This window comes from Hippichthys cyanospilos, chromosome 2, assembly GCF_059441005.1.
Source record: "Hippichthys cyanospilos isolate Australia breed blue-spotted pipefish chromosome 2, RoL_Hcya_1.0, whole genome shotgun sequence".
NCBI lineage: Eukaryota > Metazoa > Chordata > Actinopteri > Syngnathiformes > Syngnathidae > Hippichthys > Hippichthys cyanospilos.
Window position 1 is genome coordinate 16,292,489 of NC_142370.1, and position 144,179 is coordinate 16,436,667.

Genomic DNA, 144,179 nt, shown 5'->3' on the forward strand with positions numbered 1-144,179 from the left:
TAAACCATGCCTTAATTTCGGCCTTTTGAATTTGAAATCCTTTGGCTCGCTACTTGAAAGGAATGTGTTTGGACTCATGTTACATACGAAGCCACAGGGGCATATGAAGCCACAGGGATCAGTGGAGTCTTGATAGTTTTTTTTTTTTCCTGTCTGTACATCCTGCAGCTGTGTTTCCTCATATGTCATGACAGTGTTTGAGTGAAATAATCATAGGTATCATTTGTCAAGAAGTGGATCATTCCTATCCTTTCAAGCTTTTCCTAGATGTGAAAACACAAAGCTGACTGTCACTAACCATGTCAACCTTTCAACCTGTTTTCAATAATTACATACAGTTCCATCAACTGGAATGCCAAAATAAAGAAATAAAGTCAGAAGAGAGTGAATGTAAAATAAACCCCTCCCAACCCATACACACTGTCATAGTGGGAACATCCCATTGACATCATGCATTTCCCAGCCCCTAACCTTAACCATCTCAACAGATTGCCTAACCCTAACCCCAATTTAGGGCTGCACAATTAATCCAATTTTAATCGTGATCACGATATTGCCTGCCACAGTTAAGTTGATCCTCAGCATATTAACATTTAAAAAGCTGGCTACCATATATGTCAAATCAAGCACTTTCAGTCAACCTACAAAAAGGGGGCAAACGCAAGGTTAAGATTTCATTAAGCTTAAGAAATGGTAAGTGAACAAATTATGCAGCAGCGGCAAGAAGGGCTGCAGCTTTAGCAGCAGTCTCAACTGAAAGCCCTAACCCAAATAACTGTAGTGACACGATATTTCGTGTTTGGGTCTGAACGCAGCAAGAGAGTGGGATGCAGTGACAACGACGGTTGGCATTGTTTCCCACATGTTTGATTGACTAAAGCCTCTGCTTTTCTCACCCCCTAAAATACCATGCTCTAGCTGTCAATTGAGACCCATTTTGAAAAACCTATTGGCAAAAAATTTGAATAAATTTCAGCCTGAAATGACCAAAAATAACATTTTGACTGCTAGCTCACACTCACTTCCAGTGATTCTGATACCTTTAGCAGTCTCCCATCAGCACCAGAGTGAAATTGTGTTGAGTTTTTCCACCTGATTCCTAATATTACCTTACAAGCTGTCAAATGAGACCCACTTTGGAAAATCCGAGCAGTTGTAGGTGCAGTTACAGGCATGTTATTCTTGTGTGTGCTTGGTTCTTAGTAGGCTTCAGTTTTTTTCATTGCTTTGCATTCAGCAAGTAAGTTAGCTGTGTTGCCCTGTGTGCCAAATGTTTGGCATGTCTTGGGTGAATTGGTTTTAATGATTATTTCCTTTATTTATTTTAGTTTATTATTTTTAATTATCAAGCTTTATTTATATACCGCTTCTTTGAAAAAAGTGCAATAAATTGACATGTTTGACCAAACACAATGAATAATTGTGATCAATAAACGTGATTTCAATATTTACCAAAACGATTGTGATTGTTATTTTGGACATAATCGTGCAGCCCTACGCCAACCCTAACCTAACCCAAACCTTTACTCTAACCGTAACCAAAATCTCATTCAAGCCTATACTTCAAAAGCAAGTCAACTCTTGAAAAAAGGTCTGAACTTGCAGAGTCCACAAAAATGGTCCCCACAAGGGCAAGAGGTCTCCACAAAGATCATGAAATGTGAGGTTTGATCTCCGCCATACAGCATAAATCAGGGGCCCACACACACACACCACACATACACACACACACACACACACACACACACGCACACACACACACACACACACACACAAATTTTGTGTTGATTGATGGAGCTGGTGCGTGACTGCCACCATGTGGACACATTTTTGTAAAACATGACCCCATTTGTGTGTGTGTTCTGGCAAACATACAAATATATTAAAGATGAATCATAGAGCTGTAGTCACATACATGCTTAAAGAATTAGTCAGTCCACACAGGAGTGAGGAATATTAACAGATCCAGTAGCAGTCAGTTACATTCCGAAAAGTTTACTAATATGGTTCTTAAATCATTTTGTAACCGTCACCCACATCCACTGAGGTATTAACAGGAAGTGATTTCGTCTCATACATTGCCAGATGGCATTCTGTTTGAGAAGGCCTTTAGATGATTCACCCAAAAAGAAGAAGAAGAAAGTTATGAAGGTGAGATTACAGACACACAAAATTAAATTTTAAGGTTAACTACACAAATTCGCTCCCAAAATGAAATCGAACATAAACTGACCTTGAAAAAAGATAAAGGTAACTGCCAGAAAAGGGCCAGTCAATGGCAATGACAACTTTTTAGCACAACAGAGTGAGTCTAGCAGGTACATTAAAGAAACATTACAGGAGGTGTCGATGGTTGGTTAGTCTGCTTCAAAATCTTCAAGTGGCAATGCTTAGCCGCATTAGGGAGATCTCCTGATTCTGAGTCTTGACTTGTCATTACAATGTCTGGTTGCAGCTGTTTCAATTGCATGCACTAAAATGGAGATAATTACAACAAAGCGAGTATGATGACACCCCTGGGTTCAGTGTTCGTATTGGCAAGGTAAGAAGGTATGGAGGAATATGCTGGAACATGTTATGAATACTTTTTTTTTCCAATATTTAGTTTGTGTAACAGTTCCAACATGTATTGCTAACAAGTGTGTGACATATAATGCAAGCATCAACAATAAGAGTCTCTCTGAAATCGGCCTGTTCTCGGGTGGCGATCCTGTCTCATGGAAATGAATCACTGCTCACTCACTCTACTACTAATAGTGCTGACACCTCAAAGTCTAAAGCACGAGTGGTCAACATGTCAATTTAGTTAATTCAGACCTCTATAGACACCCTGACAACCCCAAACCCCCCCCCCCCCCTCCCCAAAGAGGCATAAAAAAGCGAATAACAGAAAACAAGAAATTCTCTGGGTGACTCTTTAGACGTACTGTAGTCAAAGCAGAGCTAAATTCACCCATGAAAGCATTGTACTTTTGCGGTCTAAATTGGCTTTTGTTTTTTGTTTTTGTTTTTGATGATGATGATGATTGTGTTTGTGGCAGTAGACACAGTGGCATGCATTAAATTTTCTATAATTGTGACGTCCGCGCCCGAGTAGAGTGTCAATTAATGTGACAAGCATGAGTAAACATTTCCGTAGCTAAATAAGCTAAATAAATTATATTATTAGTAGTATTTGACACCGCAACTCAGCAAAGGTATTCATTTCATTTAAATGCCAGCATCAGCGTATATGTGCAAACACAATGTATAGCTGCCGCTTTGGGTTTCATTTTGCATTAATCAGCTCTGGGAAAATCTAAATTGTGTGCCCAGTTGACAGTAAAGCATAGTGCATCCTGGGCCTCTGTTTTTTATGCATATAATACATTTGCAATGCTTTGGTGCTTGGTTGAATGAGTTAAATTTGCAGTTTTAAACAGTACTTCTTAAAGTCGAAAACCATACATACTGTATTTACCCTCCCAAAGTATTTTTACTTTATTGTTTGGCCTAAATACAGTTCCAGTTTTTAGATGCGAAATGTAAAAATAGTCAGTCTTAAAAAAGAAATACAGAAAAAACTAAAATAACGTGAAGACGACGTGATGCTGCGTGGCAAATGCTGACTGGCGCTCACGCGCAACGTTAGGAGTTCCCCTCTCCTCCTCCTCCCCATCATCGCTTCGGCGAAACCTTCCTAGCCGGTTTGTGGTTGCTTGCTGTCCCCGCCTGCCGGGCTTCATTCCACGGGCAGTAGAAGGCGTTGTAACGGACGTCGGTCTACATACTGGCCGCCACCTCCATGGTCCGCATCCGGCACTGACGCCGAACCGGCAGGTACGACTTGCGAGTTGACTACATTTGTTGTGCGATAGCCGAACAGGTGCACGCCGCGTTGGCCGTCAGCAAATGACATTTTGCGCCAGCTGCATCTCAGCCTTGCAAAGGCACCGCTTTGTCTTCTTTGAAAAAGGACAGGGCGTTGACACATTTTATGCGCCCGCCATGCTGTACGTCAAGGCGCTGCGTAGAGAATAACGGAGCATCTATTTTTAATGGATATTAGGCCCAATTTGCATCTGTCAGCAGGTGCACCTTTCTTATCGTTGCATCTCCTCTCCCCTCCATCTCCATCATCGTTCTAAAACCATTCAATCGTTTCTCAATCTCGCCGCTTCAGCCTTTGAAGCCGAAAACGATCATGTAATGAGCTCACTGAAGACAGTGTGTGTGTTGTCGCGGGCGTGGCACAGGGGCAGGCACGACGGCCTGCCTGACGGACAACAGGAGGTCTGTGCACGCTGTGCATTGTGAGTGAGTGGGATACGAGGCGGAGAAGTGGTGCTTCAGTGAAGCAACACGTTCATTGCAGATGAAAAGAGGGAACGAAACGAATGGCTGCTTCCCTTTACACCGGTTCATTGGTCTTGAGTGTCTTCGTTATAGTGTTGCATTGTTTCTCAACGTACGTTTATGGAGCGGCTTCAAATGTTACATTAGAAAAATCTCACGGCACGCCACAATGCTCAAGTATGGTGGCCGACGTATTGCTGTAATGGTCCAGATTCAGTTTCCTCACAAATATGTTCAGAATTATGGTCCTAACATTCCCTAATCAGTATCTTACATAGGCTATACACTTTTTTTTTTCACTGCGCTATATCATTCAAACCAGTCAAATGATAAATACAAAGTTTTGGAACACTGTGAGGGGAACTGTTTTTTATGTCTTTGCTGTCACAGAGAGCCAGTGTGTTTTTCAAGTGGGGGCTAATTGAAAACATTTCGGGGTAGCATATATGAGATTTTAATCAAATTTCCACAGGTGGAGATCTGCCAAATTCTCCGGATTCACGTTTGCGTGTAGCAATTATAAATCTGAGATTTATGTTGTTGCTTTATTTGACGCCACAGATGTCGACGTTGTGTCATTGAGAGACTAAAGATATTTCTTATTGAACATACTTTTAGCATGCTTGTAAATTAATAACCCCCCCCAGCAATTTTTTTCTTTTATTTCTTTTTTTTTTTAATGAATAAAGATATGTGGGAGGATTTTTTTTTTTTTACACATGAAAGGGGGGAGAATATGCAGGTTTAAATAGCCCTGTGTACATGTTAACAATACTTAAGACTTAGTTAATTGGAACGTAAAGCAACTTATTGCTAAATTGTGTTATGGCGTGCCCATTGTTTGCTTTTTATTCAGGTTTAACGGGTGTGTATTGTCATTAGTATCACACTTCTCTAGCAGATGCATGTTACACGATCTATCCTCGAGTTGTTGAATACAACTTATACCACTGAAAATGAAGTTCCAAAGTTGATAAAATCATACTATTAGACAGGGTTATTAGACACATTAGCTAAAGAGGATGGGCCAGAAGTGCAATGAAATGCACTGCCTGCCAATCTTCTCTATTATAGGAAAGTTGTCAAAATTTGTGTCAAGGCCAGTCTTGGCTTGAAAATAAATTGTACCATAACTAGTATTGCATTAGTAAAGCATTGGTATGCTTTTATTTTGAACTTTCACCCGAAAACATAGTTGTGACAACAGTCAAACTGATCATTATTTCCTCCTTAAGCAGCTTCTGATTAAACAACATAGTGTTTTATTTATTTTTGTCTTGATTGTTGTTTTGTGTTTTTATATTGACCCCCCCCCAATGTCGTGCGATGCCATATGGTCAACTAACACTACCTAGGGTGGGACAGACAATAGATACTGATCCAACACTAACCAAAAGCAAACTAGGAACTAAATACCCTCAACGTTAACAAGGTGACACGAAACAGCTGGACCGGAACAGCAGACAGGGGAAGCTGATTGGTAGACACACGGGGGCAGGTATACACAAGCAGGTGGTCAAACTCACGCTAACGACAGGGACAGACCTGAGGGGAAATGAAACAGGAACACAGAACGTGAACAAGACCCCACAAACAGAAACCCACAACCAAAAACCCCAAACACCAACAGAACATGACACACTGTGAATTCTGGGCCTGTTTAGTCGAACACAAATCTGTGGTACTTATGGCAGGCTGTGATATTTGAAAAAGGTTTTGTGCCCCCTGGCTAAATTGTACCTTGTGCTATCTTATATATGATCACTTCATTGCTATGCCTGTCACTGAAGTGATGCGTCTGGGCCTCTAAAACCCTGTCTCTGGCCGTGCGGCTGTCGCATCCCCTCACAAGCCGTCGTCCACGTGTACTGCTGACTGCTATGCTAATGTGTTTAGTCTGCATGGGCTGTAGGAGGGCCGTAGTCAATTAGTGGTGTACAAAGTGCAGCCCCTGTTGTTTTCTGGTGTTGAGACCTGCAATGAGCAGATTAGTGTGGTCTATATGGAAATAATGATTATTCATCATGTTTAATCAAACATGTCTATTTATTGCCCCTTTTTTTTTAAACAAGCAGTATATAAACAAGGCTTCAAGGCTTCATACTTACAAATATTAACAATAAATTAAATAAAGTAAATCATAACTATTGCATAAACACACAGGACAACACAGCTAACTTACTTGCCAAGTGCAAAACAAAGAAAAAAAATGAAGCCTACTTCTAACCAAGAACATTATTTACTTTTAAGCACATTTTAATCCATTAGAAGTCAAAATGTCATTTTTGGTCATTACTAACTGAATTTATTCAAAATTTTTGCCAATCGGATTTTTCAAATCGGGTCTCAATTGACAGCTAGCGCTGTATGTTTTAGGAATGAGAAGTGTGACCCGTGGGGGGATTTGCTGAATTTGCAAAATCTTACGATAATTTAAAGATTTGCCAACCAGTTATCTGCTTTGATGGCCTTAATTTCTGTGGATTGCGATCCAGCTCCAACAAGTCTCACATACAGACATTCATAAATCCATAGTAGAACATTAAATAACTTAATAGGTGTATGAATGACCAATAACGCTTATTATCTTTGCATGGATCGGCATGGGTGCTTGAGCCGGCTCAAATTTGAGCAACTCGTAGGGTCAGGGCTACTCGAGGACCGAGTTTGGACACCCCCGAGTATTGTGCAAAGGAAGCATTACTTACTTTGTTTTATAGAGAAAAAGTGAGTCAATCAAACGGGGATTCATAAATTGGTGAGAGCTCACCATGTATTATTATTAAAATGCATCAAAAATGCAAAATCTACAAATTTAGGGGCCTTTCAACCTTGTAGGTAAACCCACTGTCAGTTGAAGTATGCTTCCCCTTTTGTTCTTTACAGTTCTCCGCACTTGCACTGGGGGTGAGAACAAATAACATGGCAAGTAGGTTTTGGAGAAAGCGAGCTTACTAAAAATAAAGTGCAAAAACATCAGTCTAAGTTAAGCCATCAAAGTGTCTGTTTCCTATAGCACGTTGTTAGAGAATTGTGCCATCCAACAAGTTTTGTACTTTATCATCAAGATTTCTGGATTTGTCAAACTAGAAAAGTCAAGCGTGCGTGTCTGTTTTTGCTCATTGTGTGAACCCTGTCTATGTTCTTGTGGGCTGCATCATGCCAAAAGCTTCAAGCACTACTGTACATCTCAGACTCTAATTTCATGGAGAGCCAAGTCCGGAAGGGGGCAAATTAGATCGACAGTCCACCCATCTGTCCACTCATGCATCACTGAGTCTCATTCTCTAATCATCGCTTCCCATCTCAGTCTATCTAGTGTGCATTTTAGTAATGAGACACTTGTAAGATGCCCCCCCCCCCTCCCCCCTTTGTTTTTTAAAGGAAAAGTACTCACCTGCTTACTATTTAACAGACTGTTGCGATGATGGTTGCCTGGGGGGCTTACCTACAATAATGGAATCGCATTCTACTGTGTATGTGGATGATGTTATGGCAGAAAAAAATGTGCATTACCTCAGACTCCTCAGTTAGGGTTATCCAGCAGCTGTAGTTGTAGACACTCCGTCAATATAACCTTGGGTCATTTTGTTCTCTGAGAACCACGCCAAGGGTAATGCTTAGGTCATATGCTGCTGCGTACATCATTCATCTTGTCCACTCGAGAACAATTTTCCCCTTGAGTCGTCTAGAAGATTTATCCTTTGATTGATTCATAACAGAATATTGATGCGGCGCCCAGCAGCGTGGCTACAGCCAACCACAAAATGAACATGTGGAAAACAAGTGACAGCACTTTTTAAAAGGTGGATTCAAGATGGAAGCATGTCGTAAACAGTCACCCACATAAATAAACAGCCAAACTACACATGGCTTTCAATTTTCCGGCATGCTTCTTGACTGAAAAACCTTTTAAGTTATGACTATACGGCAATCAATCTGTTTTCACGGGTGAGAATTGAATCATAATATCCAATTTCATTGTAGTTTTTTTTTTTTTATAGCCCTGGCGTCAACACAAGTGTTTACAATGTAAACACTATCATACCCACTTCAACGGCCACAAAAGAAAATAAAAAACCCTCTTCTTTTCAAAGATTTTGATCTTAAGTGACTTCACATGTTGTGCGCATTGCATTATATGCTCTTAGTATATGATTGCAGCTGTTTAAGAACTATATGTTGACGATCCTACCTGACCAAGGTTAGGGGCTCGTCATTGGTTGTCCGTCAGGGCTAGAAAGGCCTCGGAAACTACTCGATGGATCTTAACAAAACTAAATTCATTTTATATTGAAGGCCATATGTATTATTGGTTAAATTTACAAAGAAAAGTGCAAATATGTGTTGGTTCTATGACCGATTTTCATAAACGTTCTGTATGAGCACCTCCTGTGACGCTGTACTTGTTGATGGCCGTCCTGGCGATTTAGGTATGCATAAGAAGCCCTTTTCTTGAAATTTATGGTGCCAAGTCCTAATTTGTTCTGTAGTTGGTGCCTTCTTTGCAAAATTTGTGAAAAAGGCACGCTGCATTGTCTTCGGTGACTGAGTCCGAGCATAGTCTAACACGCAAAATGTATTTTCTTTTGAAGTGAACGGCATTTCTTAACCTGAAAAGATAGAACTGCCAAGCGTTTACACACAAAAGCATGAAATGTTTCTACACAGGCTGTGAAAATTTGAGGTCATTATATATATAGAAAATTATTCTCCATTTTCTGTTTTTTTTCAGGTCATATTATATGCATTAAGTTCCGCTTCTTCCAGTGTTTTAGTTTTAGGTTAGAGTTTTCAGCCAATTAGAAGCTGGCTAAATTGAGTCACCAGGCTCTACATCAATAGAAAATGATAAATTTTTGGAAATGAAAACGCACAGACAAACTCTACAAGGAAGTCATGGAAGTCCTTTCGAGAAAAGAAAGACGAATAGCGTAAGTAATGCGTACGTGTGCTTCTGAGGATTATTTATCTGAGTCGGACATCACTGAAGGACTGACAGTGTGAAACGCATAGACCGCCACTGGGGCTCGGTATTGAATACGCTATCTAATTATCTAACTTATGCTTCTACTCTCATATGCTTCAAATAGTTAAATGATTAATTGATCATGAATCATTCTAAATCCATCAGTTTTCTTCTGCTTATCCAGTTGATGTGGGATCAAAAAAATATTAACACAACATTAACACAGTTTCCAAAAGATATACATCCGCTAAATTGAAAGACTTTGAAAAATAATATGTAATACAAACACAAAATTATGATTTTCAGTTTTGACCAACATTGCCAACAACATCAAAGAAGTATTAATTTAATGAGACAATGGAAATTAAAATCCTAAATGTGTTTTTATATGCAGCGCATTATAGGTTTGAAGTAGATTGACAAAAAATGTGTAAAGACTGAGAACTATTTCATACTGTAAACTCTTTTTCTTCTCCATTTCGGTGTTATAGATTTTTGGAGGGTGTGGCTTTGCCCTTGATTCAGTGTTCTGAGAATGAAATCGTGAGGCTTTAAGTATAGCTATTAACACCCTTAACATCTTTGATGTCGAGCATCCATTTTTCAGTGGGGTTTAGTTTCACATAGCGGACCATGACAATGGCTTGATTTTAAGGCTCATTTTATTGATTTATTCTTGTAAGTTTGTGGTGTTTATTACTATATTATGAGTACGCCAAAAGTTGCTCAAACTATCAATTGTAAGAGTAAAGGAATCAATACTGAACACTGAAGCAAGTCTCTTGGAGGGATGCTGCTGCCCTTCTGTAATTTGGATGCTCTATTCAAATGATGCTATTTAAAGGTCAAGTAACTTGCATATTTTGTGTGTGTGTGTGCGTGTGTGTGTGTGTCAGCATGTTGACAGATGTCACGTGTAAAACTGTCGCTTCCCCTCATCCAGCCATTTCCTCTGCTCCCATCACTTCAGTATTCTCGTTTCAACAGGAGCTGTCAGTACTTTCAAGATAGCACCAGGCGATGCTTCACCTCCCAAGTGTGTCAACAGGCAAAATAGTGCCTGGAGGTTCTTCTCTTGTGTTTTCTTCGTTCCTTTATCTTATTTTGATATGCTTGGCAGAAGATGTTAGCCTGGCGTTTCCACAGCAACAGCATATTAAAAAGTCCCGCCTGACGATTCCGTTGTGTGCATTATCATAAAAGTCAACTTTTCCCATTAGCCAAGCAAGAAATGGAACATGGGGCATGGCATCTCCCACGCCACTGATTAAAGAGGAGCACCTTCTCTGTTGGACTGAGCAAGAAAGAAGATGGCGCGATCTTAAATTGGGTATGGCCATCAGCGACGCAGCAAATCGTTATTTAGGTTATCATGTGTTCATGGAAGAGTCGGATCTCTTGCCTCGATTTGATCGGAGAATTCTGACTGGCGCTTGCTCGGCAGTTTGATTTGGGAGCAGAACGTCAAGAGGTCTTAGGTTTTCAGCTGATGCAATTGTTGGCATCTGTCAACAAATTTGAGGCGACGGCTTCCATCAAGTCAAGTTTTGAAATGTGACATGTTTTGAAATGAAAAGCTTGAAATGTGACAAATGTCATACTGCCATTTGAAGAGTTTGATTAGAATGGGAACAGCACGGATATCGTGTTTTGTCATTCACTAACAAAATGTGAACTAATTTATGCAAGTCACGTGACTGTGTGGCTTGCTTGCATGCTTGATTTGTTTCATGGAATAGCTGGACAACATCTGAATAGACACTACAGCAAACACCACTTGGTTAAGTTTATTGTGATGTCGGTTGGTTATGTCTTTCAATGATACGTGATGACTTCAAATAGATTTGCTTGGACTTAAAAAGGTCCTTAAAAGCCATTGACCGACGCAATTGCTGCGCGAACATGTGCTGGCGGTGATTGAAGTGAGTGCCTGACATTGTGGCCTGCGAGACTGAGATTAAAAAAAAAAGGTTGATTTTTGTGGCAACCTTGAAGACATCTTGCCACATCCAATCGGAAAAATTATAACGGAGAATTCTGAGTGACAACCAATATTTTGGTAGGGGTGTGACGAAATGTGAAAAATGTGACGTTAGGATTTTATTTAACATTTAAAACTGGTAAATGAAGTATCGCATAGCCACACATACTTCACTTGTATAATTTCTTCTCCTCCTGGTTAACCTAACCCTATTTTACGATCAAAGTCCAGAGTGATCCCCACCTACTGCCCAAATTCAACCGGGATAGGCACCAGCAAGCCAGAGACCCTACTGAGGATAAGCTTCTGCAGATAATGGTTGAACGGAGGACAAAAATACCAGTAGGCACTGATATCCTAATGGAAAAATAAATACTAAAATTCAACAAGATGAGACAGCCGGAAAGCACGCAATTGGCTGATTGGCTGGCAAAAAAGGTGAATGGGCAGGAATAGGAGGGAAAAACAATGTCAGAGAATCAGGAAGTATAGCACACAAAAAAGAGAAAACTATTCAAAATATTCACTGCCTGTCCAGGTTTTTCCCAAAAGATGTCCATAAACTAACTCCATGTGTTAACCCTCACTGAGTGAAGGCTTCCAGTACGACGACTTGATCCACAGAGAACAGCTTTCTGCTAGTTGCGTCCTCCCAGGGAGGATGATGTTGGAGCCTCACTGCTTCAGTAGATGAATCATTTATCTCTGTTGCTTTGGGATGTGGATTGCAGCAGACTGAAGTTGTGCTGTGCAATCTGTCTCCAACAATGCACAGTGCCAAGGGTCTGAATGCGTGTGTGTGTGTGTGTGTGTGTGTGTGTGTGTGTGGGTGTGTGTGTGTGTGTTCCTCCCTTGGACAAGGACATCTTGCCACTCCCTTTCTCCCAACCCCCACTCGTGGTCTTGTACTGGTTTCCCAGAGCCAGCCTCTTTCCAGTTAAGGTTTGATGGGTTGGCTGTGGGTGCCATTAGGAGGCAAGTGCTGATTGCAAATCTTAGAGGCTTGAGGATGAGAATTATGATATGGCTGGCAAGGTTCCTTGTAGCCTGTGAAGTGATAGTGTATAATACAGATTGTGTAGAGGTCAGTGATGATAAAACTATTTATCTCATACACAGCATGATTTCTTTTTTGATACAGGACATATAAATGCACCGTCGCACAAACGATCATATTCATTCACACACACACTCACACTCCCCATGTACAACGGACTATGAACATCCCTACAGTACAGTTTTCTGTATGCTGGCCATGCACCCTCTATATTAATGGAATTGAATGAATGTACAGTATGTGCCCACTACACGGATGGTAAGAAATGTAATCTCGGTTTTCTGTATGCTCATGATATACTGAGAACTGACGAATAAAGAACTTCAACTTCAAAATTGTCCAGTTTGAAGACTTAATGATTATATACTCAATGCACAGCATTCAGGGATGAACTTGAATGAGGCGTTTTATATGTACAAATGCTATAGAAAGGTATGGCCGGATTGATAAATATGTGGTTTCCACTTGGGAGTTAGATTTGTCAATGCCTCTTACTGGACGTTTGCTGTAGGGTTGCAAGATCACATTGTATGTTTTAACCAATACAGGTATCTCTGATACGGGTGCTACTTGGGTATGCTGCACAGACTGGGCGGTAGGCTAAAGTGGTGCATGAAAAAAAATGCTATGAGTAGCTTTGGCTAGTAACTCAAAAAATATGTACATGGTTTTTGTTTGTGGGTTTTTGTTTTTTTTTTGCTTACGGTCTTTCGAAGGCACATTAATAATGGAGATGATCTGCCCTCAGCTGTACTTCAGCATGTAGCGTACCGCACCAAATGTGGTCGTAGTCAAAGTAAATTACAGGTACTTATAGTGGCAAAACATGATTGATAAGCTGATGACCAGTATACTATGTGCCAAATAAGCTCAGGTGCGAGACAGATGAATGCACTCCATGTTCTTTATTGACTGCTTGTGAAGCCACTTCATGCTGCTTTTCCTTCCTTTATACCTTAATGGGAAAATTGCTTGACACAACAGAATGGATCGATGATAGCGAACGTAGTGATTTTTTTTTTCCTGCTCACTTTTGATAAATCCCCCTTTCAGTGAGTTTTGTGTAGAGTAAATACACAAGAAAAGATTGTATGCCACAACAGCTTCTATTCATTGACTTTCTTTTCATCAATCATCACTTGCTCTTTCCTCTAGGTGACATTTGCAGTGAGAGGAGCGCTATGAACACAATAGCAATGCTAACTTTTCCAGTGTGGTAATTGTGATTGTATTTTCTTGCCGTAGCACAATAAATTGACCGTCATCTGAGAGACGTAGAATATCGGCAGAATCAGAAAGCCACATGCTATTTTAAAGTTTTCCTCGGTAGGTGTGGAGGGACAATGTTTGGAGATGGGCCTTAAAAATGTCAGTTGTTTCCCCTGAGTCCAAAATGAAAAGTTCTGGCTTTTTTGATGACAGTGGAATTCAAGTTAACCACTTGTTCATATGATCAACCCTTTGTTTTTCCGACCTTACTTAAAAGATAAGCACACTTGATGCCACTAGTACACGTTTCAGCAGCCTGTGCCCAAGTCGTGAGTGAAATTTTCAACTTGTGTGTTCTATGCGCACAGCTGTTATCTTGTATTTTTAGCATTTCTTCTGGACATATATGTCAAATGAGATCTGCAAGAAGATATGCCATGGAGGCACACATGAGGTGCGCAAACTGGGTTATTCGTCTCTCCAGGAGTTTTGTTAATGTAAGTGTCCTGCATATTGGTATTGGTATAAGAACAGGCAGGAGATAACATTGGGGTTTTTTTGTTTTTTTTTTTAGTTTTTTGTTATTTTTTGGGAGGGGAGGGTTGGGGGGGTCACACTGCGCTTCCTTTGTTGGATAAGAGTTTGACATATGTTTCCACTTTAGTGTGTGTGGTTCCAGAGTCTCGCATTTGGACTCACCCCAGCTCGTGGCGTTTAGTTTAATGATCCTTGGGGGGATATGATTGAAGCGGAGAGCAAAGCCAAGGTCAGTTGGAAGTCCTGACAGAATCCTATATCCGAGCTACTGACAGTAGAACGGGACACTGGCTTCCTCTAATAATGAATGGCATTGCGACATCTTGTAGTGATTATCTCTAGACCACTAGAATCTCTTATGGTTCGAAATCAGGGGTGTCAAAGTCAAATGGACAGAGGGGCCGAATGAAAAAATTAACTACAAGCCGAGGGCCGGACTGATCAAATGTTTATTCAAATACATGAAAAAGACTGCGCGTAGTCGAGTGAACCTTCCTGACAGAATCACCTTTGACCTTCGCCTACCATACGCGATCCGGTGCTTTGGTTCCTCCTGTAGACCTGGGCTTGGGGTCCCGATAAAATGCATGTCCTGTAGTAGTGCCATGCATAGGACGTACCGCTAAAAACTCCGCTGTCACACTCTGGCTGGTGTCCATTACGCGGATGAAAATTGACAACTGGGCAATGTCGCAAGTTTTGTACCGTCATCCACAGAACGGGGAATAAGCAATAAAATCTTTTCCCTTTATCACAGCGCTGCTCTTTTAGATTGATGGGCACGCCCAGCAATGGTATTTTTGCTCAGGCTCACTTTTAAAAAGAATTGCCTTTTATCTGGGCAAACTGCGTCACAATCTTTGAACATAAAGTTTTGGATAAAATCGCCCTCTGTAAATGGGCCGGGGTTTTCCAGCAACCTCCGCGAACATGTAATCCGACTCCCCCCTTTTTTTGAAACTCCCCGGTTGTCAGTGTCTACCTTTGAGTTTGCCATTTTTGATGGGCGTCTGAAAGTTGACTTTTGCTGCTATGCTAGCTAATGACTTCAGATAAATAATGAAACGAAGCCATCTCACGCACAGGCGCGCCACCGTTGCATTGTTTGAATTGTAGCGTTGGTGTGTGTAAAACACTTGCCGTTCGCAAGCAGCAGTAGGCCCGCACGCTGATTCGAATAATAAACCAATATCATCCCGGCGGGATGGTAGTGATGGATGAGTATAAAAATGATATCCATTGCTTATTGAGAATTTTAAGGATGGTTATGTGTCTTGGTGCCACTGAATAACAGTTCCGAACAGAAGAGTGAAGATTTTTAAAATCTTGGTTTCTAAAACAAACTCTTCCCCAAGTTTTTGTTCGTTTGTGCTGGAGACCAATACCGGAACCCTTTTTTGACCTTAGACATTAGGCATTTCAGAATATTCATCACGCAGTGTATTCATTGCAAATCTAAACTCTCATCAACATTGTACCAATTTCAACCACATAATATGCAATCTCTGAGATGTTTATTCATCCGTCTGTGAATATGGGAAAGCACTTTCAGTGTGGTTAATCTGGAGAAGTGCCACGTGAATCCCGCCCATTTACTATTCACCACATACCTGGCACATTACACGCATTGTGTTTAAATAAACTGTTTTGAGCATTCTGGGCAGTACTTTTGCTATGGAAAGGGAATGGACCGAAACATTTCCCATTTATCTGTTAATAACAGCATTAGTTCTACCAACAACGTCTCTGAGATGCTGACCAAAGATCTTGTCAAAATGGTATATTGTTTGTTTAGATTGTTAGCGGTTGGACTGACTGCAATGCCAAAAACACTACTGAGCAAATTGAGAAAATGGAAGAGTAGCAAAGCAATGAGATGAGTGCTCTAATTGCTTGTCTGTTGACATGATTGTCAACTACAGTATGTTTCTCTTGCATTCTTGTGTGGAAGTCAATTCAAAACATGTCTTTACAATAATGTTTTGCATGCTCCAACTCGTCTTAACATGGCACTCTGTCTAATAAAACGTTTGTGGACTATTAATTGAGCAACAAAATACACCTACAGTATTTTTATCCATGTCAGGGCACGGCCATCTTGCCACTTGCTGTTGACTGAAAATGATGCCACAGTCATTCAGGGTTCAGGTAATGACCAATCATGGCTCAGCTCACAAATGTTCTATGGTCATTGTTCCGGTTTACCCCTTGAATAAACAAAACTACAAACAAAGACAGGTGCTGCAATTACCATATTTTTGTCAAGAAAAATATTTACTTCGCCTTTAACGATACCCAGCCCACTTTTCAACAACATTCTTTTTGTTTCCTTACACTGTATAAGTGCTAAAACTGCCAATATTGCAGTACACAAAGATAACATTTCTTTCTTTAACCACAGTGCTCAAAATAGTGAAAAGTAAAAATAGAATAAAATGAAGAAAGATCAATTACAATCTCTCAGAAAATAGCCGTCTTTTTGGCCATTACCTTCATCTTTCGCCTTGCACAGATGATTAGAGAAGCCATACATGACGAGCAGAGGTGCATGGTGGCCATTCATTTGGCCACGCCCCACACCGAGGAGAACATTTTGATATCTGTGATTACCATTTTTTTCTATGCATGCAGTGATATTAGAACCCTTCATACGTGTCAGTTATTTTCATAGAGTTGATTTGAATTCATGTAAGAAAATAACATTATTTTAGTTCATCAAACCCTGACGGTGCATGCCATTTCTGGCCACCCCTCACTGATGTGACTCTCTGGCCACCTGATTGAACATTTTTGTGAAAAGGAATACTGACTAATACAGTAATTTTTTGTTTTGTCAACGGAGTGTGAAAAGTTGCACAAATATTTGCTTGGAATCGCAGGGCTTCTGTTCATTAGCAATGCAATATTACTACTTGGTCAAGCTATTAACACTCTGCGGCTCAAAATAAGCTATCCTGTGTTATCTTGAGCAAGTTCATATGACATGAAGAAAATGGTGAAACTCTAATCCTGTGCGCTATTTTTATTTGAGCCTCACTGCCTAATCTGAATTTCAGTTCTTGGAATAGCACCCATAGAATTTGAGCACGGTGCAGTAGTCACCTTCAACTGACAAGTACCATCCGTCACCAGTATATTGCATTACTGCTTTTATGTCCATCTCCCCACCTCTCTGTCATTCTCTCATAACACCTTTTACTTGTGTTCTATCATTTCTCTTCATAACCTCCCTCCACGTCTTTAGATGACTACTCCCTTCCTGCCTCCCTTCATCTATCTGGACTGTCTGCTGCGAGGCTCGCCTGCTGATAGAATTTATGCTCCGTATCTGCTTGAGAAGACAGGATGCGGGAGCCTGCACTCGGCACTCCTCTCTTTCTCTGTTTTAACGTCCTTTCTGCGCTTGAAAAGCCGACTGGAAGTGAATCGAAGCCGAGGCTAATACAGTATGCTGGCATGTCTCAGTTAATCTGAGGGAGGCTACAGATGCTCTCCCTCTCTAGCTAGTTTTGTTAAATCAATCAGGACTTTATAGCCATATTGGACATTTAGGGCTAGTAATCATTCGGGCCACACTGTTCTGTTGAGCAAACAAAAAAAAAAGAACTGACTCTTGTTTATGTGTGCTTGCAGGTCTGCAAATCCAATTCTATGACAACAGAGAAAGAAATGAAAAGTGCAATGGAGGGTGACTCCAGGAGAACCAATCAGGTGGGTGTACCAGAGATCCCGCAGCGGCTCTTTTTAATCATTCCACCTACCTCGACGAAGGATTTTTAGATCTTACTGCAGTGCTGCAACCAATCGGACAACTAATCACACAGTGAGACAAAAAACGCATCTGAATGAGAATAGTAAATAGATGTTTTTCACTTTCTCTGACCAGGTTCCAGAAGAACACCAGGATGCGGATGAAAGCTCTGACAAAACTCCCAGTAAGGCTTCCAAATCCCCCCAGAAGAGCAACAAAAGGCCCAAAACGGTCCCTGTCAAAGTCCACTTGCTTGACGGCTCAGACTATGATACCGCCATTGAGGTAAATTGTTTAATATTGTGGCCGAGGATCCATTCGCATACAAGACTGAAATGACATGTTCAAGTGATGCGTGAGTTGTTTGCTGTCATCTTGGCTTTCGATGGAATTGATCAGTTGAGTATTGTAATTACGTCTATATACTGGACGAGACCAGCGGTGACCAACTCGATGAGCATAAAGAGCCAAGGGAACTTCTTGTTCTAAGCTAAAAACATGTTTTTCAGAGTTTCATAAGAACTCCGTCATTGTGGTGGCTAATTCATTTCAGTGCCTTGATTTGGCAAACACATCTGCCTGAAAATGTTATCACGTTGAAATTGAGAAAAAAAATTAACAGAGCTGCTTTGGGTCAGGCAACACAACACCAGCCCGCATTGACTAGCATTCAGGCAGCATTCATAAAGCCCCCCCAAGAAGTTGCTGCAATTAAGAGGACATTTTAATGAATTGCAGACACTTAAAAAAAAAAAAAAGTGTTTATTGTACAATGAGTACAATATAAACCATAGCGTGTGGTTTCACAGTTCCATGGAGGCTTGTAATACCATGGGATAGAAACTAAGAACTGAACAACACAAAAAATACACAAATTCATTCTCTGAGGACTTTTGTTAAGCTGCTGTTTTACTGTCCTGTAAATTTGCAGACATATAATTAGATTAGACTTTTATTTTTAAACTTGCAGCCTATTACAGGCTGAAGAATGTTCACATGCTTCTTATTGTTGTCAAACTGGGCAAGAACATGAGCATTCTGCTACATTTGAATAAGTCCTTGACAGAGCAGAGCACACTACATTGTACCTCAGGAAGACAATTCGTGTGCCTTGGAAATAAATAGTGACATACAGGAATTTCAGCTATTCAGCTGCTCGGTTTTTGCAAATCATGCAGCTTGGTAAAATCACATGACTCAACATGAGAAAGAAACGACTTTCCAGGAATATCCCTGGCTCTCAACAAGACATTCCACATTCTCCTTTGCACGTAGATTATTCAGCACGAAGCTCTATAACGCCCTCGGCCCATCTAGATGATGTAGGGTCTGTGACGCCAACGCCGCCTGACCTTATTCGTGTCACCCATTTTCCTTGTAGGCCTTGCCTCCATTAAATGAGTTAGCCAGTAGAGACACATGGCAATACTGTACCACTGCAATTTGATTGATTGCTTTCTTTGAACATGAAAACACAGTTAAAGCAATAAATTGCATTTTTCAGTGCTGTTAACATGCTCAAAAAAGGTAGGAGGTAGTAAGAAGATGTTTGTAGCCCTATGCCTCAAAATATTTAACTTGCATCATGTAAATGCATTATGTAAATAATCTGTATGCTTTCACTAATGGGCCCATAGTCTACATAAATATGTACTGTCCAATCATTACGTTATAAAGCCTACTACAGTGGAACCTTAACTTAATGGACCTCAATTCAATGGATTTGAGATTGAACAGACAGAAAATGTGTTCAGTCCATATGTACAAGAGTTGTCAAATTCTTTTAGTGTAAGAATTTATTGCTGTGGTTTTCTGCCAATGTGGTGAAAGCAAGAGACGGAGAACGGTACACACATTTTTGCGTTTTGTAACACTACTGACGAGAGCCACCTAAGACATGACTGCGTGGCGGCCTTTTTGGCGGAGGTGACAGTCACAATAAAGGCAATAGAAAACATGAACTTGGATCCCCTCCAAGCAATAGGGAAGATTTTGTACAAACTTTAGAAAACAGTTTTTAAACATTTTTATACTTTTTTGAATAAAGATGCCAGATTTTTAACAAATGTTTTTTATTAAAAAAAAAAAAACAGCAAACATATACTGTACTGGCCGTTTTTAAAGTACACTATTTGGTATTGTGTTGGGTATTTTTAGCCCTTGGGGAAAATGCATATTCAATTTAATAGACAATCAGCTTCCTATTAGTTTGCTAAATTGAGGTTCCACTATACTGTACATCTTTGTATAAATACCCGCATAATCTACGCTACTGTACATCGTGGTGCAAACTTGGCTGTCCTGTGCTCCGAACATGAATGTTGCACATGCGTCATGCAAGGTCACGCTAGTAAGGGGTGTCGTTTTGGTCAGAGACTCGAGTGAGGGAAGCAGGAATGAAATGAGGCAACATTCAAATCTTGCTATTTGAAAACTGCCAACTCTCTTTTTAATAAGGCCCCAGTTCATTTTTGTACTTCTCAGAAAAACATTTCTTTTTCTTTTCTTGTTGTTTTAACTCATCCCATTGCATGATTCCACCGCATCCATCACATTTGTCCCCTCACATCTCCTGGCCACGACTCAAGAGGTACTTGCACCGTGACAGGAAATCTATACATTGTATTTGACAGATGAAGACGCCGGCGTTTGACCGGGGAAAAAATACAATGCAAGGGCAAGAGAGGTGGAGGGAACGATAAAAGATAGGCGAGGGGGAGGAAGGGTCATAGACTTATGGTAGTGGAAGTAAGTAATGTCCGGGCATAGGGATGAATACTGTAAAATTAAAACTCTAATTCCAGCCATTAAGTGCACCGCACAACTAGCTTTGACGCTAACAACAGACAATCATCAAGGTCTGGCTGGTAAATGAGACATTGATTGAGTTAAAGCAGAGATTCCATTGTCTTTGTGCGGTGTCATGCTACCACAGGAACTATTTGTTTTTGTTGTGTGAGATTTCACAAAACTGTTTTTTGAGTATCATCATTTTGAACCAGTTAAACGTTGAGAACTTTGGCTGAACCTAATTGTTTGCTGAACTTATGAAATGCTACATGCTCGTTTCCTTACCTCTTCTGGTTAACCGCACATCAGTCTGAGTCCTTCGTGCTGTTTTGGATGTGTCTTCTATGTCTGGCGTATGATTTGACACCATACAAGCAAAATAAAACAAAACAAAACAAAAATGTAGTCTTGTTTGCGTCGGATGATTTATAAAACATTTCTCATTTTGTTTGTTTTGGACACTCGGGTGAAGAGAGGGGCGGAGCTGTCAACTGATCATCACCTGGTGGTGTGTTGGCTCCGATGGTGGGGGAGGATGCAGATCAGACTTGGCAGGCCCAAACGTGTTGTGAGGGTCCGCTGGTAACATCTGGCAGAGTCACCTGTCAGAAGGAGTTTCAATGTGGTGCCGCTGACCTCGACCGGGGATGCGGTGAGCCGGTGGGCAGAATACTTCGAACGCCTCTTCAATTCCACCGTCACGTCTTCTTCCGAGAAAGCAGAGTCTGGAGGCTCCGAAGAGGGCTCTTCTATCTCTAGGACTGAAGTCACCGATGTCGTAAAAAACTCCTTGGTGGCAAAGCCCCGGGGGTGAATGAGATCCACCCGGAGTTTCTGAAGGTTCTGGATGTTGTAATATTTATTCCAAGAACTAAAAAGATTAACTTCTGTTCTTGATCTTCTCCTTGTTTTTGCTGTGCAGCATTTATTGGGGTGGGTTAAAAAGAGCCATGTTACTGGGACACTGCTGATGCACACTTATTGTCAAGGTGACCCATAACCTCCTGCTTAGTGTTCTATAATTTGGTAGACCTGCCAGGACACACCTTATGTGTTAATGTTCCTGTGTAAAGGATCACACAATGATTGCTTCAACACATTTCCAAAGGGGATGTAAAGGTTTTTCTATGTTCTATTTTTTTTGGTTACTGATTTTATGTGTTTATTTTTTCAGTTGTAAGTGTGAAAGCAATTTGTGGAACTGCTGTTCATGAGATTTTTCGTGTTAACTCACATCTGCTACAAAGCGATTATTAATATATATTGCAAAAATGTGCAACGTTTTGTGCTAGACAATATTGCTGTAACATCGTGTAGCTCACCAGCATCTCGAAGAGCGTTATAATTTGTCAAATTGACAATAATCACTTTGCAACTGCTGGAGGGGGTGCAAGAGCAACAAAGTCCAATTTGTCACTCCTGCTTTGATGGAAATAGTTGCATATTTTTAGCTTCCTTTTCGACGGGTTGATGACTGTTGTCTCTTCATACCAAAAAGAAAAGGATGAAGTGGGAGAGGGCACAAGGGACGTAATACTTCTGTTTCTATGGTAACTGCTGCTTGGTTGCTTTGTCGCCATAGGAGCTGGATTGCCCAAGGATGTGCGTTTGCGTGTGTATGTTTGTGTGTGCAATCAACAGTGCAGTTGTTTTCACCCCCAAAGAACTGCATTAATGATAGTTATTGTTTGTTGTGTAGCTACTGCTTTGTGTGTGTTTCCTCACCTAGTGGATGCACACTGCATTGGCATTCCCACTCAACAGGGGGCAGTCATTGTCTGGTTCAGGCAACATAGAACATTTAATAAACAACAAACCGGAAGGAAGACAACTCTCGCGACGAGAGGGGACAGGAACCTGGAGCTTTTCAAGTCTCTCTCCGGTCTGGTTTCACACCCTTTCCATTCCTCATTTATTAATTTGGGTTGGTCCTCCGTACAAAAGCCATTGCTGCTCTAAAGGGTTGGGGGGGAGGGATCGGGCAACAATGGGATAGTGGGGAATGCAGTTTATGAGGCCATGCTGCTATCTTCTTTCCCTGGAACATCACGGGCCCTGTGGACAGGTCGCGCCTGTTTCTTTGTTTTTTTTTTACAGCTGCTGGAGACCTTTTCTCAAACCTTTTTCATAAACAACAGTAACTGAACCATCCATCCATACTAATCTAACAATATACTTATTAAAAAAAATATGGGATGGGAACAGTCATTGCTTGGATTCTTGAATTTTCCACAGTGTTATACATTATACATGAGTCATTGAATCTGCATCGCATCACCTACTCATTCAATGTGTGCTATACATATTATTTAAAGCTATTGTGTGTGTGTGCGTGTGTGTTTGCTAGAAATTTGCCAAAGGCCAGACACTGCTGGATATGGTGTGTGGCCATCTGAACCTGCTGGAGAGGGACTACTTTGGCTTGACGTTCCATGACCCCGACAACGCCAAGGTCTGGCCAACACATTATGGAAACAATTGTGATGACTTTTGTGCTTGTTGAGTTTCCCTCCCAGCTGAAAGGGTCTACTTCTGAATCTCATCTCTTCCACATTCCAAAAACATGCAAGTGAGGTTGTTTCTGTCCTTCTCAAATAGTGAGACGACCTCCTCTCCAATATGATGTCAGGAGAATTTGTATATCCAAGGACTAGGCTTTTGTTGTTTTTAATTGGAATGGTTTTTTTTTTGCTTTACTTGAATAAAGTATGATTGCACATCCATTACAGTAGGTGGCAGTGGCACACATTAGAGCTCAGATGTTTTTTTTTGTTTTGTTTTTATTTTGCACCAAGCGTGCTCATACAAAGCAAAGCGCAGGAGATATAAGTGCAATGCACAAACCATGAACCACATTCACTGTCAGACATTTGAGAAAATGTTGCCACTTTCAACAACCTCATAATATTATGTTCAATATTTTGGTGGTCAATTCAGACACAAAACACTTTAAGTTGCATGTTATGTATGAAATTGGATCTACACAAAGTTTGTTTGGTTTGATTGAGTAGTTTGCTATTAAGAAAACAAAGCACTTTGTTTGCCTATTACTATTAGTAATTACTGTTGTCAAACACATGTTCCCACACCAGTGCAAACACATTTATTGTTTTGGAATATGGGAGCAAGTCTGATTTGGGAAATCAAGTACTTAGAACTACAATAGACGTAAATGTCTGCTATAACGGTGGAGTGTATACAGTGACCATCTAATAGTCTGTAGTGCTTGATTTTGTAAATTTTATTGTGAGAACAAACATTGAGACATGCATAAACCTTCTAAAATAATTGACTATGCACGTCATTATCAATAAAATAATCAAGATCTAAGCTTAATGACAACAAAATCAATAGCCATCTTATTTTGTCAGTGTAAACCATCAAGTTGTTTGTCTTTAAAATAATTAAGATCAAATGTAAAACTTTGGCTTCAGAGACTGATAAAAGCCGCCGGTGACATCTTTCAGAACAAGCTGCGTTGGATTGGCCTTCGTTGCCCCAATATTGATGCTACCTGTCATTTCTAAAGGCCAGTTTTTGCTCTTTAACAATGGAAGGCAATACGCATTCAGCAAGGAGCGGCACTGAAAGCGGCTCTTGATAATAAATGGCTGTAAAGGATTTTGTTGAGGTCAAATCTCTCAAAAAGTCATTGTCTCTTTTTTTTTCATCTTTATTAGCATTGGTTGGATCCATCCAAGGAGATTAAAAAGCAAATTCGGGGTAAGTTCACAAGACTGCGATTTATGCACACGTCTGTGTGAGTGTGGGTGTGTGCCTGTGCATGTACTGTATATATTTGATTAATGGACCAGATATCATGCTTGCAGCAGGGCAAGTAAAGGATTTTCAGATATATCTGATTAGACTTTTAGTTAAAGCACTACTTTTTACTTTTAGCCCTATAAGGCGCCCCATATCATTAGGCGCATCTTCAATGAATGGCCTATTTAAGGAAAAAAAAAAATCGTATATAAGGCGCACCAGATCATAAGGCGCATGGAATCAAAGCTACAGTGGTGGCTGGGGCAGCATTTGCATTTTTGATATGTATCCACTAGATAGAGAGTGGGGAATGAGAGCTCAAGGGAATGTCACCTCGATGATCAGAGAAGTCAGCGGTCTATGCAGTCAACACATGATATGACCAATAAAGAAGGCACTCCGGATTATAAAGCGCACCGTCAGCTTTCAAAATAATGTAAGGCTTTTAGGTGTGCCTTATTGCGCAGAAAATACGGTACCCAAAGCCATAACGACTACACAGTATTTCAACAAAGCCCAACCAGAAGGGATAATTTGTCTAAATTTGACGGGGCAATCATGAAAAGAATAATTCAAGATTCTTTTTTGGAAATATGCCTAACTGTTTATGTTGATAATCTGCCCACAGTTGGCTCCTGGATTTTGGGATTCTCTGTTAAATTCTACCCCCCAGACCCATCAGTGCTCATTGAAGACATCACCAGGTTGGTATATATTCTATAGAAAATCCTTTCCGTTAAAAAAAAAAAAAAAAGAAAAAAAAAGTGTAAGACTGTTGAACAACATAGCTTAGATTGGACACATGGACTGAATGACTCATCTCCAAAATACAGAACGACATCTCCCGAAGAATATTGTTGTAATTCAAAAACGAGACAAACGTAGCCTCAGTTTTAGGTTTGTCACTGTTGATCAAGAATCCAATTGTGTCCAGATGAGGACAACCACATGAGTGATCACACAAATCTTGATTGAGACATCAGCTGTTTGGGCCTTGAAATTTTGACTAAGACCATCATATGCAATGGCATTCCATTAAGCCAAAGATTCCAGTTGCTTCCAAATGAGGAGTTACTTTTTCAATCCAAAACTTCAGAAATATCACAATACGATAAACCACTCAAATTGAGGAAATATTTACATTCCCCTGTTTATGCACAGTAGCATGCGTGGCGGAATTTCACATTCTCCATAACTCTGCAAAACCATATGTGTGGTTGACGGTAGAACCTACCCCCTTTGAATAAATCACCTGCAACGACAAATACTGTATGGGATATTGTTATGAAACTACTTAAAATGAAGCATAGAAATCCAGTACAACAAAAACATTTAGTAATGACGTAGTGCTGTCTTTTAGAGTATAACCCAGAAAGACAAATTTTAACTGAATTTAAGTTTCATAGAAAATATGCAAAAAAGCGGTTTAATCGCTGTCTTAACATGAGATCTGTGCATTTCTTACAGGACTTTAGCTCATTGAGTATACAGTATAAAGAAACTCCAACTGTGTGTGTGCGCTCTGACCGGACAATCCCGGGTTTTACTGTTTTTATGGGGACCTCTTGCGCCTTGGGGTCCAGTTTGGTGTCCCCTACAAGTTCAGACTTCTTTTTAAGGGTCAACACTTCCTTTTAGATGATAGCTGGGATATGGCTTTTGTCTGAGATTATCGTAAGGGTTCGCGTTCAGCAATCTGTTGTTATGGTTAAGTTTAGGGTTAGGGACGACGCTGGAAAACCCTACTTGTGGGTGAGTGTGTGTGTGTATATTGCATTGATCATCTGGGAAAATAGAACTTGGAGAGCAGGAAACACATCTGTCGCGCCTGTTCAGTACTAAGTCATCAATAATAATAATAAATGCAGAATACAATTCATACTGATAAAAACAGAACCCCATGTGCACAAAGAAGTCAGCTGGACTCAGTGTTTATGTGAAGCGCCTCAGGGAGCAAGCATAAGCAATCATTTGTCAATGTGTCAGCAGAATTCACATTTCTACTTTTTACATTTTATTTGAAAGTTGTTTGTCATTGTTTTGAAGGTTTAGAATGTCACATTTCCTTTCCCAGTAATACATGTAGTTTTATTAAGATTTAGTTTGTGAGATCATGAATACTTGTGGATTATTGTCACGTTGCTAGGGAAAAAGTGTTAAATTAAAAAAAAAAAGCGTAAAACATCTAAACTGGCTGACGTGAAATTTATTATTGCTGTTTGATCATCCAACTGTGAGCAATTGGCATTACAACACATACAGTGTGTATAGGAATGACCCCCACCTAATCATTAGGGTCTTTCACGCTCCGATACTTGCGGTGGCCAATCATCGTCTGCAAACAATTATCCTCCCCCCTGCTCAATTCCTGGCTATAGAGTGAGATTATAATAAAAAATATATATGTGTTAAAACCAAAAGAATTTATCCTGGCGGCTCAGTGGTGCAGTGGTCTGCACATCCCTCACAGTTCAGAGAGCCGATTTCAAATCCACCTGGCTCCAGCTTTCCTGTGTGGAGTTGTGCATGTTCTCCCCGAGCAGTGGTTGAATGCTTGTTATCCTCACAAGGGTCGCAGCTTTGCTGGTGTCTATTCCAGCCGAAATCAGGCGGTAGGTGGGGGACGAACATCGAGACCAATAACCGTTCATCCGCACAATCGCACCGAAGGACAGTTTTTAGTGAGTCCAATACACGTGCCATGCATGTTTTTTTGGAATGTGGGAGGAAGCCAGAGTGGGGAAGCCACATGGGCTCGGGGAGAACATGCAAACTCTACACACAAATGGAATTGGAAATGGAACTCGTCCTTGGTGGGCATGGCTCGTTCACCGAGCCACCCTGGATTTGTTATTAAATCCATTTTACTTGTTTAAAGATAATTGCTAAAAATATTTAAAAAAAACACAGCCTGCTTGTTGGTTTGTTTAACAACATTTAGATGTCAATGCCTGCAGCAGGAGCAACTCAGGTTCGGAATTATGGGGGTTGGAACCTCGTGTGTGTGAGTGCTCACATGGGTGTGCATTCCATGAATCATACTGTATATGCAGTCCAGATGTACTGTAGAGTTCTCCAACAATTGAAACAACATCAAATGTTGGACGTGTAATCCAGAGGCAAGAAGGGTAACAATCAGATCAGTTTTAGTGCAGGATCAAGACTTTGATTAAATTCCACAATGAATTGACATCAACTAAATAGGGATATTTGTTTTTCAGGTTTTTGTTTTGTGGATTGAACAAAACATCAAACGAGAAAATATGGGTATACAAATAATTAGCAAACATAAATTAAGTTTTTAAATGACTGGTTATTTAAAAAAAAGTGTGATATTTCTGAAAACCTCTGACACCATGCTGCTTGAATTACTGTGTTTATAGAAGATTTTTTTTTTTCCATGTGACCCAGTGAGCACACTGGTTATATGAATACACAGGAAACCTCACAGGAGTTGGTTTCAACCGCAATGCAATGGTGGCTTGTAACTTTTGGCATAACTAGCAGTTAGATTTATCACCTTTTTCTACTGAGCTGCAAGTAATGTGGTTCCCAAGACAATCAGTATTGAAAACTGTGAAATTTTTTTTGGACACACCTTTTATTAAAAACTTCAAGGAGAAATCAACCTCTAGCTAGCTGTAAGTGATGTAAAAACTTTCTCTTATGAGATCTAAATAGGAATATTGAAACCGTTAGTCAGCGTTGTCTTTTTTTTGTTTGTTTTCTGCGCAGGGTAGCATTGATTATTTTTGACGCAAATTTTATGGGGCTAACCACAAATGTTCTCAGTCCATTTGTGACAAGGTTTTTTTATTTACTTGATCATATTAGTCATGGCAGACAGTAGAAGCTCTAATTTTCCCACAATCCACTTTGCTGCACTTAGCTGCTGATCGACCAATGTCCAGAAAAATACATTCCATGCTCCAACTACTGATGTTATAAAGCTTTTATTAGCTGAAAAGCCAAAGGTAGTCTTAAGTTGAAAGACACCCTGCGTGGTCCTTTCCTCTATCACTATTATATTGTCTGCATAGTTATACGTAAATAGTTTATATACTTTAATAGTTTATTATATCAAACGAGAACTTCCTGCGTTTGCGCTAATGAGGTCCTCTGAATAGCTTCCGGTTTACATACATTGTTTCCCCGTTTTTTTGCAGTTAATGGGAACCAAAAAAATCCCCCGCAAAAAGTGAAATACGTGAAGTCGGACCCCCTCCACCCCTCAGGAGTTGTCATGCATGTGTATGTGGGTACCAAGGTTTTTTAAATGTGAAAATGACGTTAAATCTTTCATCATTAAGCCTTATACAGTGACTGTACTGCTATCCCTGCCCAGTCGGGGAACACAGAGGGCCGTAGTTGCCCCTGGACGTCGACCAAGAATGGAGTCCGTAGCTGACCAAACATAATAACAGGGAATCAAAGTTTACACTCAAAATTACACTCAAGGCTCTAGCATCGAGTCTCAGCCTCACACGCGCGGTCAGAGCAATACGGCATGAACAGAAAAAAAAACACTATAGTAATAAATTGGAATTGTACTGTAAGTATAAGCTCTCTTTCGTCGTTATCGTGTTTAGTCCGCAATGGGCTATAAGTTGACCTCCGAGGAGGTTCCGTGACATGTACGATTACTGTCAACTCGTCAGTTTGACGTGCAGGAAACCTTCACAGCATGTCTCTCTGCAAGACATTAAAAAAAAAACAAAAAAAAAACGCGAAGCACCAAGGGTGCGAAAGATGAAGTGCAAATTTTATTTTCTCTCGCTGTCTCTCTCTATCTATCTAACTCAGTTTAACTCTGGTTGGCTAAGTTTAACAAGCTATTATCTCACATGCTGTGCTCAAAGTTTTCAATAGGTTCAACAACAAAGGAACAACAAAAAGAAAAGCATGTCTTTATGTTTTTTTTTCCTCAGGTACTATCTGTGCCTGCAGTTGAGGGACGACATCCTGTCGGGCCGTTTGCCCTGCTCTTTTGTGACTCATGCCCTCTTGGGCTCCTACACCGTTCAGGCTGAACTGGGTGACTATGAGCCTGAGGAACACGGGCCGGACTATGTCACGGACTTTCGCTTTGCCCCTAATCAGACACGGGAGCTGGAGGAGAGAGTGATGGAGCTGCATCGAAACTATAGGTCGGCACGCAAATTCACGACTTGCCAGTGATACTTTTTAAACTGTGGCTGAATCGATGTTCATCAATCATGTGGGTGTATCTTACCACAGAGGAATGAGTCCAGCGGAGGCGGAGGTGAATTTTCTCGAAAATGCAAAGAAACTCTCAATGTATGGGGTGGACCTACATCACGCTAAGGTACAGGAACAAACCATTATGGGTTGTTACATGTACGCACAATTCTTACATACTCCCAATAAGAGAATTTCCACGCACTGTTCCCCATTCTGATTAGGATTCCGAGGGGATTGATATCATGCTTGGCGTGAGCGCCAACGGTCTGCTCATTTATCGAGACCGTCTAAGGATCAATCGCTTCGCCTGGCCAAAGATCCTCAAGATCTCCTACAAGAGGAGCAATTTCTACATCAAGATCCGTCCTGGGGAGGTATATAACTATGTAGACTGACTGCAGATGTCTTTATCTGGCAATTATTGGCTCACAATGGTAAATAGCAATAGAATAAAATGGAACAAATCTACAGCAAGTGGAACAAAGGTCGCATATTTCAACTCTCTTATTTCATTTAATGGGCTCACTTCTGGCAGTACGGTGCAATTGTGGTTAAACAGTTTTTCTTTCTTCCCATGCTTGCTTGGGAGCAGATTTCCTTCTATCTTCATTGTGAACATCAAAGCAATTTGTGATTTTTTTTTTCTTCCTCTATATCCATTCAGTGAGGTTTAACATAAACGGTCAAGGGTCCGTTTTAGAAAATGGCAACTATCAACGTGTTACTTTAAACCCTGTGATATTGCTAACACCCAAATAAATGGACTGATGCAAATTCTATTCACATCACTGAACTGTGATGCAGTGAGTGCTTATATGTTGGCTGGAGTTGACATCAAGAAAAATATGTGAGTGAAAAGAAAATATTGATTCGTTCTTTTCTCTGGCAAAACAGCTTGCCCTCACGCTGTCCCTTCATCTTTCCCTGCACTTGCTCCTCCTCACCCTTCCTTTCTTTTCTCACCCTTCACCATCAACCACTCCTCCTCCCTCACGGCTCAGTACGAACAGTTTGAGAGCACCATTGGCTTCAAGTTGCCCAACCATCGGGCCTCGAAGCGCCTGTGGAAGGTTTGCATTGAGCATCACACCTTCTTCAGGTAGGACTTGGTTGCTCACCTATTCTGCACTCTTGCATGGCACTTTACAACCGCTAGGGTTGAAGCAATTGAGACAAAAAAAAGTGTGTACTACAAGAGTGCACTTTGACTGCAGCAAAATGAGGTATTGTTGATTGTCTCAAGCTATATATTAGCTGCTTCTGTTCTTAAAGTGACAATCGGTAGTATTTAGTGACATCTAGTGATTTTGAAGCACACGCACACTAAGGCATCTCAGAGAGACTGAACTATGCTAGCCTACAACCAATTTCTTCAGCTAGAGAAGGAGCGATGTATAATGCGTCACTGTTTGCATTAGAGAATAGGGCGGAATCAACAAAACTTGGGCAAATTGATGTCAACAAGGTCTCGACAATCGTAGGGTGACTCCCTGCCGTCAACTTATTACGGCTGCGATGCAATGGCGCTATTTTCAACAAATACAAAAAGGGAAAGAATCGCTACACAGTTTGGACCACTCTATAGCAAAAATCCAACACTTCCCAGACCACCTTGTTTTGTTCTCCCTAGCACCAATTTCAATTTTCAATGTCTTAACTTCTCAATGTCTTAACATTTTCTTCTGCGTGGTAAGTGATTACAAATGCAACAGGGTTATCCAAACCCAAAGCCAATCATCATGCCCATTTTTGTAATACTTTCCAATGCTTTTTGCATGGACCAGAATTGTCCTCCTTCTTCTTCCTTTTCTCTTCCTTCCTTCTTTTTTTTTTAACAATTGGCAGACACACCTCCTTTTGCTTATTCTTGCTGCTGTATTTAAGATTGGCACACACACTGAAAACTGGGCTGCACAACCAAAAGGTGTTTTAGAATACGTAGGCGAAATTTTCCTCCAGCTTTTCATCGCTAAAAGATTGGAGTGAAACATGCTGGCCTCCTGTCTGAGAAGCACGCTTCATGTAATATAACTGGCAAGGCCTACAATTTTATATATATATATATATATATATATATATATATATATATATATATATATATATATATATATATATATATATATATATATATATATATATATATATAATTTTTTTTAAATTATGATAGACCACAATTATTTGTATATTATTGATATTCATATTGTGTTTTCAAAATGAATAACTGCTTTGTTTATCACAAAATACTATTGATTGTCGCTTTAAACGGCTGCTGATTTCTTTATTTAGATTAAGGAGCTCATTTTGTACTCTGAAATCCAGGCCGAAATGACGCACTTTTACTCTCCCTTTTTTTTTAACATAATGTGTGATTTTTTTGTTTTGTTTGTTTCTTCTTTTTAACAGGTTGGTATCTCCGGAGCCACCTCCGAAGGGCTTTCTGGTGATTGGCTCCAAGTTCCGCTACAGTGGGCGAACCCAAGCCCAAACCAGACAGGCCAGTGCTTTGATTGACAGGCCTGCTCCTCTCTTTGACCGCTCTGTTAGCAAAAGATATCTGCTGTCTCGAAGTATTGATGGAGGTAAGAGCTCATATTAATCACAAATCCCTCCAGGTGTAACCCATGTTTCCTGAGGTTTTTGCAAAGGATATATACAGTATATACACAGTGTTATGAGATTAATCTGTTCTGCGGTTGGGCTCGTAAGGCGAATTTGCTGTATGACGGGCAATCCAAACCTATGTTAAATAGCTAATGCGTTTTAAAAACATTAAAATTGTACATACACATAAAAAAATATAGGTATCAAAATAGGGTTAGGGTTATAGTAAGTCCTATGCATATATAATATACATGTATACAATCAGAAAACATCATAAAAAATGTAGAAAGGATTTATACACTTTTGATGGTGCATGTTATGCCCATTTTCCCTAGTAAGGGTAGCCTAGGCGAGGCTAACTTTGTATTTCTTAATTATCTCCAGGTGCGTGTCCATATAAATCATCTTCTTACTTCTCCCTTTAACATCATTAGCAGTCATGGGACCCATGGATAACCCATTCAAGTTTGAATTAAGCAGTAAAATGCACTATAAATACACTAATTCAACAGGCTCAACATTCTTGCATGTTTAGTCCCATCATATCTAAAGTTAGTGGATGGACGGATGGATATTTTCTATTAACACAGAATAAAACATAAAACATAACATAAAACCAAATACTGAATTAAAAACACATTGCACATAATTACAATCATGAATATATAAATACAATCACATATACTGTGTACTATATATAAAATTTACACATAACAAACTTTTATACTCGATTGTTATTCAATTTAAACATATTTTCTTATAGTTTTAGCAATATATTTTTTAACTTTTTTTGACCAAAGCCATCATCTCATAGTTGTTTCATAAATTGACAACTTGAACAGATACACACATTTGCTTGATCAGTGGATTTTATCCAGCAAAAAACTAGCAAAAACAACAAATCATAAGGAAAAAGTCACGGCTTATAGTTTTGTAAAGAGAAAAAAAACGCAGTGTGTGTGTTTATGTGTATATATTAGGCATGGGACGAGATACAAATTCCACAAGAGAAGATATCTTACGAGATTGAGTCCACGAGAACAAGAAATGAGATTTTTGCAAAATTTTCAACAAAAAAAAAAACAATTGCTATTATAAACTTTCCAATTCTAAAATGATATATTTTTATTGAATAGGCTGCAATAAACCAAAGTTGCAGCTGAGCTCTTTCACAGTTCGACATGAAAAAAATAAACAATATGTTTGAAGTGCCAAACATTACAAAATAAATAAATAAATAAAAACACACGAATGCAAACACTAACTACAATTGTGAGTGAATACAATAGTGATTTTACTTCAGGGAACCACATCAAGCCATCCAGGCTGATATGTGTGCGGGTGTGGTTTCTCTAAAACTAAGAAATAAGGCACGTTTACTAATTAAACAGAGACATTGAACCCAACCAAACTTATGGGTTAGGGCTAGGTTAGGGTTAGGGTTAGGGTTACACATAGATACACATAGGTACCCTATGCGTATTACTGAGCTCGCTAGTTTAGTGAAGCGAGAGCTAATGCTAACATTCGTTCATGAGCACGTTTACATTTGCAAGCAAATTAAAGTAACTCTCACAGCCGCCACTTCGACTTCACACAAACTTGTCGATGAGTCGTAAATCTTAATTACATGTAAATGCATAAGCTCGTGTCACCCCTGAGTGAGAAGTCTCGCGGCGTACGTTCTCGCGAGATCACACTGGCTACCACATAGCATGATCAGCAAACAGCACCAGACACTTTGAAATTTGTACCACCAAGAAACAAAAACTACCTCCACTCTTAAGTGCGTTCTTTCACTTAATATCTAATGAGAGTCCATTGTATGCCAAAGCGATTTTTGTAAAGTGTACAGTTTGTAAACTGTACAGTTTGTTTTTCAAACTTAACACAGACTTTTCCAAACCAGCTTCAGCTTTAGGTAACAGTATGGACCAGTTGTCTCAGCAAAGCTTGAGTGAACGAACACAGTTCATGTCCAGAGAAGACCTGGACCAAGAAGGCAGCCTGGACCTCGATCACGATCAAGACCAGGATCATGACACGGACCAGGATTTAGAGCTGCACCAAGGTCCAGAACACATTCATGGAGCGAGCGTCTCAACATGTAGCAAAACTTTGGAGCTCAAGGTACGGGCTGATCAAAATATCTATACTTAGTCTTGTACTTGGCTTCAGCAAAAATCCAAAGTGATCAAAAAATATATATATATTGAAACCTTGTTTCCGCTTCAGCTTTTGCATTGGACCCTGGAATTCACTTCATTTGCTTCTAAATCTGCTTCTATATTTTTTTTTAAGTACCCCTAACATGGTTGTCTTTTCCCTGCTCTAATACCATCATCCCCGTCTTGCTAACAGCCCCCTTTTTCTTCTCTGACCTTCTTTGCCTTCCGGCTTGTCTTGTCCTGCAGGCCGAGGAAGCGGCCTCGCCCGTAGACTCAAAACCAGAGGTATTTTGGCCACTTGTGTGTGTGGTTGTGGTTGTTGATGGTCGAGTATCGCACCTCCTGTCTGCGCCCTGTGACCTTTTGTGATTGTTTTTCTCTCAAAGGAATGTTATTTCTAATCAGCAGGCGGTTTTTGCAGAATTCCACTGCTGACAATCTGTTGTGAGACTGTGAGTTGTTATTAAATTAATAGATGAGAAAAACCTGCCGGCAAGTAGCTTATGGTCAGTTCCACTTATGTCTGTGATTTTTATGCATTGCAAGAAAAATCACCTGAAGTAGTGCTATATTATGATTGTTTATTTTTTTTTAAATTACAAACACAAATCTAAAAAGGTGCGTAGTGCTCAAACGTTTTAACTTCACGACCAATATTAAAATAGAAAAATATTTATACGTATTCATATGTTCTAAATGATAAAATATTCATAAAAAATGAAGGTTTTCTATTTCAAAGAGGTTTTGAAAAGGTTAAAAAACATTTCAAAAGTTAAGAAAGATTAACCACTATCGGTTGTCAATTTTTTCAATAATAAATCAATATTTAGAATGTATATAATTTGAATTCTATTTATCCTCATACAACAGTAAATATTCTCAGGTTTCTGTAGTCTTCCAAGAAAGCAGACCGAAATGCTCATACTTTTGAAAACGATCAATTTTTTGGCTGAGTCTCTGATGGATGATAGATTTTCAGACCAAACCGGTAACCCAATCAATCAATGAATTCACTAATTTGTTTTGTGTGTTTTCAAATTGAAAAAGTGTGCTCTTTTCAATTAAGACTGTTTTGTTTTTCCATCAAAAAGCTTTTTTAAACAGATCAAGCATTGATGATTAACCATCCCCCCCATTTCCCATCTCTTAATGCACTCTACAACAAACTAGTGTTAATTTTTTTTTTTTTTCACATCAACAGGCATTTTAATCAGTCTCCACTACACAAGATACACTTACTTAAAAGGTCTTATGCACTCAGCAACATGCAGATGGAATCATTTATTAGGCAGCCTTTAGGGAAAGTAAACCTCGCTCCTCACGTTTAATCTGGGAATTAGTACATTTAATATTGGCTTGGCCAATGTTGAATCGGATTGTTTGATGACAGCTTGAATGTTTGCTTGCTTGCCTTTCATTTTTGGCTAGGTTTTTCATCCTTGCATGCAAATTAACCAAACTAATGAAATGAAATCACACCACACTCTGCTTTGCTTAAAACGCCTCATCTCACTTGGCTCGCTCACCGCTCGGACAAGGATCTGGCCGCGGCTCGGCCCAAGCAGGAGGTATTTGCCTATCTTGTCTACTTTTGGCGTCCATCATTTGTTGTCCTATAAGAACACGACCATGCCCAATCCATGCCCTTGCGCCTTGTGCCAGAACTTATTTTACTGTCACTCCCGTAGTTTGCTTTGAGCCTCTGTTACCCAAAGACGCGAAAAATCACCAGTTTTGGGCAAGTTATTTCAAAACTTTATTTATTACAAATGACTGTCATTTCAAAATAATTACTTACATTACACTGTTACTGTATTTGAAATGTAATGCATTGCGCTACTATTGCATTACTTTTATATTACCGTAATTTCCGCACTATAAGGCGCACCCAAAGCCTGATTTTTTTTTTTTTTTAGAAGTTGACAGTGCGCCCTATAATCCGGTGCACCTTATGTATGGATCAAATCATGTGCTGACTGCATAAACTATAGTTTATGCCTAAAAATTCCAGTTCAAACCGACCTTGCCCGACGGTATTAAAGCTTACACGGCCCTGCGCGCTTAATTAACTTGATTTGCAGGCCCAACGCGATTTTTTTTGGAGGACTTAAGAGCGTGTGGCCCCACACTCATGTTTTGCATTTAAATTTCCCTGACTTTCGTTGATTCCTAACTTCTTTGTGCTCCATATCGTAACAGCGGGTCAAAAATATATAATGCACGCAGAGGAAAAAATGAAAAAGACAGCGGCACCAGCCTTCACCTGGGCTTGGCTCCAAACTCTTACCGTTACATATTTGGCTTTTAAATTTCCCTGACTTTCGTTTATTCGTAACTTCTTTGTGCTCCATATCGTAATAGCGGGTCAAAAATATATAATTCATGCGGGGGCGGAAATCAAAAGAATTGCGGCGCAGAGTTCACAAGTGCACGGCTTGATCTGGATCTATTCTGCGCTCTGCGGCTCCTGTTTAGAAGTTATCTAGTGGATGCATAATGCAACCCCAGCCAGTACTATGGTTTCAACTCTATGTGCGCCTTATAATCCGGTGCACCTTATATGTGCCGTTTTTTAGAAACTCGGCCGTTCATTGTTGGTGCACCTTATGCATGGTTGGCTTAAGCCTAAAACCAGTACAAATTCGTTTATCTGTATTGTATTGTAAACCACCATCTTTTTCACATTTTAATCCCTTCAATAGCTTCACAGCATAGTGATGCATTGTTTATGTTTTAGGCAAAAAAAAGTTAGTGCGTTCCACAATTTCAAGGTTAGCGTTCAAATTCAAGATCAATCGGCTAGGTTAGGGACGGACGTTTCAAAAAATAGTTTTGGTGGAGGCTAACCTCTTGAGGTGGAAGCTTTGTTTTATTTCCACTCTCAATCCTCCGCGTGTTTCCTTTTCGCTAACTTCACGTTACTATGGCTCAGCTCTAAATGGTTTGTGTAAGTACTGCTGCTCTTTGATCGTGTCTCGCACAAATCACACAAATCACCTATCTTTTATATTGTCCTTGTCTTTATCTGATGAATTGAATGTAATGGGCGTATGCCCATCTTGTGTACGTATTGTCCATATTCACCCAAAAGGTAAACTTTTTGTGTTGGACTTTTCCCCTTCAAAGTCACTGTGTTTTTGGCAAATTTGGGGAAAAACAAAAAACAAAACAAAAAAACACCACTTTCAGGTAAAACATGCATTGTAACGCATTGTGTTACTCTCGTTTGTAGCCAGTAACTTTATTTTGTCTGTAATGCATTACACTACTGTGTTACAGCAAAAAAATGATGCATTACAGTAATCACATTACTTTTGTAATGCATTATTGTTCACACTTCTAACACTGAAAATCACATAGCCTACGTTACCTGATTGTTGTACGAGGCTAAAGAGAGATAGTGATGATCAACCGCACAGAGTGGCGTCTCCCTCTTTAAGAGTACAACATTGGAGTGGTCTACCAACAGGCTTGACCTCAACGCAAGTGAGCTCCTGTGAGATTGGCTTAGGTGTGCTAGTTTGTGCTAGAATGATCAAAACAACCCCGATGACTGACTAGTTATTACCTCTGGCTGAGGAGTAAAATGTTTTTCCAGAGGACTGTGAAACCAGGATTTTGATCAGTTTAAGAAGCCGGTACATTCCTAGGCTTTGGCTGTGTATGATTCTTCTTCTCTATGATCCTGAATGCTAATTGAAAGAATACATTGTCAAACTGACAGCCTTGTATATCATATTTTACTGATGAGAATGCAATCATGCACTCTGTTGGTCAGCAGCAGTCAACAGCGACAAGAAAATAAGGTATTTGACCTAGACGGTGTTGATTTGTGCCATTTTACTGTACATGGGAACAATTCACATACTCAGCTGTGCATCTATCTCATCCCACAATGCATGTTCCTTGGAAATGGGGCATGGTTTAAAAGAGACTTCCTACTGGTGTAACATTGGCAAGAAGCATTTTCACAACCGTCCAACAGAGGAACTAACGTTTTATATGTTTAAGTATTGTTTTCGTTTTTTTAAATGGCATTTGGAAAATATCACTATCTCTGTGTTTGTAACTCAGCTTTGACTTCCACTGTGTATGCAGCAGTTCTTGGACAAGCCAGAAGATGTTCTACTGAAACACCAGGCCAGCATCAATGAGCTGAAGAGAGCCTTGAGGCAGCCCAATAGCAAAATGACCCAGAGGGAGAGACGTCCTTGCTCTGCCACTCCTCCTGGAGGAACCCCGGAGCCAAAACCAGTAAGAATACGATTTGATTACCCGAGTAAAGACGTGGATATTTTCCCTATGTCTGATCGATTTGGCTTGGCCAGGTGTCTTGTGCAGCCATTCCAAATTTGACTTAACGGGGCTGACCAAACAAGTGAGAGAGAGAATTCGGTATATGACAGTCGAAAGACGTGATTTGCATTTCCCTTTAATTTGTCTTGCGTAGGGTAAGATTGCGCTGCGCTAGGCTAACCATTTACTCTATGTTTACTCAACATAGGCGACTGGTGAAGTCAATTTGATTGACAAGCAGGATGCTAATGGACAAGAGCTGGATTGTGACTCTAATATGGCTAAAGACACGCTGATGTTCACACCTTGGGTTGAGGAAAATGGGGGAACATGGGACCCTCCAACCGGGATATCTCCTAAAACTGACTTAAGGACTGTGAGACTAACAGTTAAAAATCCTTTGACCACTAAAAACGGCCTTGATTCTGTATTAACGAGAAATTACGTTCAGGAAAATGGATTCAGTTCCCCAAAGGCAGTCCGAATCAATGTAACACAGAGCAGAGATGTTAAGCTTTGCCAATATGAGCAGAACGTACATAACAAAGAACTAACAAAAAACTGTGCTATCTCCTCGGAGACTCTCAATTCAGTCTCAAAGGAAAAAGGGGCCGAGGCATCAAGAGACACAAAGGAAATGGAAAGCCTGAGCTCTGAAGATTTGCTAAAAAATGTCAGCAAAACCTTGAACTCTGAACACACAGAGGTCGCTAAAGTGGTTCCCCTCAAGCCACAAAGATCGAAAAAATCCTTGAACAAAGACCCCGCACTTTTTGTGAACCCGCATACCCAGTCTGCGCGGGATATCGTGGGGGATGCGTCAAAGATACCAGCAGAAGCCGAATCCGGTGAGAAAACGAGGACAGCGGAGCGTAATTACGGACCGCACGCTGCCACAGACGGACTCGGCGATAACTCGGCAGCTCGCAGATATCACAGTGGTGCTGGGCCGCTGCGTCAACAGCAACACGACTTGAGAGAATTCAGGGATGTGGCAAGTCCCAAGCCAAGGAGCAATGAGACGCTCGAAGACGCTCGGAATAATGCAGACTCCAACGCGGAGGGGCCCCTGCCCAGGTTACCGACGGTTCCCCCGCGAACACTTCCTCTGAAAAAGCAGTGGTCCCGAGAGCGCCACGGCAACACTGACTGCAGCCACATCCACTACAGAGCCAACCAAGACGCCACCAAGAGGAAGCAAGCGGTAAACCGCCTACGCGTCCCGCCAAAACCTGTCTGTCCATCATGAGGAAGTAAAACATTGCATGAGCTTGACGCAATGACATGCAAATCTTGTGTTTGCCATCTCAAAAGTAAACCAAAATCACACGCTCATCCTTTCCAACTCATGTGACGAGAAAGCAAAAGCCATTGATCGACTTGATTCTTGTCCCCGGTCCGGCCAGCGTTTTGCTTTCCTTTTTTCCCCTCTGCAAAGCTTGACATCTGCTTGGTCATTTCCGAACGTCGCGGACCTTTAAAGCTAAGGTTCCCTTTATCCTTCCAACATCCTCACATGACAAAGGTGGCTGCTGTTGCAAGGAGGGCAAGGCCTTTTCCAAGCATTCCTTCGTCCAAATCTCAGGCTGTGAAGCTACTGTAAATGTCTTGCCTTGGCATCTCTGTAGCAACACTAGACAATCTCAAATCATCAATTAGACACGGTCAGAGGCTGCAGAGCTGCCAAATCTTTCTGGGTCTAGGCATTCACACATTCCATTTCCAGCGAATACCTTTTCTCTGAAAATGATTTTGACCCCTTTTCAAGCAAAAGTGGAACGGTCAAGTGCATGGCATTACAGTTCAGTTTGAAGTGAAATCCGGCATGCTTGTGACCGTAGCTTCAGTGAGGATTTTTGTTTGTTTGTTTTCCAGCCATAGTAAGAGAGCCCGACGGACGACTTATCATGCATTACACAATCACTGGGCAGAGAACCTTGCCGACCTTTGTAAAGGTCACAACTAATGTTTGTGTTCATTTTTCTAATGAAATCTCATTATTTAGGTACTGTTAGATATGTCGTGATGAATTTTGGAATTTGACGCACGATAGGCTGTATAATCATTTCCGCTTGCGATTTGTTCATTCTTCTGTAGGAAACCCCTCCGACGCCCGCCATTCACGAGGAGCCTCTCAGCGATTCTTCGGTGAGTAGTCGCTAAGCATGCGGGCAAGGGTGGCAATTCTTTAACAGTTACCTTGAAGTCCAACGTCTTTCAGGAGTAAATGCCAGTTACATTTGTTGGAATATTCTTGCAGGGTTCAAACCTGTCATTGTCTTAAAATCTTTTTTTTGTCATCCAAGAAACAGAGGTTTAAGAGCCTTGTTTAAAACAATTAAGCACTTGACCAATTACCATCAACAAGGTTTGTTAACCGTGCGGTACTGATTGCGGTCTCACATCTCATTCTTCGACAGTCACGCAAGCAGGAAATCGGACATCTAAAACAGAAAGCGCAACTGACAAAAATGAAAGCTAACTAGTCAGCAGTTAGCAGCTAGTGGAGCAGCCGACGTCGCAGTTTCCATTTTCATTTTTAGTGCTTCTCTGAACAAGCCCAAATACGCAACTGAAGTCTGAATGAGGAAAAGAACAAACAAACAAAAATCGGCAAAAATATGACGGCTGACTAGGAAACATTTCAAGCCAATCATAATAAAATAAAAATGGAAAGCTATCAGAATAAAAGTGGCAACAATGCAAAACATGTCGACAATCATGACACTGAAGCGTTTGCTCATGTTGGACAAAAGTATTTGGACACGATATGAGACTTTTCTACCTAGAATGTTGGTCTACCCAAGGTAGATTTTTGCCCGTTATTTGTATTCTCGTTACATACTTAATTAACCATTCAGAAATAGTTTCACACCAGTGATATTCTTTTACAGGAGCTAAATAGAAAAAGATAGAATGGAATATCATTGAAGAGAATGTACAGCAGCTACACGAAAAAAAATGCCAGCGCTGCGCCAATTGATGCATATTAAATGAATATGCACAATAAATGGAAAAATAATTCTAAAATGACCAACTTGTAATTCAAAAAATGTTTCATCATTTTTTTTTATTTTATGGTGGCATGATGGAAGAGTGTTAATTACGTCCGCCTCGCGTCCAACTGCAGGCCCCGGGTGTGAACTTTTCACGTTCTCCCCATGCCTACGTGGGTTTTCTCTGAGTGCTCCGGTTTCCTTTCACATTCCAAAGACCGCATGGGGACTATAGAGGACATTCTAATTCGTCCCTAAGTGTAAATGTTAGTCTTTCTGTGCTCTGCGCTTGGCAACCATTTCAGGATATAATTTCCCCACTGCCCTTTTGAAACACTGCTCAAATATTACAAGTTGAGATTACAAATGATTTTTGATACTTGAACTAAAGCCTAACATGGTCTTTGCCTCTGTTATACTTTATACTCAGAAGTTAGGCTTGTAGTCCGTCCGGGTAGTTTGTTTGACCTGCATCACAGGCCAATTGCGCGAGATAACGTCAACTCTCTCTGTAGCGGGAGCCTTGGGAGAGACGCCTGGGATCAGTGTCCGAGGACGATCAGGACCACGAGATCTGTTACCTCAAGGAAACTCACCTGGGCATCGAGCGCAAATGCTCCAGCATCACAGTCAGCTCCACTTCCAGCCTGGAGGCCGAGGTGGACTTCACCGTCCTCACGGACCTGCACACAGGCATGGAGGAATTCTCCCGGGGCATGTCCGAACTGGGCGAGCGGGACCTGTCGCCCGACGGGGGTCTACGCTTCGGGATCGATTTCCTCCAGCAGCAAGGCCCCTCAGAATCGTCGCCTCCTATGGTGTCGGCGCCTCCTGTGTCCAAAGGTGCAAGCGGCAGTCCTCCAGCTAAGCACATCCAAGCAGAAGAAGTTCGGATGGAACCCAAGCGCCCCGATGTGCAGGTATATCACATCCTTCTTTCTTTTGGATTTGATCAGGTGGTTTTTGGACTGGGTTCTTATTGAAACCTGTGATTCTCGATGGATGTATTGGGTTAGGGTTAGGGTTCATTGTTTCCCACATTACAAGAAATTGCGTTACGTTCACTAAAGAAGGAAGAAAAAGAAAAATGAATCGTGTGTGCATGTGAACTGCAGTCCAAGTCCAAGGAGGTACCCGCCCCTTCCTGACCCACTTCGGTTTATATAGACTCCAGTTTACCTGCAACAGTAGTGAGGACAAACCATTAAAAAAAAGAAAGAAAAAAAAATCTAGTATCGGTAATTGTGCTTTTGTTTTCTCTTGCCTGTTTTTATGCTCAGTAACAACATTTTGCTGTTCTTTGTTGTCCATCCCAAGCCTGTAGTGCCTAAAAAGCCCAAGAGGTCGGTACCGGTGTCATCGTCAGTGGACAGGGAGCAGTCACACAAGGAAGTTAGTCGGATCACCAGTGCCGCTCTTCTGAGTCGGGAAGCCAGTGACGTCATTGGTGCGGCGAGGTTGACGGATGTCAGGACGGAGACCCAGCCCAATGGGTCAGAAGTCACAACAACCATCGTGGAGTTCACAGATCAGGTCAGTTGGGAATTGCCAATCAAGGACAATGATCTCATTTACTGAAGGCTTCTGTGTCATGGTGGTTAGCGAGCCTGAACGAATGCGCTCTCCAAAATTTGATCCGTCACCCTTTTTTGACCGCTCTTCAGCCTCATTGCTGCGCGTGGGCTGGAGCCGAACCTGTCCGAGCTGCTTTTGGGCAGGTGAGAGGCGGCGGGTACACCTTGGACTGGTCACTAGCCAAGCCTATTAGACAATCACTTAAACCCTTTAGGCGCCTGAGGTTTTTTTTTTTTTTTTGCTGTTTAAAAGGTTGTGCCTTGAAACTTGTTAGCGATAAAAGCATCCTGCAAACGTTGTTTCGTGCTAGCTTGCTCCTTTGGCGTATGAAGGGTTAAATTCGCATCTAGTTGTAATTCAGATTTCAGTAAACTAAACTTGCATGGGAGGAAGCTTTTGTACCTGGATCAACTCGCATCAGAACGAGGAGAACATGCAATCTCCTTACAGGATTGCAGGCGCTGAGAATTGAAGCAGAACCTCCAAACTGTAATTTAGATATGCTAGCCACTAGCTCGTTTTGCCCGCATCTTTACTTCATTTGATGCTAAATACATAAGCAGCCTTATCATAAAACTCAACACATGAGAACATTATTACCATAGTTACCCCCGCAACAGAAAATAACAGGAGCAATGCTTCAATATTAATGCTGTTTGTTATTTTGGAGTTCCGAGAGGGAATCACTTCTCTAATTTTGGTCTTGAACTGAAACTTGTTGTTGCAGGACCGAGGTGGGAGTGGCCTAAGCGAGGTCTCTTACTCCACAAGACAGAGCGTGTCCCCAGTAAGTATGAACAACAGGACATCTCAACTTTATCTCGGCCTCCTGTCCTTGCTACTGACACACACTACTGACCGATACCAACTATCGGCATAGGGCCAATATTGTCAGGCCAGCTCATGCTTCTCGGGCTAAGTGTGGAGGGTCAGCAAAGTATCAACTAAAGCGCTACTCGAAGGAAAAAATGCAGTAGGTAGCAATCAGGAAACCCTGAGAACCACTCAAGGGCTTGACGTGGAATCATCCGGCGTCGTTTTCCCGCCACATGTAAGAAGCCCAGGTGTTGACCGACGAGCGTCAGGTGAGCGGCCAGCAAGTCCGTCCCCTCATCAAGGGCACTCCCAGTCCCTAGACACAAACACACACGCACACACACACACACACGAACATAAACGTGGCAAATATCCTACATACGGTCGGATAGTTGTTTGTTTTGTTGATAGCTTCTTGTTTTTAGGTATCTGATTACCGCTTTATTGGAACAGTCTCATATGATCATAGACAATAAATTACAAATTAGAAGACAAGACAATTGACATTTGAAGGAAAATCCTGCAAGTGAAAGACTTAGGTGTTTCTTTAAAATGAGGTGTCATTGAGGAGGGCTTTGTGTGTCAAAAATACCACTGTAGTAGTATCTGTACTTGCTATCACTCTCAGTAAAAGTTGAGCCTCACACTCAGTGATGTCGATCATACCAAGCAATTTCGATTGTTAGGAGGGGTATCCTTGATATTCACCGTAAGGTAGTAGAAGACCAAAAGTGTCACTAGTAGAGGAAAAAGGTCAGGGAAAAGTACATGCAGTGGCACTTCAGATGGATATTAAGGATATAAAGTGAACATCTTTCCCGGGTGAGTGAACATGTTCAGCATGTACTACTGTTTTTCCACCACAGGTCCATATGAGCAGTCTTGGAAGAGAGTCAACGGGGTCTCCCATCCTCGTCACCGAAAACGTTACATCGGCAACCACACAGGTTACCAAGGTAGAGAATTAAAATATTCTAATCGCATCATATAATATCGAATATTCTGCATATTGCGCTGTTGAACTCCCTGCAGACGGTGAAAGGGGGCTTCTCAGAGACCAGGATTGAAAAAAGAATCATCATCACAGGAGATGATGATGTGGACCAGGAACAGGTGAATTGCTAACCAGGTCACTACCCTTGAGGGCTACATTGCCGTAACATTGAACATTGATCAAATCTGATCTGATCCAACAGGCTCTGGCCATCGCAATCCAGGAGGCCAAGCAGCAGCATCCAGACATGCAGGTGACCAAGGCGGTGGTTGTCAGGGAAACAGAATCGTCCTCTGAAGAACGTCATGGAGCAGAGGTACGCACAAGAAGCAACGTCTCCAACTTCACGAAATGTACATGCCAAGAGACAGTTCCAATATAAACTAAATTCCGCTACAGGATATTTCTCTTAATTTCTCCTTATTTAGACATCATGGGTGTACAGAAATTGACAGAACTGACAGAAATTATTTGTTGCCTATTTGCAGAAACATGAGGGTCCAAACCATTTTTTTTTTTTTTTTTTACAAAAATATGTTCTATGCAGTCCATATTCTGATTATTTTTTTTATTGAATTTGTGCAATTTGAACATGAATCAAGCAGTAAAATACTGTACACCAGTTTTAATCTATCTCCAGGCGGCCATTTTGCCACTTGCTTTCAACTGAAAATTACATCACAGTCGCTAAGGACTTGTATGTTTAGACAAATCTTTGTTTCAAAAAGTTTAAAAAAATAATACTTGAGACTGGAGTATCTGCTTACTCGTCAATTTTGAAATTACAAAACAAATATTTCGCAAGGCGTGATGCCATGGAAACACCCGGGTGGATTTGACCACCATTTTGCGATGGTCATTGTGAAGCTGGCTGGTATCTAGAGTTTTGTCTCACAAAACAAAGTAGAAAATAACCACACGTTACTCTGTATAGTTTGGTTATTTTAGTCACGTGATCACTTAGCAATGGTTTGAAACTACAACTGTCTTCTGTTTCCCATACAGTCTTGATTTCCTGAGAAGCTGTGACTTATCGTCCCAGCTGACAGCTCCCTCATCCTCCCTCCCAAGTGGAAACAGAACTGTTTTTTAATCTAATTTGTGCTGTTTGGATTTCTTTTGACTCATATTTTCATTCTTGTGACACGGAATGCTTTGGGATGGCTTTGCAAAGAAAACAAAACGAAATATTGGTGGGTAACTTGTCCTGGGGCTGGGAGAGTCCAACCCTTTTATGCTTACAAGGGATGTTTGTTTATATGTGAGCCAGTGGCCCCCGTGTCCACTCTAGCGTCTTACAAAGATGATTAGGTAGTCCCACAATGCCTTGTTCTCAGACTGCTTGCTATGTATGCTTCTTAATTAATTAGTAATGCATTTAATTAACTTCCAGGACTTCTAAACTGGGTAAACTGTTTTATCCATACTGCACTGATTGAGGAGACTTGAATAGAAAAGAACAACACTCCCCTCTAGTGGTACATTTCAGGCCTAGCGTCCGAATTACACACAAACACACACACATGGGGTGCAAATAGGTTTGTGGTTTACTCACGTGAGTACCAGGACTTAGTGTACGCACTACGTTTTTTTTTTTTTTTTTTTGTTTTGTTATCATAACGCATTTTCTATGTCCTATGTCTGACCATTGCATTATTTCAGGCTGCGTCCTTAAAAGGTTTTATAAGTCCCTCAGTTAGGGTTTGGCGGTTCTTTCGGAACTAAGTTTAATTAGTCCAAGGAAGTCATAGTAAAATTCTCTGTTACTGTAAAGTGACAACATAAACGATCTCCTTCACACCTTCACTAGATTGAAGCGCAGCCTTGACAGCCAATCCAAGCCGCCTCAGTCAAAAAGTAGGAAGACATGGGATGCAAATGCTTAGGCGAATAAAGAGAGACAAGAACACCATTACACAGATTATATATATATATATATATATATATATATATATATATATACCATCCATTTTCTAGAGCTACACGACTGACCCTGCCTGCCCTCTGTTTTTAAAGTCTACCAAAAATCGACATTTTTCCCCCCATCCAGAATATACAACAAACAATAGACACTGTTGCAGCTCCTCGTTTTATTTATGATTCATTAATTTCATGGAAGCTGTTTTTTATTTCACCTGCATTTTCCAGCAATTGATTAAGATGTACGTGCAATGTGCCAGTTAAATGGGAAGAGCTTTGGGATTTTTTTAATGTACTGTATCAACTTGAAATGTAATCGTTGAAGTGCCAGAGTGTTGAAAATGCCTCGGGTGTGTTCTTATATGCAGAACTTGTGTGAAGGGTTGATTTCATGTGACTGACAAGAGTTGTTATAGAACTTTTTTTTTGTTTCAATGGGTACGGGCGGTTTTAAACATTTACATGTGCGATGTAGTTTTGTGTCATGTGAACAAAGTTGGGTCAAAAACAAAGCAGGTACTAAATATGTACCTCGTAGCTACTGTGTCGGTCGAGGTGTGTGCGGATGTGAAGTAGTTGCCGTGCTCTTGATGGACACAGACCGCCCAAAGCAAGAGAGCCTTGCATCAACACTGCACGTGAGCTTGTCACCTTACCGCCAAGCATATTCATTGGATTTTCCTGTTCACGCGACAGAAACGTCCTTGTCTGACCTGGAAGTAACTGCAGATGCTGTGGACCTTTGGACTTTGGAACCCTCTGCACTCCTGCAGTTTCATCTCTTCTGCAGTGCTTCAGCGTCAAGTCGTGCCGTGTCTTTGCTCAACATTGTACTTGCATTCCTCTCACAAATAAACAAGACAAGAACTTGAGTCCCCCTTGCCTTATTGTCGCACACGTAGGCCTGTGGCCTCATTTTATAAAAATCTGACAATTTTTTTTCTAGTCTTTAGCTCAACTTTAGCCATGAAAGACGCATGTTATGAACTGATGAACTAAGTTGGGGTGATTTTCAGGAACACTACCTACACTACATACATACCCCATGCCCCATTACCACACTAACTGGCTAGTATGGTTGAAGCTAGATGTTAAAACATCACAGTGTTCACCCATTCATTATTTGTGCCCTACTCACGATACATGGTCACTTTGCCTGTCCTGTTCCATTAGTCCTGCTGTGTGTCTTGACGCGCTAGCAAGTGGGCTACACATCTTGTGATGTCATTTGCTATGGTCATGTGGTTGTCACCTATTTCATTTTTATATAATCACCTTTGTCAGTAGTTAACCTCTTTGGTTTTTGGTGACATAAGAGGTGAACGACCTCTTTCGTCAAGTTTAAGCCTTAGTCAAGGTCACAAACTGTCTTCCTAGTTTCCTTCCGACTTGGTTTTTCGGGCCAAATTTCGAGCCAGAGGGCTCTCTGTGGACGTCGTTGAGAGCAATTGTTTGATTGACAATTGCTCCATGTTCATCCTCTTACCTGTAATTATTCTCCTATGCGTTCTGTGGCGAAACCAGGACAGCCATTGTATGGTTTCATCAAACCACCACGTTACCTGCTTTTGCTTAAGAAAATAATGACTGAACCAGTAACTGAATCAGTTTCACAATTGCTCGGGGGTATATATCAACTTCTCTTGTTGCTTAATTGTTTTATTTTTTTTTTAATTCCGAAGCAATACCAAAGTAATAACTATATTAACCATCAGTTTAATAAAGATTAATTATTGGATTAATTAATGGAATAACCCATTGATGAAACAATTCTCAACATATTGAATAGTGGCAAGGCTAAGTTAGAATATGTGTATGTGTGTGTGAGTGGGGGAAGTGATAGAAATGTTAATATTAAACAATCAAATATTTAAACGACATAAATGTGTAATACACAAGAAACTGACTGAAGAAAATAAATGTTACCTTGAGGAAAGAAAAGATAAGTAACACTTATGTAGTCATAAATACCAAAATAAAATCAATTACAGAACAGGCACAGTATACTACTGTACTTACATGAAAGGGATTTTCTGGTCTTGTAAATACTCTGGCTTCTTAGATAATGCGCAGTATCACAAGAAAAAAAAAAAAACAACATTAAATATTGTGCATACCTGTATTCACTCTCTCTCTCTACACACACACATATATATATATATATATATATATATATATATATATATATATATATATAATTTATTCATTTCTAAAATGAGTGAAATTCAATGGCATACAATGTCCACAATGTGACAGTACTGCCCAATGTGTTTTCTTGTATTTCTAAATTTGTGAAGTTTCGGTGAAGGGAAAAATCGGAAGGTTTTGAACGAAGCTTGAAGAGTGTTTTGGCTTTATAAAGACCAGGAAAACATCCTTTACATTTGAAGACTATTTTCATTCGTTCAGAGGAAGGCACGCATAAAGAAAATGGCATCATGTTTATTAAAAGCTTCTTGAACCATCTTAACGTCCAGTAAAATTTTCAATCACATTCTGATAACAACAAAATGACAAATAATCCATCATAAGTAACTCAGAAATGCCAGTCTCTCATAATGAACGGCATTGCCCTAAAGTAGATAAAACACAGACTACAACGTTGAGAAACCAATCGGGAGCATAAATAAACGGAACAGCTGAATAACAACATTGACAATAACAACAACATAGACTCTAATTAGAAGATTTAAGGCTCAGTTGGGACCTGAGGATTCCATACATGAAGTGCCATCATGATGCACTTGGTGAGAAAGGAATATGGAGAAGGAACGGCATCGATTCATCAGCGCTCGTACCATCGGCATGTTCGGCCTTGCCATGTCTATGTCACAACTTTGGTTGCAATATGTTTTGTGGCTGATGGGATTCAGCCTAAAAAAAAACCCCAAAACAAACATCAGTAAGATCCAGGTCAAATCACAGGTCCCACATTGGAGTTTGGCAAAGAGCAATGGGCAACCTCGTTTTGCCCCTAATTAGCCACTATTCTTTTTTTTTTCTCTATTGTGTTCCAAAACATTTTTTTACATGGAGCAAAATGAATTTGATCATTAACCACTATTAAATTCACTTGCTTCAGTTTTAATTTCAAAAGTCTCTCTTGTCCCCATACAAACAAGAGAAGTTCTAGGCAAAGTTCACGAATACACAACCTCCAGAACTTGACACTATTCATTTTTTAGAAGTGAGAAAAAAAAACATCCAGAAAGGTGCAGGTCAATTCCTGTCACAAAAGCACCTTCCTTCAAATGACTCCTTCACAAAGGACAAAGCGCGTTCTTCACAAGGCGAAATTTTGCAGCGACAAGAGGACAAAAGACACAGTCGGGTGGGAAGCAGGTGAAGTTTGAAGACAAGGCTCCCGGGCCATTCGTCTTGAACCTGCTCATTGTCTTCACGTTGGGCTGTGGTGCCGAATTGCTGCAAACTTTGGTCATAGCACAATCCTGGCTGTGAGGATGAGAGTGGCAAGGTTGGCTACAGGAACTGATGTTGACACTGAGGCCCCACCCATGGTGACGGAGTCTTAAAAACACACACACACACACACACACACACATTTGTGATGAAATCTTTGCTCTTTTTGCCAATTTTGAACAATATGCAGGATAAACATAACCTTAGATATACAACATTTCGTGTGAGTTGATTTTCATGAAAAAAAAATATATGCACAAAAGGAGTAGCACACGAATGTTTTCATCCAAATTGTTCCCCCCAGTAGCACTAATTCAAGTTGTGTCGTCTAACCCTAATCCAGGCTGTTTTTATTCAAATGCAAATACTGCGGTCCACTGCCTATGGCAGGAGTCTGAAATCTAAAATTTTCTTTATCATCATTCTTTATCATGTGTCTTTGAATGAGAGTGAAATTCTGGATTGTTCTTTTTTTATTGTTTGTCAACAAAGGAAATGGTGGTTCAGTAATTATGTAAAACATGAAGAACATCGACTTTACCTCCAAAATAGTCTGTTGAAATCTGTCCTTTTCAATTGTATTGCTTTGCATGGAAATCTGCTTGCTACAGAACAAAATCTTTGAATTTAGGCTTGAATGCTATACTTCTCCAAAGTTACTCAGTTTAACTGCTGAACTCTATGATTTTTCACCTGCTAAGCTTGCTACACCTCCCCAACGAATATAACTGAGCTTGATAGCCTTGTGAAGAACCGAAAAAAAAAAAAAAAACGTATTGTAAATCTCGATGAAAGATGAAACCCTCCTTAAACCGAGACAGAAACATGTTTTTCCAGCCACTGGGTGGCACTACTGTAGCATAAGCAATTTTACAGCAGGCTGACATTCAGTCACGATGACAAAAAAGCACTTTACAACTAAAGAGCATTATTTCCACATCGCTTTCAGTGTATCTTTGCGAATATTATTTGAGCCAGTACCCGTGTAAATGTAAATATGTCAACTTGTTTGCACTGCTTACAGTAGCCTCAATAACCTATAGAAAGGGTTTTGTGAATAAGATCATGAAACAATTTAACGTCTGAGATCATCTGCAAATACCACTGTAAGTTTACATTTCAAACTGATCAACTTTAAAAGAGTCCTCGCATGCTTTGTGTAAGAAATAAATGGTAATCAATTAGTCTGACACCCATTTTTGGTCAACAGCAACACTAATTGAAGCAAGCATTTACAGTAATATGTGTACATGCATTACAAACTGGCTTTTCATGTTTTCAGTTAAATGATTCCATGTAAAGCACCAACAGTGCTAGGAAATATTCAGTTTGCATTTTTCATGTATCGGGGGACTGGCCGACCTGCTATCTTGGGGATCGTAATTTGACGACTGCTGATGCCTTCCCCGCCTTCACTGAAAGGTTTAATCTGGATGATGTAGTCCTCGTGGACGGGCAGCGACAGCTCTAAGGACGTGCTGTTGGTCTCCACCACACTGGGGCGGCTGTGTTTATCCTGGCTGTACATCACCTATGGGACAAACATAATATCATCTTGCTACCTGCACAGTCAACAGTAGGGACAGAAAACGAGCCTGTGATGGGGAAGGACAATGGGCACCCCGTTAGGAACACTTGCGCAATCTAAGGCAGTGTTTTCCAATCCCTATTGAGTCAAGACACGCAACTGGCAAAAAACACCACAACCATAGAAAACTAGCAAGTATATACAAACTGTATAAACTGAAAAAATGGTAATCTAGTCTGAATTTACTCAAAAATAACAACATGCACTTGCATAAAACATACGTCGTCACGAGCAAGCCAATCAAGCCCCATTGTTTTTACTTCCCGTCTGTAATTGGGTTCACCTGCAGCTATCCAATTCGGCCTTTTCTCACTGTCATTCAATCAGCTCGCTCTTTTCCTACCTTTGTGTAGGAAACTGGGAGCTGTTTAGAATGCATCAATTGTTTTTGTTTTGTTTTGTTTTTTTTTACCTCCCAGCACATCTGCTTCCATTGAATTGTCCTTGGAAACTGTTGAGTTTATTCTCTTTTTGTTCAAATGCAAGGTGTCACGCTCGTTACCTTGTAACCCGTAACTTCAGACTCATTTTCCAGAGCGTGCACTTGGTCCCAGTGCAGGATAACTTTGGAGTTGGATGTTTTCCACCTGATTTTGACGGGGGCCTGACTGGGCGCTAGAGTAAGAGGGAAAAAGTTGGTGAGGGGAGGAGAAGAGGCGTTGTGAGGGGATAAAAACAACAAGGGAGTCGATCAATAAACATTAAAGTCAAGAACCAACTCAGCATGAAGGATATTTCTCATTATCAGTCTAACAGTGACTCCAGTCGCATCAAAGTAGTAGGTTTTTGTTACCTGGTATCCGTGAGAAGACAAGAGTCCTTGTCAAGAGCTAAGTCAAAACCGTTATTCTCTTTTGCTCTATTTAGATATCCCAGTTAAACGTATAGTATAAGATCAACAGATTTTTAACACAACAGGCTTACGTTTTATTTAATAACCGCACTTTGAAGGTTAAGTGTTGGGGCTCGTGGGTATAAAATACAGTATTTGATTCTGGAAAGCAAATGGAATGTAGTGTTGTCTGTCATTAAACATAACATAAATAAGTCAAATAAGAACACATTTTAAACTGTCTCTTTTCTCCACATAAAACATAAGAAATCTTGCCTGAAGAAAAAATGTACAACATTTTGCCAGTTATGTCATTAAAGGAGATCTTACGAGGTTTCTTGGTGGTGACGTTGACAATGCTGCTCTGTGGACCCACTCCAGCGCTGTTATAAGCCCGCAGAGATAGGAAATAGGTACTGCTGCCCTCCAGATCCCTGATGTGCACTGAAGTCTTATTCCCCACCGTCCTAATCACACTGGCTGCCTCCGGCTTCTCCTTTAGCCCCCAATACTGCAACTAAAAAACACACAGCACAACAAAAAGGCCATGTTATTTTTCCACGTCTGGAACTCACATGGCCAGTGTTATTATACAGTATATAGCAGGGGTCACCAACGTGGTGCCCGCGGGCACTGCTAGCCCAAAAAGTGTACCAAAAAGCAAGATTTCTTTTTTTTTTGTGTATAGTTGCTACTGTGGACATGTGCTGTTACGACCTCATAGCCTAGGATGCGTCTGCGGTTGTTGCTCCAAGTCAGAGGTTTCCAGGTAACTTCCACAGTAGAGGCTGAGATGCTCTTTGCCCTCAATCTCCCTGGTGCTCTGCTGGGCTCTGAAATGTACACAAGAATTTCAAGGTGGGGAAGAAAACATATCTTTGCTCCACACGTATACTGGCAGATTGTTACAAAAAAGATGTCAAAAAAAAAATCTGAGATTTGTCCACCCTATTACTAAGGGGTTCTTATGGGGAAATAATATTATGTACGACTGGTTCTCAAACATCCAGAAGTCAATTTGATTTGGTTCAAATGGGTTTCGTTTTCCGGGAGCGGGTAACAATTGTTGCTTGCTTGCATGTGCCTACGATCTGATTGGCACACGAAAAGATCGCAACCGTGCTTGGTTAGCATTGCAATAGCTAATGTTAGCATCGATGCACATCCCTTCACAGGGGTTATTTGTGGTGCATTGTTTGCTTGGTAATGGCTAATGCTTATTTAGTTTTTACTTTCAGTATGACACTGCATGTTCATGAAGACCACGCCACTAAATTGAAATAAAGTAGCGAGACGCTCAGCTTCATGGCTTATGAGACATCGTATCGGGCTTGCCGGGGTATCATTTGATATGATCAATATATTAGGCACACCGGATTGTAAGGCATACTGTCAGCTCTTGAGAAAATTTAAAGCTTTTAGGTGCGCCTTACAGTGCGGAAAATACGATAATTGTGATAGAAAGCGAGACGGCGTAAACAGTTACCACGTAAACACTGGTTACGTCCCATCTGATGTTGTCAATAGAATTCAAGCAAAGGTCAGCGCGTGTAGGAATGAGGTTGAAATTGATGGTTACTATTTGAATATGTAATTGAAAGGGCCCGTATCACCCGACATTATACTTTCCACAGTATAATGGAAACAGACCCTTATAACCCTCGGGGGTTGCTACAGGGTCTGGCACCAACATGTAAGAAAAAGTGGGAACACTAGTGTGTCTGTCAGCTAATATTTAGTCAAATATTAATCATTTACTAAATATGAGTTTTTGATGGCTAACATTCTAACCCGTTTGGTGACTGACTCGCTAAAACGTCACCATTCGCGGTGTGAGTGTTCATATGGGCAGTCGTTTTGGAAACATAAAGTGAGGCGTGGTTCTGAGAAAGCAGCAATGAGCAGAAATGCTCAGAGATGTGTGCAGAAAATACCACTCGAAGTCTGGTATTTTTGCTGAGGAATTAGCATTTAACATGCCTTAGATCTATAAAGAGCTGATTTTGTAGAATAGAGGACCTTTAATGTGCAGCGGTTCTGTTGCCTGTTCATTGTGAAATTGAGTGCGAATGGTTAGGTTTTATGCATGTCTTAAGACTGACTGGCAAACAGTCCAGGGTCTCGTCTACCTTTTGCCCAGCCAACTGGGATGGACCTGAGCTCCTTGAACAGATATGCAGTTATTTAAAACAGATGTCTTTTAGCATCGTATCAATGAAAAGAGAGCGAAGAGGTGTACAGAAGGAAGTAGAATATCAAAAAACACTTAGCGTATGAAATATGTGTGTGAATCAGGTGGGCCCCAGCTGTTTTATGTTTTCTGAAAGGGAGCTCACTGTTACTCATAACCCGCTACTAATCAGATGCCACATGCTGCGTCGCCATGGGTGTTTGTTGTTCGTTTCAGCACACTTGTACTGAGCGCACCTTCCTCCGCTGAGTAGATGGTAGCCACCGGGCTAAAAGGCCCTTCTCCGTGGTTGTTGTAGACCCCGACTTTAATTTGGTAAGACGAATAAGGTGGGATGCTGTCATTCTTGAAGACGTATCTGGAGGCGTCGGGGGATGTGACAGCCGCCTGCATCCAGCCTTGTGTGCCCAGAGGGCGGAAAGCCACCACATAGCCAAAACCGGGGCCGCTCTGTAGCTCCTCTGGAACAGGCTAGACAAGGATAAAATGACTCACGGGGATGACACAAGGAAGAGACTTTTAAAATTTTTAATACCCTACGAATTGCACCACTGGAATATAGAGGAAAAAGGCTGAGGGTGATGCTGAAATTGCAAGTACTTATCACTGTGCATAAGTAGCTTTATGCTCAGGAGGGGAAAAAAATACCATTCAAACAGGCCTTGAGCGTTAATCTTTATGTTGCATTTCACAGAAAAAAAAGTATAATACACCATGTGCAGGAATTTCTTTCAGGAAACCACAAGATTGTCCACTCAAGAACTTTAGTTTACCTCCCAAGTGATGACCAGTTCTGAACGCCCCCCTCCACCACCATTCACTCTAGCCGGAGTGACCCTGGGAACTGAAAACACCAAGTATAAACAGAGAGGATTAGATGCCTGGTGTGGACTCTTTACATTGTCATGTTTTCATCAGTCTGGTCAGAGGAAGTATTTTCTAATTGCAAAGAGCAACGTAGTTACTGTTGGGGATATTAGGAAATATCGATTATGTGTAGCTTATGCTACGTACGCGTGTCCTTGGTGCGGGCCTTTCTTGAGGCATTGCTGGGCTCTCCTGTACCGATGCTGTTGGTTGCCAGTACTCTGAACTCGTACTCCACCCAAGGATTCAAATCAATGACAGTGGCTGACAGCTGCTTTCCCTCGAGCAGCTCAGGAACTAAGGCACATTATACCAAATTAACTTCCATCAAAACCTGAAGGATCCAGCCCTGAGTTGTCGGTGGGGTATTTACTCTTTCATTTTGTTTTTGTTTTTAATTAGTTGGATGAAAGCAACCTACCAGTGGTAACCGCCTGCCACCCGAGAGAGAAGGGTGACCTGGCCTGAATGCTATAGCTTAGAATGGGACTGCGATTGTCTATCCCAGCTCCCCAGGTCAAAAGTGCTGTGGTCTCAGTCATCTCCGTCACTTGACAATCCATGGGGGGGCCTGGAGGACCTGCCCGCAAGGCCATAAAAAACGTTTTTACTAACGTTTTTTCTAAGACAGGGCTCTTGTTAAACATAGGGTAAAAGTGGCGTGGACAAAAGGAGAAAATGATTCCAATCCAAACGACAACCCATATATGACCATGTCAACACTCCAGCACAGAGTGGGCCGGTTTTCTTTTAATTAAATATTTCCTCTCTCTCTTGGACATAACTTTGTGTGCTCCTAAATTAAACAATCAGAGAATATCGACATGGAGCATTATCTTCCCTTACCTCTGACCACTACATCAGTGGCAATAGACACGCTGTCCACCTTGGTTTGAACTGCACATGTGTATTTCCCAGCGTGCCTTAGCTGAATATTGCGGATCATTATGTCCCCGGCAGAGCGCTGTGAAAACATTTCAGGATAATTACTTTTTAAAAAAAGAAATCAGAAAAAAAAAAAGTTTTCCATTTAATTAGTGAAATCAATGTCTTAACCGCAGAGACACACCATGTGGTTAGTTGGCAGTCATTTAAATATTTGTTTGGATTTTGAATACTTTTTTCCCATCATTCATCGATTCTACAGTCTTTTTTTTTTTTCAATGTCAACTGCATTCTAACTTGAATACCACCAGAGCTAAAGTATTACTTCAAGAGAGGGTAGTTTTTTCGACATTAAAATGAAAATGTTTGTAAAATCATGCTCTATTCTATGACGTCTCGTCACCACGCAGCCGGTTGTGGAAGAACAAAATCAATAGATGGAGAAAATTCATATGAAATATATAGCTAGTTTCAAAGAAGTAGCAGTTGTCCAAATGTTGTTTTTAGGCATGGTCCTTACGAACTTATTTTGTTATTCTATCTTGCAAAGCAGACTGAAGCAGTATGATTGTTTGCATATCTATAGATTGAAGCCAAAATCATTTTAATTGAATCATGTAGTTTTGAATCAATACCAACATCGTGTTGAATCAAAAATCAATTCTTAATCAAACCATAGACACAAAAATCTGAATTATATTGTGAAACGGTCATAGAATTAAGTGTTATTATAAATTGTACATGTGACAAGGCCAGCTTCAATATGACTGGCTGCTACATGCAGACCATCATGAATGCAGCAACCAATCATAATGCAGCAGGGTGTGTACAGGTGAATTCGGGTGAATTTGGGTCTAATCAGCACTAGCTTTACGCGAGCAAAATGAAAGTCTCCTCCACTTTCCCTCCCCTAGCCATCTACATGTTGTTTGAGGGTTGTTTTTTTTCAGGCTTGTGCTATGCCCTTGTTTGGGGACATTGATGGAGACTCATTTTTTTTCCCTCTCCCTCTCCTCCATTACCCTCATGTAGCTTTTTTCTCTGCTTTGTTTCAGAGGGGCTGGCGTCGCAAACCCCAATGGGCATTTCTCTCTGTCTGACCCCTGTCAGTCTTTTGTATGGTATGTTTCTGAACAGCTTGACCTGTTAAGTCAAATCTTTGTTGTCTTGTACTTGTGCAGGTGTAATAATAATAAAAGCCGTCTTTCTAAGTGTTTAAATGAAGTGCAGGAAACACACATTATCAGGCGGTTATCGCTCATGGGCATACTGAATGCAAAAAAAAAAAAAATAAGAATAAATAAAGAGGAAATGAGAAAGATACATCATGATTGCTTATCTTTTTCAGGAGACAAACATTGTTATTAGATGATCAAGTGTTGTGCTTGGCTGCACACTGTATAATGAATTGACAGGTTGTTTTCCCTTGTTGATGGAGGGGATTTTATACTAGCTGAACAGGCAACCACAGAGCCCGAAAGAGTAATGTATATTTAGAAAGAGCAAAAAAAGGAATATGTTGCTTCCTGATCTATGGGGTAAATTACGATAGGAAATTGTGTGTTTTGCCCGATTATGGAATGTGGTCTGCTCAGGGAAGTGAACAGAATAAGAATTTGATTGAGTTGTATTACTATGCATCTGACAATAAAACTCTTGAATCTAAATTCAATAGATCCAACTTTCCAATCTCACTTACCATTTACGTGCGGAATTGATTTCTTTCGTAAGTGACTATGTTACATTCAGACAAAAAAAGGTCGCACGCTTACCCCCCCGACTCTTTCAAAATAAGCCCCAGCGCTGCCAAAGTGGATGAGCTGCTCATTGAAGAACCATGTGAACTTGAGATCCAGTGAGGGGTCGTGATACACCTGGCATGGTAGCACAACGCTCTCCCCCACCGTCACGTCCAAATGACCAGCCGGGCTTGTGATTACAGTTGACTCTGGAAACATGAAGCACTGCTTCAGAAAAATGTGAAACAAGATGTTTTTCCCTCGTTCATGATTAAGCCTTTTTTGCCATGGCTTTTCAGTATGGATGCAAATGATCCTACATCAAATGCTTACTACATAAATATTTAATCATGACTCAAAACAAAACAAAACAATAAGTCCTGTCCTAGATATTCATACAACTCGGAATTAGCCATATTTGGTCCGTCAGTTTACCTGTTATAAATTAAGTTGCATTTCTATGTCACTATACTGCTGCATTGGCAAAGAAGAAACATAAACTTGGCCTCCATTGCAAATTAAGTCTATGTCAACACTTTCTTTATTTTTATTTTTTTACTTTTTGCATTGGCATTTCACTTTTGGTATTTTCTCCATCGACATGAAATTCTTGTTTAAGTACGATTAAAGAGCAAAGGGTGAGAGTATTTTGAGCAGTGAATCATACATACATGTCATAAGTATCTAATAGACAGAGAAGCCAATGCAGCATGTCAGGGGGAGTAAAGGTCTATATTCAGCTGTGTCAAAACAAGGCAAGTTGTTTATCTGGTCCAGGCTAAGGAGAACTGGCTGTTGGTGGCGGTGCATTCCAGGTGAGGGCAAAATTTCAATGCTCGATGCAAAATGAGAGAAATTTTCTGCCTCTTATAGGAGAGCTGTAATGCACGTTTCTTGTTATGACTGCGGGGAAAATCATAATTGGCTTCCTCAATCACAACATACAGTATTTCTCTGCACACGGTAATCCTCATTCAGTAAGTTTTTTTTTTTTTTTTTTAATTGTTCTGAAGCGACTTCTTTTACAACCTAAATTTTAATATTTGTATCCGAATTAGCATAGTAATTGCTGCAAATGCTGTGGTCATGCCTCAGTATGCTCATTCCGATCGAGCAGAGACTCAATGCAACGTCTGCAGTTTCATTCCTCATTTGGGAGAAACACAAAGCATAACATGAACTTCAGACTGAAGAATAATTTACACTCTGGTAAGAAAGGCCCAAAAAAAATTAGATCTTTTGAAGTAAAATTAAAGTAAAACAGTGGAAGAGTGGTTAGCACGTCCGCCTCACAGTTCAGAGTCTTGCGTGCAGTTTGCATGTTCGCCCCATGTCCCCCTAGGTGCTTCCGCCTACCTCCCACATACTGAAAACATGCACGATAGGTGTATTGCACACTCTAAATTGTCCTGATGAGTGACCGGGTCCGTGAATGGTTGTTCGTCCCTGTGTGCCCAGCAACTGTCTGGCAAGCAGTTCAGGGTGTCCCTCCCCTACTGCCCGTAGACAGCTGGGATAGGCACCAGCAAGCCGGTGACCCTGGTGAGGATGTGTCTATAGGAAATGGATGGTTGGAGGGTTGGAAAGCAGGATTGATCTTATAAAAACTCATGAAATTTAACTTGAACAGTTCTGGGTTATTTGTGCCAATGATACCTTTTGTGATTTAAATGATTGCATCTCACAAACCCAACAGTCCGAAACCGGCAGTCAGTATCTGTCTTTACAGCAGACGTGCCACCGAGTATATTGAACAAGTAATACTGTACAGCGTTGTAATTAATGAGAAGGTGTTGTGGCAGATCATTGAAAAAGCCCAACAATTTCCTGTCGGTGTGATCCTTTTTCCAGAAGAAACACAAAGACCACATCAAAGTGATCTTGATGATGTTGTTCATTGTGAAGCTTAAGTGTCACAAAAAACTCACAAAATTGGTCTTTAGTCTCAGTTTTAATGCAGGCAGAGGCACAGAACTGCAAATTTAGACTATTTTGGAAATACACGCTAAGAGTGATGTCTAATTGTTTATCCAATTTCTTCAAGAGAAAATGAGGGTGTAAGAACAAATATTTAGGCTTCTGTGCAATTGTATTTGCAATTCAAAGTAGACATGAAGAGGAATAACCAAAGAGCACTCTAAAGGAGCACAGTTCTCAGTTTGACTCTTTAAAACGAACCCCTGATCTTATAGCAGAGCAGAGGTGCGTCATTTAAAAGGTTGAAAAAAAAAAAAAGCCATTGTCCAGAAAAAGTAATCACACACTAGGAAAATAAATGCAGCGTTTGGCTTCGAGTAGCAAATGTTCATGAAGTGATTGGACCGGACACAGTAGAAACAATTTAAGTGGCCGCATTGCACACGGGCACCTTAGCTGAAATGTATACATTTGTTCTGATTTATACCACAACAATTGCATTGATTATCGAGGTCTTACACACACGAGGCGTTGCTTTGATTGTTTTAAGTGCTCTTTTTGACCATTTTGTTCCAATTGTTACTTCGTTCTTAACTTGCATCACTGATATATGATGTGACGCTGCAATTTCTGAATAGAACTGAAATATACAACAAAAACAAGAGGTCAATAATTACTTTTGTTGGAAAGTGAAGTGAAGTGGAAAGTGTTGGCTACAGAGTTTTGAGACTCGGGGGACACTGGCGGAGAAGGAACGGAACAATGTTGAAAAGTTTATGACCCTCAAAATGTAGTCCTAACATTTGCCCACATGAATTAAATAAATTTACTTTGAATGATCACATTTTCTCATTTAAAGTGAAGGAAGATTAAGCTACCAAATCCATCCTCATTAGTGTCAGGCGAGCTGGCGTGATCTGCGATGACTTAGGACGAGATGCAGGAGACAACCTGGACTTGTTGCCAATCACTCACGGGGAATAGATTAATCCAACGAAAGAGAAATTCTTACCTTTAACCAAAAGGCTACCAGAGCTGCTCGCCACGCCAAACTGGTTTCTGGCAACGCATGTGTACAGACCAGCATCCGTTTTAGAGACATTGGAAATACGAAGGCTTCCATTATCCAACACATTTAGTCTGTGGTAGAGAATAAACACACAGACACATACCTATACAGTTTATACAAAGTTTATAAGCTCTTTAAGCCACTTGACAGAATCTTGGTTTCAGGAAATTAAACTGAAATTTAGCCCTGCTTGTGCTAATGTGCATGGTCATGCTGCTGAGATGAACAAGCCTTCTGTCCTTAAGCATTTTAAATTGAGCCTGGAGTTTATCTCAGCAAATTTTAATTGGCTCCCTGTGCAGCAGTGTGACATAAGCAGGACCTCAGCATTAAGTGTTACAGTTTGATTCTGCTGCAGGAACTTGATAAGAACAGTGCACTTTTATGAGATCTACTCATACCGTGTAACTCTACTTGAGTTGTTATGTAAATTTTTGCTGCCTAAGTTACATATCTACAAACTGATGCCAAACGTGTGCACTCACCCTGTATGCAGTGTGATCATCATGAAATGAACTTGTTCCAGTCCACCAGTTCTAATGTATACTTCCGTATAAAATCTCCCACTACTGATGAGAATAAATTTGAATTGTCAAACCTAACGTGTAATTTCATTAAAAAAGGGAGCAAAATTCACTCGGTTACTGTGTGTATTGTGTTGCCACTTCATCCATGAATATTAACGACTTAACGAAGAGAAAAAACACAGAAAGACACAAGGTAAAGATCGCCTTCGCCAGTTATTGAAATTGATTCAATTATTCCTCATAAATGTCAGTGAAATCTCAGGAGGAACTGTCGGCCGACTTGGCTGCGCGTCAATAAAAGAAGGTTGAGCCTCTAATGACAGATTGTCCCGGCAAGCGACAACAACAAAGATTCTCATTTCAACTGTCAGTGTCATCAGTCAAGCCTGGCAGATTTCATCCGACGCAAAGAGTGTGCTTGTGTTGCTCTACCTGTCAACAAGCTACTGCGGTGAAATATAACCAAAAATGATGGATGAAAAGTCAGCAAAGTAGCTCTTGTGCAGATGATTTCGATACCAGGAGAGGCGAACAGTTTGATTTCATGGAAACTCTTAAGGAATTCCAAGGCGCCTCACTACCTCTGGCTGATGACTTCCCATGTGTAAATCACAATGACTCCTTTTCATGCACTACTTTCTTGATTATTTTGAATACAAATGTAAATGTACCATTTTGTACGGCTGTGAATGTACCACAATGCTATGGCAAATGTTTGGCAATTCCTTCAAGGATTCAAACAGTTTGATGGGAGGGGTTTACACCGCATGGGTCTAAATCATACAATTCAAGTTCATTAAGGGAGACTCAGTACTGGACAGCGAAAGCCACATTTGGAATATCTTTTAAAAATGGGTGAATGGATGGGTGCCCGGGTGGCAGACGTACGGACGGATGGATGCACATCAGAAGTACAGAGTAACAAAATTCATTTCACAATTTAAACCCGTCCAAGAAAGAAGACAGTGAGACCTAACATGCAGAGGCAGAAGGGGGTAGGTAAAAATCTGCAGAGAATATTAATAATGAAAAAAAAAAAAATCAGATCTCTAAAGTCTAGCCAAAACTCCTCAACATGAATTAATATCATAAACTTGTTAATGATGAACTGCTACAACCGAATCATATTTATTTAATGATCTAGCTTTTTGTGTGTGTGTGTGTGTGTGTGTGTGTGTGTGTGTGTGTGCGTGTGCGCGTGTGTGTGTGTGGTGGGGGTGGGGGTCGTCTCAGTTATTACACAGTAGCTGCAACGATTAATTCCTCTGAGCAAAGATTTGAGTATAAATATAACCATTGTGCTCCAGAGTGAGCAAGCTATCAAGGGAGCGAAACACTCGAGTGCCACTGGCATGTTGGATGGCAGAAGACAAAGTTGGCTTTTAATCTACAAATCATTTCTTCAGCGAGAGGGGTCGTGCCAATTTAATCAAGTTCTATCCCATCAATTTTTGATACTGCCTCTCAGCCCTGATTGTACAGCAATTTCCTGAACACATTTGGAACCTTTGAAATTAATTACCCGGCTCAAGCTGCCATTTTATGCTCGAAACCGCATATGACAGTAATGGGGTTAAGCCAATATTTCAAACACAACGTGCTTAACAAAATGATGAAAAAGAAGAAGCTGAACACACCTCTTTAATAGATACCTTGAAGGTGGCCTGAAGCCCTCCAGATTGAGCCAAAATAACCGCTATTGCCTTGCAGGCAAGGGGAATTAAAATACATTATCCACTTGAACTGAGGCCAACCCCCATGGGACAGCAAATTTAATCACGCAGGTGAACTGAGGGATTTTTTTTTTTTTAATGAAAGAGTTATGGATATGAGATGTCAAACTTGTATGTCAGATTTTCTCCCCAGCGATTTTGAGGGGATTATCCAAGATAAAGATGTTCATTATCTATCTAGAAAGCTTTCACTTTGTTCTTCTTCCTGTCAAATATTGCTCCGAAGCAATTAAGAGGAGAGGGGGAATTTGTGAGGCACATAAAAGATTTGAGTAGTGCGATATAGTAAAGAGCCACTTTTTAACATTATAGGGTGTTAAAGTGAACTAGCGCGGTGTCATCTCAAAGCTCAGCATCTCCGTCTGTTTCAACAAAAATCGATCGCGTAGTAAAAAATCAAATACATTTGAACTGTTTAAGAACAAATGTATACTTTTTATGTAATGTATACAATTTACAACAAAGAAATGTTAGCCCTCTGTTTATTCCATTTCCTGCAATAGCATGATTTCGTTTTTATTCTTGGCTGGGCATTTAAGAACATGCCGCCGTGTTATAGCTGACGACTTTCACGACGCAACCCAAAACAACTGTAAATCCAGTGATGCAATTCATAATGCAATATTCCTGAGCGCTACTGCCAACACTGTTTCATAAATAGTGGTGGTGATCAGTGGTGAAATGAAATTAGGTAGGCACTATACAATAACCCCACAGATCTCCGCATACACTTCCAGTAAATGCCACTTGTTACATAGATGCCTTCAAGTGTAGATGAAAGCCTGCTGAAAAAATGTCTTTACATATCAGATTCTGCCTTACTCTTAACCCGTTTGTATAGTACGTTTTTGCTCCACATTCTTGAAAACATTAGAAGATTAGAAGGAATTATGGGTATTTTACTTCAGCCAGTGGGATGGATTACTGCTGAGCTTCTGCGGTAATAGCATTGGTAGCAGCCCCTTCCGTGCAGAGGAAACTAAATTCAAACGAGTCAGGAAGCAAGGAATAGGCTTGCGAGAGATGCTGCAATAATGTCAAAGTCTATATTTGGTATGCAACTCAGCCACTACGATCTCAAATGGCAAATCTCACTATTTGGGCGCCACTGCACAAAGCCTCGTGGCAGCATTTTCTTTTGAAAGTTTAAGAGGATGATAAAGCTGCGAGCCGGTTCGATCATTTCACAGCACAACAAATAATCTCGGCGCTGGTGTTGCCGCTCAGCTTCAAATGAAACATCTACAGCTGTAACCACCGCGTCTTTTTTGCTGGCATGGGTAGTTACTATCAGATCAGCCTTTCGATTTTCTCAACAAACTGTCTGGCTGGGGGAAGCGAGATATGACTACGACCGCACCTGCACCGCACTGTGGTGAGGATGGATATCTGAGTAGAGAAGCTGCTGAGCCTGCCGAGTAATTAATCCCGGATGGAATGACAAAATAGGAATTGTGCATGTTGCAGCAGGTGTTCTTTGCCTCCTGCTGGTATATTCATATGCAATGCATCACTGACATCCAACACACTTTTTGATAAATGAGGTTTCGACCTGCATTTCACACCATTCTTGGGAGAACAATAGGATGAGAATGATAAGCAGCCGCGGGTCCCTTAAAGGTGCAAAAAAGGGATCGTTATCTTCATCACTGTAAAAATAATAGGGTTGAAATGCTCACAAAATCCATGGTTTGGCTCCAATCGGTTTTGTGCTCATAGTTTTTGGTTCGATATGAACCGACCTAGAAAAATCAAATATGTCTTGTATAGTTCAGCCAAAGACGAAAGTAGATGTTGATGGATTTATTATTATTATTAATTACCATAAAGGCTCTTGAATTATTTGGACTATGTCGTTTTGTTTTCCTCTCTGTGCCAATGGCATTCAGCAAGTTGAATGGCTAAGATGACATACGAGACCAGAGTTCCGACTCAGTAAGTGCATTCATGACAAAAATCAGACAAAATGTTTGTTTCAGGGTGCATACTATTCATGCTGTTTTAGTTTAGCTGTTTACCATGATGTTATACAACAATTCTAAAACAGGTGACTTGATGCCTAGCAACACAAAAACAACACTAAACAGACTGGTCAAAAAGATTATTGTTTGTGTTTTTTTTGGGTATGTACTTAAAAATAATCAATATCTTGGCCAAAATGACCAATTGGTATTGCTTGGCCTTATCAGCAATATACGTTTTAGATTGGTTGTTTTAACCGAAGCGTTGGTCGGGCACACAACTAGAACACTATACTACTACACAACGAGATTGATCAAATTGAACCTTTCTTTTCATAAATTTGACTTTTTAGAGTGTAAGATGCACATAAACAGAAATGCACACCACTAGTACACAAGGATACATGCGCAACGGAAATCAGTGATGCGTAACATCGTGTGGGTTACTTCGCGCATTTGTGTATCCTACCTAACTTTCACACATGACAACAATCAAGCCTGAGGTGAACATTTTTTTTTTCCCCAGAAAAGTGTCTCCAAGATGTACCATGCTTGAGGCGCACTTAAATGTGGTGCAAGATTTACCGCTCATGCCCTCTACTAGCAGACAAACCTGCTGCATTCGATAAAGGTTTGAACATTTTCAGTCATCCTTTATGTGACATGTATGAAAAAAGCATGTGAATGAAGCGCAAGTGATGGCTAACAAACAAGCTCATCGAGAAGCAGTAACTAATCACCCTCTAGCTAGGTGGCGAGACAAACTGCAGGAATAGCTATGTAATAGTTTTCTCCTTTCAAAAAGTCGCATGTCTTCCTATTCTGAGGATATTTGTTTGTTTACTGAAGCGGCTTGGACTGACTGTCTGGGCTGGGTATCATTCTTGTGAAGGTATGAAGGATATTGCTTACTATGTCACTTTACAGCTGACGGAGAATTTACCTCTGACTTCCTCGTACTAATTAAAATGGCTCCTAAACGAACCACGCAAACCATGACTGATGGAAGAATGAAACATTTGAGAGCGCAGGCTTAATTAAGGTGACATCGCCATATGCGAGCAGGCTGTGTGCTTAAGGCGGGGGCAACACTGAGAAGTACATTGAGGAGGATTGTTTCAAATGAAAGAAAAGGTGCATTGGCAATTCTATGTCCTGGTACTCATGAGTGTAATCTATGAGAAAAAAAAATACGTGCACCCTTGCACAGACGAAGAAATTATATCATATCCAATAGAAAAAGAGTGCTTTTCTATGCACTATTTCTATCTACCTAATGATGATCATACATGAATGAGGACAGCTCATGCACAAAAAAAAAAAAGATCCAAATCAGGTTAACAGTGCAGGAATGTGTATTTGCCTCCCAGATTTTATCAATGGAGACTGGCTAACACTATGGTAGCACAGCTTCACGTCTCCTTGGTTTAAGCCAAGTTTCGGTTGAAACACTTCAGGGGGGATTCGGGAACAAGGCGATTTTCAGAGCATATTAATTTCAAGTCATTCACTGAGATCCTGTATTAGTTACATAGAAACTCTGTTGTGGTGGCATGTAAGGAAAATACCCTCGGTCCTCCGGAACACTGCGTTCTAAAGGAGGCTTAAAACCGCACCAAAATTAAGATGCGATATTTTTCAAACTGGCTCAGTTTTCACTCAGGCTCTGGCTGTTAAAATAGAATTCTTTCTGTGGCATGGAAAGGATCCTGTCTTTCCCAGCTCCGTGAGGTATTGCATTGATCTGGACAAGTTGATTTCTAATAAAACAATGTGTCCAAACTTCTCCCTTGGTGCCACCTCCACTGCTGCAGCTTGTCATTGATCAGCCCTTTTGTGGATTGTTTCCGTTTTGTACATGTCTCAATGTCTGCCTGCATCCCCATCTGCCTGGTGTTCCAATGACCCTGCAGAACTTCCATGCTACTAATGAGAAGATGGCTCCAAGAATAGTCAATAGTACTTTTGTAAATAGAATAGAAGGGAGGTCCCAGTAATGCCAAGAGGCCTTGGAGCAATCAAGTTAAAGCCAAAATTTTGAGTGAATAAAAGGAAAGGTGTACCGTGCAGGATTTTATATATAAATTTGGTTCAGATCTTTCCAGTTTCTGAGCATAATATAAGGTAGGTGAAACCAAAACATGTAGATGAAATTTGCTTCAACATGGACAGCGGTTGATTTTTGCTCAAAACAAGTAAACACAGTACCTGTGATTCTCTCTTAAGGCTTCTCTTCCTCTCCTCCATGAAATCACACCCCGAGGAGACATCCTGGGCTTGCATTCGATCAAGACATCACCACTTTGTCGGGCCAGAGTTTGGGCTTTCAACAAATTCTGAGAAAAGTCTGGGGCGATTGCTAAAAGAGAAAACCCAAACAAAGGAATGGTAGTACAGAGAAATAAAATGAAGTAGATATGAATATTCAATAGTGTGATCAGTGATAAAAATATAAAAAATACTTTTTAAATACAAAATGTCTTACTTTAGTGTTAATGTTCTTTGTTCATTAATCTACTATGTGTAAATACCCCAGCCCCTCTGCCCCCATGTTCAGACTAATTCATTAACAATTCATGAGGTATTTCTGAACAGGTAAAAGCCTAATGTAATTACTTCACAACAATCCGGATTATGCGAGATATTGGTAGAGTGGTCCGATTCTACACTTAATAAACATAATAATAACATAATATTTCAAATATTTATTATGAATGGAATGGGGTAGGGAAAGGAGTAGTGAGCATTTGCCCGAAGAACTGAGTTGGCTCGCATGATTGCTAGAAGAAAAGTTGGTCTCGACTAGCACACTAACAACCTTGCAAAACAATCTGGAATTTGTGCCATACTCTAATGTGTAGAGCATATGTTACACAGTGGTGGGTCAGCTCGAATGACTCCATCAACACAGGTACCCGTGGGCCAAATCCGACCCACTGGCCCGAGTTTGTCATAGATGCTATTTATACTTAGTAATTGTAATATGAATATGTTGTTCATAGCTGCTGCTGTCCACCCTACCTCATTTGTAACCAGGCTTCTGTAAAAAGTGCGCTCTACACAAAAACACTTGCTTTGGTGTTTTGCATCTCTGCATTTCATGTTAGTTTAGCTCTTCACGTTAGCTTTTCCATCTTCTTACATTCTCTATTTTTGCACAGTGTGTTGTCTTAGAAATGTAAAAAGGAGCAAGTTAGCTCAGCACTTGGGTTTGGGAGCAGCTGGGAAAGAAGAGCCTCGAGAGTGACTGACATGAACGCAATGCATTTTTAACCTTCTTGGACCGAATAGTTTAGCCTGTACCAGTTCATGTGTATATTGCCTTAGTCTTTCGTGTATTTGGCAATCATAAAATCATGTTGCCTGAGATCATGTTATTGATCAGAAAACAATAATTGCTCAGCCCTAATAGAAAGGTTTGAACTGCTGACAGAGGGGAATAAGGAACTGAACACCAAACAGTTAATCTTTTATGTAGGCTAGCTGTTCCACCCCCTTCTAAAATAAACATTGACGCTCGTTTGCACAAAATAAAGATTCACACTTACTCACATAGCCATGGACAATCATTTTAAGTGGATATTTAATGTGAAAAAAGTGTTTTTTTTTCCAATTCCATGCATTTCCCTTAAAATGGGCATTATGCATGAAAAATGAAGACTGTGAAGCAAAATGAAAGAATGCAAAATGAGAGGGAGGTTTCCTTCCTGATCCTTCAGGCCTCAATTACTGAGGTGCTGGTGTCTCATACTATTTTGTATGCAGTCCCACTCGGCAGAAAGCTCTTCACACTCCTCGCAAGCTCTACCCACAACCTGATGCCGGAGACATACGAGATGTGTCAGAAAGGTTCCGGGACTGGTGTCACTAAAGATATATTTCAAACTTGGAGTTTTGCCCTCAAATTTGCAGTTGAGCATCTGCCAAATGTGCATGCCATACATAAGAACGTCAACCATTTGCTTGAAACACTACCGCAGGGGTCCCCAAATGTTTTATCACCACGAACTGGTCAGCGCTAGAGATCTGGATCTTTGTAAACCAACGATTTAAAATTTTGCCATCAATGATGGACACATACACACACATGCACCCGCACACACATTTTATCGCCGATTGGTGTGAATGGCAAATAAAGTTCACATAAAATAAAAACTAAGCATTTGTGAAGTTGTAGGCTCATCACCCGTCTCTTGACTGGGTCTTTCCCCCTTCAGTAAAACGTCTTTTTATTATTCTTTTAGCTTATTTGCATTACCTAATTTGAGAAATTTGATCAATTACTGAAAAACATCTGATGAAGGAAGGCAAAACAACACAAACACTCGCCAATGACAGGCCATGACAAGTTCATTATTTTGGGCGTGGCCCATGCGGCCCGGTACCGGTTAACCCACAGACCAGTGCCGGCGTGCGGACCGGCGGTTGGGACCTCTGCTATACCACACTTGTTTGTTTCACAGGAGAACACTTGCCTTTGGTCTCCAAAACAGCATGCAGAACGTGTTCCTACTATATCAAATCTGTAAGATGCACAGGTTCAAATTCTCAAATTACATTAAATGATAGTGAATCAATGTTGTGTAAACGTCCATGAATATTTTTACTAGTATTATCTCAGAAGTTACAGAGTCCTTGACAACTCATCCGAATTACTGGCATTCAACGTGATCAACAAAGTTTCCTTACCTATGACTAGAAGCTCAGCATTGGTGAAGACTCTACCATGCTTGTTCTCAGCCACACACTGGTAGGTGCCAATGTCAGCCAGATTTAAACTGCTTATGGTCAACACTCCATTGTTCACCTGAATCCGGTCCTGGCATAAGACATGATACACATAAGGAATTTACAATCACTGTGGAGGAAACTTCATGTAGTAACATTATTAAGGGGTTGATCAATGGTCATGGCCTAAACCTGTTGTAATGAGGTAGTTTGTCCAACAGACGGCACTGTTTCATTCTAACGCTGCAGTCAGCCTTAAAAAAAGAAGAATGATTTCCTTCCTATCGTGTTATCTTTACTGGCTATGTATGTGCATGCTGGTGAATAAAACTGCAAACAACGAGCCCAGATTGTCGCTAGAAAGCTGATATGCACGGATTTTGTGTGAAGATAAACAGTATTGTGAGATTTCACAATGGAGAATAAGCTGTTTATGGACAAGCTAAGCGTACCAGAGAATTGGACAGCATGGAACGTTTCAGTTGGAACACTTGCTAAAAGCTAAAGGCTTATTGGCCACGCTAATGGAGATGGACACAATAGCTTCACAATAACTGTTAATGTGGCACCATGGGCTGAATTCACTCGACAGAGAGAAAAGGCATTCTCCATGTATTTACTGAATGAAAATTACACTCCAGCTATACCTGATAAGAAGCTTGTCAAACTCCCGAAGAGGAGTGGACTACGCTGAAAACCCATTTTGAGAAATACACTTTGGCAAGTAAACTGTTGAAGATATTTCAGATGTGAAATGAAGGAGATGTTTTAAAGCAAATTGAAGGTGCTGGATATTGAAGGAAGCGAAACTGAGTGTCACAGTGCACAGTGCTAAAAAAAAAAAAAAAAAAAAAAAAAACACACACATTCAAGTCGAATGGAGTAATCCGTTCCAAATGCGAGATGCAGCTGATTCATTGTGATATCTGTGATCCCGTGCAGACCGCATCCATAAGCGGACCAAAATATGTTTTAACTTTCATTGATGACTGCATAGGATGCTGCAATGTATACTTCGTGAAATTGAAGAATGAGGTGCTGAGCAAATCCAAGAAGTTTAAGAGAATATTCTCAAATGAGTCTGGTAAACATGAATAAAACGAGTCTGGTTAACATGAATTAAATGAGTCTGGTAGACATGACTCAGTGGGAAAATCTAACAGTTCAATTCATTATATTAAGATATTATTCCATATCTTTAAATAATGTGACGGTATCATTGTGAAAATCTATGTGAAAATGATGTGATTGAGGATGCTTCAACTATTTGTCCTAACACATTTTATTCAAAAAAATGAGTTTTTCCAATGTTTTAAAATGAAGTCCGTTGTCTGATTGCTAGCAATTTCTCCTGTCATGGAGAACACGCTCACAAAGCAATGACGATGCTAGCGCACACAGGAACTCTCTGGCTAGCAGGGAGAGGTTAGGATAGGCAGTCTGCTGGCTCTTCTAATATACCTGAGGATCTTACGTCCATTATTTCCCTTTACTAAGTATCGCCGCACGTCAAACAATGTATCTGCAGAGGCACTTCTTCCACGTCCCCCCACTTCATCATCCAAGACCTGCCACGGATCATTCATCTATTAGTGGTTCATTAGTACTGCCCTTCATACAGTTTTTTGTGTTAGTTTTTTGTTTTATTGGTTACCTTATTATTTGCTCGATTATGGAATATGGTCTGCTCGGGGAAGTGAACAGAATAAGGATTTCATTGTTTGGTATTACTATGCATATGACAATAAAACTCATGAATCTTGACTACAAAATTTGCTCAAATTGGTCCCACCCAGCAGACAATTTTCCTTTCCCCCGGAGCTGCTCCATAATCCACAAAGACGTTCACGAGCAACCGTGAGATTTGGATCGTTTCAGCGGCTGCGTCCCGTTGACAGACACACTTCCTTATAAACACAGTTTGGCACATTTCTGCTGCGCGTTGGTCGCGTGATCGTTTTAAAGCAGTACGCGCACCGACGTGGAGGTTTGCTCTCTGAGCTCGGCGCACGCATCGGCATATCGGTGTTGCCGGACCCATCGCTACTGTTAACCACTACAGGACCAAACACATAGACATTCTCTACCACTACAGTCATGAATGTGTGTAGAATGGACAAATCGAACTGCGATATGTTCCAACAAATGGCGTGAAAGCGGGTATCTTTACCAAACCACTGTCTAGACAGAGGTTTGAATAGCTCAGGAGAGAGATTGGACTTTTCAAAATTACGTAAAGTGATTGGTGACTGGTGTACGCTGAGCGCGGCCTGATCAAAATCTAAAAATATTGTGAGAGTTCCCGTGAAAAACAAACAAAAGAGTTCCAGCAAAAAATAATGCGACAGAAATCTTTGTTGTTTGACATTATTTGCAAATAAGAGCACGGCTTTGTAATATTACTTAACAGAAATTTAATGGTATTGAAAAACTACTGGACTGTTGTAACGTAGTAGTTTTCAACAGCTTGTCCAAGAGATGGCACGGTTTCATTCTACTTCTGCAGTCTGCCTTACAAAAAGGTAAATAACTTCTTTCCTATCGTGTTATCCTTGATGGCTGTGTACATGCATGCTGGTGAATAAACCCTGCAAATACTACTAACTAAGGTAGAAACAGACACATGCGCAATTAGCTATGCAGATGATATCCTGCCTCTCTGAACTGACCTTTGAATTTATGTAAACCATCCGGAATGAAAACTTATAAACAGCCCAATTAGTGCCATGGTGGCATCACAAAATAAAGTAGTTGCTCATATGAGAGCACACATTACCGCAAGGTAGGTAATTAGTGTTCTATTTGGACAGTTTAGGGCCATTCTGACGAATAACCTGCTTTAATTCAAGTGAGCCAATTTTTTTCACACCTGGGGGGGTGATAATTGAAAAGAGTTTTCATCCTAATGAACCCCTGATGACTTGATGTAAATCACCCACTGCCTAGCATAACACTGACATTATCCGCAGGTGTCCATGTCACACCTCAAAGGAATGTATGACAGGGATGTGTGCGACCGTATTTAAAAATAATTGTTAAGAATTCTGAAATGTTACTTATACTACTCGTACGGTTGACAAAGGTTATTTGTGACAATTTGACCAAGTGATTTTTTTTATCCTATCTCTAGTAATTCCTACAGTAATTAAACATGTGAGGATAGGATTCCAGGATAGATTGTGTAATTCCCGCAGCTGTGTTTTAAATGTGTGTTTCTGTCATCTCGAATGTTTCAGTTGCTTGAAGTCTGTGTCAGTGACACAACTGAGAACCTTCAAACTGGTGCCAGCTCTAAAGCTCAGTCACATTTGGAAACACTGGTGACCTGACCCCTGGGGGAGTCCCGTGTGCGGATGGATAAGCTGCAGATTCCAAATAAAACACCACAATCTGCATGGTTAGGGGCCAGGGAAAGATGCATCTCTGTGTGTTCATGGGAGAGAGTGTGCCACTGTGACTTTGAATAGATGTAAGATGGTCCCTTTGAGGTTACATATCGCAAGAGCCCGGGGTGACCAAGATTAAAGAGATTTGCGTAAGTGCATGCACTGGTGTCACGAAGCCATTCTGCCATTCTGTACCCACTGCCCTGATTTAAATACAAAAACCGCACAGACAGTGGTGGTCCTAGCACAATCTGTTTAACAGTAGAAACATCCATGGCATTCGCTCGCTTCTCTGACAACATTCATAATGTTTAACAGTCCTCTGAAAACAGCACTGTTGGAAGTTGATGGCTTAAAAGGAAAAACAAAATGAGGGGGGGCACAAGTGCACCCTGATTTTGGAACGTGAAAGACATATTTTAGTTCTATGCTCATCCCGAAATAGGTCAATTGGTGCTCCGGCAAAATACATACTAGTGAAGAGTGAGTGGGCCCTTGCTTTGCCAAGGTGACATTTTGAAGTGACAGCCCTCAATGGATTTCACTCTTTTGAAGAGGTTCAGAAAAGAATAGGAGTGAATAGGTGTGCGTGTGTGTGTGTGTGTGTGTGTGTGTGTGTGTGTGTGTGTGTGTGTGTGTGTGTGTGTGTGTGTGGAGGTATGGGGGGCAAAGGAAGTGAACCCGGGAGAAAGAGAGATAAAAGACAGAAAAAGAGAGAGACGGGACTAATTCATTCGAATGAGAAATAAATGTTCCCTGTGCTTCTCTCTCTTTCTCGCTTCCTCTCTCTCTCTCTCTCTCTCTCTCTCTCTACACCACTGACCTTTGGGTTTGGAAATTGATTTAATGCTGCTCCTGTTGACGGTGGCATTTTGAAAATGGTAACACCTCAACTCATTAATACAGTCACATGTGCAGGGAACGTTACCTGGGCAGACTGCCAGAGGAAGTTTTACAATGGTATTTATAAATCAATCATGAAGTGATCCTTTTGAATAAGGCGGCAATTGCAAAAGTGACCTTTTGATAAGACTGACAAAACAATTTGTAATAATTACCAGTGGTAAATATTAAATACAGTCTCTGACAATAGCATTTTAGGCATAATGAATGTGTGTTTGTTAAATATTAATTTGAAAGTGGAGTTTTGAGCAAACTCCGATTAACTTTTCTTCTTAGGTTATTATTAGAGGTATTAAGATTATGCCTTGACTTGAGGCCATTATACATGGTATATGTGAGGTCAAGAATAAGAAATTACGTTTAAGCATACGGAATTAAATAAAAGTAAGCCCATTGGTGAAATGAATTGACTAACAATTTTGTTTAATGTGATTAAGCTTTGATTTACGTGCCTCTGGTTTCCAAATGTCATTTCAGTCGATCTCGATCTAATGATAAAGTATTGAAATTACAAAAACAGAATCAATGTTCATCTGGGCTCCTTGACAACAACAAAAAATGGGGCAGAATGGTAATGGACATCAAATAATAAATGAAGGTATTTTGTCCGATCTGAAGGAAAGAAGAGGATCAGTGAGTAGTATAAAAAAAAAAAAAAAAAAGAATCGGAGATTATTGTTGGCAGTAAGCATGCACGAAATTGGTCTCGCTTTTGAAGCAAGATTTAGTCCTTGGGAAATTCCTATACTGTAACACCCCCAACATAGGACGCACCTGTGTATCGCATGCACCCTTAATTTTAGGGTCAAATTCAGATCTTTTCTATGTTACCGTCTATAAGATGCATCAACAGTTAGGCGATAATATAAAAACTGTAGCAGAACAGAATAAATGTCATCTTTGTAAATTCCTCATATTGTCTTGTGTTCATGTCCGCATGCTAATGTTGTGGGTGTGATTTCAGATTTCCCACATTGTGCAGCGCCAGTGTCACGCTGGATGCGCTCCAAGCAATTGTTTTTCCTGGAAAATTACCTGTCTTAAAGTCGAATTAACTATTATTTTATATTTAAAAAAAAAATGCACCCCGTTCTGAGCCACCTCTTTTACGTCCGGGAATATAGACAGGACTTGGCTACTGGCATTAATTTGGTGAACTGGTAGGTGTTCTAATGAAATATCCAGAGCTGGAACAGAGAGTCACAGCAGTTGGCACCCAGCAAAACTTGGATTACATCTTGTGTAGAATCATTGTCAATATTTTTTGCAAAATATTGCGTATATTTGGGCTCATTCTGTGGCTGCATCTGGTATCCTCGACAATTCATCCTTATTTCAGTTAATATTTGTGACCCTTTGGGGTGTGCACAACTAGGCAATTAAAAGCATCTAATTCACAACTTGAGATAAGTCCTTTACCTCTGTCAAATCCAGAGGCTCTCCATTCTTCATCCAACGGTACGAGGGTTTAGGCTTGGCACTGGCTTTGCACTCCCACACCAGAGTTTCATCAATTGTCTTCTGGGCATCCGGGGGCTTCTCAGTCAATTGAGGAGCAGCTGTCACAAGGCACATACAACATAATATCATATATACAGTATAAATACAATAATACATAAACTGCATAGTTTCACTGACAAAGAAAGCAAGTCACTGTTCAACCGTGTCATAGATAGAGATCAAAGTGATAGATGCAACTTGAAGTTAGAGCAAAATGTTTTTAAGAACCAATATGAAAGCCATAACATGAGACCTGTGTAAATCACACGAAACATCATTCATCCATTTACACTTGCATTCAGTAATAAGAAGCTATAGGATTTACATTGTGTGTTTTGCTTCACTTTTTTTTTTTTTTGCGTACGATAGGACTAATTAAAAAAGAAGAATATGTAAAAGTTCCTCTGAAATAATCTGACACATATTCTGAGTGGAGGAAAAAAAATCATCAGCGTCCAAGTGTCATGTTCTGTTGGGTTTTGGTTGTGGGTTCATTTTGGAGGATTCTGTTTTTTATTGTTTGTGCGGTCCCTGTTTCTGTTCCTCTCATGTCAGCCCGCGTTAGTTTGATTTTGTCCACCTGCTCCTCGCGTGTCCACCATTCAGCTTCCCCTACAAATAGTTCCTTCCCAGCTGTTGCGTGTTTGTGTAATTAGTATAGTATTTAAGCCCCATTGTTGTTCCAGCGTGTTGTCGAGTCATTGCCTACGTCGTCGTGTTTTGCCGTCTGATGTTCCAGCCCCAATAATTGCAAGTCTCCCTGTTGCTGTTTTCCCATCGACTTTAGTTTTAGTTTTTCTTTTGTTGTTACTTTTGGATCCTGAGTTTCTCATGTTTTGCCTAGCCCCCGACAGTGAATAAATCCTTCTTTGTTTTGAGCATATCTCTTTCTACCTTCACTGCATTTATTTTTGGGTCCACCTTCTCGCACCGCTCACCAACATGCCTTGAGAACTTGACACCAAGTGCTTTTGTTCACCATTCTTTATTGCAACTACTGGGCTAATATGACACAGGTTTGTCTCTAATTCATGTCCAATTAAATTATCCATTAAGATTTGATGTAAAAAAAAAAAACAAAAAAAAACAGCCAAATTTTGTTTTTCACATTTAGGTACATTTGTTATTGTCGCTCATCAAAAGATTAATACACAACAAAATAGTGTCATCAGACATGACTTTACTTACTATATTCTGCTGCATTTGAGACTACACCTAAGTGCTGGCTGCTACCTACAGTTTTGACGCTAAGGACAATGGGTACAATTTTCTTTTGTCAATTGCCAAATAATTAGATATTAACAAACAAATCCTGTCCATTGCAGACTTGATCAAACGCAGGGGGTTCTCAACTTGAGTTCGAGAATTTTTCCATCATCTTGTTTGCTATTGTTAGTCGTGGCTGCAGTCGAGGCTAGATGCTTTGCATTCATGTAGTAGACTAAACTTGAGCTGCTTCTCTGGTAAGCAAGCTTCTATGTACAAAAAACAAAGATCTATCAACCCTTACCAAAAGTTGCTGTTAATTTTAAATTTATCTTTCATTATAATGACAACCTTCCCATGCACTTACATTTTCACTTCCTTCCAATCCTGAACTTGCCCACCCACCCACAATGAGAGCCTATCAGTTTATGCTGAGAACACGGATGGCCAACAGTATGTGATTGACTTCTGTTTTCCAATACTCGGGATGTGATTGACTTTTGTTTTCCAATTCTCAACAAGTCACCAGAACCATGATGCATAAAAATGGAGATTACCTTATAATGTCATAAATCATAAATTTAAAGATTTAACACGATGAAAAAACTAATGCTTTAACTATGGCTGTAATTAATAAATTGCAGCTAATCTGTAACTTTGAAAACCGTCATTGTACAATGTGACAATTAATGCGATATATTCAAAATATGATCCATCCTATTTGGGAATGTTATTTGTAAAGAAAAGAGAAAAAGATGAAAAACGATGCTCAAATGTGATGACATATTCCTTTTTACTATTTGAGTCATCTAAAATTCCATTGGAATACTTCTATATTTATGCCCATGTCACATAAATAATTCGGACCAAATCCCGAGAGGCAGAACAGAAAGATTAATGGTGCTTTTGGAGAAAACACTTTAATACAGGACACCCTGCCACGGTCAAGGGGAGAGAAGACTCTCTGTCAGTCCATCTCCTTGACATGCTGTGTTGCATACTGTCTGACCTCAAAGAACTTCTTTACTATCACTTGTGAATTTATCAATGTTAACTTTGTAGAGAATTTTATGCGTGATCACTTTGTAAATGGCATATGTGTATACCTTGTGTGTGTTGTACCTTTTTAGCAGAAATTATTTGAAGTGAGCTGATTTGGCACTTAAAAATTGTAAATGTATGAAAACATTTTAAAGAGAAAGAAAACAGCAAATACAGACGACTGACTATAAATGAAACAAAGAAATATACCGTAATTTAGGAGACACTTTTTTTTTTTTTACTCAAACGCTTGGCTCTTAGCCATACCAGATGGATTTAGCTTCTAATGTATCAACTACAAAAAAGGAGTTAGTTTGTAAACAGACAGGGAAGATGCCTGTTATTTTTCTTGCTCCATCATTAGCTGGATTTTCCACTATTGATTACAGATAATTCCCACTCAGCTGGTGACAAAATAAACTAGTTATTCAGTCAAAGGAAAAACATGGTGAAATGAAGACCCGACTCGGTTACATCATTATGTTCTGATTGGGAACTTCAAATTATAGAGACCTGATCCCATGACACGCAACTTCTTCAAGCATATTTTTGTTGCCTGAACAGCATTTTTAATGCTCACCTCAGATTGTTTCGTCACAACGCATTTGGCACAGAGTGCTACGTTATCACATCAAAAGCACCCCTCTCAAGATGTGGATTTGATTAATAAATTCAAGCAAATCCCAAATGAGCTTAAATGCAGGCATCATCAGAGCACAAAGTGCAAGATAATGGGAAGAACGACTTTAAAATGTTTCATCAAGGGTCATTAAAAGCTGACTAAGAATATGGCTGTATGAGATGTGTTGGTGAGGGGCAATCACCTCTCCCTGAAAGGTGATTTAAATCCGTGCATGCTGCGCCCAATGGTCGCTGCTGATTCAATAAAAATCAGCCGGAAATAAGTTAGTGGGATCAAGTTAATTTATTGCCACATACCCAATATATGATGCAGATATTTATAGGCTCTAATAAAAGCTGCATGTTTCATGACAACAAATAAAACATTTTTTGCTTGACTCTCCCAAACTGCATTTCTTTCGGTGTTACTCAGGATCAGTGAATCCCAGAGGGTTTTAACAATCTCTACAAATTATTGGATACAGTATTTGATTTAAAAAAAACACACACAAAAAAAAAACAACAATACATATTTTTGACAAACGCAAGGAAAGGCTCTGCACTTAGACCGATACTTCCCATAAAATGAACATACCGTAGAAGGAAAGCTTTCCTTTTACAGAGTTTCTGCCTCTGCTGTTTTCAGCCAAACATTCATACGTCCCAGCATCCTCCTGCTGAAAGTAAGGGATCTCTAAGACTCCGTTGGCTTTATTGATGTCAACTTTTCTTCCAGATGAGGCCCCATCGACTCTCCTCCAACTGATGGTTGGCACCGGGCTATGTTGATGTAAACAAAAGGACGATATAAGTATTTAGCAAACGTTGGACAAAATATTCTTATCACGAAATGTTGCAGTGCTATTCCTCAGTAGAATATCAATACACCGACATCAAATATGGATACCGTCATAATCAAAGTGCAAGTCACACAAGAGAAATTTGGTTTAAAACTTTACAAATTGAATAACAAAGAAAGAGTCTTTTGATTTTTAATTATTATCATACAAAACTAAATCATAATTTGCCTCAAATAAATCATTTCACAGCGAAAACTACCTTAATTGCTTGTAATTAATTAAGGTATAAAAAACATTCATTAGTATGTGACAGTTATAATCATTTTCAGAGGAATTTCCATACATTCCACACAGACCGATTGTATTGGTGCAGGGGAAAAATGAATAAATAAATAAATAAATAAAACACATAGTACGTCAGCACATATTACATAGAGGAACATACTTTCCAAGTGCAAAACATTCCAGCTTCACAGTTGAGCTTTTGGCAACTGCGACAACTTCAGGGAACTGTACTTCAATCTTTGGCTCATATTCACCCATTACGCCTGAAATTCCAAAAACAAATCAAAAGTTCATCTCATACAATTCTATCCATCTTAAAGACTGAAAAGGTCACATTAGAAGATGTGAAGTGGCCCTATGGTGATAATGTATAGTGAAAAGCAGCTCAGTTGCAATATCTAATTATAATGTGACTTCAAGGCACAAAATTAATTGATTTGCAATGCAATTTGCAAGTCAAATTTTGCAACTTTTAACAACTTACTGTTTCATCTCAAAATTACATTACAGTACAGCTCAGTTTTTTATTTTATTTTATAATGTTTCTAGCTTTGCTAAGAGATCATAAAAACTATTAAGAAATAGTAACTTTAAGATTAAATTTAAATTTATGTTTGAAATTCACCCGCTGAAAACTTCTCGACAAGAAAATACATGCTGCTGCTCCAAAATGTACCTTTTAATAAATGAAATTGAAGGAAAGAAAAAAAAGCATAAAAGAAAACCAATGTTAAATGATGTTCTATTGATAAATATTTTGTTTGAGAAAAATGAAAAAAATGAAAGATTGCTTCGGGGATTTCCTCACATTTTCAAAAGATGCTTATAAGCTGCACAAATGGAATAAAGACACCCTTTTCAAGCCTTAGAGACTTGAAACAAACAATATTTTGAGACACACTAAAGTTATTTCGAAGCATTCATCGTCAAACACGAAAATAAGCAAACTGGAATTATGACAACAATCCTTTCCGATTGTAATTAAAATTTCAAACGTACAAAGATCTGATAAGCTAAGATTGCTCTTACCATCTACTCGAAGCACGAGGGGTGTGGGTGGTCCTTGAACACTGCTTTTGGTAACTGTGTTGGTGACTACGCAAGTGTAGTTGCCCACGTCCGAAGGTTCGACTTTGGCAATGTAGAGGTTGCCTGTCTTCTGGGACACAAATCGCCGCGTGTCCTGGATGACAAATGATGGGTACTCGTTGAAGATCCAGGAGAAGGTAAGCTCTGTCAAGAGATATGGAATGAGCAGATGTGAGGTGCATCCTTTCAATTACATTTCCCTAAACAGCTCAGAGAGAGTAGGTTCCACCAGCAGCTGCTTTCAGGTTGAAAGCATACATTTGGCAATTAGTGGATCAATCAACACCAGCCTTTCGTGATTAAAACGTGACATGAATGACCAAGAAACAATTACTCTCCTAATCCCGAATGCATGATTTAACATGCTGGGTTTACTATGCTGTAGAATTAACTGTGATGGCATGAAGATGTTACAATATTTACACCGCAATACTAATGACTGCATGGTATTCATTATTTTGCTTACTGTAATAGACATAGAGCATTTTAAAAGAAGTAAAACCAAGTGAATTTTGTGGTTAGCAAGTACCCACACAGCAATAAATTCACAATTAAACAACAGAGTTAAAAAAACAATGTCCCCGAAAATGTCCTAATGAGCCAAGAATAAATTACATTTTTATCACATTTAACATGCTTCCATTCAATGGCCCATAAAAGATTCAAGTAAATACTAAATGCAGTTCGAAAAGGATTTTATGAAATAAGTGAAACCATTTGTGAGAAAGTGAAGCACATGCATGAGCCACCCTCAATAAAATAATAGAAATGATTAATAATTAAAACATCTTGGTCTGGAGAAGGTTACAGAGCCATTTCCAGGGCTATGGGACTTCAATGAACCGTGGTCAGAGCCACTATCTACAAATAGAATAATTTGAGACCAACGTGAATTTGACGAGTTACCGGCCAACAAATATTACTCCAAGACTGCAACTCTTCTAGGCGGTATCAAGAAAATAAAAAGCCATTCGAAAACATTCAAAGAACATTAGGTCTCGCTGGCCTCAATTCAGGTGAGGGTTAACTTAACTAAAAAAGACAACTGACAAAAACCACAGCCATACTTGCAACGGAAATACCATTGCTGGTGAAAAACAACACAGAGCTACATCTCAAAAAAGCCAGGATCATACCAAGAATTGTGGAGATTTTTTTTCTTTTTTTTTTGGAGGGGGGGGTAATAAGAATTAACTTTTTTGGAAAATGTGCAACCAACATTTAAGAAAAGAACATCATGACCTTGGGGCCACTCTGCTCCTTCAGAACCTTGACAACTCTGATGAATGGAACATTGAAATTGGCTGTCAACCGATAAATTCTGCAGGCAAACAATTGCCCTCAATATCTCGCACTCTAGGATAACGGGATGGATAATGCCGCAAAACACACCAGCAAGTCTCCTTCTGAAAGGCAAGAAAAAAAAAGGGTTTTGCATTGGCCAAGACTGCGAGGAATGTACGCATGAAACTAATGTTGCAACAATAAAGTCATAAAGTCCCTAAAAGTCATCTTCACTATCTGACAGGCAAATAGCTCCTCCCTTTAAACTCACAGACGTTCTCTTCTTCTTCCTCGGGTAGTCATCTTCTGATCCGTCCAGCCAAAGGCGGGTGTCGGCAAATGCCTCTGTCGGTGACTTCGCCCCCTTTCTACTTCTTATTGTTGAACAAAACTGCCATTGGATGTCCCAGTCTCGATGGAAGCGCTCACCGGTGTCCGCCTTCAGCGGGTGCTTCAGTGCCTCCCAGCATGCCCTTCCATGAAGCATAGCGCCCAAAAAAAACACACGCCAACAGCAGCAAGCCCACGTCTGACAGAAAACAGACTTATGTCAGGGATCAGAAACCCGCCACAGCTCGCGCCCAGTCCATGGTGTGCACTTCCGTAAAAACTCCACATTTCCAAAGCACATAATGAGGGGCTCGCCGGCGCCCGCCTTAGCCAAACAGTTTTGTGTCCTCCAGCAAGCTCAGCACGATGCAAGCCCCCTGAAAAGAACCCAGGCTGAGCACAAACTGTTGAATTCTGTTGAATTTTCACCGAGTCCTTTTAGCAGGCTTCCCATCACAAAGGACTCACTGCAAGTGCTAAAGTGCTCGCTCTTCGAGCGACTCGTAGCTTTGTTGATAGATAACGCCGCTCTAATACCACATATCAATTTATTACTAAACAGAAGTGCATATACATAACGAAATAACGCTTATTAGCTTAATAAAGCTTATCAAATTATATCCCTGTCACCAAAACAGCCTTAGTTGAAAAAAAAAAAAAAACTCCCCAAATGATCAATCAACTGTTCTGTGAAGGAACTAATTGCAATGTGATTTGAATAGTCCCACACCAGATAAGTATTGCTCACATTTTTCCTTAAGGGGTAAAAGGATACGTGAGCTTTGACTTGCTACCGAAACCTACACGACTCACTGTTTCACACTTGTCTCTGCTTAGTAGCAAATTACAGCAGCGTTTTCTGCTTTACCTTCTTCTCTTGCCTGTGTTGCAAAACATCTGCTTTGAAGTACACCCAGAGTAAAGCATTTTAGTGACTTCAAGATGATTATAAAATTAAAAACTGACAGAAAAGTAAATACATATATTGGATTTTATTATTTTTTTTCCATCAACACAGTAATCAGTGAAATCAAGGTAAAGACCAGATTCAAATCGCAGTCTTATATTAATAGTTGTGACAGCATTTTTCCTCTGACAGACAAGAAGTTCTGATTATCACTACTGATTATTTATTAATATTTTGGCTATTTTGCTTTATATATTTTTTCTTTTTGTAGATACATGGTTTAATATTGTGAAGAAGCCAGTGAGCAAAAGCACAACACCTTATTGTGGTGGACTATTTCGGTCCATGGGCGGGGTCCTCTTGCACCGTTCGTCGTCACCATTATCTCCTTCTCTCATCAATATTGCCCTTTTGTGTCGCATCAATGAGTCTTGGCCAACACTCTAACTCTAATGTATTTGTTCACTCACTGTCACTCATTGTGTCGCGTGCTGGTGTCATTCCCTGTCCCTGACAATCAGATCCTCACCTGCCCTTGAATTCTAATCTGATATATCTCTTATTCAGAGTCCGTGTTTGCCAGCCTTTGTCCAGTCTTCAGGATGATTGTGTCACAGGTAAGAATGCAATTTTATCAGTCATCCATTTTGTAAGTGGCGCTCCACCATCTGTCAATTACCCTAATTCAATCGCCATTGAGTTTGTTTTAGATTGTGAGAATAACTGAGGTAGTATACACCACATGCGGAAATAGTGCATTTCCATCAGAAAATGAGATGGTAGCAAAATGGAAATGAAATGATGCCTGCATTGTACTCAGGATATATAGAATTCATATAGTATAGCATTGTTGCTCAATGATTTTTTTCCCTCCACGAGGAAAGGGTAAACATTTTCCACCACCTCCACTAACCGTGGAGAATATACAGTAAATAAGGTCATTATCTATGAAAATTGTATGGGTATACCTATAATTGCATACTTTTTAACAATAAAAGTTAAATAAATACATTTCAATAAATGTTTACTTTTTACAAGGTTCATACTAGTTACAGGTTGATTTGAAACGGAACAAAACTAATTGCACCATGCCTGGAAAAAAAAAATCAATTCTAATATAAAATAGAAACATTTTTGACAAACTAGACCATTTAATGTTTACAAAAAATGAATCATTACATACTAATATATGTAAATTGATCTGAAACATTACCACAGAAGAACAAATATCTTACACATTTTAACTGAATCAAATGGTTTACGGTGCTGATTTCTTTTTCCAACTCACGTTACTCAATAATGTGATTTATGAAAAGAAATGTTTTGGACAGCAATTACATCAAATGAAAAAGGTTGTATCTCCCGAACAGACTTTAACATAGAGAAGGACTGCAGTTTAGTAAGAGAGCAGTCACGGTATGAGACAACCTGAGCTGGACGACATTAAATGCAGGATTATAGCACTGTCATCTACCGTTCTCTACTTTTAAACAGTATGACATAATCGTTTGTAAATGAACTGCACCTAGAACTCGGTTTCATACAAAAAAAGTGTAAGCAGTTTCTCTCTGGGTTGAAACAGGATCTAAATTATAGCTTCTTCTACCTTGGTGCCAACCCATGCCTTAGTCACATGCATCAATAATAACATTCTCACCTGATCCATCCGACTCACACTGAGAGCAGTTGTAATATCATCCCTGTGCCTAAATAATACATTCCAGCCCTTATTCAAACAAGATCATGTATATTTAATGCCACTTTTGAAACATCCCCCAAAAGGTTTGGGGAATGACGAAAGCAACAACAACAATTAAGAAGCCTTTGATCGGCTGGTTAAAGATTCATTGTACGAAACGGCATGTGGTAAGATGGACAACATGGGGGATATGAACATTTCCGTTCCATGTAAGAGCTGTTATGGAATGATGCGGAAGTATATGACGGCGAGTGGCATTTTTCATTTGGCTTGTGTATAATGAACAGGCAGCGTTAATTCCAGTGCAATGGTATTAGGAGAAGGAAGAAAAATAGAACTTGACAGGCCGAGGACATTGTGAATTAAGACTGGCTTTACACAGGCATGTGTTAAATCAGAGGACAATATGCGAACAGCTTGCTGAAACTCACCTAGATGCAACTATCAACCAAGAGAGAAGTAAAGCCACCCACTTTATGCCGTGCCAAGTGAGGGAAGATTTTCACGTGGCGTAAACAAATGTAGCAAAACTTTATCATGATTACTTTGTGACCCTGTTGAAAAACATGAATGTAATATGTATTATTGACAATAAAAAGGGAAGAAGAATTTGCATCATGAAGTTATCCATACTCAGTAGGTGGAGAGAGAATTCAAATACCCCAACTTGCTAACGAGAATTGTGACATATCCCAAACTTAACCCCAACATTGACTGTGTGTAACATGTTGAAATGAGAGGCATAAAAAAGTATAAAAAAAATGCAACTGAGTAATATTTAGTGATAAGAAAATGAAGTTTAAAGGTGCTCCCTTCTTTAAAACCAACTGCATCACATAGAGGAGTCAAAAATACAATTCATACATTTGACACATCTCTTTCACTTGCCTTGATTATAATGATTAATCAAGCAAAGTTGAAGCTTCATTTTCCCATTTATAACACACTCATTCCCTCCATGAAATGGCTTAGGTCATGCACATAAAAATCCCTGCAAGCTATATGTGTTGTTAGTCACCAGCAAACATCCTGCTTCAAGATAGCTGCAATCCAAAAGAAGAACAAGCGATTTCAGCCTAGAGTAGGTATAAAAGGACTCTTTCTATTAGTGAAAAGAGGTCAGATGCATTAGGCCCTGTCTTCGGATCCCCAAAAAAGGCCGTTACAAATAAGATCTGACCTAAATGCAGAAGCGCATGCTTGACAAATAGTTTACCATTGTATACAACATCTTTAAATGATGCACAAAAATGTAGCTCACTGATTTACAGCATTGCGACTGCATACATGTACTTTCTGGAGCTGTCAAAAAGGCTTTGAAGCATTGTGAAAGTGAAATAATGGCTCTCTGAATCATGCATAGGATACCAAAATCCTTTAAGGGGGAAATGAGCCATGGCCCCATTTAAGACCCTGTTTTGTGATCATGAATTATGCGCTTTCAGCTTTTATGAGAGCTTGTTTCTCACTTTTCCAGAACCTGTGTGTGTAGTCAGATGTCTAGTTTGTCTTTCAAATACATATATGGGTATTGTCATGAACTGTGAAGCAAGCATTTGTTTTACCCACCCATTACAGCTTTCCGATATTTTAATTGGTTGCTATAAGGCAACACACAGCACATTTGACACATATCTTCCATTTGCCTTGAGTTTCATGATTTCAGTCATTGTTTTTATTATTTAAACGTCTTCCTCTGTTTAACCTCCAAGATTTAATAATGTCTTTGTTCATGCCTTACTTATGTTTTTGGTTTGCAATCACAATGCTGTGAGTTTGGCGGAGCCCGTCACGTCAATAGCTTTCTTGGACTTATAATCTGTTTCTCTTCAACTGAATCTAAATGCAATGAAGTTGCTTTTAAATGTTAAGTGCATTTTATTTATCATTATTAATATTATTACAGTGTATTTGTGCATGCATGTGTGAATGCATCTGTGTGTGTGAGAAAGAGCAACTTTTTACAAAGGAAAAGGCTACCAGATACATCATTTTGATTCACAATCCAATATGAGCAGGCTTTCAGAAATGACTGAAATTTGAGGACCTAAATCATGTGTGATCCTAAAGCTTTCCATCACTCGTCATAATCTTGGATGACAACCGCTGAAAATATTTGTAGAAAATGAATCTTTTCCATTTCAGTGTGGGATCTCAAGAAAAGATCCGATCCATCACAAAAAGGCACAAAAGGACTCGTTGAGTGAATAAGAACAGTCTATTTGCTTGTCCGGAAGCGAGCTAAAGCTAAATGTATGCAATATGATGAAATACCGCAGCAAAAAGGAAAGGTTCCTTTATCTAATGAAATTTACATTTAGTTGAACGCAATCAATATACAAAAAAGGGTTATAACCCTAACCCTAACAGCCCGAATGAAAAATAAGGTTGTAGTAGAATATGTGCAGCTATATTAGACGTAAGATATGAACAAAAAAAGTAATGCAATCATTTTTTTTTTAATTAACACAATTACACACATAACATTTACAACTACCATACATCATTAGCTTAACATTTCTGTGTTTAACCAAAATCATGATTTTTAATTTTTGGAAAACAATTGATGAATAAATTTCATAATATTAAATAAAACACTTTTATATTAAACACACGAAAAGTAGGTAACAGCTTCATTAACTGACGTGTCGCTCACACAAGAGCAAAACTTCAAAAACACACATCTCGCTGTCATATAAAAAAAAAATATATATATATTTTTTTAGACTTCATTCAAATTAACATAAAATATGCGCAGTAATATGCTGGGATGAAGATCAGCACCTCCAAATCTGAGACCATGGTCCGCAGTGGCAAAAGGGTGGAGTGCCCTCTTCGGGTCGGGATGAGGTCTTGCCCCAAATGGAGGGGTTCAAGTATCTTGGGGTCTTGTTCAAGAGTGAGGGCAGGATGGAACAGGAGATCGATTCACCACGACAGACCGGTGCAGTGTCCGCTGTGATGCGGATGCTGCACCGGTCTGTCGTGGTGAAGAGGAGCTGAGCCGAAAGGCAAAGCTTTCTGTTTGCCGACTGAGCTACGTTCCTGCCCACACCTGTCAAGAACTGAGGGTTGTTACCGAAAGAACGTAATCCTGGATATAAGCGGCCGGAATGAGTTTCCGCCGCGGGGTTTTCGGGCTCTCCCTTAGAGATAGGGTGAGCTCTGTCATCTCGAAGGGACTCTGTTTCGAGCCGCTGCTCCTCCGTGTTTAGAGGAGCCAGTTGAGGTGGTTCAGGCATCTCGTTAGAATGTCTCCAGGATGCCGCCCTCAGGAGGTGTTCCGGACATGTCCCACTGGGAGGAGGCCCCGGCGTTGGCCCAAGACATGCTGGAGAGACCAGCAGCATGAAAGTCGCAGGCACAACCACAAAAAAAACTATGTTGCCCAATCAAATTAGGTCTTATGTTCTCTGCACATCTTGAACACAAACCAGGAGCTAATGAGTAGGACGGGACAACCAGTGAGAGAGCGAAAAATGGTAAATTGGAGTTCTAAGAGATACTACGTAAGTAATAGCCTGAGGCTTGACTACCCCTTCGCAGTCAAATGCACACGTCAGTAAGTATTGAAAAATGGAACAACTGGACCTTTAGGTGCAAACATGTTGAGTTTCAGATTGCTGTATATAAAATTGACACGAACAAGGAACATTTTCTGAAATGAATGGTCATCAAATCCAGATAACAATGAATTAGCAAACAAAAAAATAAGACAGAATGCAAATTATTTCAAACAATCCAAACTAGTGATTCCTGATTAGCATTCCCTGAAGGCCAATATACAAAAGCTCCAGATTGACACTCAAGTGTGTCTCTTACAACTACATTGTTATATTTCAGGAAAATACAAATGAAGTGCAAGCCTGTTTGTAAATTGTGACTCCTGAGGGATTTGCAAACAATCAGCAGCAAAGCCAGTTAATGTCAACTCAATTCTGGGCCCAAAGAAAATAATAATACAGTATATAACAAATAAAGGAATACAGGAAAGAGTACTCAAGCTATCCCACAAGCAAGAAAATAATAATCATGATTTATATTTGACTTACTAAATCAAGGAAATGTTTGAAAATTCTATTACTAAATTGGGAGACTTAAAAAAAACATTTTGCGTAGTGTTCAATAGTAGACCAAAAAGCCATCTTACCTCCAGAGTAGAGGGGTGTGCCACACAGTAAGACCACTCCTTGACCTTCACGAACCCTCACGGGATTTCTTCTTTGAGTCTTGAAATTGTCCAAGTCTGTTTATGCAAAGGAAAACCAATAAAAATGAATAATCTTTCCATTTCCCACATGAGCTGCAAAACACAAGCAAGGCAACGTTGTTTATAGATTAGAGGGAAAAAAGCCACCTATCTGTGGTTTCTCCATGAATTTATATCTTGTTTTTAGACTATCGTTTAAGGCAATGATTCAATGCATAACATTTTAATCCTTTAATGAGACGCAAATGTTTGCATAGAAACAGGCGCGGCCTTCTCAAGTGCTTAAATATTTCTGATCAAGCCAGAAAGCAATTCCTCTTGTATAAGTCACACATGAGTGAATTTAATTGCAATTGTACATTGTTATCACTTTCTGTGTTTCATCCGCTGACTGCAAGAAAACCTGTAGCAATTAAATGACTAGGACTGAAAGACCAATTACGTGTAGACAACTTGCTGAGACAAAGAACACTGAGGCAGCAATCTTTGAACAATTTGCCTCTTCTGTCTTGAATCTCAGTGATAGTGCAGGTAGTGTAAACAACCATGATGCACCTGCCCAAAAATTGAATAATATTCGCTGAATTGAAATTAAAAAAAGAAAAAAACAACAACTGAGAGGAAAAGAAAAAATTTTGTTTTTGTAATACATTTATAAATTGGTTTCCTATTTTGTACAGGCATATTGTTATACACATCCAAGGGCAACAAATCCATGATGACATTCTATCCAAATATTATGCACACACCCACTCAAATCACATAACATGTAGTTCCTTCCATCTGGGCTAAAGTTCAAGTTAAAACGTGCTCTTTATTTTGTCCCGTTTTTTGTTTTTTTTTTGCTGTAATGGAAGAATAGCTTTAGAAAGTGAAAACCAAGTAGAGACAAGAAGTCAATGCAAGCAACTAGCAACACAAAGTAAAATAAAAATACTGATAGAAAGAAAGAAACTGGCAGACTGAGGCATAAAAACACCAAGAAGTGAGACAAGTTATGCAGAGAAATAAACTGACAAACAAATCAGTGATTCAACATGAGAGCAAAATAAAATTCACAGAAGACAAAATACAGATGGAAGATACGATGGCAAGTAGTGCGGTTATTAAATAGAGGGAGAGAAATGAGTCCATCATTGTTAGAAGTTTCTCGTCATTTGTCAGCAAAATAGGCATCCGTCAGTGAGAGACTGTCAGAAGACCCACCTCTGCTAATATGCATGCACACTTGGTATAATACCACAACAAACAAACAAACAAATATAATATCCAATTTAAGATATGGAGCATATTTACTATCATACCACTTAATATAATACCACGTTAGTTAAAGATAATCTCCTAAATTGTAATCACTGAAAATGAAGTGCACCGTATGCAGAGTATGTAACATGCATTTTCAATTCGAAAACCGAACATCTAACATTGATGACCTAATTTAAAAAAATATTTTATATATATATATATATATATATATATATATATATATATATTCAATACATTGAAGGAATTCATTGTCATCTTGAAAATAATTTATTAGGACCCCCCTTAACAACCTAGCACAAATATAAGGTGGTGTGCACGCTCGCGGTGGCAAGGAGGGGAAAGGTAGATTTTTCAGTTTAGCTGAATGAATATATGCCTATGTCACGCACGGTCCAGCGAGTCTCTTTCCACTTTGGCATCCTCAAAGTTGCCGTGGGCTTCAAACGCCAATCATATGAATTCAAAAAAGGGCTAATGCAAGGATTGGCCGTGTCACAGCTCATTCCCTCTCACAATGGGGCACAATGCTGCATATGCCCCATTATACCCAATTCTACCATGTCTAAAGAGTAGCATGTGCACAGTTGGACGTAGGCTCTGCCCATCAATGGAGTCCGAAATGTCTTTTTGTACATGAGCGATTAAAGTCAATTTTGTGTAATACACTATGATCTTTTTAATACCTATTAAATTACAATAGATGGTTACACAAGCTGCTAAAGTAGAGACCAAATATTCAATTTTGTTGAGAGATTTAATTAAATACCTTTTTGATCTTACATCACTTCACTGAACACCACCGATTACCTGTGTTTAACAACCTCTCCATTATAACATAGGATCAGATGTATTTTTATTGTAGTTTTATTGTTTTCAAATAGCAGGCGAAAATATAAGAAACATATCATACCTCCCACAATCTGAGAGTGCATCTCTACTAATTAATATTGGTGTCACAGATGCTGGGGTGCAAATGAGGTAGACACACTCAAATTCAACAATGCCTGACAAGGCAAGCTGTTCTGCACCCCTGGATCATCTTATCAAGCATATCACAGCTCTGCACCGCCATGTGCTTCTCCATAGCATTCCTTTGGCTATTTTGAGTGCCTTCAGATCCATGAAATTGGATGTGAATTAGCTGTTTTGAGCTAGCTGATCCAATGTGACCCATTGTAATGAATGAGATTACACAAAAGAAAAATTGAAGCTATTCTGCAAGGGGGTAAACTCATTTCAGACTTTTTTACAACTCTGATCCAACAATTGGATAGTTAATCCTGAACTCAGTTATCGTATTTCTCTGTGTACAAGTCGTACAAGTCGACCTCGTGCATAAGTGTGTAAATAGTATAAAAACGCTTGTATATATCTACCACTGACTTTAGTGGTTACACATATCATGGCTGTCCAATTAAAACACATAGTGTGTGTTATTAAAATGGCGGTACATTTAGACGCATTTCTTCATTGTGTATTGAATAACATACTGTTGAGGTTTATAGATCTTGCCTGTCATTTGCTCACAACTTTACTCTTCCATGCCTAGTCATCTTTGGACCTGGCCAATTTGTTTGAAAAGGAGGCCTCCAGAAATACTTTAACGCAGCCTTCTTTACCCAAGTGACAACCGTGGCAAGATCATAGAGTGGATCGGTTGTTCCTTGCTGTGTTTCTCCCCACACCTGCTGAAATCCACGCGTGCCATTTCTCTTGCATATTTGTCTTGAACGTACACATGTACAAGTCAAGCAAAACTAAGTCCAGCTCACAGATCTTTAATGATGACTGAGAAATTTGGAAGGGGTTTTCTCTTGCCCGGACGAGTGTCATTGGGGCCCTCCTCCGGAACCAGGCCTGAGTGTAGGACTCATTGGCATGCGCCTGGTGGCCAGGCCTGCACCCATTGCGCCCAGTCAGGCATAGCATGGAAAGGTAATGTGTGTCACTAATTTGGCAGGGAAGGAGCCTGAGCTGGTGCACGTGGCAGAAAAGTTCAGACCAGACATTGTTAGATTAGGCCTCTTTGGCGCATGATAGGTGACTTGAGCAAAGACGTTGTGTTGCTGTGACCTTCCTTGTTCTGCATCTCCCTATCTATTTGCACCCTGGCACACAACATCTAGTTGGAACCAGTTAAGACCATAAGGCCACACAAAGTCACATGGGTTAGACAGAGTGGTCCCCTCTATGGGTGGGCGGCCAAGGCAGAATATTAGTAGAAACCATCGATCTGAATTGGAGCTGTGTTTTTTGTTTTTTTTTGGACCTGTACTCGTCACGGTCTGTCCATATCGAATACCGTGTTCAAACATCAGGGTGTTCATATGTGCACGTGGCACCAGGGCACCTTACGCCACAGTTCGATGATCAACTTTGCGGTTGTGTCATCGGATTTGCGGCAATATGTTTTGGACACTTGGTTGAAGAGAGGGGCAGAGAGAGCTGTCAGCTGATCACCACCTTGTGGTGTTTTGGCTCCGACGGTGGGGGAGGATGTTGGTCGATGTTGACGATCAGCGGGGAACAGCTAGCACAGTGCCCTGTCAGTAGGAGTTTCAACTCCCACGTCCCGGAGGAGGCGGCGGACATTGAGTCTGAGTGATTCGAGGTAGCCGATCAGTTGTGGCCGTAAGGTGGTTGATGCCTGCCGCGGGGGCAATCACCGAAACCACTAGTGGATACCAGCGGTAAGGGAGGCCGTCAAGCTAAAGGAGTGCCTTTTTGGCATGCGGGACTGTGGAGGCAGGAGACAGGTACCAAATGGTCAAAGGGAGTGAGGCTTCGGCGTTCTCCAAGGCAAAACCTTAGGCGTGGGAGGAGTTTGGTGAGACCATAGAAAACGACTAATTGATTAAGGAATATCTGGTCTATCATCCGCATCTCAGGAGGGGGGAAGCAGTGCGCCATCAACAAAGTGTAGAGTGTGGCAATGTTGACCTCACCTCGGAACACCGGGAGCCAAAGAGAATACTTTTCAGTCTCTTACTCTAAATTTCTAATTTAGGAGCACGCTGCATCTCTGCTCTATGCGTGTGGGACCACAGTAGGTAAACCATCTATGGCTTTCACTACTGACTCGCTCTGCCACTTGCACGGCTAACCAATCTGATGCTGCTATTGGCGCAATTCGATTGGTTAGCGGTGCATGATTGGAGATGCATAATAATAGATTTTTTTGGCCAAACGTTAATAAAAGGGCTGATGCTGATTATGGTGAATTTTTGATGGTGAATGTTGGACTGTCTAACGATTCAATTCAGAGTTGATTTTCAATCCGAAACGATATGATTTGATCTATCAAAAATTACTCTGCCTCAATATGTAAATGTGCAAAGTATCATCAGTCTGCATGAAGCAAGACAAGTTTCTTTTTTATGTATTGTTTTTAAGTTTTGATTTGCAAGGAACATGCCTTTTTCCACAAAAATAGCTTGCTACCGCTACTCTTTGAAGCTAGCAATAAATTATATAGCTTTTATCAGTATCAACTAAGATGAACAAAAGTTATTTTAAACAAGTGGTTACACTATTTAAAGAAACATATATTACACTTAGGCAAATACAAAATATCTCATTCAAACGGTGAAAAATCACACATCATATATACTGTATGTTTGAAATGTGTCACAGTCGCTTGGTAAACTGCAGTCAATCAATCCAGCCAACCATTAATAATGTATAATTTGTCAACTGTTTGTTCCTTACCTACTTTTTCTTTCAAAATAAGAACACGACAGCTACATTGACATGACTGCTTTCTTCTGTGACTCTAGGCTATACAGCCAGCCTCCACTGGCTCTATCGTAGAAATCATAGTGCAAAAACTGCCTGATTTTAAAGGGGAAGTATTGATGTCAGAGAAATCTCAGAAAAGAAGACTAGGACAAGCCTAGCTGCTTAAACAGCAAAAAGAGTAACTCAGACCAGCCAAGATTGACTTTTCCCTATGCCGGCATAGAAAAGTCAATCTTGGCTGGTCTGAGTTACTCTTTTTGCTGTTTAAGCAGCTAGGCTTGTCCTAGTCTTCTTTTCTGAGATTTCTCTGACAATTGACTAATGAGTTTACAGCTAATTTAATTGATGTTTAAAAAGAAGACGTGACAAAAACAGCACCGGTAATGTACTTGGAATGCAAAATAGGAGAAATTACATGACTGAATCCGATAGAAGAAATCACAGGCGGGTAGATTCAAGAGAGTCAAATCTTGCTTTGCTTTTGTGTATATAGCCATTTCACCCTTCATTAACCACAGTGTTATACCCTTGTGGATTTATACGCAGCGCCCTAACTCGGCTATGAATTTCTCTTTGTCAGGACAGTGACCCAATGCAGCAAGCCTGTATTGCCGACACTGCAGTCGTTGATGTCATTTTGCAAAAACTTTCCAAAGAGCAACGAAATAACAGAGGCAGATTAAGAAATTAAATTTGGCAAAACAACCGCCAAGCTCATTCAATGCAGTAAGAGTGAACTAGAGCCTCCGTTTGAAAAATTAAGTCACTGTTGTCATTGAGGTAAGAATCTCTGTATTTTCCCGGGTTTAAGGCAGTAACAGATGGTAAGAGAAACTGTTATCATCCATCCGGTAGAGGATTACAAGTGTTCTTAACTTGTGCATATGAAGTGCACATCCTTGGGAGGGGATCGGCAGAGGTATAATTGGCTGAACCGATCTAAGTCATTGAAAATGTCAGCAGGGAGTCACGTAAAACAAAGACATTGTTAAAGAAGATGTCGCATTATTTTTCCAACTAATTTCCCTCTCGTGTTCTGAAGAAACCATCCTCGATGATATAATAGTGTAAGACCCAAGCCCTTGCTTCATTGGCGGGCAGCTTCGTCTTTGTCTAACACAACATGTAGCCGAGGGAGATGTCAGCCTCAAGGTGTTTGAAAAAGCATATTGCCCTACTCGAACTCACAGTATGTTACAAATGACCCAGGACTGACTCTCATAAAAGGCTGCTGCGCTGTGAGTTATTTCCTTGGCCGGAGACATGCTCAATCACACAACACACTTAATTAAGTTAAACCAGGACCAATAAATATGATGTATGACATATCAGTACTGAAACTTGTCCCCATCTGTTGACAGAAACAGTGATTCCCAGGTCTGGCCAAGGAGATGGATGGGAGCCATCAAAACTGAATGCCGTACAGGCCGGGTCTGAAAAGTGACAGAAAGGATGATGTGACAGACAACCTGATAAAATGTCAGACCAGCACTCTGTACAATACACTGTGGACAAGGACACACTAACATACATGGATGGGTACAGTACTTGTGGTTCCCCATGCCCCCAGAGATCATCTGTGCATCTTCTACTGTACATGGCAGACAGAAAGCCATCAACAATCCATCTAGCTGTTCCATCTATTGATCGATATTAGGGCCGTTATCTGAAATAGACGCCCATCAAGGGCGCAGGCCTCAAACTCACCTTGCCATCAGAGATGCCTCAGAACCTTCTAAAATGTGATGAATGAGGACTGTAAAGCAGCATCTATGTGGGCTCTGCCAAGGCCCCGTCACAGTCACACAGGTTTCATCAAATGGATCTCGAGTTTAGAAACACCACAAAGAGTCAAACACTCAAGTGAAGCACTTGAGAGCCAACGTGAATTATAAAAACATGAAAAGCTGATTTATGTTTTCTCGTTATCAACTCAATGTAGACTGATGCTATTGCGGCAACACCATATCCGACTTTTCTGAGAGAATCCCGTTGGGTTATTATCTTTTCAGCAAAATGTTAAATCTGTTCCGATGAAACTTTTACTCAGGAAAAGTTCAATTGAGGAGCCTAAAACTTTAAATATGTGAAATTAAAACCAAAATCAACATGCAGCAAAATGAGAACTTTTAGAATTGTTTGTCATCTGGTCTAAAGAATATTTAATGTAGGACAACAAGATACCTGCTCCTATGATTGAGGTTTACTTGAAATCACTTTCTGGATTCAATAGTTTGATAAACGACACATACCTCATCTTAGCTCCTTAAAGCCTCAAATTGTAGCAAATCCATCCATTTAACCATCGTCCATCCATCCATCACCTTAACCACGTTTCCTCACGAGGGTCACGGATGTGCTGGATGCCAATTGCAGTATTGTAGTCGCGCTCACAATCACGCCTAAGAATACCGTATTTTCCGCACCAGTACATAAGCCGCAGCAGGAAAAATTGCGCAAAAAAACATCTTTTGCCACGGATAAGCCGCACTGGACTATAAGCCGCAAGTATATGGTGGCAATATGAAACTTACATTTTCTCTCTCTATTTTTTCTTTTATTGTCTACCAACTGCAACATCCTCTTTAACAGACTGATCATGCCTGCATATTAGGTCCGAACATTATATTTATAGAAAATGGATGGATGGATATTACCAACAGAATACTGCAGAGTTAAATAGCAGTTCAAACTCGAAATCAATACTTCGATAGCATTCTGCCTCCCGTTGTTTAATTGATAGATTATTTTAGTGAACATTGCTCACACTGCAAAAAAATAATATTTACAATCATACATATATAAATACAATCATATATATACTGTATACCGTATATTACACGTCACAAACTTTGATACGAGATCTTATTCAATTTAGACATTTATGTTTAATAAAATATTTTAAAACTCTTTTTGAGGACAGCCATTGATTCCCATCTTTTCAGTTCTATTTCATAGTCGTGCCATAAACTGACTCCTTGAACACAAATTTGTTTGACCGGTGGGAAAAAACCAGCAGATAAGCCGCACTGGACTATAAGCCGCAGGACTCAAATCATGATGAAAAAGTTGTGGCTTATAGTCCATAAAATACGGTAATTTAGAAAGGCCAAAAAACCTAATAAAATCATGTTTTAAAACCAACGCGGGCACGAGGAGAAGATGCAAACTCCACACAAGAAGTGCAGAGCATGTGAGGTGGACATGCTAATCGTTGCCGTCCAGCAAATACATCAGCAGGAAAATGGAATTCCAGTCCCTCTTCTGAGCTCTCGCCAAAGGCATAGGTGATAAATGTTCAAAAAAGTTTCTACTTTCAGTGTATTAAGGTGATTTCCTTCTCATGATATTCCTTCTCTGATTTTAATTCTCATTCTCTCAAGAGCAACTTTCCCATAAGAACTTACAGGCAATGTGAAGACTAGCCTCTCTGCTGACGATGGTGCCAAATGAGTTTGATGCCAGGCACTGAAATATGCCAGCATCGTCTGCCTTACTCAGATGGGTAATGTGCAGGTTTCCTCCCATGAGGGAATATCGAGACCCTGGTGTCGGCATGATGAAAGAGTCATTTAGCCTCCACCTGTGAAAATAAGTGAAAAGCAAATGCAAAAATCAAATGTTTTTAAAGGATGACAAAACACTGTAACTGTGAGTGTCCTAATACCTGACTAACTTCCCAATTCGCAAGATTTTAGCTTCAACTTCTGTTAACCCTTGTGAGGTATTTTGTCCAATCATTTGCTCTTTAAATCAAAGACATTTCACATCAAAGTTAAAGTAGAAACTAGGGAGCTAAAATTTCAACCAGACGGTGAAAACATGTTAAAGTTCAACATGGCACAACCACTTAGTTATCAGACTACCAGAAGTGTGCCATCCTTTCGCTAAATGATATGAAAAAATGACTTTAAAATGGTTAAAATACTGCACAAGGGTTAAACTAATTTTAACCTTCTATCAAAATGGGTAAAAAAAAAAAAAAAAAATGGTAAGAGAAATCTTGAAATGCTACTTATAAAAAATATGTTTAGAAATCGAAAACTGGAAGAAACAAACAAATCAACCATCAATACATGACATTGAAAAAATCTCCATGGCACACTAAAGTGCATTTAACCGAAATGACCAATAAAACGGAGAACTAAATATTGTTCTGCCTTATTCATTCAAAATGCGCACATGTGCACATGTCCCAAAAAGCTGGGAGCAAATGTCTGCTTATGTGAGTTTGACTGATGCTTAATGTGGGAACGTTAATGGAAAGGACTGTTTTCAAGGTCTAAGAAAATTTTAATGATTGATTTAACCGAATGCACCATGTGACCATAAATGATTTTATCATGAGCTTGGGCTTCTTCTCATTGTCAAATGTCATATATCTCACACATTTTCCAAACCCTTATTTGTATTTATTTATTCGTCTTTTTAGTCAAATTCACTGTCAAATAAATTATTCTGAATTACAAAGATGAAACCATGAAAAACAATGAAGAGCAGTTAAGATATGTCTCAAAATACGGTCACAATTACTGCAGTCTTGATAAACTCTCAAAGACAGAGGCTTCTGTTCCTGACTCTCCCTTGATTTTCCGATTGCAACGGTTTTTGAAAAAAAGAGCAAGTGGCGGCACTAGGAGATGTATGATGCAGACAAGTGCTAATGCAATGACAGATTATGTGATAAGATTTAGTGATTTGGTTCTGCAGTTGGAGCACCTCCACATTATACAAATCATCAGGTGATGGTGCTGCTCTAAATATAGTGGACAAAAAAGATTCTCCTGTTCAAATGCGGGGTCTCAGTGTAATACAAAATGAGACAAATATTGTTTGGCCACTATTTTGTTTTCACTATTTAATTAAATGCATTCTGTTTAATTAAATGAATTCTTGAGAAGAGTAAGTAAAGTAAAAATCAACCGAAATAATGTTATTGCACTAGTCTTATAGGAAAGGATTAATATAGAATTAATTCCACAAAGATTCCACTGTATGCTAAATGGAAGTGAGCACACACTTGCCACCCTCTGAATTACATGTTTAACTCTAATTAACCTCAGTGTTCTAGTAGACATTTCTTGCTTTGCTTGTTTGCTTGGTCTTCTATTGACTGATATCTGTGCACATCATTATTCCTTCCACTTTGCACCAGTTCCAGCAGAAGAAAAAGCCCCAAAAGTCACAACCATGACTCATGGTAATTACTAACCATTTTCTTTCTTTGTGTGTTCCGTCGTATATTTTATGGTTTATAAATAATTTGTACCCTTTTAATGACTGATACCTTTAAATAATGAGATGTAAGCTGTAAGACGTGGCGACAAAAAGTCAGGAAAAAACTAGTGATATAACAATTTAATGTTTTGTTAGTCTGTCCTTCCTTCCGTCTTTTGAGCTGTAATCCTGCCGGCCGGCTCATTAGAGGTAGAAAACAGCTACGAAATTATTTTACTTGGACCCATTTCTTATATTAAAAGACCTTGTCATTTTTTGAAAAGATCGTTTAGACATTTTATAGCCACGGCAGTCCTCTTTGGGCAGGTTTAGACAAATTAATTTGCACTCCGTGCCCCTAAAATAGATCTACCTCCATTTGTTTTTGCTGCTGGCGATCCACAGAGCGACCAGAACCCTACAAAACCCAAAAGCCTTTTACAACACTCACAATAGTGACCTTTAATAAGCAAAAAGCAACCAAAGTCAAGCTAGCTGTATGTTTTGTTCATTTAACCCTTAATGACCACCAGACTGTCCATTAAAGTCACAACCGTGAAAAGGAAGCATTACAGCTTATCAGCTTGCGAGCAATCTAAATGGAGTATATCAACTGCCACCTGGTACTTGCGGTAATTAAAGCTAAAATTAATGTGACTGTAGCGCCGGATGTGCTCTTTGGGCAGTGACAATCAGACTCTGTGTTCATCAAAGAGGAGTTAAACAGCTTGACACAAAGAAATTGTAAATAAAATGTGTAATCTGTACTCCGTTTGATAAACAAACATAATGAGATGTTCTACAATTGTTTCGATTAAACATAACAAGCAAGATGCGGAAGCTGCAAAACTGGCTGAATAAGCTGCTGTTAAGGGTCGTTTCAACCTATCACATATTAAAAGCTTGGGGATTTGCATTTAACTACAATGTGCAGAACTGCAAATGTGGTGAAGGTCCCAAGGGATAGATTCTGGGCTTGACACAAATTAAAACACATTTTGGTTTCTTTTCATTTGTCATCATTTCTAGTCATAGAGGCACTGGCCTAAAAAAAAAAAACTGAAACGCAACACCACCAACTAAAATTTAATAACAGAGAAAACAAGCAATGTCTTGTACCTGAAAGGATTGACAATAACATTTATCTTCAAACAGTCAAGGTTTAATGCAGAGTTCCCTTGTTTAGGCAGAAAAGTGTGCATTTTTAAAAAAACAAGTCATTGGATTTCCGCAGAAAAACTTTCAGAGTGGTTGCCATCACCCAAAACACTAAGCGATGCCTGTAGGCTTTACCTGTAGGAGGGCGGGGGATGGCCCTGGGCCTCGCAACTAAACACCACCTCTCTCTGATTCTCTCCAGGATGAAGGGGAAACACCACACTGCCAGGTTGTTTGGTGAACACAGGCCGAAGCAAAAGTCTGTTACCTATGCAGACACGGCAAAAATATATCAGTGAGCCTGAAAAAAATAGTTGGGCAAGGAAGCAGAAACAGCAGGCAGAAGTAAATGGAAACTGATGATGTGGAAGAAAAGATGTCTCGCAGATATCAATTTCTTTCAGTGTTCATTAGGAAAATAAGTCCAAAATATTTTTTACGAAGATGCCGTTAAAAAAAAAAAAAAGAATTTTTTAAATCCAGGAAAAGTTTACATTGGATCATTTTTTCCACTTATTAGACTAATGCAGTCATTCTCAGCGGAGCGATGCTAGGGAATGTATAGAATTATATTAGCGCCACAATCGCGAGCGAGCAATTGAAGATTTGGAGTGGGCAAGAATACATTTTGAGCACCGAAAAGAATAATGAACGAGCGAGAATAGATTTTGAGCACAGAAAAAAAAATATTGAATGACAAGAGTTTGAGAGACTTTGCGCACACTTTTTGCTCGCTCAAAATCTCTGATTGCTCGCTCACGATAGCCCACACACGTTACGAATGTGCCACAAAACTAGTCAATCAGTGCTACTAAAAGTCAATTGATTGATTGCTTGGTCTCCGATTAGATTGCTTGTTGCGTTCGCCCTGGAAGAGCAAACGAGATTGCGTCACATCGACTTGGGCGGGACCCATATCATTAAAGTATAAAAACTAACAGTAGTTCTATCATGTGTAACAGTCATAAAAGTAAAAATAAATAATAATAAATAAAATAATGCCCATATATTATTTTCCAAGAAGTCCACCTTCTCTTGCCCAAGTCCACGTTGACACATTCTCGTTTGTTTTTTCTGGGTGAAAACAACAAGCATTCTAATTAGAGACCAAGCAGTCAATCAATGGACTTTTACTAGCGCTGATTGGCCGGCTTTGTGACACATTCGTAGTGTGTGTGTCAAACTGAGCACGCAGAGGGGACAAAACTCGAGTGAGCGGAGAGCTAGACGTTGAGCGAGGGAGTGAGGACTATCGTGAGCGAGCAATAAGAGATTTTGAGCGAGGAAAACGTTTTTCTGTGCTCAAAATCCCTCTTTGCTCGCTAAAACTTATCATTGCGCTCTCAATATTTTTTCTGTGCTCAAAATCTATTCTCGCTTGCTCAATATTATTCTCAGTCCTCAAAATCTATTCTCGCTCGCTATAAATTTTCGATTGCTCGCTATGGATCATGGCACAAATATAAATCTATACAAATGACCCCAAGGAAAAGGTTTTGTTTTTGCCATGTAAAGTGTCATTGCAAAAATAAGTGGCTTCTTTTTTCAGGCACTTTGATGCCCTTGTTTTTTGTTTTTGTTTTTTTTCTTGTTTTGGACTAACCTGTAACTTGTACAAATTCTGTAAAAAAAAATAAATAAAAAAAATGAAGATAAATGTTGTTGAAAGGTGTGCTTATACAATTTTATAGATGATAATCTTATTTATAGTTGGCACAGACAATTGGGGGGGGTGCGAAATGTTTTCTCTCTCCTAAGGGGGGCTTTAGAATATATAATTAAGAAGTTAGAAATATAGTAGATTTTTTTTTTTTTTTGCTGCAAATGTTAGCTCGTGACATATTTTATATTCTTACTTACCTCACTTGTCGAGGTCACAGCAAATTTGATGCTGTCTAAGTCATGACAACAAGTACATTATTGTTGAAGAAATGATGATTAAATCCAGAAAAGAAATAAAAAAACAAGAGCAATGCCACTTTCATCCAAAGTTCCCTTCCTCCTTAATTATACAGGTGCAACAGTGAATACAACAGTCAGCAAAGCTCATGATAATTGCATCACAAACAATAGATTCTTGGGATAATTGTGAAGGGAATTCATTAGACTTTTTGAATGCATTTGCATTTTATATTTCTTTAAAAATGAAAGCTTTGTAACAAAGACAACTTATTTTTGTGGAAAGCAGGTTTCACTTAAGTCTCTGGAGCAGTTAGAGTACAAGGTTTATCCACAAATATAACTCTGAGGTGGAGATGTTTGACAAAGGGCCTTGTGCGCTGTTTGTTCACCTCCGCAAGGAAAAGCCTCACAGAAAGTTATACTCCCTGAAAGACTGCTCACTGTGGTCTGCGTTAGATGATGCGAGTCTGTCAAAGTACTGAGAGAGAGAAGATTTTAGGGTAAAATAACACAGCAATCCGTATTTCCTTTTTTCTTTTTGAACAATGGGACTAGATTCTTTGTGAGAGGCCGTGCCCCTCCACCCAAAACTGCAACCTTTGGCATAATATTGAATAAAGGTCAAAATAATAAGAAGAACTTGGGTTACTAGATGCAATAAGGAGATTCAGAAAATCTGCAGTCTTGTTACTTGTATTCTAACAGGAAATTTCTGCCTGCTACATGCATTGAATCAGTATGAAATCAACAGGCCAAAGAGATTTTCTTGTCAGAGAATTACATTGTGGCAGCTCGATGCGTTGTGTGAATACATCTGACAAGTAACTACGGTTGACAGATTGTCACCTATTTGAAGATATAAGAGGAGGTTAGGCCAGAATCTTATAGCTAGACCAGCCATGAGCACCTCTGGGCTGAGAAAGCAAAATGATGAAAAATCACGATCTGGCTAGTGCACTGATCCAAAATCCTGACAGAAGGTTCCCCATACACAACAGCAGGACCAAAATGGAGGTCATTATGAAAGAGTCTTTAAGGAAAATAGGTCACCTCTACTCTTATCTATCACCTGCTGCCAGCTCATTTCACGAGGCTTCTCAAACAACGAAAAACTCAGCTTGCTATAGCAAGTGGAAGGAAGGAAGCGAGACGAGGCAAGTTGGTTTGGGGTCGGAAATAAAAAGTAATCCCATATTCAATACTAGCTGACAGCAAATGAACACCTCCAGCTTACCTCAGCATGAATAAACAGACACACGGGGAGTCAGCTGTGGGGGAGTTATCGGCCATTTGAGAGGTCCCAAATCCATTCGTTTCAGCTCAAGGTTTTATGCATCAAATAAAAAAGCCAATCTCACTTTTAGAAGCATCTTTCCCCTCTGTCTGGGCCGATAACAGACACCTTTGGGATCCCTCATTGAGGGACAAATATTATTTCAAGGACTCTGTCGTTTAAACTGTAGGTTCAAGCGCATCCAAAATATTTGACACAACTTTTCTTCCCAAAATTGTTAAGCCGATAACATTAGCTACTGATAAATCAGGGAAAATGTAAATAATGCACACGGAAAAAGACGATGCCCAAGAGTGAAAACTTCAGCTTTGGCGTGTTGCCCCCATTCACTATGTTGTGTATAAAAAGAAAAATAGGTTCAATATTTTTAGGCAAAATCCAAGCTTGCTGGACTGTTTGCAAAAATTAAAACTAGTATCAGAACATATGAAATGCAATACCCCTTTTATGAAGCGTGTCTTCTTTGGGGAAAGATATCATTGATTAGACGTAATTCTGTAAGTGAGACAAGAAAACTAAAGACTTTTCCTGGTTGTTATTATTTCCACTGACAGTATACATAAGCAGGGAAACATGCTGCTTCAGCAAGGACCATTTGTCATCGAATTAAAGCAATATACCATGTTTTTATTCCCTCAACAATGGTGAGGGGGTTATTAGCTGTCAGATTCAAACTGTACTAAGGGCAACTTTAATAGAAACATCAATCAAATGGATTTTAAAAATGTTTTAGTTTACTATTTTTTTTTTTAATTGTAGTATTTTGGACTCTATTCTGCATTACACATTTGTCACATGTATGCATCATGTTGACTAAGAGAGATATATGCAAGCAAAGAATCCATACGTCAATGAGCATACACGGGGTAATACTGTTCCTGTTGCAGTACAAAAACATCAAAGATAAATACCTTATTCACCGAATTCTGGGAATCTTCACCATGTTTTGCTACTACTTCAGTGGTCAATGTATTCGTGATTATGTATCATGATTGCAGTTTTTCAGTAGCTTTGCCAGAAACAACTCTTGTGATAAATCATGGCATTTAGACATGAAATACAGTAGCACTGAATGCAGACAGACAGACAGACAGACATGCTGATTCCATGAGTGTTCACTAGATGCAGCTATTAGAACAACATGGTTGAAAGACCAATATAAATTCATGCCAATTTTGGCTAAATATAACTCTGGCACGGAAAAAGACATTTAAAGTGAACTACTATTTTCAGGTTATTTTGTCAATTGCACATCCCTAGATCAAGTAAAGGCTTCACCTCTTTTTTGTGAATACTTTACAACGACTAATAGTTGACATATCAGTACGAGTCTCAAAGTAAGAAATACAATGAAATTTTGTTTGTCAGTTTTGTGATAATATTGTAACATTTTTCACTTCATGACTGGTTAAGAAAGGGCAAAGCTGTGCACGTTATCCTTCAATGTACGGGTCAAAAAGCATCTTCCGACCTACTCCAGTGACACCTCCCTCCTCCCTGACATATATAAACACACATCTAGCAAGTCCTGGGGCTATCCAGCTATCTCCCTGTGAACCTTCTATGAGAACGTTATCCTCCTGGCTCATTTGCTCGCTCATCTACCTGGTGGATAACCAGATACCTGGCATTATGTCACAGCTTTCTCGATCCAGTATTGTGCTCATGCATTGTACAATTCTATTCATGCCTTTCTTAGAAAAGCAAGGCTTTGAGGGTCAGGAGGCTTCTGCCATGGCCAACTGCCCAAAATTCTCTGATATACTGTAGCAACAGAAACCACATCAATCATAGAGATGGGAAAGGGAAGTTTTTGCTTTGCATATTTTCTCTATAACCCGTGTAACCCGGATTACAAAGTAAAATGCAGCTCCACGTGGTCAACGGTCTTTTACTTGGATAGCACTTTTCGATCTAGGTACACAAAGCATGTTTCACTGACTCCTCATTTAGCTACTCATGATGCACACGAGGAGCAATCAAGGCCAAGGACACATCGATATTTTCACCACTGTCGGGGATCAAACCCACAATCTCGCGATTGGGAAATGACCCTACTTTACACTGAGTGCTAAGGGATTAGCCTCAGATTTGTTGCGATGGTATTCATCATACTGCGTGAATGTTTGCAAACAACAGTCCAACGTGATTATAAATATGCTTTCAAAAGGAGCAATTTTCATTTTTCAAGGAAATAACTATACTCTGCATTTAATTTGCAACACTGTAATGAATGCTCTCATTGAGGCTGATGATCTGGTTTCAAATCTCTTAACGCTCGGCTGTGTTCAGATTTTTGCATTTAGCTAAATGCCTGAGGATCATTCATGCCGACATGGAAATTTACCGTGCAGATTTTTAACTTTTCTTGATTTATTACTGCTTGAGACATTACATCTAATGTGTAATGGATTTAAAGATGGCAAATGAAGGTGTGAACACTCAGCACAAAGAAACAACGTGATCAAGTAAGACACAAACGCTAATTATTTTACAGCACTGTTGATAAGGCAAGGACGGGTAGACAACATGAAAGATGAGACATTCTTTAAAATACCAAGATCACGCTGCAAAGCCTTCATTTATCTTGCTCTGATCCTCAAACTCCTACATGGGGAGGACTCACTTTTGACCCTGAACATTTTAGAAGAGATGCAAATTAGGTCTCTTCATTAAAATCAAGATCAGGGGAAGGGTTTCTGTACTACGAGCCATGCAATCTCAATTAGGGTAATGATTGAAGTGCTCTGTCACTTGCAAGACAGGGCAGATTTTTTTTTTTTTTTTTTTTACGCAGATGGAAATCTGGCTAGTTTTCCCAACAATGTCCCCAAACTAAAGTAGGGTGAAAAGACAGTCACATCATCCTGAAACTGACTAGAAAGGCGCCGGAAGCTATAAAACTCTTTTCTTTTACTTTCATGTCTCATCTATTCAACAGTTTCAAGCGCTGTCACCATTCTACAAAAATAAAAAGTCACAGTCAATATTCTAACGATACAAAAATCGGTCTTTCAGGAGGTTTTACCTTCTAGGCAGTCCAGCAATGACAGCAGCAGTGCCAGTTTCCTCAGCAACTCCATTTTAGTTGTTTTGGGTCGACGGGATCTCCAATCCAGTTCTAAAGGGAGGAAATTATTGTGTTGCCCTTTCCAGCACTTTCACTTGTCCCCTGTTAAAAAGAAGAGGTAATAGAAGTCAAAATAAAAATACTGATATTAGACTACATTTCTTCAATTGCCTATGAGGAAGATTTCTCATCAATTAATCATTACTTTGAATGGTTATTTTTTTTTAGGATACTCTAATTGCCTTGTATAAAAAAAGGAAATGAAATCAACCACATACACCTTGGCACCTCTATTTTCAAAATATTCTGCAGTACATTGTGAAGATAAATGTATACGAAAATAAATATTCAAACTCAAATTAAAAAAAAAAAAAAGGTTCTTGATGACTGATTGGTAGAGTGCAGTACTTTTTCACGAGTCCATCTTACGTACATTTTTAAAGACCAGAGGAGGTGCTCAAAAAGAACTTCACCTTTTCCGCTTACAAAGCATTTTCAAGACAAACGATATTAGATAGTAGATTAAGACAATTAAAGCAGGTTGGCATAAAAACCGAAACAACAAAAACAGATGTGTCCGAGCCAAAACTACGAGGACAGAAGGGAGCCTCGAGTGTGATTAACGTTGCTTAGCAGGGATCATGTCTACAAAATAAAAGTGAAAGGGATTTCAAGTGGAAACTTGCTGAGACAAAACAAATGGAAGACTGCTTGTCAGACATATAATGATGCACCGCAATGTCTCCGCAAATTCGGCCAAACTGCAGCGATTATATCTGCGCTGCAAATCGTTGACAGCACAAAACTGTCGGCGGTTCCTTGGGACTAATCCATGATGTCACTCGCTTTAGAGTTTAAAAAAAGTTGCTATGATAATGAGATACATTCCTGCTGTGGCTGATAACACTTTCGTTTTTCTTCTTTTTTTTTTTTTTTTTTGTCAAGCACACCTATGTTGACACCTCCGGTGGGATCATTTCTGATAAAGCAGCAGATTAAATATTTGTGTGACAAAATGGTGACAAAGTGAGAAAAGATTCAATTAAATAAGAAAATTAGCTAAACATACTCCTTGGTACATTGAACTGATTGTGAGCACACTTTTATTGCACCTAATCAGTGCACAGAAATAACGAGAAAAGCAATAATAATATTCTGTAAAGTCGATCAAGCAGCAAGCGGGGGGAAAAGACAAGTGAAATACTGCATTTTCCGTCTTATCTTCGAAAGGCAGAAGCGAGCATACTGATTTGAGTGTGCATAAATTTGCTGCATTCCTGACACATTCAAATATAATACACTCCCTTTCGAGTCTACAAAACCATTAAAAGGCAACACTTTTACCTCATAAATCTCATTATGGAAATTGGCTTTAGAGTGTCATCTTTGCTCCAACATATCCTGCAGTTATTACAATTCCGATGTCATGAGTAAATGTTAGCTTTAAATAATAAAACACAGAGACTTCAAATCTCCTTTTTTATGCTCCCGGATATTTTTGCAGTGCTTATTCTTCGAGGGGGAATAATTGCGAGGACTTCACTGAATACATATTCCATATGAGTTGAAATTCAACAGAAGCAGTGCCATACAATGGTACAACCCTCAAACATTTTTGATGCAACTTCTCATTTGGTCGTGGAAGAGTAGGAGACAAGCTCAGTGGACTTGAGAATAGAGGCGGGGTAACGCCTATTCATACAGAGAGATATTTAGATCCTTACATATAATGTTCTGCATGTGTCATTAATGAAACTTGCCAATACAGTGGACCCCTGCTACTTGCGGGTAAAACGAACCAAGCAGGACCTTCAACAGCGGAAATCCATGTAAAATTGATGCCTAATGAATTGCACTGGAAAAAGTAAGTAAGAGCTTATTTTAATTCATCGAAATAATTATTAAAAAAAAAAAAAACACTGTCAAATATTCATGAAAACGTGGGGAAAATATAGGAAACTGAAAATTACATCCCCAAAAATAAATGATAAAAAAAAAATACAAAAATTAGAAATGAGTATCATGATTATTTTTTAAATATTTTTTCCTACTTCATATTATTCAATTGATTGGTTATATTTAATTTGCACCAATTATAGTTCCTCTTCCAGTTATCTTGTATACATGCAATACAATAACAAGTGCTTATCGATGGAGGGTACTCTAATGTTATTCTAATTAATAATTCCCGTAATTTTTTTCCCCCCAAAAATGAAGGCTGGGTGGGTGCATCGCATAAATGGTCACTTAAAAATGTGATTTCCTTTGTTTTAATTCGACACCATTCAAGGAAGATTGATCCATCAGCTACACAAGCCAAGTTTTGACGCATAGATGCTCATTTTTATATCAGGCATATTCTTACTTTATAATTATCGTAACGGGACAAGCTACAGGGCGGGAGTAAGTTGGCTGTTAGCAGCCTGTGCCTGTTGCAGCTAACAGCAGCTTGTGCTAGCTGAGGTTGTTACCGCATTATTGTCAATAATTAAAGGAATGAAAACTATTGAAAGAATGTATTTACCTTTGAGTGGTGCTTGTTATGCTCATATTCCCTTGTCAGGGTCGCATAGGCTAGGCTAGCTTCGTATTTCTTGATTATCTCCAGCTTCGTTTTATTATAAATCAACTTCTTACTTCTCTCTTTAACATCACTTGCAATCTCGGGACCCATGGCTAACCCATTCAAGCTTGAATTAAGCAGTAAAATGCACTACGAATCCGTTCTTTTTTTAACCACTTGCGATAGAACAAAACTTTACCATAGCAGACCAGCATCTCCGCGAGGAGACACTGACCAATAGCAGAACCGGCATTGTAGTGACGCGTTGCATGGATCCAGTAAGTGCAATTACCTAAAAACGCCTGCTGATGGAGACAAAACAACACAAATACAGCCAACCCCCCTAGGGTCATGACAGTTGTTTTTGTCTCAAAGCCTGGAAAATACCGTAAAGAGGGTACAAAAAAACTCAGTATTTCACATCGCAACATGAAAAAAACGTAAGCCAGGGACACTGTAACACAGGGGTCCACTGTATTTCCATACTAATACTGCGCAACCCTGAGAAAAGTCTTGGATGTGACTCTTTTATTTGACTTTGGAATACATTCATTCATGTTGATGAAAAGCTTGCAATTTCAAAAGACAAAAGCACTCAGAGGTTTGAGCATTATCCGAGTGCTACCTCTTTTCCTCCTCTCATCTGACGACAGCAGCTGGAGCTTAAATACTGCAAATCGTAGTTCAGACAGTGATGCCAATTGATTTGACCCTTTCTACTACAACTGACCACTCAGCTGCTATCCATTTCTCAGGGCTCAAATGTGTGTTAATAGAAATGTACTCTTCATCCAGATAAAGATAAGAATCCACACTGAAATACAGGGCCGCCACACAGACACAGACTCCTAGCGCACACCCACAAGCACTGAATCATGAATGAGACCAGACACCCACTTGCTGCAGAAACGAGACAAGACTAGTAAAAATGGCATAAGATGCTGCATCTTTTATCACCTGAGCTGTGACTTCACTTGATCTGCAGACACCCGCTTGATCAGTGTTTTGCACTGAGTGCCTTCAGGTTATTTAATTAAAATTCATTTTCTATTCCCATTGAGATTGCTGGTAATCGTAAAATTTCCTGACCCCACACACATGAATCAAACTCGCTACGGCAGCAGCTCAATGACAGACTGGTCCAGATAGTGGCATCCAATCGGATTGTGTCTCATAGCTGTGGGGTGCAATGACACTAAATGTCCAAAAATGACAGCACTTGAGCTTCACTTGTTTTTCAGATTATGTCACAACATCGCAAAACAACCAGGTAAGGTTTCGCATGTATGCTCACTGGCATTAGATACAGTATACAATGTTCCCTCAACACTTCGCACTTCTCTTTTGCTGCTTCAGTACTTTCAGTACTTTTACTTCAGTATGTGGTTTTTTTTTTCTAACACCTTGGCCCAGCTGTTGGAGGCACCTGGCTGGCTCTTTATCTTGTAATGTGCAATGAATTGCTGAATGAAAAAGCAGGTCGGGACGGTGGGGCTTCGAACGCTTTTGGCAAGCATGAGAGTGAATGCCAAGCCTTCACTTTGCCGGCAAACAAAAGTCAAATTTGGTTATTATTATGCAGTTTAGCAGCTGGGCTTGTCTTAGTCTTCTTTTAAAGATAACTCTGACATCTGCTTCAAATGAATGCACTTTTGCTTAAAAGTAAACCACTACCAATGATTCTAGATCGACCCAATGACGGCATTATCAAGGCTTCACAGCTCTTAAAGGCTGAGCCCTTGTGGCTGTGAGTCAGAGAGTTGTGCAGAGACAGACTGGGGGGCAAATCCCATTTTGCCGAATTCACTTATTGTGACTGTTTTCCGGTCCCAGGGTTAGGGTTAGGGTTAGGAGTTAGGATTAGGCAGCACCGTGCCGTGCCTTCGCGATCTGCTCAGCTTCTTTCACAGATCTGCATGAGAATCAGAAACTATTGTCCCTTGGGAAGAAATTGATGTTTCAGCACGAACATACAAAGGATAGGATACACAATGACAATATCTGCATTGTGTAAACTGTTGAAGATTTACACATCATACCAGACATAGTATCAGACCAAATTTGACTCCCTTCATCTTTTCATTCAACTCTGGATTAAGGCTGCAGGCTATCGAATTGTTTTGGTGTCTGGATATCCTACAGAAAATGTGACTTGAGTCCAGATAAAAAAAACACCAATATACTTTTTTGGTTGGTAAAAATCAATTATAAACACAGAAACCAAATAATTTTCCACCTAATTATAAGTACCCAAATGTTATAAATTTTACATGATCAATTATTATTATTATTTTTTTTATTATTTACTTTTTTTTTCTTTTACTTAGACTGTGCTTAACAGTACATGACTTTCTTCTTTAAAAACATTAGATATCAGACTAACCTACTCAGAAGTTATGGCTGGCTGAAACAGTACTTTTGAGTGAGCCTGGCTTTTTAAGAAGTGATCAGTAGGAATAGCGACTGTGTTCTGCTGTCAGTATCAAAGTGTGCAGATTCAAATCATGTCTATTACACCAACCTATTTGCAGTTACCAAGCAGCTAATTTATGCTAGACAAAGCAACTATGAAGCCCGAGCCACAAGTAAACACAAGTGGCACCATATTTCAAAGTCAATGCCAGTGTAACAAAGTCATTTGTTATGCCTGAAGTGATTTGTCAGCGACCTGAACATGGTTTTATAAAAATATTGTGTTGTTTATATCAAGAGGTGGGAGCAACAGTTGCAGTAGAAAGACTAGTCAAATAATTACGCATCAACACCCTCCGGAAACAACTTCATAATAAAAGTGTACTACCCCAATGGTGTCTTATTATTGTTTGGTAAACAAAGCTTTATTTTGAAAATGGCCTTCTCACCAAATTTCCGGCGGGTTTTACTGGTGATTAATTGTTGCTGTGGTTGGCTGGAGATTTTTTTTCTTTCTTTCTTTTTTCCTTATGATGTGTGCTACTAAGCAGGTATCTGGGGGCAGGATTTTTTATTGTTTTGCATTTTTTGTTGTTATTCGTATTCCATAACATTATAGCTCATCGCATTCCTTTGGACGTTCGGCTAGTGTTCTCTACTGCTTTAACAATGTTGGAGGGTAAGATCCACTTCTTCCTCTTCGAAGAACATGACAGCTGTGTGACTTTGAGCTACATTAATGTAAACCACTGTGCTCCACAGTTATTCTACACATGACAGCAAATCAAAACAGAAGTTCACAACATTCAGCAAGATATTCTCATGTCCCCTGCATTTTTCACATCACAAGAATTCAAGGATTGATTTTTCAATCCTATTTGCTGAGCAGTGAAATTTTGTTAAATGTCCATCTCTCATGTACACACTCAATGCCTACATGCAATACTTTAATTGTTCTAGTCATAGTTTAAGTTTGTTTTTTTTTGTTTTGTTTTGTCTTGTTTTTTTTTTGTGTGTTTGTTTTTTTGGGAGGGGGGGGGGGTCACTTTCTCTTGGAACTAACTGTAAAGACAAATGCAACATATGATCTGTTTTCATTGCCACTGTGCCAGAGTGGCACAATTATCTTTGTAAAGGCTGAAATTTTGTTAGCACTGCACATCACAGGATTGCGCTGGTATACCTAATAATGTGGCTAGTGAGATTATGCTCAAAACTTGTTTGAAGTCAGGTTTTTACACGCCAACTAATTTCTGTTCTTCACAAACAGCACACCGTGGCAGCCAACTGAGGAAAATCCAACATATCCGCTCGCCAAGACTAAGCCTCAAAGAGTGGCGCAAAACAAAGAGACTAATAGTGTTTTGATGTAAGCCCACAAGCCGTGAGTGTGACATATCACATGCCAGCTTCCTCATTTCTCCAGACAGGGGCGCTCTGCGAGAGTCCTTGTCCCAATCTCCCCTCTGAACAAGCACAATGGCATATGTTGAAAGGCTCTCTCCGCTTATATTTGCATGTCCAGATTTAAACATACGAGCTGTGGCTGAGTTTGAAATGGAAAAAAAAAATATGGCATTTCTAATAAGGCATTTGCAGCAGACCTTTATTTGAGCTTGAAAAGGAGTAACGGTGGGCCACTAATAAGGATGTCTTGTACAACTAAATGGAAATGCAATACATGATGGTTTTTTAAATCTACCCTTCATGAGTGGTAGATGCTTTTTCAATCAACTTAATGATATGCCTGAGAAATGTTATAATTGCCTTATAAACAGACTCAAAAATGGTGCTTTTGGTTCACAGTTTCATCTCTTACAAATTGGGCTTGAAATTTTATGAGACTGTTCTTTAAATATGGTCACAGGACAGTAATATATCCTAACATTAGGAAAAATGTTATGTTGCAAGGAAAGCTGCATTCAAGTGTTACTGGAGGAAAACAAAACAAAACAAAAAAAACATTTTCTCTGACTGCTGTTTCAGAGCCTTGAGCTGCTGAAGCAACAATACTTTGTCGTACAATAGTCACGGGAACTGCTATGAGCTTGTTAGTGAGCTGAGTGCAGCCTGCCATCATTCCCTTTATAGGGAATTTCGGTATTTTTTTTGACAGTTCAAAGTTCATTTGGAAATGTTGCAGGGGAGAAATGTGGCAAGAGGGAGTCGGCAATGTGAGCTTTTAGATGAAAAGCTGCAGGAGACAGGCTGCAACTTCAACGTCTCAGTGAGGGAAGCAGCTCCTTTCACTGAGTCCTGCTGGCACACTCACAGGAGTCATGTGCTGCATCAGATCAGACTTCACTTTCCCACCAAATATTGGAAAGGGGGCCAATTACTGTCTTTTCTTACTCAAATGGAAATATGATTCTTTGATGTTACTCAAGAATTGGGAAAGTGTTTCTCAATTTCATTCCAATGAAATTGTTATATTGGAAATTACAAGTCAAGAAATCCACTGATACTATTTTCATCAAACATCAATTCAAATGTGCGACATTTTTGCACGTGGCTTGTTACAAGATGCAAAATGAGCGAGCTCTTCTGATCCATGGATTATAGGAGTAAAAGCCGTTAGGTATCACAGAAAGGAAACAAAAACTATTAACTGCTTGTAACATTTCAATAGATTGCTAAGAAAAAGCTACAAAACTACAGACAGGACCACATGTAGCTTAAATGTAGGTTGTTCTGCTTGTGGGGTTATTGACAATATTAAATAAAAAATAAATAAATAAATTGAGTCAACGCTCAAAAGAAGCAGGCCTTTTTGTGCTTGCGTTGAAGCATGTCCAAAAGAGACCTTCAAAATTGCACTTTGAAACAAAAGAAAGATATTATAGGCTTGCAGAGAACCACAAGGGACTAGCTTAGGAGGACATGCGCTCAAAAAGAAAGCTGTTAAGAAAATAAAATGCCAACTGCAAAGTTCTAGTTACTGTATATCATGTCAATCACATCCATGACCTTGTTATGGAAAACATCAATTATTCTGAAGCCCATGTGTGTCACACAAGATATGATGTGGTGTTTATGCTTTACTTTGGTTTATTATTGCAGTATAGCAATGCAATCAGAACGTCTAAATGGCATGTGACAAAAACAACTGCTAAACGTGTATTTACTCTGAGCACATCTTATAGCTCCTTCACAATATTTATTTGTAATTGGCATGCCTAGAGTCAACATAGTGCTCAAGTCCTTGGCAATTTTATATACAGTAGTTTATTATATATTACAGTAAAATGATAACAGTGAAGTAGCATAGGTGTTTCCCTAATGTGCTTGTTTAGTGCCAGACATAGAAAAGCAGTGGTATAGTTTTAAACAGAAGTGCCTTCATTTGAACAAGATTGCATATTAGGGTTGTTTGATTGCTTCAGACTCCATGTTAGGATTGAACCTGGGATTAATCCAGTGCATTATGAGCTGCTATGTGGTGACGGTCCTTTACAAAAGATAAATAAATCTGCAATGCACTGAGGCACGAAGTAGCAAGGGATCACTGTATATGTATACAGTATATACACATATTTTTGTTTTTGGTGGATTACTCACAAGAGTCCCAGGAAAAGGTATTTGGTACTCTCCTTTTTAAAAAAAAAAAAAAAAAAAGTCTTCCTCAATGTTATTCTCAGTGTCACTCCCACATTAAGCGCAACGTCTGTGTGCACATGGTGACGTCGCATTATTCAAGCCTGCATCTTCTAACGGTTTCATAACTCCATCAGTTATGGTTCATTTGGGAAGTCCAACAAAGCCAGAAGTAAATTCTCCATCACTGTGACACTGTAATCCATCTCATTCATACCCTCACGAGAATGATACGCAGCCCCGACAGTCAATCCATTCCGCTTCAGTAAACAAAGAAATATCCTCAAAATAGGAAGACATGGGATGTGCATGCTTAGCTTTATGAAAAATGGAGAGAAAACTATCTCCATGGATTTAAAATTGCGCTGTTGTGCCACGGTGATCAACTTTACGCAGCACTTGAAAGATCTGCTCTGCAGCCATGTGCCGTGCTCAGTTCCACAGTTCAGAGAGCACCAAACAGGAAAAAGAACGTGATCTACATCCAGATTAACATAGAAAATGCACTCCACATGGACAAGACCGTCTTATCCTTTGCTGATAGATTGAATGAATCCAAGAGACCGTATCTCCTTCTCTGTGCCATTGTCATCAAGACAAAAAGAGCAAACGCTTTTCCTGTCATTTGGCACCGTAACGTGTGTACAAATCTATATTACTATTTGAGTCACGATTCTATAAATTCACTTAAAAGTTCAAACAAATACTGTATGTACTCACTCACTGTAAATGATGCATGCAATGAAGTTAACTTTCTACAAATGGAGCTTGTTTTTTTTGGTTGGTTTTTTTTGTTGTTGTTTTTTTATGAGTTGGTAGTCCCTACGCAAGTGCATTTTGACCTTCGAGGGACCCCACGGTGCGGCGCCCGAGCGGAGACGTATGCAGTGGGCTGGGGTGTGCGGCGTTGTTGCAGTGACATGGCGCGTCGCTGAGCCGACACCCAGCATGTAAAATCTGCGGGTTACACAAAGCCTGCTTTGTTAATGCATTGTTTGTCTCGCCACTCAGCAACATTCTCGATTAGCTTGTTTTTCAGCCATAAGCTGTGCTACATTCAAGGGCTCTTTTCATACATGTCAAATAAATGACTGAAAATGTTCAAACCTGTATCAAACGCAACATGTTTGTCTGCTAGCTGCGGACATGAGCGGTAAATCTTGCACCACATTTAAGCGTGCATCAAGTCACAGCACATCTTGGAGCCATTATTCGGGGTAAAAAGCTCAGGCTCAGTTGTTAGCCATCTGTGATTTCTGTCCTCATGAGTTTTGGTTCAATGCACTTTGATCGTATCGTTTAAATCAAAACAGGATTTTGCACATTAAATTACTTTTTGTTATACCCCTAGCAGCTACACATTGTAGAAAAAAAACGAAGGAAGCTGTGTCTTTACCCTTCCATTTTTAGTTGAAAGAAAGAAAGAAAGGGCCCAGTCCCAAAATATTGGTAACATTATACCCAAGTTGTCTTGATGTTAACACAGTCCAACTTTGAGGTGGTCAGATGTGATTGTGTATCACCATTCAAAAAATAAATACAACTACTGAAATATGGCCTTCAGGCCATATTGGCCAACTCAAACTGATACTTTATCGATCTTGTAGGAATTTCTGCAGTATAAAGCTAGCTTCACCATGTGCTTCATGTCCCGCTGCCAGAACAAATCTTTAAATAGATCTTTAAATAAACGTTTTAATTTTACACAGCAGCTTCTGGTTATTGTCTGAAACCCTTCAATGTACATCAGAGTTTCTTGCTTTACAGTATATCTCAGACTGTGTGTGTGTGAACATGTAAACAGCTATGCAAATGAGAAAAGCAGCTCTTGCGCAAAATAACCCAAAGTACTACCTCAGAGCAAATGAGGGTCGCAAATGACCTTAACTAAAGTTATATGATAATACCTGCCATCCAAAAATAAAGTGAAACAGTGTGTTTCTCAGATTAGGGTGATTAGAAACAACTTTTACTCACATTTCAAATATAATTGACGAAAGCTGTTTTTTTCCCCCGCTTGTTACCATAACATGTTGTTTCTGCCTCCAATTTCAGACCTCATGGCACCAACACAAGTGTTTCTACTCCAGAAGACCAAGAAATTGAAGCTAGCTCTAATTTGCTGCAGAGTGAGAAAAGGCTAAAACATGTTTTGTTTTTGTGCGGCAAATTACTTTCATCCCTAACCCCAAAACCATTAAATAGTGCCACAGGGATATTGATATTCTCAGTCATCAATTGTGATCATTGAAAATAGTCAAAAGAAAGATGTGCAAGGATTCTCAAGGATTGCATGAGAAGAACTTTAAATGTAGTTGCTGACATTCGGGTTTTTGGGCAATCAAGTGCAAACACAGTTCAATTAAACACTGAGAGAGATGATGAGCCCAGACTCAATGCAATCCCCTTCTGATTACTGACGGCAAATGAGTTTTGCCAGTACTGTAGCTCTTTAGAGCAATACATGGAACTGTGACCAAACACTGAAAACAAGATATATACACTGTTCACAATAGATTGAGGTCATTGTGAGAGACTCGGTGGATGTCATACATATGGTCTTCCTTTCACTTCAACTATTTTTTTGTATAGGGAGGCAATTGTATTTGGCTGATAAAACACACATCAAATGTGTAGACTTTGCCTTCACTCATGCAAATAACAATCCCTAAATTATTGTGACCCTTATAAGTGAAGAACAGAGCATTTACAAATTACAATGTCAATTTCGCAACTGTTATGGAGGTACATAATTATGCATGCTACATAATGAGCCATACAGTTAAAGATAAATGTACGAGTACAGTATGTGTGCTCAGTGCGTCAGCACATGCATTATTTGTGTGCAGAGGTGAAACTTTGTGTCTGTGTTGAGCAAGCACGATGATAAGCATTTGCTACAATTGAACTTTAAATTGTGCTTAGATGCGAATGGATGTTTGCGTGTTAGTCTATATGTGCTCTTGCGAGTGGCTGGCGACCAGTCCCGGGTGTATCATCCACCCTACTAGCGAATATTGATCAATAGATAGCAATTAGTGAACACACACGCGGTGACCTAAATAATCAAATACAGTTGAAAATATTTACCCGCCGAAGTCCGAGTAGGTGATATTTGTCGAGTTTTATCCCTCCTCGGATATCCATGTTACGCCGCACATGTCCTTTCAGCCTCGCAGCAATGCCGAGCGTGCGTGACAACAAACTCTTCTCACGCTTCTTTTCTTTATCCTCCAGATTCCCGGCGAATGCTCTCCTTCCTCCTTCTTGCAGTTCTGCTCACTCCACGCTCCGCCACTGTGTTGCAGCGGGCTCGTCCGCTGTGATCTAACCCAGCAGTGGATGTCGGAGGTTGGAGCGCCTCTCGCATGTGGCTATTTGGTGTTAGAGATGAGTTGAGGTGTGTTCGCTAGCCGTCTGACGTAGGGCACGAGCGTCCAAGCGGGTTTGGAGCTGGACGACCGCGAGAAAGTCGTGTTGCAATTAAACCTCTAATCCTTTTACCTCAGATTATAAACAATCTGAAGTTTGTTTTTTGTTTGTTTTTAAAGAGAGGTATATGTCAACTCCATTATTTCCATACCTACAATTTTGGCCAGGCTTTTAAAGTTATATACAGTTGCCCTTAAGGGGAAACAGTGAAATAGTTCGACAGTGGATATTATTATTATTATGATTATTATTATCATCATTATTATTATCAGCCATCCATTTTCTAGAGCTGCTTATCCTTACAAGGGTCGCAGGCTTGCTGGTGCCTATGTCAGCCTACTTCAAGCAGGAGGCAGGGGACACCCTCAGCTGGTTGCCAGCCAATTGCAGGGCACACAGAGACGGACAACCATTCACGCACCCAATTACACTTAAGGATCATTTAGTGTGTACGATCCACCTGCCATGCATGTTTTTGGAGTGTGGGAGGAAGCTTGAACTTGGGTCCCTGAACTGTGAGACCGATGTGTTAACCACTGCGCCACCAAGCCACCATAATTTTTACTATTAAAGATAATAATGAAATCCATGAATCTGACCGCGTATCTCCACAAGGGTCCCTGGAGTGCTGGAGCCTATACCAGCACTCTTGGGGCATTGGGCGGGGTACATACACCCTGGAGTGGTGGCCAGCGAATCACAGGTCACAAAAAGATGAGTAAACACTCACTCAAAAAAATTTAAAAATTTAAATTTAAAAATTTAGACCACATACATGCACACATTTGTCAAAAGTCTGCAACAGTTGTGCAGAGGGAGGTATCATCATGCGCAATGAAAGATTTTGAGCACAGAAAAAGATTTTTCTCGCTCGAAATCTGTCATTGCTCTATTAATATACCACTCCCTCTCTCGCTCAACCTCTTGCTCTCTGCTCACTTGGGTTTGTCCACTCTTGGCAGTTACATTATGAATGTGACAAAGCAAGCTGCAAATCACACAAACAAAAAAACTAAGCAAACAAAAAAGGTAATCGCAAACAAAAAAACAAAGACCCCTCACAAGAGAGGAAAAAAGAAGCACCCAATAAAAAGAGTATGCAAGAAAAACAAAACATCAAAAAAAGAGCAAGAAAAAAATAAGCAAGAAAAGGAAGCACTCAAGGAACAAAAAGCAAACAAGAAAAAGATGCATGCAAGAAAACAGAAGCAAAAATAAGTTTTTTCTTTTCCCTCTTTTTAAAAAAAGAGCACTACCGTGATTCAAGCGTTCTCGTCAGCTTCGTTTGTTGACCTTTTGCCTTTGAACACTGCCTACCTGGTTCGAATCCCGCTAGTGACAGATTTTTTTTCTCTTGTTTTTTTTCCCCTTTGTTTAAAAATGTTACGGGGTGAGGAGGCTCACGAGTAAAATGGACCCCAAATCAGACTGGACTAAAAGTTAGAATTGGAATTGTTTAATAACAAAAAGAGCACGTAACACGTGAGGAGAAAAACAAAGGTGAGCCAGAAAGTACCAAATGAAAAGCAAGGTAGAATTTGCACAGCTACAAAGTAATAACTAAGAACATCCATTAAAGATATCAATGGAATGGGGCAACTAGAACCAGCTACTCACAGGGAGGGCGTATCAGCCGTAAGACGCCGTCGGGAGGCAACGGGAGGCATAAATGCAACAATGAAAAATGTTCACGTGGCGTTACTTGGAGAAGAAAACCAAAGCATCAAAAACGTATAGTGCAGACTTGGCCGAAAAGGTAACTTGGGTGGAACGAGGAACTTGGGAACGACGAGGATGTGGCACAATAATCCGACGGCGTCCGACTGTCCGACCTGTCAGTCACATTGAGTGTTGATTACGTTCTATGAGTTTAAAAAAAAAAAAAAAAAAGGATAGCGCGTGAATGTAGGCACCATCGTCGAGTTGCTTAAAAAGGTCAACAAAAAAGCGGTCCGCAAAAAAGACAAAACAAGAAGAAAAATTAAGAAGCTAAAGCTAAAATGTCTAAAATAGGCATTTGCTAATAATGTCAGTTTTGAATTTAGACCAGTACAATCTCGTATTTCCAGGCAATATCGGCATAATATCTACATAATCCATCAATATTACATACTGTTTGATTTTTGCTACTGTCAACTGTTTGTTTCTTTGTTCTTACAAGTTACCCAATCCTACTTTCCAAATAGTGTATACTTCTTAAAAAAAATCATATGCATGCTTTAAATAAACAGTTAAAAAAAAAACAAGAAAACATTCCTTTACACTGAGCAACAGGAAACAGGAAATAACTCTGCATTTAAAAGTCATATTGAAATTTACAGGCACTGCAAAGTCATGCCTGATGCATAATCTTTGCGTACTAATAACATTTTATGTTTATGTGGACAACACTCTTTCTATGTGCCATGTATGTAGCCCAAAATTCCTCCATGTTGAGTAGAATTTACATGAATCAACATTTGCCTCAGTCATTGGGACATGATAATTCCAAAGGAAATTAATTCATGCCCTGCTGAGCAAGAGAAAGAAGAACAGGAGGGGAAAAATAACATTCCTTCCATCTTGCAACACTTGATAGCATAGGCGGCCTAAAACAAAACGAATGAAACAGCTTGAACATTTGTTGAAAGGCCCAAACTTAGAAGGAATATTTTTCTGCCAAACTGATGATTTCTGGAAGAGAAAGACAAGAATTTTGTGGTTTACTTATTTCCGTTTGCTGACCATGGGGAGGTCTATTTTGTGTCTACCTTTATAAGTTGCAGTGAGTTTCTCATTATTATTTGGAGGATGTAATTTTCTCACTTTTATTAGATCTTTCCTTATGCAACAACAGGGTATCTGCACATATCTTAGCAGCAAATTTAAAGACTTTTAAGACCTTTTCAAGTCCTCTGAGAGGAAAACTTAAGACCTTGTGCAGACAAAAAAAAAAAAAACAAAACATACATGCAGAGAGCACCACAGTGGTGTGGTGAGGCTGGACAGCTCATCAGGGAGCTTAAGACTCGTCAGATGGACACAAATCAGGAGCTGATTTTCCATCCTGTAACCGAGTAACTCCAAGATGGCGGCTTCCGGGTTTATGACGCAGCTGAAAACCATCTATAGACCTACTGGATTATGACTAAGACAAAAAGACATATTCTTTAATTATTCACCTTGCTTCATGAATGTTTTCTACTTTCATCAGCCATTCCCGATACCTGTCTTCCTCCAACCGTCACTGAACACACACTTTCCTATTGCGAATCGACTCTCACTCTGCTGCTTGAAACTTATGGCGTTATATTTGTGCCACAATTATGAGCGCGCGAAAAAAAATTTTGAGCGGAGAAAATCAAACTCAGCGAGCGAAAACAGATTTTGAGCGCAAGAAAAAAACTATTGAGCGCGCAATTATAAGAGTTTGAGCGCGCGCCGATGGAGTTTGAAAAAGAACATAAGAAGAAAATGCTCGCTCAAAATTCCTTTTTGCTCGCTCGGGATAGCCCTCTCTCGCCCAACATCTCGCTCTCGCTCGCGATACTCCTCCCTCCCTCGCTCAACATCGAGCTCTCGCTCGCTCGAGTCGTCCTCTGCGCTCGCTCAATTCTGCTCACACGTTACGTTTGTGCCACAAAACCAGCCAGTCAGAGCTTGTTAAAGCACTTTGATTGACAGCTTGGTATCCAATGAGATTGCTTGTACGCTATCCGTTGACGCACTCTCGTTTGCCCTGTGTTCACCCGGAAAGGGCAAACGAGAGTGCGTCAACACGGACTTGGGCTGGAGAATTACTTTTAATATTATTATTATTACTGTATTGTATCATTTGACAGAAATACCTTGTTAGTTTTTGTACTTTAATAATATAAGCCCACCTCCTCCCGCCCACGTCAATGTGACGCACTCTCGTTTGCTCGTTCCGGGTGAACACAACAAGCAATCTCATTGGATACCAAGCTGTCAATCAATGTACTTTTACAATCTCTGATTGGCTGGTTTTGTGGCACAAACGTAACGCGTTAGCAGAACTGAGTGAGCTCAGAGGACGACTCGAGCGAGCGAGAGCTCGATGTTGAGCAAACGCGGTTGAGCGAGGGAGGGAGGAGTATCGCGAACAAGAGCGAGATGTTGAGCGCGAGAATGCTATTGCGAACCAGCAAAAAGGAATTTTGAGCGAGAAACTTCTTTTCAAGAACTTCTTTTCAAAAACTTTTTTTCTGCGCTCAAAATCTGTTTTCGCTCGCTCAGTTTTATTTTCAACGCTCAAAATTTTTGCCCGCGCGCTCGTAATTGTGGCACAAATATAACACCATAGAAACTAGGCTATGCAAAAGTAATGCATTGCATTCCTCTTCAGTCACTAAATGATGCAAATTGCAAGCACGTCGCTTGAGGTGCTGCCTCCAGATGGTGCGGTGGTTAAAATGAAAATCAAGCACGAGACCAGACGGATCGGAAAGACATGAAATTTAAGACCTTAACTGTAAAATTCAAGACATTTAAAGACCTTGAAAGTCAAAATAAATATTTCAGACTTTTTAAGGACCTGCGGGGAGCCTGAACAATTGAGATGTTAAGGCGAGTAACTTGTCCCCACTGCCAGTCAGACAGACGTGTAATTTCACCTCTGAGAGTTTGCCACTCTTCTTGCAATATCATGATGAAAACATGTTTCTTTCGGGCCCCAAAACTGCATGTACATGTCATTCCGCGTCTGAAAAACAAGTTTGATCTGGGAGAAAAAAAAGAAAAAAAAAAACACAAGTAAATGAGGATTTTAGACCGTGCCAACTCTATTCGTGCGCGCACAATACTTGGCACATATCCCAACTGGGCATTGGCAGAGTTAGGTCAATCCACATTACACCTGTCTCTAGGAGATATTCAATTTTCATAAAGTGAAGGACAGTCGGCAGCTAGATTACCTCTGTGAGACCTCCACATAGGTGTTGATCCTTAAGAGGAGACAGACCTCAAAAATTGTCGAATAAAGGCTACTGTCTATTTAATGATTGATTGATTGATTGATTGATTGATTGATTGATTGATTGATTGATTGATTGATTGATTGGACATGATTTCGAAAGGCACATACCTGTCTATATAAGGGCCTACTGTTGAGGTCAGAGCACAAACGTCAAACATGAAATCAAAGATATTGTCTGTTGCCCTGTAAGACAGGATTGTCTGAGGAAGAATACAGAAGTTTTTCTGCTGCTTTGAAGGTCCCAAAGAGCAATGGCCACAATTATTCATAGATGTTCGAAACCACCCAGACTCTTCCTATAGCTAGGCGTCCATCTAAACTGAGTCATTGAGGCAGAAAGGCCTTAGGGATGTGAAAAAGAACCTGATGGCCAATCTGTCAAAACTCCAGTGTTCCTCTGTGGAGAGAGGAGAGCCTTCAAAAAGTACAAACATCTCTCTAGTCATCCACCAATCCGGCATGTATGGTGGTGACTAGACGAAAGCCATTCCTTATTAAAAAGAACGCGGTAACCCGGAATTTGCTAAAAGTGCCTGAATGACTCTCAGACCATGAGAAACAAAAGTACGGCAACAACACAAATCATATAGCCAAGATCTCATTGGCTTCAGAACCACTCTGTGAATGTCCTGCCAGAGTTGGACTAACAAAGTACTGTATTAAGCAAAGGCTGTGAACAGTGTTCCCTCTAAATTGCGCGCGTGCGCAATTGCGCACTGCTCGCATGTTCTCAGCGCACAAGAAAAGCAATGCTGCGCATAAAACAAAATGCAATATAAACATATTAACTTATATCTAATATTAGACCTCATATTATGTGATTAATTAGACCAAGAATATTGTTTTCTGTACCATTTTGCATCGTGACAGCGAGTGACAAGTGTCCAGCCAATGATACGATAAGTTTCACTTTCACTATTCATCCAATCAAACGCATGAACAGAAACGTTCCCTGCATATACACCCAGTGCAGGTTAGCTAGCAAACAGTGCGGAATTAAGAGATGCTAACCTCTTTTCTTTGCGAAACTAACGAGCAGCGACACATCCACTCATCCAGCGAAAGTAAAGAAACACGCTTCTTTTAAGATGGAATGACTGTTGGAGTATATGCAAGTAGAAGAACGAGCGGTGAAAGTGAGTGAGATTTGTTTTCTTTTTCACAACGTGGCTCGTTTATTGCCATGGGGACAAGTGCTGTCAAGTCATGTCTAAAACACTTATTGCTCAAGATATAAAAATAATATTAATAACAAACATGTTGAAAACAAACAAAAATAGTTGTGATTTGTTAAGCAACATTGTGCGGGTTGAGATTTCTGGCTGCCTGGTTTACTTGTATGCTTGCCCAGGTTCAAATACAAGAAATAACATTTTAAAAAGAATCCACAGGTCTATCTTTGATTCAATAAAATAATAGATGTAGTTCCATAGTAGTTCCAAAGCTCTTCAAACAAAAATACTTTAAATAAAAGGCAAACGTTACGGTAAAGAAACCGTGTTCTCTAATCAGGGCTCAATCTCAACTGCCCCTGTGATGCCAGTAAAGGGCCGGTATTTTGCACCTTTCCCTCTGCCTTAAAGGGGCGGTAACATAAATGTCCACTGGGCAGAGAGCCAAAACAACCCACAAACAAATAAATAACTTTCTAGCTCTTGGCCATTACAAAAAATGAAATTTAAAGTAACTCTGTTGAGTGAAATGCTGTGAATTGGCTCCTACAAACATGTCAATCACAGATGCATCATTCTCCCGTATTGGTTCTGGACAACGCTTTTCACCTCAGCTATCCCTTCATGAACGACGGAATAAGTACCCAAAAGCACATTGCTCAGAGCCCCCCTCCTTCCTTGCTCATGAATGAAAAAATGTGAATTATGTGATATCGGTCACTTTAGGAGCATCAGATATGTGCACGGTAACTCACTGTGTGCATGTCAGAAGTTGCTCACCGTGGTCCAAAGCCTGCTCAGGGAGTTTGTGTGAATGCTGAGGCGCGTTGAAAATTAGAGGGAAAATTGGCTGTGAATAGTTTTGTCAAGGTAATTCTTAAATTTCTCATCAACTTAAAAAATGAAAAAAAGTACAATGTTTACATTGTTATAACGAGACATCGTGCGTAGAATTTTGTAGTGAGCAATTCATTTAATATTGTTTGGAGTTAGGCTGCAACTTGACAAAATATGAAAAATCTGAAGTACTGTGAATACTTTCCAGATGAACTGTATATGTATGGTGTTTGAAAAACGTGTGAAATGCAGATATATTTATGTGACAATTTGTGAGACAACTCTCTTCTCACAGGCAGGGAGTCACCTGCGAGTAGGCGGATTTAAACAATGCCAGGAGATAAAACACCTTGGCTCTCAACCCTCTCGCTTTCTCACCCTATTGTGATGATCGCAGCCGTTGCCGTAGACATCAAACCAGATGTAGACACGATCAAACATTTGATTATCTGACAGTAAAATGTAAGTTTTCCCTGGATGGCTTCTGTATAAAAGGTACAAGGTATTTCTGGATATTCTGTAATGAGTAACATTTTAGGATCCTGTGTGAAAGAGGCTGCTGATTCACCCATGTTCACACAAGTCTGGTCAGGAAAATGCAACTATCGCCTACACCTTGCTTTCGAACTTTTATTGACAAGAAAGGCGCTCTAGATCTGTCAGGATATCTCACATTTACTCAATGTTTGTGAGAACAATGTCCTATTGTAGGAACGTTGCCACGACGATGCAGTCTTTCAACGACATGAAATGCTCACAGTTTTGTTGTATAACTGTTTGATTGCTAAAATATTCAAATGTAATAATATTATAATTAGAGTAACGTACTTCAGAGATGATATGTAAAAAAAGAAAAAAGAAAGAACAATTAAAAAGTGGCAATGACAGGCTTCATTGTGACTTTGGCGCATGCCTGCAGTCTGAAGTCATTATGGCCGATAAGAATGTCCTTGTGCAAAGTAGCCGCAACTTTTTGCTGAGAGCAGGACTTTGAATAGGGCCAGATGCCTTTTTAAATTATGCACAAAAGTAGTTAAGCTGCAGTTGTAGCAGAAATCAAAGTTCTGTATTTGCAACCACCATATATCAAGTCTAGAATTTTTTTTTTGTTTGTTTATTTTGCATTTACAAGGGCAATACATGTGCACCTTATTTGCAAATCACTGAGGTATAAGTCACTGGGTATGTCATCAAACGGAAGAGAATCTGGTCACGGTAAATACAGGGGTAAATCCAGGGATGTGCCATTCACTTTGTCATTTTCCTTGATCCTTTAAACAATCAATAAATTAATAACTTATTTGTTATAATCAAGTGGTACAGTTCACTGCATTACAACATGTGGTTAACATTCAATGAAAGCTCAGCATTGCAAATGCGCTCTCTCAGAGACATGAAACTATGGCTGCAGCGTAACGTGTGACACATCAGTGAATTCAACCATGAGGCACACGAGGAACACAAACATCCTTAAATACAATCCACCTCTAATTGCGGGAACGGGGAATGAAATGACAAGTAGCGAATGTGAAGTACTTACACGCTCCATTGCTATTGTACCAAGTAGCAATCAGCAGTCATTGCTGCGTCTAATCCTTATGCAAGCATTTGTACAAGTTAAAAAATGTCTTTGAAATTGATGATTTTAGAAAAACTCACAAAAAACACATTTTAATATTTTATGCACCCTGAAATGGCCCTCGAAAAGGTGTTTTTTTTCTTTTCTTTGTTCGTACTCAAGAATACGATGTCCCTCTGACTTGCTGATTGTTACATGTTGTGTAATAGAAATTTCATGCAGCAAGTCTGGCGCAGTGTGCGGTCTAAATGTGCATCTGGGTGGGGTAAACTCTCATTTGGTAATTGCTTGAGTTTGTGTGTTGTAGAATTGGGCATTACGGGGTGTTTGCGCCCTTGTACACTATGGTGGGCCGGAACAAGCATCTCTTTTAAGCATTGCCTTGCCCTGAAGAAGTCAACATCAATAAAAAAGATTGTGAAATGAATAATTTGATGGATTAAAGCTGTTGGGCCCGATGGTCTCACTGATGCATTAAATTGGAAACCATTTATATGAAAGTTTATCTCTCATCTCTTTAATGTGAGAAGATTATCATGGGGCAAACCTCACAATAGACAGACACACACACACAAAGAGTTTTGTATTTTCTAGCTTGAAATGGTGAGAACTTTCATATTGACTTGAGACTTCTTGCTCCACAGGCAAGTGTGAGCTATCTGAAAGAAAATCAAGACACTGTTATTTTTTCTTTTCCTTTCACCACCAGACTTCACATGCTGCACACTAATGACTGCTCTAGCAAAGCATTTAACCTTGAGCCAATCTGTCTTCTTATAGCAAAAAAAGCTGAGCTCCTGAACCATGAAATAGAAGTAGATGTTCTGCTAACAGAAGGCTACAACCCAGAAGACTGTTTCAAGATTAAACAGTTGATGCTATTTTAATTGACATGAACTTGGTGCCTTCAATCCATGAAAACTGAGTCTACAATCACAGGAAATATATATAATATAATATATAATAATATATAATAATATAATATAATATAATATAATGACTCATGATTGTTAAATGATTATCAATGTACTATATTTTCTGCACTATAAGGCGCAACGGATCCTAAGGCGCACCCACAATTAATGACATATTTTAAAACTTTTTCCATATATAAGTCGCACCGGATTATAAGGCGCACCCTCAATTAATGACATATTTTAAAACGTTTTCAATCACAATACAGTAATACTCAAAGTAATAACAATAATAACTCAAATAATAACTCTAAACTCTCAATAGCATAACTCAATGTCAATATGACCAACCTTGATCAACTGTAAACATACAAAAGAAACAGATAAAGCTTACTTTATCAGTTCATTCCCCATCTACAAATCCCAATCTCAATATTGATCCATATATAAGGCGCACTCGGTTATAAGGGGCACCATCAGCTTTTTAAAAAAAATATTAGGGCTTTTAGGTGCGCCTTGTAGTGCGAAAAATACGGTAACTGATAATACAACTAACCAAATTTGAGCCCTGTAGCGTTCCTAATCAAGCAGCTTGACAAGCATCGGCTGCCTTCGTTATTGTCAAACGGTGCAGCTGTTTCATTTGACATATTTGAAAGAAATCGTGAAGGTACGTACGTGCATTGCAGTGTACGCAGCTGTCGTTATTCACCTGAGGGCAGATGGTGAACAACTGTCACACAGTGTGCACATGGCACTGTTAAAGCGATAACCTGCGAGTAAAAGTTTTGTGAGCACAGAGCGACCGGCTCGAAGTGAATGAAGTGGACAATCGTGAGAAGAAAAACAAAGCAGCACATCAAGTTTAATGCTTTGCGTCTATTATTTTGTCCACTTTGTCTCAGCAAGACAGTAAAGTTGATTACATCTGAACCATACCCATGAGACAACATTGGAAAAGCCAAGATGTCATCTTCTGAGCACAATTGGACTTAGTGGAGTAGACTGAATTTGTCAAAAGATATAGACCAAAAATCAAGAGCCCACTGCAGTTAAGGCTTTTGAATAAGCTGTTTTGTATCACTGTTAGTGACATAAATTGTGGACCTTCACTGAGCTTCTTTTAAACACATGGAATCACTACACTGGGAATGAAGATGAGAATGGATTATGAACAAACCAGTCGCCTGATACTTCATTATTGTATGATATGGCACAAGTCTAAGGTAACTGCTAACCTGTGGAAGAGACATGTCATGCATTCAAATGCACTAGGACATAAAGGCCATTGGTACATTAAACATGATTAACAGAAATAAAAATTGTTGGTTATTTCATTATTGTTTAGAAAAAGAAATGCTTCCCTGGGGTTAACCTACCATGCTCCAGAAAATTAGAGAATCACTCCTCTTTGACTTCAGTGGACACAAATGAATAGTCTAGGTCTCAGGAAGATAACATGTAAGCTTTAGAGGGCCCTCAGTATACCTGAGCTATGAACACCATTCTTTTGAATTATGTTACCAATATGAGTATTTGTCTTTGTCATTTGGCGTTTTATAACCCGTCCATACGGACGATACAGACAACAAGAGAAATCAATGGCCAGAAATCATTGTGAGACAGGCACCTTCACATTCTGGTCAAAAAATAAAAACTAAAGCCTGGCAGTGCCCAGGCACTTAAGTCAAGCATTATTATGTGTTTCAATGTCTTCCGAAATGGAGATGAAACTTTTTAAGCATGTGGATTTCAGTGCAAAAGTGCAGTCTGTATCTGCATATTTTTTTACACTTACTATATATACAGTACGTATGCTTTTTATGCATTCATCACTTTGATTTGGACAGTCTATGATTGGCTTTGTGCATCAGTAGCCGAGTGCTTAGCAAGGCTCCCTCACAGTTTTTAAGTTTGCAGTCTAAATTTAAGCTTCAGCCTTCCTGTGTGGAGTTTGCATGAGGTAATGGCTATCCCAATGATTACAAGAACAGATGAAAATTGCTATTCCGACATTTCAATTCACCATTTCATTTTTGTTTTTCTTTTTTATAACACTCCAGTCATTCGTCGATCCATTGGCAAAACGGGCATTTGTCAGTGATGATCTGATAGACAGTCAGCTGCAGACAGCCACTGTGTGTAGCCAATAATTTACCCATCAACAGTGTCGGCTCGGACTGTATGTCAGTGCTGACGAGGTGCCCACCTCTGCTAATGAGGAGAGACACGAGGGAACAAAACAATGAACCAAAAACCCCAGACACAGTTTTTGGCTGTGTCTGGGGTTTTTGGTTCATTGTTTTGTTGAAAAAAAAAACCACTGACACCAACCCACAACAAAAAACAACACAACATGACACTCCCACTTTCTAAAAACATGAAAGGTAGGTGCTAACTATATATATATATATATATATATATATATATATATATATATATATATATATATATATATATATATATATATATATATATATATATATATATATATATATATACAGTATATAAAAGGAGATCACGATAGAGGAATGGATGCAGATGCTAAAGGAGGCCAAAGGCATGTCCCCAGTAGGTAGTGTGGATGTGAATGTTGGGCATTACTTCGCTTTGGCTAAAGGGTGAGACCTTTGAAAATGGCACCGACAAAGAGACACGCTTACGAAGCACAGTTTAAACTACAAGCTTTTGGCTAACCGGAGCAACATGAGAACTGTGCAGCTGTGAGACTGTTTAAAGTTCACAAATGGAGAAAGCAAGAAAATGCACTTCGCCGAGTGAAAAAGATACAGCTGAGTTTCTGCGGGGAAAAAAACGAAACAAGGTGGCCCGAGTTGGAAGACCACGGTGGCGATACAAACAGAAGTCAGCTTTTACAGTTCTGCATGGTTTCGTTGGTTGAGTTACTCTTTTCCCAGATGAAGGGCATTGACTTCCAACATTTCAGTAACATCTGCTGAAAGGAGACAGAAATTGTGCCCTTCCAGTCTATGTGTGCCTGTTTGGGAGGATAAATGAAGGACAACAAGGAAGCGTCAAAAAAAGTGTAACTACAAACTCTGTTTTCAAACAACTTGATAAATCTTGGGCAGAAACTAATGTATCCACATCTGTGTGTGAAAGTAATGCAAATGAAGACTCCCTTGCTGTGAATTTACATTTATTTCACACAATACCCCCACCAACTCACAAAATAGTCAATATTATATAAAGCCAAATGACATTTTTATGGCATTTAAAGTCGAACTTCCTTGTCAAATTTTCCAAAGCCATCTTAAAATGCAAACAAAGTGCAGGAAGTTGCCCTTCAATCGTTTCAAAATAAAAATAATAGCATGGGAAGCAGGCGTTCATGGTAAGCTGAGGGGACAGAAAACGCGATGAAGGGATATAGATGGTGGTCCCCACGCAAGCATAGTATGACCTCCCACGTACTCCGTCGCGGAGCAGAGATGCAGGTAGCGGGTAGGGGTGTGCGGTGTCGCTGCGGTGGTGTACCATAGCACAGAGGAGACGCAGCACATGTGAAATCCAGGGTTCCGTCATAATGAGGCTTTTGGCCTTTGGCATCACAAAGACACATATCGTAGTCAAAGATCCTTCGTAATTACGAGCGAAGAGTACAATAGTTTTAATGAACCCGGGTTAAGGATGCTGATGAAGCTGCTGCCTCGCATTGAAACTAATTCTCATTTTTCACAATCAGTAAAATCCCTCACCCAAGAGAAATGATTAAACGCAACATCTATTGTAATCATGGCGGCATAATGTCGAGGATGAATGCAGCTTCCCTTTATTAATTTCTGAAACAGTACAGCTAGAGGAAAAAAGTAGTGTATTCATATTTGACATTTTGAGTATTTTATATTTTGCATGGAAATGTTATTTGAGCATGTTGTCCAGACGTTTTATGCAAATTTGCAGATTTTAAAGGCTGAAGGTAATATACATAGTCTTAGTATATAAGAATATGACCATTGCCATTGGAAGAATTTCAATATGATAAGAAGACAGACTACTTGAATAAATGGGAAAATGTAACTGGCAAGATTTCCTTTTGAGCTATTTTCCCTTCAACCTTGATGGCTTTTAGTGCAGTGAAAAAATAACTGTAGTGAAAGGTCATCAGAGAAAAGCTTGCTGATTACTCAGCTTGAATATTGAGAGACTGCAAGAGAAATTAATGTGATAATCTCGCCTCTTGAAACAGTTGATGAGTGGCCTCCAGTAACGCCCACATAATCTAACTCAAGGGAACATTTTTTTCACCTTGTTCAGAAATGCATAGAGATCAATATTTAATCTGTACCAGATATTGGACAATGCACAGAGAAATCCCGAGTTATTTGATGCGCGACACAATGTGATGCTGTCAGTGCATGACGAAGGTTCTAGGGATGTTTTGTCATTTCATGCGTGGAAAGCATCACGATTATGAACCTGAATGGTCTGCCAGCTCTCTCAACACGGCAGGAAGCATGGACATTTGCATTTACAAGGAGCCAGACGTACTTTTGTGTGTGTGGCAAGAACAAAGAAGCATCATTGCAGACAGCATAAAAGCTGCAGCGACATGCACGTGCTAACTTGTTGAAGGTGACACGCACAGTCGAAAGAAAACTCCGCTCTCGTGACATCGCTGCGGCTCTGGGTGTGATTAACATGCTAATGCAGACGACAATTGTCTTCGACGACTTGGAAAATGTGGGTGAGTTTTAGCGCATGCATGCACCTGTGTAGAGCGTCCAATACACTTGCCATGCCTGTTTTGGAGTGCGGGAGGAAGCCGGAGTGCCCAAAGAGAACCCACATGGGCTCTGGGAGAACATGCAAACTCCACACAGGATGATCGGAGCCACCCGAAATTGAATTCAAGACTCTGAACTGCGAGGCGGACGTGTTGATTGTGCTTTCGCTGAGCCACCAAGCAGGGAAAACAAAGTGACTAAAACATAATGTTCATTGACGTACAAACATATAAAAATATGTCAAAATAAATTAAAAACATAAAAGCAACACTCATGCAGCAGAAAAAAGCAAAGTTTTTAAGTTAACCTGGATTTCAATATATTCACATTCAGAGATCATCGCTTCCGTCAGCAACATATTCCATATTTAAAATACATATTTTACAGAAGCAATTTGGTTTTCCAGATATATAATTAAAAATAGTATCTGTGAATTTGGCAGACCGGCTACATCCCACAGGGCAGGACTTGCCTCGCAACGCAACGGCTGTTCTATTTTGCGGCACAGGAGGCGGTGATTTGATTTCTGTGCTCCAAGACGCTCTTGGACATACAAGTGACGGTAGGTTATTATGAGGGGACCGATTTTATTATTATTTGGTCAATGATAATATTGTTGTTTGACAAAGTCAGGTAGTTTCTTAATTGATTCATTGACATACAAACAACTTGATTGGAAGACAAAGACAAGTAAGAAGGGATATGCCACATATGATGGGTGGTTTCTAGTCTGACAAAGCAACTTTTTACATTTTTGTAAGTGCTCCTTTATAGAATCAAATCACATTCCTGCTTGGATAGATTCAATGTGAGGAGCAGGCTAATATGGTTAAACATTTGTGTGATGGGTGTCACAGTTTCCTTCTGGCATCTAGCAAAGCAACTCACTCTATGCCTCAGAACCACAAAAAAGAAAATTGATTGCATCAGTGCTTTGAGCCTGTGCCACAACATGATTCACACTCACAAAATAGTCCAGGTGTGTCAAGTCTGGTCCTGTTTTGGGAAACATACTGGACTGTGGCTCTAGAGGACCGGATGTGGCTACCATTGCAATAGTTTAGCAAAAAACTATATAAATTTTCCGTCATAATGAAAAGTATCCTTAATATAGTTAACGCATATTACTGAAGTACACATATTTACTTAAATCTTAAATGATTAAACCAAGCATTAGAAAAAAAAAAGCACGATCATCGGTTCACAGGGTCAAGAAGAAAAAAAAAAAAAGGCTTACCCTATTGAGGATTGTGAGATGCAGCTGCATGAAAGTTGACTTTAGGCAAGATGTGAAAATATGCCACTTTTGACAATGTTTGCTATTTTAATCTTTCCAAAGTCATTTGACTAAACCCTAGAAAAGAAGTGACAGCTTCTGTGTACACCCTGTTCTACCCTGGACACTCCGCAACCCACCTGTCACCAATGTGTCACGCACCTCACATGCTCACGAGTGGACACTTGATCCCAGCGAACAAACCAAGGGTTAACCGTAAGGGACTTCATATTTGGGCCGGCAGAACTGCATTCAGTAGCTTGGAGGAGCATGGTCAGGATTACCCAGTGTTCTCAATAGCCACGGTTCCCAATAGGTTAAATTAATAGGTCAAAGTGTCCTGTAAACAGGACATTTTGTGGATGCAATGAAATATGCAATGATTTTCAAATGGAAAAAGGATTGACAGTGACAGAATACAATAATGGCTCATTATGTCCTAAAACGCAACATGTTTGTGTGGCCTTGACACTTACAACAAAGGGATCTGTGAGAGACAGACAGCTTGTCTCCCAGTTGGTTACAACATCGTGTTGCCAAGGTTAGCAAAGGTCAAAATCACCACATGCTTTCCAAACAGGATCATATAATTGATACACATCCAAAAATCCAAATCAGATGAACTGCAGAGAATATTTTGTTTATTTTTGGGACACAAGACCAAAAGGAATAGCATTTCTTGAATTTCATTAACAGTAATCGTACCATATCTTGGGTATGACGGTCAGGAACGAAGATTCATAGTCAGATGCTCCAAGCAATCAATATGAAAACAGCTTTATGATATAAAAAGCACAATTGTTTTTATGAACACATTATTATGACGTTTCCCGAAACATTCTAAATGCTACTATGCATTGAATGAATCAGCAGGAGGTGTTCCCCGCGCAGTACTCTGTCATAATAAACAGCCCTCAAATGACTCAAGCACACTTCTTTATGGATTAATACTTAATGCTTATTGCAGGCTTAAAATATAAATCACCTCTAATTCACGTACACACGCTTGGGAGGATTCTGACAATACATTGAATGCAGTGGACTGCGGCTTGTTCATGAGTCTTGTTTCTGCGTAATAAGACACTCATCCAAATTGTTCTTTTCATGCATTGAATATAATTTATAGCCAGCTGTTGATTAATCCCTTTATAATAACAACAGGACTGAAAGTTAGCTTGCTGAAGTAGCACTAATCAGTTTGAATAAACTACTCTCTGAGTCTCACTGAATTATTTCTCGCACTTTTTCCAAGAGGTCAGTGAATGAGTAAAAATTTCTCAAAGTTCACATCTCCTGTTTCGCAAAAACATACTTTCTCCTAGTTGGGGACTTTAATAAAGTAGATGTAAGATGGAGGCTGCCCACTAATGAAAGGGCTCCAGTACATGATGTCACTATATTTCGCCCTGAAGACTTTCAGCTCATGCGTAAGAGTCTAAAAGCAAAGAGGACAAAACGTGACTTGGGCATCTGATTCATTGGAGTGGACAGTCAAACCGAGAGCATGCAAACGTAGGTCAGAACACTCAGGGGAAGAACCCCCCTGCAGGCTACAACAGGCATCTAAAGGTGGAGCACTCATTGAGGAACATTATAATGAGGTTTGTCACTCCCAACCATTCTGCTTGAGTAGAGAACAAGAGGGGTGCAAGTAGATTTCGACTCAATGGAGCAGAATAATGGGGGAGCGGGACTGTTGTGTTGGGAGGGGATGGGCTGGCTCGGCCAATCCCGGTTCAGGATGCCTTGTGCACAGGAGAAAAAAAAAAAATGATGTGGCTCGCACACTAACATCGCTGCTGAGCTTTTACAAGAAAGGTTAGACAATTATTCATTTGAATGCAGTGCATCATGTGTTACGTACCTTGCCGTTATCCAAACTGGTCTTCCTTTTTCTATATTTCTCTACGAGGATATGCATGTCCAAAACTGAGGTTGATGTTCTGCATTGTCGCAACACAGTACCTACAACTAAATAGGCATAACGCTTTTCCGATGCAAGTTCATAAAATTAAACGTGTGGTAATAACAATACGATAACAATAACAATACGATTCAAGATCCAACATCATAACAGCCACTTTCAATTTCAAGTTGCTGAGGCAGGGGAAACACAATTTTTCAAAATTAGCACATCATCCAGACAGAGCAAAAAAAGTTGAATAATTGTGAGTGTATTGACTTTCTTAGCACTATCAAACTGTCATCCTAGATAGCAATTTTTAATTGGCTAAGGTAATAACACAACGCTGATCACCCAACTAATGTGCGATTCAATTTGTTTGAAAAAAAAATGAGTGAAAAATCCAGTCACCCAATATTTCATCCACCTTTCAGTAGATGCAAGTTATTGGAAAAGATTATTTGAAATTGTAGTTACAGTGATCGTTCTGACAACTGAGGGCTAAAGCTTGTTGCCTTGATTTGCTGTCGATGTTTCAGTAACCCAATTATTTGTGACCCCATTCATTGCTGCGAACTGTTGGCTACCTCAGACCTGCGGATGACATGCCCCCAGGGGCTGTTGTGCAAGTCGTTGGGTGGACCCTGCAGCAATAAGGCGAACAATAATTTTTCTCTTCTGACCAAATTTTAAAATGAGAGCAGTGGTCAGATCACGGGCCCTATTTTTCATGTCCAGTGCAAGTCTAACGCAAAGCGCGGTCCAACTCTTGGACCTTGAACAAGCTCTCCTCACCTACTGGAAGAAAAGTGTATTGCCTGTCAAATTTTTTTGCGTATTCTCTTTAGTTACTAAAACATTAATCACATTTCGAAACGACTGCAACAAAAGTAATCAGTACATTTGCGCAAAAGACTCTTAACTGTTTTAGAATACGACTAAAATCTGCCAAAAACTAAAGCAGTATACAAAAAGCTATATGAACGAGAGGCGCAAAATATCAGAGCTTGTAATCAATCTGACTGTAATTAGTAATTAGTGACTTTAAAAAAAAACACTTTATTGTAGTCACTCTTGCCTACATTGTATAAAAGATCAAATATTAATCCCATTCATAAAAATGCATGGAATGCTTTTAATCTCAACATGGATCTGTTGGTTTGTATTTCTAATGGCTTTTCTCTCCTCTGACATAAAGACATAATGTATTGTTCCTCGATCTGTAGTCCACAGATGGTAGAGTGTCATAACGCTAAAATTAATTGAATAAAAACACAGAGTCACAGTGATGAATTGCCATTTAACCATTTTAAACACTTAAACATGGTTATGTTTCTGTGTTCAATATTGGTACATGCTTTTGGCAGCAGAGTGACTCACATAGTTACATGGAGTAAAATGGAAAGTGTTTGGAGCAACGGGACACAAAACGCGACGCGAGACGGCCAGTCAGTTTCCGGAACATACTGTAAAAAGCAGGAAATTGAAATATAGCGTGAACTTCCAGATTAAAACCACACATTTTCAAAGAAAAATAAACTTAGGCGCTTGAAGAATTATTCACACAGAATAAATACGACAAAAACAAAGACAAAATCTTTTGTTGTAACTTATCAGGGTGAAACCTCGAGATACAGTCGCTTCGGTCCCAGGTTTTCTCTTCATACTATGAAAATGACTCAGCATATAAAAGTAACAAAATGAAATAAAACAAAACAACTTGAAATCTCAAAATTCTCATTTGAAATAAACGCAATGTGAGAATCTACTTGCTCGTTAATATGGCTGCTCTTTGAGGAGGAGTGGGTGTCGGATATTATTGCGTTTGTCAGGAACACATACAGGAGCTTACTGCAGACGACCTCAACACTGTGCGGGTGAAGACAAGGAAGCCCGAGATATCACTACAACAGTCGAAATGAAGGAAATGCTGTGTTTGTATCACAGTTTTCTTTGATCAAATTTTCTTTTTCTACAGTTTTCCCTCTTCCTCTGCCACCACTTTTGCTACGGTACATTGCCTCACTCCAAAGGTAAGCAATTGTAACATTTAATGTGGTGTTTTTGAAGTGCTTGGAATAATTAACGTGTAAAACACGATTCATAATACGACAAAAATCATGATACGGAAGCCACTTAGGAACGGTTTGATGTAAATAAATGAAACATTACCAAAGTAAAGTGTTTCAAAACTGATAGGTGATATATTGGAACCTGAACGTTGTATTGCATCACTTCGTATTACAATATATTGATATATCAATATTGTTCCCAGTGTTGTCTTATCCATGGAAACTGTGTCAAAATGACTCTTTGAATGTTAAAAGTTGCTGAACCCTGGACTACACCTTCCCTGGGCATACACAACAACATATATTTCCAGCCTTCTCTTAGTGCTATTGGCATCTGGAGACTGATCAGTTTCATTCTGCTCTTTTTTCTTTTCATCTGTCACTCAAACAATGTAAACATGGAGACATGTCTGCATATACTGTATCATCATCTCCGCCCCGGTTCTGTTCCATCCTTGATTTTTCTTCAACCATTTCCAACTTCAGCTACTATTCCGCATTGTCTTTACACTCCAGGGCGGCATCGCTTCTCTTGTCAGATGCACCTCATTCTTAAGATTTGTTTCCTGTGGTCAACGACTTTCCTGCTGGCTTCTGAAGACCAAAGTCTATTTCTGCCACTCTCATTGAAATATTAATAGAATGACTTTCATTTTCTAGTCTTGCCTTCTTGTAATTGAAAGGGGGATGGAAAAGGAGGCTACAGGAAAAGCCGTTCATTATTGCAACTGATAAATTAAAAACATATTCCTAAGTGAGCAGTCACAAACGCCAAATTGTATTTATTTTCATTGTTGCAGAATACTAGGGGCATTTTACTGGACTGGTTATGGTTTGCAGAAGTGTAGAACGGTACTGCACAACACCATTTTAATTTTATTATTTTGAAAGAGTGGTATGTAACTAAGTTAACCAAAGCAATTGCTCCAATTATGAGGCAAACAGTACAGTACACTGCAGTCACAAATCTGCTGACATGTCCCAGTGATGGTAAAGATATTCGAAACCCTCCACTGTGATGATCTCCTTGGCAGGAGATGGCCGGTAGCCGAACCCTAGCAGAGCACTGACGTTTGGAAAGGAGCCATTGCTGGAGTTGGACAGCGACGGCGACAGATGAATGGGAGCATTTTGAACAGGGTTCACCACAGCATGGATTAGTTGCTAACTGAGCTAAGATGTTTGCTGCCTTTCATAGTTTACAATATTTGAAAAGAGGATCGGTTGGCTTATCAGGTGAGAACAACACTTTTTTTTTTTTTTTTTTTTGGGGGGGGGGGGTCATAGGAGGAGCAGAAAGAAGGCAGAAAAGATTGTGAAAGACGGAAGAAAGCTTTGGGAACCTCTTGCCTTTTGTAATAAAATGGAATTCAAAGTCTAAACTCTGCTTTTTCATCATATTTGGTAAGCTCCTTGTCACATGCTCTGAGTTGGACATCTGAGCATTTTGCTCACCATGATCCTCACTCCTTACAGCCAAGACATGGAAAGAGAAGACATATCAGTACATTTACTGAATAAAGTTTAATTTAAGATTTAAGTAAACGTGTGTACTGCAGTAGTTGTTCAACTTCCAAGGAGTTCCAATTGCAAGTGCATTTATAGATAACTCGCCTTTCTGGCATGCAGGAAAGTAGCGAAGTAGCGAGAGATGACTGTACATATCGCGCCTTCGGTGCGTCGTAGAGTTCTAATATATATATATATATATATATATATATATATATATATATATATATATATATATATATATATATATATATATATATATATATATATTTATTATCTGGAGCATGTAAACAACAAGAACAACGGACTAAGAAGAACAGAACAGTAGATATCATCCATCATTGTTGTCCACTGTTGTAATAATCACCACCAGTGTCACCTGACACAGTTAGTAATTGTTTATCCTTGTGTAGATTTTCAACATTTCGGAGAAAAGTTTAAACTGCTATTTACATGTGTGCACAGATATATGCACATAGACGCACCCAGGACTAACTGAGTGATAGATCATTAATTTGCTGCAGCTACTATGAAATAGTAAAACTTCTTTAATGTACTGTACCAAGCAAGACTTTCTCCTCACTGACGTAAATGACAACGGCTGAGTGGTCACTGTTTGCGCTGTGTTTCAGAGTCATGGTTTCCTGAACTGAAATGTATACTCACCTCAATATTGCTTAGTTATAAACTCAAAAGGAATGCTTAGATATAAATCAGGAGATTTTTTGTTGTCATTGTTGTTTATTTGGAGCTTTTTAAATATGATTTAAATGAATAAATTGCTTGCGCATAGTTGTGCAAAGCATTCCGGGATGCGCAAGGATGTGACGGCATTCAGGTAGCAAATGGTCAACTCATAAAGTGATCCACACTGAATGGAACTTAGCCAGGAAACGCAGGAAGTGTAAAAATTACCAGTGGTGGGCAGTCCATCAGTCCAACAACGGAGTTTCGAGATGGAATGGTGTTATACGACTTATCAGAAATTAGGCATCTATGTTTTCAGATAAAAATGAATATTATACGCCTAATTAATACATAATGAATAGCAAAACTGTTCACACAAGTCTGGCTGAGGAGGAAAATATCCATCTTTAAACAGCAAAGTAGCATGACAATGTCTGAATGACATTTCAACAAGATAAAAAAAAAAGTGGTGTCGAAAAGCTTACTGGTTAGACAGCTGATTGGAAGCGGTGCATGCACACTTGTTAATCAAGCCACTGATGTTTGTAGGCAACATATGCAGGCACGTCAGCATTTAAATGTAAGTATTTTAGTCTATTTCCTTCAATTTATCCACTACAATTTTGCGTTGAAAAAAAGCATCATCAAAGCAGCAGCCTCCATGCAATGCAATGCGGCATTTTCTTTGACGAATTAGTTTTGCTGTTTACATTGCCGTATTTCAAATCAGGGGCCTTTTATGGCTCAAATAGATATATATTTTGGCCCATTTGTCCTTGACTTTAGTCAGGATACTCAATTTTAGCAATGACGACAATGCATATCACTCGGTGGGGGTGGGAATGGCTTTGTCAACGATTTGACGTCACACCCGTTCCCAAAATACCACTGTTCTTTGAAAGTAACTAGGGTGATTTGGGGTGTTTTAGCAAATGGACAAGACACAAAAATTTGGGATTTCCTGAGAAACACTGTAAAGTAAGAGAACAGACATAACATATAGCAATGATTTTCAATCAAAGTACCAGAACTAGGATTTCTAGAGACACTGTATCATTAAAATGATTAAAGTCAATGTATACGAAAATTAGTGGTTGGGTTGTTGTTGTTGTTGTTGTTTTTTTTTTTTTTTTTGGGGGGGGGGGTGCTGCCAGGCGCTAGACCGCACAAGCACACAGATTGGATACATTCCCACGGCACACCTGACAATATCATAGCGGCACAGTGGTTGAAAAACACTGCTTTAAGTTATGTGTGTTTCAGATTTGTCACATTGTGAGCGGTCAGTGAAGACCCCCCCCCCCGAGGTGGCACTTCTCCACAGGCGGCCGCACCTGCAGCACCCCTTGCTGTCTGTAATGAAATACAGCCTAAATCTTACACACTATCTTTTTAATGTGCAACAAATATATAACTTACGGAATTGAACACAAGAAAAGGTGAAGAGTTCACAAAAGAGGAGATTTATTCAGCTTTGCTATAGTTTTTACATTGTTACAACATAAAGAATACCAGAATTTGACCCCAAATTTAGGGGTGCAGCTTATACACAGGAGTGTCTTATATTTAAGGAATTACGGTATGATAAAAATGCTCATAAACATGACACATGAACCTTTCAGTACTCTCACAATGTCACACAAGCTCTCGAATTTACTCTGACAGTTTCTACTCAACATCAATAACTAATGTGCATATTTGAAGAGTGTGGTGCTCATGTACTATACATGCTGTTTCGCCTTTTCATTCCAGGAAAAATCTTGACTCAAAAATATTGACTGTAAACTTAGCATCGAAAACTGTGTCATATGTGCTGTAACAAAAAGAACATTTTCGAGTCAAAAGTGTATTTTGTGTGTGAAGTGTTTTGAATGAAAACAAAGACCTTCCATGTAAAAGCAATGTCCAAACATTTTGTGGCAAAAAGCTGCAGTGAAAGGAAGAAAGAGGGAGCTTATTTTCAGACAGATAGTAGGTCACAGTGAAAACGGTAGCAACAAAAATGAAGCGCTAAAGCAAGAAATATCATTCAGGCAGGAATCCTTCACCAATGTTATAAAAAGGCAGCAGTGATGTCCAATAGAGCTCAGAGTACTTCAATAATTCCCAGTGATATAGTCACATGTTTTGTTTTGGTTTTTTTTTTTCACAAAATTTAAAAGCATAACATGTCACAGTGTTATAGTGTTATAGTGTCACAGTGTATATTGTTTCTGTGTTTGGTACATGCAGCATCCACTTGAACCTGTGGGCCTGCAAGGGGGCTCCTCTCACCTGTGGTCCCTTCTGGAGGTTTCTTATTTTCCCCAAACTGGGGTTTTTGAGTTTTTCCTTCCCCTTCTGGGAGCTTTGACAGGGGATGCTGTTGTGTACCTTATACTGAAAAGATGTCTTTGTACTACTTCTTTTCTCGAAAGAGGTCTCCACATGACCTCTTTTCATCTGTGAAGCCCTTTGAGACTTCGGTGATTTAGGGCTATATAAATAAAATTTGATTGATTGATTGATGGATGGTGTATATCAAGAAATCCATGAGCTCGGTTGAATACATTTAACACATTTTTAACCCCATTCAGTAACTGTATTTTAACAACATGACATTGAGTTGTTGCAATTCTGAATACAAGGCAGTCCGAGCCGCTTCAGTAAGCAAAACATAGCTTCAGAACCCGCAACCCAATTGCCTCTGCCAAAATTGTGCTCAAATAGACACCGGGTCAGTTGAAACAAAAGGTATCCAGTTTTGATGGACATTTATACAAATGAAAGCTCAAACTTGAATGAAATGCTAATCTTTTGACGCATATTTATCTATGGATCTGAAAGTAAAACTTGCCAGGACAAATCCACTAACCACATGATGGTAAATGACTTCTGGTAAAATGAAAGTGAGATTGTACCTTCTAGAAAGAATTCCAAAAAGTAAGTAGTACACTATGGTGCACCACTAACTCAACACTCTTTATATCTATAAGAACACTATATGATGTAATGCAAAGCATTGTAGTAATAGCGGAATGTTTTGATTTTCATAGTCAAGATGGTAATAATAACTAATAACAGTTTAGAACTGTTCTAAATACCAGTCAGTGTGACCACAAATATTTCACGTTTCTGTTCCAAGCCAATGCAAGGATCTGGAATGTATTTAAGTGTATTTTTACTCATCCTCTTGAAAAAA

General features: G+C 39.7%; 2 protein-coding genes across 7 annotated transcripts; one reads left to right on the forward strand and one right to left on the reverse strand.

Moving 5' to 3' along the window:
- The first annotated feature begins 3,674 nt into the window (after positions 1-3,674).
- LOC148427582 (band 4.1-like protein 1) lies at positions 3,675-47,834 on the forward strand. 6 transcript variants are annotated; one of them, XM_088407554.1, is made up of 25 exons: positions 3,675-3,819; positions 17,722-17,799; positions 17,975-18,124; positions 22,977-23,081; positions 24,310-24,352; positions 25,023-25,098; positions 29,323-29,541; positions 29,633-29,720; positions 29,818-29,970; positions 30,598-30,695; positions 32,000-32,175; positions 34,107-34,327; positions 34,612-34,650; positions 35,904-35,933; positions 38,464-38,619; positions 38,870-39,865; positions 40,759-40,809; positions 42,173-42,577; positions 42,975-43,190; positions 43,322-43,375; positions 43,960-44,019; positions 44,915-45,004; positions 45,081-45,161; positions 45,245-45,358; positions 46,048-47,834. In XM_088407554.1, exons 2-25 carry the CDS (start codon positions 17,740-17,742, stop codon positions 46,051-46,053), a joined length of 3,687 nt encoding a protein of 1,228 aa, XP_088263680.1. In that variant the 5' UTR covers positions 3,675-3,819; positions 17,722-17,739; the 3' UTR covers positions 46,054-47,834. The 6 variants fall into 6 exon arrangements, with proteins under 6 accessions (XP_088263680.1, XP_088263682.1, XP_088263685.1 ...); XM_088407556.1 differs by lacking the exon at positions 43,322-43,375; XM_088407559.1 differs by lacking the exon at positions 38,870-39,865.
- Positions 47,835-49,388: 1,554 nt separating this feature from the next.
- On the reverse strand, positions 49,389-119,291 carry LOC148427583 (contactin-4-like). Its single transcript, XM_088407669.1, has 23 exons — positions 118,985-119,291; positions 107,284-107,427; positions 101,195-101,327; positions 98,092-98,267; positions 89,621-89,716; positions 81,191-81,394; positions 80,322-80,424; positions 79,672-79,856; positions 76,128-76,267; positions 70,381-70,510; positions 67,900-68,050; positions 61,414-61,541; positions 58,518-58,693; positions 56,707-56,824; positions 56,282-56,440; positions 56,008-56,157; positions 55,767-55,837; positions 55,230-55,464; positions 53,520-53,635; positions 53,133-53,319; positions 52,473-52,585; positions 51,745-51,913; positions 49,389-50,490 (listed from the first exon to the last, which is right to left on the reverse strand). The coding sequence occupies exons 2-23, from the start codon at positions 107,336-107,338 to the stop codon at positions 50,399-50,401; spliced, it is 3,087 nt and encodes a 1,028-aa protein (XP_088263795.1). The 5' UTR covers positions 107,339-107,427; positions 118,985-119,291; the 3' UTR covers positions 49,389-50,398.
- Between the last annotated feature and the right edge of the window lie 24,888 nt (positions 119,292-144,179).

Bases quoted from the DNA above. Each gene is read 5' to 3' on its own strand.
- LOC148427582 (XM_088407554.1), top strand. From the start codon at position 17,740: ATGACAACAGAGAAAGAAATGAAAAGTGCAATGGAGGGTGACTCCAGG. The intron at 43,191-43,321 runs GTCAGTTGGGAA...ACCGCTCTTCAG, and splicing joins TCGTGGAGTTCACAGATCAG to CCTCATTGCTGCGCGTGGGC. The intron at 43,376-43,959 runs GTGAGAGGCGGC...TTGTTGTTGCAG, and splicing joins TCCGAGCTGCTTTTGGGCAG to GACCGAGGTGGGAGTGGCCT.
- LOC148427583 (XM_088407669.1), bottom strand. From the start codon at position 107,338: ATGGAGTTGCTGAGGAAACTGGCACTGCTGCTGTCATTGCTGGACTGC. The intron at 98,268-101,194 runs GTAAAGCCTACA...TTATTTTCACAG, and splicing joins CATCCCCCGCCCTCCTACAG to GTGGAGGCTAAATGACTCTT. The intron at 52,586-53,132 runs GTAAGATCTCCT...CTCTTACTCTAG, and splicing joins CGTCACCACCAAGAAACCTC to CGCCCAGTCAGGCCCCCGTC.